Source organism: Gallinula chloropus (assembly GCF_964237585.1).
Source record: "Gallinula chloropus genome assembly, chromosome: 5".
Classification (NCBI taxonomy): domain Eukaryota; kingdom Metazoa; phylum Chordata; class Aves; order Gruiformes; family Rallidae; genus Gallinula; species Gallinula chloropus.
The window spans coordinates 81,188,447-81,331,956 of NC_140090.1; the positions used below are offsets into that span (position 1 = coordinate 81,188,447).

Genomic DNA, 143,510 nt, shown 5'->3' on the forward strand with positions numbered 1-143,510 from the left:
GACAAATTTGCAATTGGTCTTAATTCTCCCCAAAGAAACTACGTGCAATAGGTAGCAGGAGATGTTGCTTCAACTGAGCCCCAGTAGATGAGAATTAATACCACCCAGGCTGTCAGAAGCCGGTACCCAGCCCTGAGAGGTTCTCCTGCCACCTCAAACGAATCCCACTGATCAGAGCTTGAGCAGTGTATTTATAGAGAAGGTTTATAGATTTTGGTTCTATTTATTTCCTGGGAGAACTGGTTCCCAGGGTGCCTTATATGTGCTTGTGGCACCCATGGCCATGAGGAGCTCCGAGCGCCAACAGCATCATTATTGGCAACCTGCAGCAGGGGGAACGGTGGAGGTGTGGATTCCTCAGCTCCAAACTGCCACACTAGGAAGCCTCAGACATTTCCCACACAGCCCTGAGCTACCTTAAAACACAGCCTGGAGGGCGTCACTGGGAGAAGATTCCTGCTTATACCCCTCCAGAGTGTGTGTAATGAAACGTGTCACTATCAACACGCGGTTCCAGTTCCAGAAGAACACTGTTCACTGGTCCTGCAGCGGATGACAAGAGAGGAACTCTCTGCTGCTTGCCCTGGCGATGCCATTAATCACCCATGTCAGTGCACACCCCCCTCCCTGCACCCACCCCTGCACAGGTAGCGCCAGCAACGCAGGCGGAGAGGAAGTGACGAGCGAGGTAATTAACTGTGTTCACGAGCAGACTAAGACATGCCTCTGCCTTTGTTAGAGCACAAAGCCACGGGCTTGTGCTGATCAGTGGCTCTGATTACTCATCCCATTGTCACAGATCCGATCGATATCGCCCAGCACCGGCTGCAATGTGAATATTTATGATTAACAGTCTGAAAAGTCTTGTTTTGTCCGTGCTTTAAACTCAGCTTCAAGGTAACACCAAGTTACACCACAGCCAGCCAAAACCACACGCAAAGCCAGAGAGATTCCGAATCACATCTTCAATGAGCACTGACTTTGAACTGAAATTCTGACCTAGGAAGTTTTTTCCAGCACACAGAAGATGCCCAGGAAGGACAGGTGTCACATGTGAGCATGGACAAGAAGCTGGAAAAAAATCCTGCTTCCCACACATCTCCAAACTTCCACCCCAGGGCCTCCCTAACCTCCAGAAGCAGCTGTGTTAATAGCAAGGGTGAACACCCACTGGTCACTGGCAAAGGATGCAGAAAGAGCACTTTTCATTAACCAAATTGAGAGGGAATAGCTTCCTCATGGATAGCTAGAACAGCAAACACAAACCACATTAGCCAGAAACATGAACACAGCACACAAATCACAGAATCCCAGCCTGGTCTGGGCTGGGAGGGACCCCAAGGGTCCCAGAGCTCCAACCCCCTGCCACAGGCAGGGACACCAACCTCCAGGCCTGGAGCTACACAAGGTTGCCCAGGGCCCCAGCCAACCTGGCCTTGAACACCCCCAGGGACGGGGCACCCACCCCCTCTCTGGGCAGCCCCTTCCAGCCCCTCACCACTCTCTCTGCAAAGAACTTCCCCCCCAATCTCTCCTCTCACCCTTCCCTCCTCCAGCTTCACTCCATCCCCTTGTCCTGCCGTTATCTACAGCACGACATCCCAATGCTGGCTTTGTGCAAGGCGTCAGCCTGCCTAACCGGAAGGACCCACTGTTACCTTCAATACCTACTAATTAACTGGACCATGGCAAGAATCTTTCTAAGGAACAACCAATCCAGTCCCTGTCCTCTGCCATGCCCAGAGTGCATTTCCACATTCACCTCTAAACACTTACATACTCTATACTGCTGTTTTAAACCACTTTCCCTCATCTGAATTTCATGCTGAGCCCCAAACACACCCCAGGACACTTATCCTTCAGTTCCTGGGCTGTACCCACGCTCTTTCTTATTTATTCCTTCTGATATTCTGAAATAAAGCAGCAGATCTTCAAAAGAAATCTTCAATCAAAGTGCAGTTCAAGCTAAACCGTGGCTCTGGCCAGGTTAAGCATGTGATTCGCTGTCTCTAATGGAAAGATGATGCTGGAACATTTCACTAGTGGCCTCTGAAGGGAACTCTGGTGATTGATAGTTTTCTATTTCATTCCTATTCCCTCTTATCTTCTCACACTAAAATGTAACATTCTTCTTTTTAATAGACCATACTTTGATGTTGCTGGGAACTTTGGGTTCAGCTAATTCTGAAAGATTTAATGTTTATTTTTCCTGGTTTTATCATTGGCTCAGAGACACCTGGTTCTTCAGCTCTGAAATAATTAGGTGCTAATTCTGTTCCAGGTGAGCAACAAGCATGGGACATGTTGGGGGCCTGGAGGAAATGGGAAACAGTCCTTCTAGCTCCAAAAGGTGATGGAACGGGGCGATAGAGGCATCTTTACAGTCTTACTCATACTCAGGGAGTTAGCAGCGACTGAGACTTGGGGGAACCAAGCCAGGAATCATTGTTCTGCATTAAATTATAAGGAAATAATTATCATATAGTTAATATATTATTATAACATTATATTGTATATGTTATTACATTATGTTAATGCTATATTATATATAATATATGTTATGTTGTCTATGACACTATTCTATTATATGTTATTATTACATTATATATGTTATTATATTATTATTGACTATTAAAATGTAAGAAGGAAACCTCCAGGAAGACTCCAGCTCTGTCACCTGGGCTGGGACTCAGTGGCTAATGTGCCTGGAGGGGCCACAGAGCGCATTCACAGGGTCTGAACCCCAGATCCAAGCCCAAGCACACCTGCCTGGCTGCACAGCCACCAGTACAGCTCCTTCAAAGCCCTGCAGCAGTGGCTTTCTTGAAATGCCAGTGATTGTTCACCACTAGCTTCTTCCAAGAGTAACCCTACAAGAGGAGCTGGACTTCTTGTGCTTGGCAAAACTCTCCCAGGCAGAGGCAGGTGATGGGCAGGTGAGGATGAGCTCTGTGGAGAGAGACAGAATGACAGTGGCCTGGGCTTGGGACTGGCAGAGGAACCCCCTGGCTCACCCCTGCCTCTCCAGAAGCACCCCACCTTTCCTGGAGCAGTTTGCTTGCTAAGCTTTAGTCTCAAAAAACGTTTGAAATAAGTGCAGTTTTGGAGTCTGGAGAAATCAGGTGGTAAAGTCACCATATAAGTGAGAAGTATGTATAAAATACTTCTGACCTGATACGTAAAACCCACAACTAAAACACAGCTTACTGATGCCTGTGGAATATAAACACCCCCCATGACACCATCACCAGTGAGGGCACAGTGTGACCCCTGAGCGCTCCAGGGGCTGGGCACCTTTCTCTGTTCCCACACCCCAAAACCCAGGTGACTCTCTGTTCTCAGAGATATCATCCCTGGGAGAGGCACACCCCACCATCTCACTCTGCTGGAGCATGTTTAACCTACTGTCGCTCATGGCATAGCAAGAATCAAAGCTGCCAGCTTTCTTCATCCCAAATACCACTCTGAGCTGGAAAAGCAAATGGAGATGGGAGGAAAACATCCCATGCAGCACAGGATAGGAAGAAAAATGGATGCAGCAGGTGGTGCTAAGAGAATCAGGGGGTGATGGGCTCTGCTTGAGAGGAGAAAGCCCAGGAGAGGAGGGCTGTGGGGAGGATTGTCCCCGTAGGATGTTCTTACCTTTATTTTTCCTTCTGGCTTTAGGGTGAATAAGAGTGTATCTGCCACTGCCACCTAGTAGATGAGCACAGCCATTACTCTGCTATCTCAGGAGACACCGATAAGATAATCCTGTTACATTTCTGAATTGCTAAAGTGTGAGTTTTCTAGTCAGAGGGTCATGAATTTTCCAGCCAAAATAGCCACCGATAACAGGAAGAAAATTGGAATAAGCCAATATATCTGGTTTTTCTACATAGACCTTTACTGAACCCTCCACATTTCTATCTTCTAAACGTGATGAATTCATTCCCCAAGTTTTTAGGGTACTGAGAATTTTTATTGATTTTTTTTGAGTAATTTATATGGCATAGCAATAGCCTAATAGAAATAGGTGTCAGTGGAATAATATCTACTATTCCTCCACTGACACTCAAAGAGAGTCCAAAGACTTCATGAGGGCAGATTTTTAAAGGATCAAGTCTGAAGACAGTCATATTATGGGGAGTCACCATGTCCCAGCCTCCCTGTGATGGGGCCTTGGGCAGGAACACCTCTGGACATGCACCAACCATTCCCAGGGAGACCCCCCCCACAAGGCTCGGGTCCATCTCTGGTACATATTGAGTCAGAGCTGCACTAATCAGTTAAGAAGGAAGGGATCTTTTCATGTGTTTTCCTTGAAGGTTTCCTTTGAAGTGCTGATCCAGCCAGGCTCTGACCTCCCTAAGTTATGCAAGTACAAATTGACTTCCTTGACTTCAATGAAGTCAACTCACTCTTCCACTATTTATCAGATTTAATAAGACTTTTTAACTTAGAGTCATTCAACCTGAATAACAACTCTTCAAAGGATTGATGCCAATAATCATTCCCTCCTTTCTGCAATTCTGTTCGGGTGGGTTCAGGTTCTGCATCCTCCATCTGCACCTGCAGCTCTTGTGCAGCTGCTGATCCTCTGTGTTTGCACCACAGACAGCTGAAGGGGCTGGGAAACTGAATCCAAATGAGAGGTTTTATAAGACAGAAACCTGTGCTGGTTTAAGCCAGAAAAGGCTTTGTGGTTTTTTTCCTGTTTCAATGAAAGCTTGGCCATTCCCCCAAGAGATTCTGGAGCAACAGTTGCTCCTTCTGCAGCATCTTGGTGCAGAGCATGGTCCCTCCTGCAGTATCCTGCCCCTGGGCAGATAAGAGGTGCTCACACCAGTGCTCTGCAACTCTCCTCTCTCACTGAAAATTGTTTTTCAGGTATTTAATTTATAATTCAGGTTGTTTACAGAGATGCTGCAAGGCTGAAGGAAAGCCAACAGCTTAAATCTACACCCCGCTGGTTGCTTCACCCTGCATCTCAGCACAGCTTTCCACCCTTCCCGAATAAACTCTGGCTTCCATCAGCAGGTTTAATCATTCAAGGGCTCTGATGGAGCCACTGATGTGCACGAACACTTGCGAGCCTGAGGCCTCAGCTTTACATCTCTTCAGTGCAGTTTAGAAGGTCAAAGCACTAAAATACTTGGGTTGAAAAGCGTTAATATTTAGTACTCACATTAACATAGAAGCCCTTTGCACTCCTCTGATTTTTAAAATTAGTTTCAATAGCTATTTTTCCCTATAGTCTTTTCTAAAGCAGGGAACCCTTGAGAATTACCCAACAAAGTTCCCAGGAACCTTTCTTCTCCGCTCATCTGCGCTGCTCTGTCTGCTGTTGCGGATCGTGCTGCTGTTAAGGCATTTTAATTAACTCATCAGTGATTTGGGGGGGGGAAATAAAATTGAAGATGCAGGTTAATAAGAGATCTGAAGAACGAAAGGGAAAGGGTCAAGTAATGTTTAGGATTTGGTCGAAAAGCTCAAATCCACCTGCTATTTGGAGGACAAGCCCGTTGCTCTGAGGGAGCTGGAACCCCACACTACCTGCATCCGATCACCATGTGGTTAGAGAATGAATGTTGCTGCATAAGAGTAAAAATACCACTGTTTCCTGCTAATTTTTAACTGAACCTGTCTCCTTCCCACTTGCTTCATGTTCTTCTGCTCACAAGTCCCCTCTGCAGAGTGTGCTCCCACGTCCCAGCGTGGGAAAAGCCTCCTCAGACCACCATGGGTTTCGGGTTGATGCTCCTAACATCTCAAAACACCCCCGTGTGCATTTGCACCACGATTGTTAACAAGTGAGGAGTAATTGGGACAAGGTAAAAGAGGAATTGGAAGCCTTTTGAAGAGATGACTCAGCGAGGGCAGGCAAAGCATCTTTGTGCAGGTGCAGAATGAGTGTTTTGTCGAGGCTCTTGTCAGGCTGAGGAAAAGTCATTTCCCAGATAACAAACAGGAGGGAAATACATGAAAATTGAAAGTGTGTTTCAGAGGGCAGCATTCAGCAGTTAGATTAGAAGAAGGGCATCAGACAATTAAAAAACAAATAAAAAAAACCCTCTTTGCCTAAATCAGGAGAGGCTTGTTGCAGGTTTGTGCCCAGCACAGCTCCACAGCTGGAGCCCAAGCAAGATCTGGAGCTCGCTCCCAAGTGCTGCAGATGACTGCTGAGTATGGAAGAGCAAGTCATGAGCAAATCTCACCTCTGAGCTACACCACTGCCAGCCTTGGAAACAGCCAGGGAAGGATGTTCATTTGAATACAAAAAAAGGGATTGCAAATCCCACTGAAGTGGGTGACCCTGTTCCCTCCCCATGTTCCCTCCTCAGCATTGCCCAAACCCACGTTTGGCTTTAGTCACACATGGTCAACTCAAAACCATACAAAAGCCACTTACAGGGGGTTAGGACAGAATCCCCACATTTTTGAAGCTGTGCTGCTCTCCCCTCTTGCAGGATTCCTCTGTGGCATGCAGCTACCTCCTTGTGCTGCTGCCAGCACGACTGCTGTGGGATTTTCTTTATCTAAAGCATTTGAATTTCTCTACCAGAAATTAGCCTGAGACCATTGCACATCCCACATGTACCCCTCATCATCCCACACCTCCTAAATTCTCAGAGCTGTTCTCATTAAGAGCAGAACAGAAGCCTTCAGTTATTTCCATTACAAAAAATATCCCATTCTCTATATTGAGTGCCCATGTCACAGAGTCACAGAGTCACAGGGGTTGGGAGGGACCCCCAGAGCCCATGGGGTCCAACCCCTGCCCAAGCAGGGTCCCTAGGACAGGGGCTGGAATCTCTCCAGAGAAGGAGACTCCACACCCCCTGGGCAGCCTGTCCCAGGCCTCCCTCACCCTCACCGGGAAGAAGTTCTTCCCCACATTGGGGGGGAACTCCCTGTGCTCCAACTTGAGCCCATCGCCCCTTGTCCTGTCCCCACAGACACTGAGCAGAGGCTGCCCATGGCCCCTGTGTCCCACCCTTCAGCTATTGATCCCCATTGATCAGATCCCTTCTCAGTCTCTTCTCTCCAGGCTGAACAGCCCCAGCTCCCTCAGCCTTTCCTGGCAGGGGAGATGCTCCAGGCCCTTCAGCATCCTCGTAGCCTCCACTGGATTTCCCAACCTTTCAGCAGTAGTTGGCTTTTACAATGGGGGGAGAGGGGAAGCCATGGAAAGATGTCTAATCCGTTGATGATGATGATGATGGCAGTCTATTTACCTCTGTCTGATTACACCCCATTTTTCAGCTCAGGACGTCACTGGGCTGGATCCTGCTTGATGAACAAGCTCTTCCACAGTTACGATTTCAAGGCATTAAGCTGCTTGGCTCAGTACAGTGGGATGAAACTCTGCACTACTTGACTTTGTCTGAGGGAGGATTTCTGCAAAGACAGGCTGTGTTTGCACCCAGACACACGAAATACAGGAATTTCAGCAATCAATAGAAGGATTTCTCAAAAATTCTCCTCAAACAGACAGCTTCACAGAGCTCTGAGGGGAAAGTAAACAGTTTCTATACCTGGTGTGTGTTGAGAGCCCTTAATTAAGCATTAGAAATCCAGCTGATGACTGTCGTGGGCAGCCTGAGCGAGGAGGGTTATTTGCAGAGAACCATCACAAGTTCTCCCTCAAACTACGTGAGATGAGATGATGACAGGTGATGTGGATCTCGTGCATTACCCACAGGAAACACAAGTGTTTGCCTTCTGAATTAAAACCAAACCCCAAACACAACCCCCTGGGGAGCTATTTTTCCAATAACCTTGTTTTCCAGCCTCCACCCAGGAGTAACTCATCAGCCAACACACAAGCCAATTAATTCTGGACGCACTGCAGAGAAGAAATACCAGCCAACAACCTTTTTCTGGTGACAGACTTCTGCCATTTCCCCGGTATATAAAAAGGACAGCACTGCATATCTTTGTTTCTCCAAAGCAATAGAAAGGGCCAACTCATTATACATCTTCTCCATCTCCATCCAGAGAGCAGCTGCTTGGCCTGCCCACCCCACGCTCGGCGGTGGCTGGTCCGCAGGATGGAGCCAATTTGGAACCAACTCTGCTCTCCGGTGCCCAAAGGCACACGTGAAACTTGGCCTGCTCGTGCAACAAAAGGGCCTGCTGCACAGAGAGGGGGGGAAGGGGGAAGAAAAGCAGCATTCATTACTCTCCCCTGTTGTACAGAGGGATTCTGCAAACTTATGAGCAACACGGATTAGTCTTCGAAATTTTAAAGTTCAAGTCATTATTCATGTTCTTTTCTACTTTTTGTTGAGGCTTATCCAGTTTTTTGCAAAGCAGATGAATCGCTGCTCAAGGTTTACCCAGAGGCACAATGATCTCTGCCAGCCAGATCCAGATGAGCACTCCGAGCATCAATAACACTTACCACGTCAGTTATGACTACAGAAGACAAAGTACTTATTCTAATATGGATCACAATAAAAATGCATAGATCATAAAGCCTGGTCAAGAAATCTGATCACTGAATAAGGCAATAGCTGTGAAATATATCTGCTCCACACACGATCTGAAAATCACTCCCAAGACAGTGCAGGTTGCTAAATTGGAAGTCTCTGCTGAGTCCATAAAGAGTAACGTGGTAAGCTGTGCTGAGCACCACGACGTGCCGCCGCGCCGGAGGGCAGCGAAAGCCTGGTTATGGCAGCGAGGGGAAACTCCACCACCACACAAAGGTAGGGCAATTTTCACTTCAAATTTTGAGAAAGAAACTTAAACCAATTTGCTAAAGACCATTTAATGACAAGGGAAATTAGTTCCCCTGAATTAACTTGTTATCGCATCCTTTTGTTTATGAGTGTAGGAACCCAGCAAAGCCCTAGAGCTCACTGCCTGAGCTTTATGCTACCTTTGTACTGCAAATTATACAAGGCTGTGGATAAACTGGTCTGGTGTATACAGTTTGGGTCATCAAACCTGCTCAAACTACCCCCTCAACAGCCCCTAGAAGCGGGGACAGGTCAAGGTCAGGGACAGGTGCAGTACTGCTCGTGGGGAGCAGTCAGGGCTCAGGCCAGGAATGAGACCGTCGGAAGGATGCTGGTGTTATCTTCTGCACAGGCAAAACAACAAGGTTCCTTTTGTTTAGTATCTGCTTGAAAAAAAATCAACATTCCCAGGCTGCCTTCTCACACCCCCAGTCCTTCCAGCAGTCACATCGATGTCAGAGCAGAGTTGAGCTTCCCGCATCAAAATGGTTTCTACCCTGCCAGAGGTCAAACTCTGAGCCTACACTCACTGAGACGACTGAGAGTGTGTCAGTGAACCCAAAACCCACTGAGATCCCTGCCCAGCCCTCTGCAGGAGCAGTTTCTGTGAAGTGGGGGCCCAAGACCCCTCCAAAGTGGCACTGTGAGAAACATCAGGGAGACCCCTGGTGAGCCAAGCGGTGTCTCGACACAGGGCAGTGCAAGAGACATCCCTCACTCACATGCTGGTGAAAACTCAAACACAACACCACCAAGGCCATTACCTGGCTGAGATGGGGCTGAAATGGCAGCAGCATCCCACCCTGAGTACCCACACCCATCATGGGCCAGACCTGTGATACCCGTGAAGCACCTTGTGTGCGACGGCGGGGCTCACCGAGAGATGCAGACCCAGCAGCAGAGGGAGAGGCAGGCAGGAGACACCTGCCCAGCAACGGGGGCATGGGCAGCATCCCCTGTGCACAGCAACAGGAGAATAAAAAGGCAGGAAAAGATAGAGAGGAGTGGTGGGTGAAAAGGGTTTTGACCTGTGAGCAAAGAAACTCCAGCCACTCGAGCCTGGCTACGTGGAGGGAATCAGCACCTTGAGCACCCTGTATACACAGACCTGCTTCACACAGCCTGACTCCATCTCCAAATTTCTCTTCCTCAGAAACCTAATTCTGGCTAAATGCTGGAGTGACAAGTGTAATAAAAATAACACTATAAAATGCATGAAGAATTTCCTTTCCCAAATATCAGATTTTAAAAGCAAAATAAACATTAATTCTCCGCTGTCCCGGCAGTGACACTGATGTGATTCATGGCTATTCAGCTGCACAAGGCTGTGTTCTTTTCTTTGGGAAAAAAGAATATAAATCTTCAGATGAGCTATCAAATGGCTTTTTGATTAATTCTGTGTTATCCTTGAATTTAATGCCAACGGGTGGGAGGAAAAGAGGAATATCCCACAGAGGAGGGATGGAGCATCATACAAACTCAGAAGCTCCCCAAGGTTAATCTGAAAGAGTTTCTCTCTCATCCCTCCCATGAAACGTGATGCTTCAGGGCTGATGCTGGCGGTTCCTCCCAAGGTGCCCCTGGGAACAGAGCCCCACAGAGGAGCTGCTACGGGCTCTGGGAACCACGGGGACAATGCTGGGCTGGCGGCTGCTCTGGTTTTGCCTACTGTGTCCACGTATGCTCAGCACAGCTCCCCTGGGGGAGGCAAAGCTCTGCTGCTGCCACCTCCTGTGGGGATGTGTGAGCTCAGGCTGTGCCTGCCCAGCTCCCAGGGATGCCTGCAGGTATCTCAGGGAAAGCTGAACCATCCCCTCCTCTATCCCCTGCGGAAATCTAGCAGGGTTTTCCTAATTCCAGTTTCAATGGACCTGGAAAATTCTTTTGGTTTGAGATGAGTTTAGACCTGGAAAAAAACAAATGGAGACATGCCCACATGTCTGGTGTAACCTTGGAATTTATGGGCAGTGGTGAAAGATTTTACATCAGCTCTTACTTGTGTGGACCATGAATTAGCCACTGTCCACTCTGGTCTCAGGAGGTTCACTGTGCCCTGGTCACCAGGTCGTGCCATGGTAAGAAGCGCCACGTCAAGTCAAACAGATCAATAGTGCTGATGAGATGGGACTCCCTGGTAAAATTCATGAATAATTTTATTTTTGAAGTTCCTGTAAAAAGGCACAGACCAGCATGGACAGTGGTTCGTGCAGAACAACAGGGCAAAGGGCTGCTGTGCCCCATCCCACGCTCAGGGCACCTTGGGATAGGGGCCCCCAGCCTCCCGCTGTGCATGGGAGATGCCTCTCCCCCGACTGGGATACAGGCACCATGAGGACAGGGGGTTTGTTTTCCTGGTTGTCACCAGTGTGTTAGCAGCTGGATGGAGGCTGCCAAGCCTGCCACTGTGCCAAGAAGCTGTCGGATCATGTTAAAGAGCATTGAAAGCTGCTGACAGGGTGTGAATGAACATTCATGGCCAGGATTCACAGCATCACAGGCTCACAGAACCATAGGGGTTGGGAGGGACCTCCAGAGCCCATGGGGTCCAACCCCCTGCCCAAGCAGGGTCCCTAGGACAGGGGCTGGAATCTCTCCAGAGAAGGAGACTCCACACCCCCTGGGCAGCCTGTCCCAGGGCTCCCTCACCCTCACTGGGAAGAAGTTCTTCCCCACATTGGGGGGAACTCCCTGGGCTCCAACTTGAGCCCATCGCCCCTTGTCCTGTCCCCACAGACACTGAGCAGAGGCTGCCCATGTCCCCTGTGTCCCACCCTTCAGCTATTGATCCCCATTGATCAGATCCCCTCTCAGGCTGCTTCTCTCCAGGCTGAACAACCCCAGCTCCCTCAGCCTTTCCTCCCAGGGGAGATGCTCCAGGCCCTTCAGCATCTTCAAAGCCCTTCGCTGGACTCTCTCCAGATCTGGTGCTCTGCACCCTATGCAGGCACCACCCCTAAAAATAAGTAACTAAGCAGAAATGTAAAGCTCTCTGGACTGACCTCTCGAGCTTGAGGCACAGAAAAACAACACACAGCTAAAAATAAGTGAAGTGGCAGCCTGTGCTGCCCTGGGCACACACTGATGCTTCCCTGGCCATCGCCGGCCCCCGGCAGCGTACAGCACCCCAGCTCCCCAGGGAGAAGCTGCAGATGGGTGTCATGGGAGCACAGAAAGGGTTCCACATCTCTGGGTATTTAGAGAAAAGAAGAGTGATGCTCGAGGCCCCTTCTGCTGGGTTTCACAGCAGGAGGAGTGTCTGCCCCCCGGGAGCTTCCTCCACAGCTCTCAGACCCGTGACTGCAGTGAGCTTTTAAGCAACTTGTGGGATTTTTCTCAGAAAGTTCAGGCTTTTTATTTGCCATGACTCAGAAACCGACAGAAATCAAGGTCAGAGCATGAATGGCCAAGACTTTCTGCAGTTTAAATTGGTGTCTCTTGCTGTCTGGGCTCAGGAAAAGAGGCTGAGAAACACAATGGGGAAATTGCTGATGCCACAAATGACTTGAAAGCAGCCAAAGGTCAAAAGCCCAAGCAGACTGTGAGGACATTTAGTGGGTACCAAACAAGTCCGGGTCAATTGGCAGGATGATGGAGGAGACATCCACATCTCGCCAAAGACACATTAGCACAAACTTTGGAGGATTTCTCACCCTAGTGTAGGGGTTAGAGCTGGGCATCCTTTGTAAGAGCAAGCTCATTTGCTCTCTGGGCGGTGTTACTCATTACAAGTAAAGCACTAGGCAGTGTAAAACTCGAGTAGAAATCAAACTATATGAAGGATTTGATCAAACTATCAAAAAAAAAAAAAAAGGAATCAAACTATCCTACCTGTCATAGAATCTTTGTCCCATCCAAAATTTATGGTTTTTCTAAACTAGAGTGACTGGACTGGGAAAAGGCACTCAGGATTTCCCACCAGCACACGTCTCAGCTAGGAGAGGTCAGCAACAACCCCCCCATACCTCCCCCATCCATGGGGGGAGAGGAAACTGTAGGTCCATAAGAGACCTGTCTCTTTAAATTCTACTTGTGCTTTTGAAAATCTCTGCAAAAAGCAGAATGAAAGAAAGAAGAGGAGGGACGATGTGGCTGGTGCCCTCGGGAGTGACGCACGTGAAGAGCAGAGAGACCCTCCCTCAAACCAACCTGGGGAAGAACTTCTTCCCAGTGAGGGTGAGGGAGCCCTGGGACAGGCTGCCCAGGGGGTGTGGAGTCTCCTTCTCTGGAGAGATTCCAGCCCTGTCTGGACGCCGCCCTGTGTGCCCTGTCCTAGGGACCCTGCTTTGGGCTCTGGGGGTCCCTTCCAGCCCCTATGGTTCTGTGAAACAATGGCTAAAATTAACCAGGAAGGGGTTAATTTCCACTGTGGCCAAATGCCACACTGAAAGCAGCAGTGACCACTGAGGTTTACTCACAGTCCAAGGACCAAACAGGAGAGGAGGAGCAGGATGCCAGAGGAGCACCCACCTGGCACCGCTGCAGGTTTGCTGTCCCACTGGTGCCAGGCAAAGCCCTGCCCCACTCTTCACCACCCAAACCCCTTCTCCCTGAGTCCAAAGAACGTGAAGCAGAAACAAGCGGCCACGCTACAGCCCACTAACACGTGAATCAGAGCTACCCCAACACCACAACATTCCATGGGGATGTTTACTCCAGTTTTGCTTATGACATTCTTTCCCCATCCATTACAGTCACACAAATAAATGATTTAATTTCTCCAGCCTGCTCTCCCCATAAAGCATTGCACTTGGAAGCTATGGAATATATATGTTAATCAGCCCCGCTGCTGCCCATGCCATTACCAGCCCTATTCATTTGTTTCCCTGTTGTCATTCTTGATTACACATTTTTAGAACAGATTACTGTAATAACAGGGGGCGGGCAGGCAGTTCCCCTGCTACCAATGTCCTTGGATCAATCTTCCGATCGCAGGCAAAATACATTTTGCTAATAAATTGCCAGTCTGCTTTATGTTTTCTGTAACTTTTCAGTTTGGGAAATCAATTCATATTAGTGGTTCCAAGGAGAGGCAGTTAGAGCTTTGAAAGCAACCAAAGGAAACGCTGTCGAGCAGAGGAAGTTCAGCACTGGTAGCACTTGAAAGAGCAAAGCCAGGAGCTGAGGGATTGTTCTGCACTTTCTAATTCAGCCCCCTCTGAAAATAAAACTTGGCCCGACCCCAGAGCTCTTTAGTCTTGAGAAGAGGAGGCTGAGGGGAGACCTTGTCCCCGCCTACAGGCTTTGGAGCACAAAGAAATCAAGAGCAAAGCAGACAGCCACACCAACCCAGCAGTCCCAGGACACGGCTGATTCCTATCCTGTGCTGACCCAGCTCCCTGAGCACCTCATCTCCCCTCTGTTCAACACCCCCAGGGCTGGGGACTCAGCCCCTCCCTGGGCAGCCTGTGCCACAGCCCCACAACTCTGCCAGGGAAGAACTTTGCCCTCCCAGCTGAGCTGACCCTGCCCTGGGGCAGCTTGAGCCCATTTCCCGTGGTTCTGAGGTTCACTGTGATCCCACCCCTGGCTGCACGTGGCAGAAGCCACCAGCCAGAAAAGCCCCGTGCTGGGAGGCGCCAGGGCAGGATGCAGATGAGGGGCAGGCATCACATCACGCAGTCCTAAGAGCAATCTGCAGCTGCACACCAGCCTGTCTCCATCCCCCACCACGTGCCCCGTGGGGTGGGAATTGCTCTGGCCCCACAGCCAACTCCTCCCAGAGACCTCACAGCGACTCCCTTCGTGTCAAACACAACACAACAGACCCCGAGCACCAGCAAGAACGGCTCAGGAGCATGTTCAATAAAGTGCTTTACTTCAATTAACGACTTTCTTTCAATAATTACTGCACTTGTTTTGAATTAGGGACCGTGAATCCACTGAGGAATTGGCCGATCGGACAGATTTATCCCCATCGTGGCTTCTTGTGCTCACAGCAGTTTCCAGCCAGGACCAGCAGCCCCAGCAGCAGGGAGCAGCCCGCTCCCTGCTCCCCCAGCAGCAGGGGGGATGCAGCAGAGCAAAGGCTGCCTGATGTGTGGGCTGCTGGCCCAAGGTGCTGCTCCCCACTCACACTCCCTTCGCCACCCCACAAGCATGGCTGGGGGACCCCCAAGCTCGTCGCCCTCACTTGCCCAGAGCTGTGGGTGGGTGAAACATGGTCATGCTCCAAAGTGCCTCTCTCTGTGGATGAGGACACAGCTTCTCACCTTTCCCAAACACAGGGGTTCAGGATTAATGTCTAAATGTGATGGCGTGGCAGGGGGTCTGACCAGATGACCTTCAAAGGTCCCTACCAACCCAAACCACTCTGGGACTCTGAGATTCTCAGGCTATTTCACCCTGGTAGAACATCTGGATTTGCCTGGTCCTGTGGCAGCTACTGGGATACCAGTGCTTCCCATTGCAGGACTCCATGGCCATTATCCAACTCCCTTGTCAAGGGCAATTACTGGAAACAAACTTTTCCAGATTCACCCCTGCTACTTCACTATGCTTCACTATACACTGCTTTGCTTCTTTTAAATTCTTTTCCCTTGCAAACAGCATCTCTGCTGAGCATCCCTCAATACTGCAGGGTCCCTGTCCTAGTGCAGGGATGTGGAAGCAGCATGGACCATCGTTGTGCTATCAGGGGCTGTGTGGAGCAGGCATCTCACTGTGCCCATGCTCATACCCAGCTGGATGCAGGGCAGCTGCTGCTGGTAGAGCACTGCACGGGCAGTTAAACACTCAATTTGTCAGTAAGGGGACCTATTCTAACTAGAAATAGATTTACATCAATTGAATCATTTAGGATGAGCATGCATTATTACTGAACGTGCGCTAAGTGTGTGTCTGCGGAGGCAGATGGAATCATCTCGCTGCATTTCCCAACTGGAAGTGTTTAAGCAGGCTGGACTGCCTTCCACACACTGCCCAGCAGCGCCCACAGCTCCTGGGAAAGAACATGGGCAACGGGTGAGTACCAGAGAGCACGGTGAAGCTCTCAGGATGGACTTAAGGGCATGGCTGCAGGGGTGGTTGGCCACAAAGCCTTCGTTGACCGGTCTAGTACAACCCTGCTACACCAGAACAACCTCATTGGAGCTTCTCTGGGCTCCAGATTCATCCTGAAATTGGGGGTGTGTCTGTAAGTGCACTCATCCCAGCCTGAGCAGCACTTCCAGCAGGTCACGGTGTTCTCTGCAGCTCCTGCCAGCAGCCCTGCCACCGGTCAGCGTTTCAGTGTGTCACCCACCGCAGCGCAGTGACATCACACCAGGACCTGCCACACCACCCCAGATCAGCATCCCTAACACTTTGCCCTTCAAGGGATTTGTCATCACATTAAATACACATCATGCCATGTAAGCAGAGTGCACAGCCACACACACGTGCACGGGGGCAAAAGAGCTTCCCAGAAAATCTCATGTTGACCTTTTCTCAGTTCTTCAGCCATCCCAACCCCTGTCTGAGCAGCCTCTTCCCATCTTCCTCCCCCCACCCCGCAGTGCTTTCAGGAGACACTGTTCTAAAGCCAGCCCCCATGCCAGGAGCAATGAAACCCTAACACAGTATTTTCACAGAGCCTCTCCCAGGTTGGATGTAAGCAGATTTGGTACAGGGGAGCTGATCCTCCCCGAGGAGCGGATCAAGCAGTGTGTGTTCCAGAGCTCACCCATCACATTCAGCACCATTCCATTCCGCTGGGGATACCCCCAGTGCCTCCCTACGCAGGAATCTGGGGCACGTTGCCCTCCTTATGGGTGTACCAGGGGTGAGCAAAGCCTGTGGGAGCTGCTGGACATGGCACGGGGTGTCCTTGCAGCCTGAGCCCCCCACTTTGCCCACAGAGAAATGGGGAGGAAAGGCACAATCCTGCTTTGTCCACTGAGCCCCATCATTCACCTGATCAATTGACCAATCTGCTGAACTACTGAGGGGAAAGACCTTGCAGCCATTCCTTTACTCCTCTGAGCTACACCAGGCTGCTGGCCAGCCCAGTGGGGACACAGGAGAGCTGTCAGGGCCTGGCACAGGCTGCCCAGGGAGGGGCTGAGTCCCCAGCCCTGGGGGTGTTTAACAGAGGGGAGATGAGGTGCTCAGGGATCTGGGTCAGCACAGGACAGGGACAGTTGGACTTGATGAGCTTAAAGGGCTTTTCCAACCTGGTGAGACTGGGATGCTGTGATGAAGAAAGGAGGTTGAGCACCAGAGAGAAGCCTGAACCTGCAGATCCGGCTGGGAAGGAGCCGCTGCCCCATCCAGCACAGGGGATGCTGCTGGCAGAGGCACTGCCAGTGAAAGAGGAGAATTAAAAGCACATGAGGAGGAACCTCAGGGTTTCTGACAACAGGTTATGGAGGAGCCATGAGGGACAAATGGCTTCACTTAATACACACTTACAAGCACTGCAGAGAGGGGTAAGCATCAATCTGGCAAGGTTATTGCAGAAGTAAAAGACTCTGGGGAGCCAGCTCAGCTGGGAAGGAGCACGTTTGATAGGAGAGATGCAGATGGTAATGGGGCTTTTGCTTCGTTAAGTGACACACTGTCAGTGACAGTGGGAATTACAGAGAGTGATGCAGATTTTAACCACCAAAGCGTTGGAAAACCCTTGCCTGGCCCATGGGGATGCTTCTCCGGCCGGGCACTACGGGAATGCCTGCTACCAACCTCCATGGGAAGATGAGGGAGGCCAGGAGATGAACCTGTGCCCAGGAGGCTTTCCATTTATGCCAGGGAAGAATAAATAAAAGCTAATAATTCCCATGGATGCTGGAGGATAACAGGAAATGGCTACATGCAGAGAGAGCAGGGTCCCGGCTTGGCCCTTCGCTGTGTCAGGAACAAGGAAACTGAAATTCCCAGCTGGGAACCACAGCCTGACTGAAGTGAGAAGCAGCATCTTAAAGCCAGGGAGATTTTCCCCTGGGAAGCTGGCACTTTCCCACCCTGAGCGAGCCTGGAGAGGAGCACAGGCAGCAGCTGTGGGAAGCAGCACGTCTCCACCCCTCCTCACCCTCCTCCCTGGTTAATTGGCCGTAACGGTGGTTATTTCTTGTCTGGAATAAATGAGGTGTCACTTTTCTGGGACAGTGTTGTGGAAGCAACTTTGTGCTCCCAGCACCAGCCAGGAAAAAAAGGTTCTGGAAGCACGATGGGAAAGGAGTCTAAAAGCAAAATTCAATTTGTTTTGTACTTCCAATGTCCTCCTTGAACAGCTGTAAACATCTCCCTGAGCATCCCTGGATTTGGCATGTAACTATTTCCAAGCCATGCAGCCCAAAATCCCACCAGCTGGAGACTGCAGATGTGCCAGAGGCCCTGGGGACCTCTTGTTGGTGAGTGGAGCTCTTCAGATCACCCCAGTAGAAAGGGTGGGGGGGCATGCCCTGATGCCACCTTTAGTCCATGCCTTCTGAACAAGCAGAATTCCCTTGCTCACCAGAGATGTGAGACCTACACCAGTTGTGTCCACAAATGTAAGGAACGGGTCTCAGCACCCTGTTCCTCTTCAAGCAATGCCAAGGATGTCACAGAATCACCAGATTGGAAAAGCCCTTAGAGCCCATCGAGTCCAACCGTCCCTGTCCTGTGCTGCCCCAGCTCCCTGAGCACCTCATCTCCCCTCTGTTCAACACCCCCAGGGCTGGGGACTCAGCCCCTCCCTGAGCAGCCTGTGCCACAGCCCCACAACTCTGCCAGGGAAGAACTTTGCCCTCCCAGCTGAGCTGCCCCTGCCCTGGGGCAGCTTGAGCCCATTGCCCCTTGTCCCATCTCCTGTCCCCTGGCTGCAGAGACCATCGCCCACCTCTCTGCACCCTCCTGGCAGGGCAGGGGAGGTGGGGAGAAGGGCTCCCCTCAGCCTCCTCTTCCCCCGGCTCAGCACCCCCAGCTCCCTCAGCTGCTCCTCAGAGGATTTGCCCTCCAGCCCCTTCCCCAGCCTGGTTGCCCTTCCCTGCACACACTCCAGGACCTCCCTGTCCTTCTGGTGCTGAGAAGCCCAGAACTGGACCCAGCACTCGAGGTGCAGCCTCCCCAGTGCCCAGCCCAAGGGCACAATCCCCTCCCCAGCCCCACTGGCCACACTATTTCTGACACAAACCAGGATGCCCTTGGCCTTCCTGGCCCCTGGGCACACTGCTGGCTGGTGTTCAGCCTGCAGCCACCCAACACCCCCAGGTCCTTCTCTGCCTGACAGCTCTCCAGCCAGTCTCCCCCAGCCTGTAGGGCTGCAGGGGGATGTGCTCAGGCAGTACCACAGGAGATGGTGGATCCCTCCTCTGCACGGCAGGCTGCAGTAAAACACCCTCGGCACTGCAGCCAAGAAGATGCTGCCCTGTGGCAGCTCCCCCTGGCCCATCACCCAGGGGCAGCAGGATGGGTTTGGGTGGCCAAAGCCTTCAAAGGGCCCCACGAGGGCACGTGAGAGACCCCCACTTCCCCAGTTAGCAGAGCAGTGTTTTGGCTACAGGTCCCTTTCTCTCACAGGACAAAAGGAGCTTAAATGGCAAGTGTAGAAAGACCTTGCTCATTAAATGGGTTTATTAATTCCCGAGCTCTGTTTAATCACCCTTTTAAAGCCTCTGTTTGCTAACTGAACCTTCCCTTTTCATCGGGAGATAAAAGGAACGGGGCGCGCTGGAAGCGGCTGGTTATTCATATGTAAAAGCACACCGGGCTGCTTAATGAGCCTGCTAGATGGGAATTTATATTGGCCCGAAACCCATCCGCTGCTTTGCTGCCACTGTCTTCTGGGGACATACAGCAGGACAGGGACAACTGCAGCAAGCTGGGAGCACAGGGCAGCAGCGGGATGATACTGGGGCAGATCTCCCTCTCTGAGGCTGGATGCTTTGGGGCTTGTGGGATGTTAAACCTACACAACAGGGAGCTCCCTTGGGCTCAGCCTCCAACAAGCCATATGTAGCAAGTGTCCCTGGGGATGGAATGGATAGATCCACCGTCATTTGGCCAGCTCACCCATGGGTTCAGGAGTGTCATGCCCTGACCGTGCTCCTTCCTCCCTGCTTTATTTGCCCCAGGAACAGTGAGGTGAATTAATCATTAACACTGTTTGCAAAGAGCTAACTCCAACGTTTCTCTGAAACAGTCACTAGAGAAGAGATTTTTAAGGTCATTTACACCAGAGCTGCCATCAAACACGTGCTGTGCTCTCCAACCAGCAGCAGCTCACTCCTTAACTCATGCCAACTGCTCATCATCTGCTGCCACAGCCAAGGGAGGGAAACCAGACCCAAAGCCCATGCGACTGCAGCTTCCACAGCTGCTGAAGGTGTTTGTAGGCTGGTTGTGAAACGACCGTGTGAGCAGAGAGGGCAACGAGAGCACGACAGATGCCCACCAAGCCCAGGTGAAGCCCCAGCACACAGACTCCATGCCATGCCCCGGCCCCAGCCCTTCCCTTCAACAAGTGAAGGAAAATACTTCTCCAGCACACAAATTAACTAACAGCAGACCTCAGTCCAGGGACAGGCAGCCCCACTGATGTGCTCCTGACCAAGGGATGCGGTGGGCGGGGAGAGGGGATGCTGGAGGAGCCGAGAACAGCACGAGCTCCCACAGAGCAGCCTTTGAAGCCCAGCACCCAGCTCTCCATGTGCACCCTGAGACACAGCTGTGTCCTCATAGAATAGAATAGAATCCTCACAGAATCACAGGGGTTGGAAGGGCCCTCCAGAGCCCATGGGGTCCCACCCCCTGCCAAAGCAGCTCCCTAGGACAGGTCAGTGTCCAGACGGGGCTGGAATCTCTCCAGAGAAGGAGACTCCACACCCCCTGGGCAGCCTGCCCCAGGGTTCCCTCACCCTCACTGGGAAAAGCTCTTCCTGTGCTCTAACTTGCAGCCATCGCCCCTTGTCCTGTCCCCACAGACACTGAAAAGGGGCTGCCCATTCCCCCCTCTCTCCAGGCTGAACAGCCCCTCCTGCCTTGCACCACATTTCTTTGTTACAGGTACTGAACTCCTTTACTGCTAGAAATATTTTCATTCACCAATGCAATTCAGTGCCTACACTATGGAAAATTCTCCAATAGGGAAACCAAAGCAGCCATACCACGATAATGAGTGATGTCTGGGGTGTGGGAATAACTCCCCAGGACAGGGAAGCAAGCAGGGAGAGCAGCTCCCTTGGGTTAGCATCAATAATTTGCTGCTGTCAGTTGAATACAGCAACGGACATCCCTTGGGCATCCCTTTGCACTGCCATCACCGTGGTGTGGCTTCTAAATCAAGCCCAGATAAAATGAAAAACATGTTATTCCTTCTGTAAGAAAGGATTCCCTGTGTCTGGGCTGCAGATATCAACCCAGCTGAGGGACGTCCACAGGATTTGCAGGAGATTTAGCAGCGGTGGAGAGCCCTTCAGCAGGAGCTGGCTTCACTAAAAAGCATGGCTGTGTCCCTTCTTTTATCCCCCAAGCATAAATTATCAGTTACAACACATAATTGCAGAGAGAGAGGGGAAAACAAAAGTTAAATGGGCTAAAAAGTAAACACAGACACTTTTTGGAGAAGATAAGTGTGAAGTAAGTGAACCAAAACTGGCGTAAACACAGGGGAGAGCGGATAATGGAGTTCAGGAATTAAAGGGGAAAATAAGCAGTGGAGTTTAGAAGGACGTCTGTCAAGCAGAATACCAAGAGAAGGGGAAAGTCAAGTCAAGGATAACCTGATCCCAGCAGGATTTGTGCAAAGGGCTGTTCTCTGGCTACACACACTCTACTCCAGCCCTTAAAGATGACCCAGCCCAAGCACTGACCCAGCACTGCCCAGCCCACCCCTCGCCCATGTCCCTGCGCCCCACATCTCCTGGCTTTTAACTGCCCCTGGGGACGGTGACCCCCCTGCCCTGGGCAGCCTGGTACAGCACCCCACAGCCCTGGGGGGAAGGCATTTCCCTCACCTCCCACCCAAACCTCCCCAGCACAACCTGAGGCCGGTTCCTCTGGTCCCATCGCTTGTTCCTTGGGAGAAGAGACCAAACCCTGGCTGCTCCCTCCTTCCAGGGAGCTGCAGAGAGTGAGCAGGTCTCCCCTCAGCTCCCTCTTCCTCAGATTCCTCTCCCTGCAAGGGGATGGGAATTGAAAAAACCTTGGGGGTTGAGGTACAATTTAACGGGATAACAAGGGGAGAGACCAACAACACTGCTCGTAATAACAATACCAGCTCCACCAGTCAGAGGGGCGACTGCTCAGCCCGCGCAGAAGGACACTGCAGCAGCCCCACGCCCAGCCCCTTTGGGAGCAGTGACCCCCTCCCAGCCTCCCCAGTGCCATGTGCAGGGAGCCCCACGTGCCATGGGATGGAGCATCCCGCTCTCCTGGCTCCTTGTGCCCCTGGCAGGGTGTGGGGAGCTGAAGAGTCCCCTGCTCTGTGTAGGCACCTCAGCTCCCAGCAGCAGCTGAGCATCAGCGTGTCCCCAGCATCATTCTCACCCTGAATGCAAACCACAGCACGATGCTGGCTGCTGGGCAGAACATTAACTCCATCTCAGCTGAGAGCAGGAGCATTGCAGGGTTCAGAGACCAGCTCAGGGGTGGAGGGACCAGGGCTGGAGCTCTGCTTGCTGCAGTGCTGTTCGCCCAGCTCACTGTGGGACATGCATGTCCTCCAGTAGGGTTTAGCCATGGCCTGGGGCACAGGGCCTTCTGCTAACACTGCTACCAAATGAGGTGCTGGTTCACGAAATAATTCACATGAAGGCACAAAAGCTCAACCCCAGAGAGAAGCCTGGAAGGGTCAGGCACGCCTGGGCAAGACATTGGTGAGCAGCCCAATGCCCATGCTGAAAAACAGGGGGGGTCTCTATATCTGAGGGCTCAAGGGCCAAGGGCAAAGCAGCACTGTGATTTCCCACAGACCTTGGAAATGCAAAAGCATCTCCAGCCACTGGTGTAGCAAAGCAGCAGGCACTCACTGCCCCACATTCTCACCTGCTGTGGGGAGCTGCCAAGCCAGCACCAAGGATGCTTGCTCTGAGCCTGGGGAGCCATCCTTGGGTTCCTCCTTGGGTTCCAGGCCCTGCTGACGCAGTGATGCTAGTGCATCTGCCTGTCCCTCAGGGCTAGTGTGCATCCAAGCACTCACTCTCCCTCCCAGTCCCTGATTAGCTGATTTTCTGCAGCTGCATGGAAGAGAAGAGCATCTTCTGCTTAATGAAAACCTGGAAACAGCTCCCCAAATTGCTGGGAAGCTGCAGGGGTGTGGTGTGAAGGCGTACTGTGTATGTTCTTATTAAAGGTGTCATATCAGATGTACAAGGAAGAACTTGAGCTCCTGCAATCTCCATATCTCATCTGAGACTACCCCTAGCAGCACGCAAGGCAGCCATGCAGATTGCTTTAGAAATTATTCTGGCTGAGGAGCATCAACTAGAAGTGGCTCAATTATTATTTATTTTTTTAAAACTTTGGAGTGATTTTGCTATACCCATACATCTACCTGTGATGTATCTATACATCACACCCACTTGCTGTAAGGGGGGTGGCAGAGCCTCACTATAAACCCCACACACGGGCTGGGTAATCACAGCTCCTCACAGCAGCAGCTCTGACCATTTAATAAAGCACATATATATATATTTAGCACGGCAGTCAGAATAAATGTTTATGGAAACAGAAATAAAAGCCATGTGCAAAACCATCTGCTTCTGTCATTACTGTCAGAGGGAGCTGAGTTACCACCAGGCACCGAACCATCAGCTTCCCGTGGGTTCGCATCAGTGTGATGGAAGTTATCAGAGGCAGCAGCCACAACAGGCTCTCCAGTTCTCTGTGCTTTGCTGGCTTCTTTTGCATGTAACTGGGAATCAGATCGGAGCTGGGTGGGCTGACAAGCAATGCTGCTGGGCCAAAACTCAGCTTTTTGGTGGGTTTCCTGCAGCGGGTTCCCACTGTGGCACTGGGGGATGCTCGTACAGGAGCAGGGACCTCAGTGCCCAGCGCCTGCCCACCTGCTCTGGGGCTGATCCCACTGCATGCCCCAGTAAAGGAACACACTGGGGGTTTGCCTCTTCCTTCAGGTACAGGTCCCAGAACCGGGAGGCAGCCTGCTAAACGCACATCAAAGAGCCACTGTGAGAAAATAAGTGAGCAGTGAAATATGTCTTGTCTTCCTGAGTGTTACAGCCCGACCAGCAGGACCACCCCGCCTGCTGTATCTAAACAAATACTCTGAGGAAAGTACTGAGAAACCCACCTCCTCCTCACACTACCAGCAGGAAGGTTTATCACCATGAAGGCTCTATCATGGAAAGATAATCACAAGCTACTTATACAGCCCAAGAAATAGTTGACAGCTCCACAGGAAAGAAAAGTCCTTCTTCTCAGACACAGCCAAGAGTAAAGACACCCAGAGACACGGCTGGGAACCTCAAAACACACTTGCCCCCCAGTGAGAGCTCCTGCCCAAACCACGGGGAGCAGATGTGGGATGGTGGGGCCCAGCCTGGACAGGATGCTCTGGGTCTGGGATGAGCGGTGGTGCCAGCCACTGGCACTGGGGTGACTCAATCAGCACTGGGATGTAAAAACACAAGTCCCTCTCCCCAGCACACCCCAGCTGGCTTTCAGCACTCTGTGCAATGTGTGTCATAACTCCCAGCATATGAAGTAAACAACATCCTGGCTTTTTTTGTTTTCCTTTCCCCAGCATCTCTCCTGTGGCAAAACTTTTCTCCTAGCAGAGAACAAGCACAGAATACCTAAAGACACCAGCAAAGCAGGGAGGAGAGTTCCTTTTTCTCTTTCCAAGCTTCACATCAGAGAACAACCACCAGGAAACTCCACACTGGGATGAACCACGGAACATCCCGAGTGGGAAGGGACCCACAAGGAACATCGAGTCCCACTCCTGAGCACAGCAGGACACAGCCCAGGCTGCAGAGCCTTGCTGCAAGGAGCAACCCATCTTTTAATGGAAATACTCTGTTCTGGGCTGATGTCTTCCCAGCCAAGGGTATTCCCCCCTGTCAGCTCCCTGGCTGCTGTTGCCCTCCTCTCCCTCCTCTGGCATTGCACCTGAGCCCCACGCAGCCTCTTCAACATCAGCATCAACAGAGCACAAGGCATGAGAAAGACCCTTTGGCAGGTTATAGTTCAGTCACTTTGTTTTATTTCACTGTATTTTGGAGGGTTTAGCTTAAATTTTAAAAAAAAGTATATACTTACAGAAAAAAAATGACTCGTGCAGCTTACACAAAAAGCAACCAGAATATTCCTGCTCTGGATTTCAGTATCAAAATTTTTAGTATGCAGTTAGGAAAAAAAAGGTAAAACTGGTTTTTTTAATTGCCCAAAGGAAATACTTTAATTTTAAAGCAGTCCCCTGATCTGCTTTTTCCAAAGCATCCTAGGGCAAGAGAGGTTTGAGGTAAGAATTTTAGAAGTTGACATGATAGAAAACTCTCTTCATCCACAGCAGCTGTGGAGGCTTCAGCAGCACAAAGTGAGAGCAGAGATTGGAGAGATTTCATAATTATTAATTAGCAAGTATTTGTGCAAATTGGGGATGACAAAATTATTATCTGTAAAGTGCAACTGCCATCCATAATTCCCCATGGGGAAAGCCAAAGTCCCCTCAGCACTGCAGCTGTGCCCAGTGGCTCCAGACACCAGCAGCACAGGGATGGTCACGGAATCACCAGGTTGGAAAAGCCCTTTGAGATCGTGCCCAATCGTCCCTGTCCTGTGCTGACCCAGATCCCTGAGCACCTCATCTCCCCTCTGTTAAACACCCCCAGGTTTTGGTCCCAGGGCTCTGCTGGGGCCGGACGGGTCGGGCCCGTGTTGGCTCTGCCGGGGCGTGATGGGGCAGCCGGACCAATGACCGACCTGCAGCAGCACCCAGGAAACCTGCAGCAGCCACACAGGGAGGCTGCACCTGGGTTTTCAATGATTATTACTATTATTTAAAGCCCTGCAGTGGATGTCTTATCACAGGTACGTTGCCCAGATGTCAGATGAAGGCTCTCAGGGCTCCTCTCGGGCCGTTCCCCTGCTCAGTATGCAGACTGCCCTGGGGAAAACGTTCCCCAAAGTACATCTTCAGGATAAATATGGACCAACTACCTCATCTGTCTTATCTGAGCTGCCTTCAGCTGCGCACATTTGGAGTCACCAGCTGAATGTGCTTTGTCTTGAAGAGCAAGGATGCTTCAGGGCTGGAAATTGTTTCTTCTTTCCTTTAAGGAGGCCGAGTACTCACTAAACCTGTGGCTCTTCCCATACAGAGTGGATTTGCAAGAATCAAACACCATAAGGATCTCTCATAAGACAAGGTCCCACCCCAGGAGATTCGTGCTGTGGGGGGCAAGCAATATCTGCCCACTACTCCCAGCTAATTAAACACAGAGCAGAACACCCAGGGAATGGATTTTTCCCAGGATTTCCCCCACAAACACTGGGGGGGGGGGGGGACGGGGGACACGACACAGGACAGGGCAGGACACATGAACGACAAAGGGATGGCCAGGTCTTAAAGATGCAGTAGTACACTTAAGAAGATACTTAACAGAAGCAGTTCAGGTCTCCAACCCACATCTTGGTTTCTCCCTGGTCCAAGGAGGATGAGAGGGACCTCCCAGAGCCACTCACCATGCCCAGTAAGGCTGATTGCCTTTGACTTTGGCCATCCCTCCCCTAGCATGGTAACACTGTTTTGATGCTCATCCCTTCCAGCACATCTCTGGCAGCTCAAGAGCAGAGATGCCTTCCTCCCAGTCATCACCCATCATCACTTCTGGCTGGTTTGAGCTGCGATGTGCCTGCCAGCATCATGTGCCGCCTCTTAGGGCTGAGCAGGGCTGGGACTGACAGCAACCACACTCCCTCCAGAAAGCATGAAAGAAGGGAGGGGAAGGGAAGGGAAGGGAAGGGAAGGGAAGGGAAGGGAAGGGAAGGGAAGGGAAGGGAAGGGAAGGGAAGGGAAGGGAAGGGAAGGGAAGGGAAGGGAAGGGAAGGGAAGGGAAGGGAAGGGAAGGGAAGGGAAGGGAAGGGAAGGGAAGGGAAGGGAAGGGAAGGGAAGGGAAGGGAAGGGAAGGGAAGGGAAGGGAAGGGAAGGGAAGGGAAGGGAAGGGAAGGGAAGGGAAGGGAAGGGAAGGGAAGGGAAGGGAAGGGAAGGGAAGGGAAGGGAAGGGAAGGGAAGGGAAGGGAAGGGAAGGGAAGGGAAGGGAAGGGAAGGGAAGGGAAGGGAAGGGAAGGGAAGGGAAGGGAAGGGAAGGGAAGGGAAGGGAAGGGAAGGGAAGGGAAGGGAAGGGAAGGGAAGGGAAGGGAAGGGAAGGGAAGGGAAGGGAAGGGAAGGGAAGGGAAGGGAAGGGAAGGGAAGGGAAGGGAAGGGAAGGGAAGGGAAGGGAAGGGAAGGGAAGGGAAGGGAAGGGAAGGGAAGGGAAGGGAAGGGAAGGGAAGGGAAGGGAAGGGAAGGGAAGGGAAGGGAAGGGAAGGGAAGGGAAGGGAAGGGAAGGGAAGGGAAGGGAAGGGAAGGGAAGGGAAGGGAAGGGAAGGGAAGGGAAGGGAAGGGAAGGGAAGGGAAGGGAAGGGAAGGGAAGGGAAGGGAAGGGAAGGGAAGGGAAGGGAAGGGAAGGGAAGGGAAGGGAAGGGAAGGGAAGGGAAGGGAAGGGAAGGGAAGGGAAGGGAAGGGAAGGGAAGGGAAGGGAAGGGAAGGGAAGGGAAGGGAAGGGAAGGGAAGGGAAGGGAAGGGAAGGGAAGGGAAGGGAAGGGAAGGGAAGGGAAGGGAAGAGAGAGCTCTCCAGCGGTCTGGAAATAATGCATTTTAATTAAGGCCTGAATTTCACCTCAGGCCACTTACAAAAACTTGTGAATGAATTAACCACCCTGAATCTCCTTTAGGATTCTCATTCTTAAATGGCAACAGAGCACATAGAAGAAACACTGCACAGCACCATGCTGCCAAAACCAGCCTGTTGCCATTGCTCGAGCTCCTGGGGAGTTTCATTTTTGCCACATTACAGCCTCTCTGGACAAAACACCTCCCCTCACACCATGCATGAGCTTTGGCACAGCCCCCCCCAGGCCGCTGATTCAATGAAATGTAATAATGCTGAGTAGGTTGATGTAGTTGTAGCTTAAGAGACAATTAATACAACTTTAATATAAGGATTTGCATGTTTTAAGAATAGATTTGGTTTGGATTTCAGTAGAATCTGGCTGTAACCGTGTGAGCTGTTTCATGAGAGTGGCTTCAAAATTGAAGCCTGACAGTGGAACAGCCTTGGAGATAAAGAAAATGAAGGTGGGGAGCCATAAATAATGAGACCAACGACCACTTAAGAGACAGAGGATATCTTGTTTTCAGCTAAAAGGGGTTCCTAACTTGTTTGTGCAGGAATGGGGCTTTGAGCTCATGAATGTGTTTTGGAGACTGTGGAGAAGAAACCTAAAGAGCATGGGCAGAGAGAGGGGAAGACATCCAGCCTTCATCCCTGAAGACACCAGAAGACCCCCTGAGTGTCACTGAGCATGCTGGAGCTGGGAGGAGTCCATGCAAATGGTTTCCTGGAAATAATTTCCATAACCCTGCCTTTTCTTAGAAGTTACACTGAATATGTAGGGTCAATCTGTGTAAATATGAGGAACTTGGCTTTGATCGGGGCACACACGGGGGAGCGATGCCCTGTGTGCCCAGCACTGAGGTTAAAGATCCCTGCTTCAGAGTCACCAAGGCTGGGGAGTTTTGATTCTGGCTTTCCAAGGCATCACCAGCACTGGGCCTGGGTGACGGGCTCAGCGCCTGGGGCTGGGGTGACGGGTCCAGCGCCCCGGGACCGGGGCGCTGGGCCCATCACCCCAGCCCCAGGCGCTGGGCCTGCGGGGCGCTGGGCCCGTCACCCCAGCCCCAGGCGCTGGGCCTGCGGGGCGCTGGGCCCGTCACCCCAGCCCCAGGCGCTGGGCCTGCGGGGCGCTGGGCCCGTCACCCCAGCCCCAGGCGCTGGGCCCGTCACCCCAGCCCCAGGCGCTGGGCCTGCGGGGCGCTGGGCCCGTCACCCCAGCCCCAGGCGCTGGGCCCGTCACCCCAGCCCTGAGCAGCGTTCCAAGGGGCTGCAGAAAGGAGGATTAACCCCACTTCACCACACCACATCTACTCCCACCACCCCTGAGAACCCCTGGCAGCTGTCATTTACCAATCCCAACACGCTGCTGTAATCTGGACGGAGATGGAGGCAGGCTGGACATACCACCCTCCTGTATTTAAATTATTAAAACCCCACGTTTTGTCCTTTTAGGGGGGGAAAAATACCACATCTTACAGCAAATTATTTTTAATACAAACAAAACCTGGCCCTGCAAGGCTCAGCCTGCCGTGCTCCCCATCGCAGCCTCCTCAGAGGTAGGAGGTCTTTATTAAAAATGCTCTTTAAAGTTGAATTCATTCTTGTTTTCCAGGCGGTGCCCGCTCCAAGCGGAAACACTGCTCTCCTGCGATGCCAGGGAAAAGCTTTTCTCTTCAAAGGAGGAAAAGGAGAAATGTCTTTTTTATTATTTCCCTTCATCAGATGAAGCCTGATCTATGAAGATGGCACTGTCACACCTGCAGCCTGCCCTCACCCCTCCGTCCCCCTCCCTTGTCAAGCCTTTCGTGGTATCAGTAGCGATTAAGGCTGCTCACAAAATTGGAGGAAGGTGGTGAAGAGCATCACCTCTCACAAGCAATCCCATTTTGCTGTATGTATTGGAGGAGGAGACACTGCAGGAGGAGTTTGAGGAAGGGTCGGGGGAAGTTCTTGGATTGGGAAGGATGATACTGAATTTAAATCTCACTGCAGTTGTGTTCTGCCACGAGGGCAGCAACAGAGAGGATAAGAGATGGTACTATGACAAGAAGAGGTTCGGCAGATGCTCAGGATGGCATAAAAGAGCTGGTTATATAGAAGGAAAAACACCTCACATCATGATTGGTTAACCCCAAAGTGGTTTGGTTCAAGCCAAAGGCGGCAAAAGAAAAACAGGTTCCAAAAGAAAATGTGGAAAATATAATTTAGAAAGATACAGCCTGGTCCTTACAGCACAGCGACTTGTATGTAGAGCTGGAGACTCAACAACTGCCAAGATGCCTCAAACTTGCATCTGGAGCCAGAAGGAGAGCTCGTGAGGACAGGCTCTTTGTCTCCCCAGAGAAATAACACTCACCAAGACAGGGAGTGCTCAGAGCCTGCAAAGAAGGAGGCTGAGTCAGCAGAGAAAGGCACACCGTGTGTGTCAGAAGCCAGCTCAAAAGAAATCAACTACAGAAGACACTGTGATATAGATCTTGAAAATCACTTTCAGAGCTAAATGCTGACAAATTATTCAGTTTCAGAGACAGAGAGAGAAGAAAAGGAGGATGTGTTGTGATCTCCAGCGAGGATGACAGGAGAGGAACAGCTCCCTAGCCCTAGTTAAAACAAAATATTCCTGCATTTTTCTCCCACAATGTAAATGCTGCTGAACACTTGGCATGGAAATGCCACGGGTCAGAAGTGTGTCTGGGTTTGCTTCCAGCTCAACTGATACAGTCACGATCCCAACATCCTTAAAGGGGAGAAGCAGCAGGGAATGCACCAGGCACAACGGGCTGGAGAACAAACTGAGGGGACAGCTCACAGCCCCACAGCTGAAGCAGGGCAGAGCACTGATGGGTTTAGGCAATTTGTAGGCAAATAGAGTCCATGTGATGCAACTGGGCTTCAGAAGAGCTTTTGAGAAGGATGCCACACCAGCAGCTGCTAGGAGAGATGGAGGTGCTGGGGTGTAGTGCATCAGTGGTGGGAAGGAAAAGGAAGAGGAATTACAGGACAGGAACACTGGGATGTGCTGCAGGAGAAACTCTGGGGCTACACAGCATCACCTCTGAGGCTCTGCATGACCTCCACCACATGCTCCCACTGATGTGCTAATGAACCCAACTCCACCTTAGGAGGCTTGATAACCTGGAAGGCAGGATGAAGTGCAATGGGAGAGGTTTAACAGCTACAAATGTGAGATCAGGTACCTGGGGGTTAATTTATGCTGAAACAAAAGCGATCATCAAGCAGGAACATGAAAGGCTTAAATTTACCTTCTACCTGCACAGCAACTGCACCTAATTATCATGTTTTGCTGTGATCACTGGAAAAAGCCTCTGTGGATCTGAATGGTGAAAGAAAAGCAGAGAGACAACTGCAGACACGAGTGTTTGTCCTGAGAGGTGGGAAGGATTCTGCCTGACCCTGGGAGAGCAATGGCCAAGTGACAGAACCTTCCCCATCACACTGGGCAAGGGACCCACTGAAGGGGGGTAAGAACAATTGCCTGGGGTTATCTATGGGTGCATTTAGAGTGGGAATTAGGTCACAAATAACAAGTCTGGGAAGGTGCCAGGCACCTCTGTGAGGATGTAGGAGAACAGAAAGGACCTGAGAAGACGAATAAAGTCCCTTCTTGCTTTGCTGTTCTCCAGACTTAAAGTGTTTGTGACCCAAAAGGTGAAGCTTGACCCTGCTGATGTCAGCAGGAGCTTCAATAGAACTCTTTAGCTATGTATTAATTGAGGGTTATCAGTTATTGGGAGATTTGGATGCTCAGAAAAACTTAACCCTCCTGTTCTGCAGGTCACATACACCCAGCCAAGGCAGCGGCTGTCATGCCCCATGTGCTGACACTCAGAGCTTGGGGTCCCAACACATTTTCATACATCCACCTGTGGCATTTACCCCACTACATATTTTACCTTGTATCCTGGAAATCCAGGTTAACACCCACCAAAACTGCAGGTGGACACCTGCAGCATTTTGCACTGACATCTCCCACCCAGTGCAGGATGTCTGAGGAAAACCAGTGCAACATACTGGAATTTTGGCAAAAAATAAAGCATTCAGGCCATTCAGGCAGGGGTCAAGCAAATACCCAGTTCCCTCAAGGCAGCTTTTCACAAACTCTCCAGAAGCCAGACACTCCACATCAGCTTCAGCTCTCTCTCTGCAGAGAGGTGCAAAGCTCAGTCCCCTTTCTGAGAGTAAGCAATTTTTTCTCCCCATTTCTAGCTGCTGCCCTGTTTCCCTTCCCAACACAAAGACATTATTAAATACAACAACCTCAAGACAAGTAAATGGAAGAAAACCATGAAAAACTGTCTGGATACAAAACAGCTCCGCTACAAGCAAGCTTGCCAGAAGTGTATTCATTATGAAAAGCATGTGGAGAGGCAACAATTCGGGATGTCACAGCCACTGCTGAAGAAATACAATATATAGATATTTCATTGACGGTTGGAAGGATAAATCAAGTTAAATTGCTCGCAGAAGCAAACCCAAAGCATCTCGCTGTGAATCTAGAGAAGTAAATTCGTGGTCTCTGGGGAACATTGCCATCATTTGTTTTCATTTCTGTGACTTCTCTTCATTTATGCTAGAGATTAGCTCTCCCAACAATGATCACAGCAATATAAAAACGTGTTCCCAGAGGAACGGGATGGAAGTAATATTTACCAAAGTAAACCCGAGCGAAGGAATCAAAATAGGAAGAAGTTTAAGACAAAGAACCACAAAGTACTTGGGAAAGTGAAGGAAAAATCACTTTAACTATCGCTGAGCTGCTAAACTTCCATCTCAAAATGCACAGCCACGCTAGGAGACCAAAAGGCATGAAAAAAAACCCAGCCAACCCCCCTCAGACCTGCCATCAGCCGCCTGCTGCAGATTTTCATATTGCTCAGAATTTATGCCCTATTTTTCATTTTTCCTAAAGAAAAAAAAAAAACATAAAATAATCACTTCTGGTTAAAATGAGAAAAATAGCAAAACCACAAATATAATCCTGCTAAAGCTGCAGACAAACAACCTCCTCCTGAAAGAGCATCGTTCCAGCTACGTGACTGTGAGTATTCGATCAGCAGGCACAACAAGCCCCAGCCCTGGCAGCCCGTTTCACCACAGATAAAGCCACAACTTCCTTGATTTTCAGCACTTTGCCCATAAGGAAGGCAAAACCAGAGCTCCCTCTGGATACATTCCCTGTGGTCAGCTCAAACTCATTCTTCCTCAAGCAGCTTCCCAATGACTCGACCGACTTACAAATACATCTGCTGTGTGTCCCCTGGTCTGGGTAATGTTTGAGGGTTTGGGGCTGTTGTCCCTGCACTGTTGAGCTGGGAACCAGCAAATGCTTTGTGATGTTGGGTTTTTTCCCCTTTACAAACTGAGAGGCTTCTGAACTTGAGGAGTTTGATACCCAAAGCCCTCAGGGCACTTACCTGAGCCAAAGAACAGCAAGTCCATCACGGGTACGAGATCACGGAGCAACCGACAGCAGATGTGGAGCAGCTGGAGACTCCAAGGAGATGCACAGAACCAGTACCTAGACAAACATCACTGTGTGAGCAGACAGCAGGTGCTGCTCATGTCCAACACACGGGGCTGAGCATGGCTTTGAGGTGTGATCTACCCATTTCCTCCGTTGACCCGCCCCCCCCCCCCCCCCAGGGTACTGCTCAAAGAGCCAACTGTCTCCCATAGATAAAGCTTCCAGGGAAAATAAAATGTATATCCAAGGGTCAGTAATGGGCTTGAACTGCAACAAGAGAAGGTTGTGCTGGAAAGAGAAAACTTCTCCCACTCAGAGCAGTCTGGCAGGGAGATGGATTACAGGGGACCCCCAACATCTCTAGTTCCGCAGCTGTAGAGAACCCCAACAGGCAAAGGCCTGGATGAGGGGCAGCTGAACCCTGGACACAGGTTAAAGAACAGACTGCTGGGGGAACTGAGTGACCTTCAAATGCTTTGAGCTTAATTTCCAGTAGCATTAAAACAAAGCAGCCCAGGAGCTGGTTTCCTGAACTAAAAAACTTGGACAAACACTGTAGGATCAGAATCTCCTCAGTTCAATGAGTTTTTCTGGCCCTAAGAAATTCAGTATGCAGAGTGCTTCACCAGAGGCAGCAGGATATTTCTGACAGTGTCCAGCTCATCCTTGCTGCCAGCATTCCCAACCCGCTCTCAGCTCTGTCCCTTGCTGCTGCAGCAGGCTTTGGGGCTGCTGCTGACTGCATTTCATTTCCTTGGTACTCCCAAGCCTAGCAAAGGTTTTCTTCCTCTTATGACAGAGGAAGCCCACACTTATTAAAAACCTTGCTGCAGATTCTATTTCAGTCATTTTTCCTTTTCCCCTGTAGAAACAGCAAACTCGAGGCTATTGCACAGCTTTACTGGCTCCTTTAGGTTCACTTAAGGTCACCCCAGAATTGTTTTCTGACTTAACAAAACCAGCCCCAACCCAGCTCTCAAACACCCCACCTCCTCTCCACTTTCAGAAATCCAGTACTTGACCTTTTCATGGTCTCAGCAGCCAGACCATCCTTGCTCATCACAGGCTCAGGAGAACCAGACACCAGCCCTCTCAAGTCATCTCCTCCTGCCCAGCCCCAGCCAGGCAATGCCTTGCTGAGGGCAGGGCAGGTTTGACCCACCTGAGCCCAGAAGCTGAGAAGCAGCACAGACCTTCACAGGACCAGCCCCAGTACTCACCTCCAGTTTACCAGACACACGTAGCTGCAAAAGGCTGGGGGAGCAGTTGGAGGTCCTTCCCAGTGGGGTCAAAAAAGCCCCCCAAGCATGAGCTGGGAAACCCTTGGCACAGGAGCTCAGGAGGTGATAAATCAGTTGGAAAAACTGCATTAGATCAAAGAAAGACAGGAGGAAACACAACCTCCCACACCAGAGCAGTGACTGGGAATAAATGAACTGCCCTCATCAATCCACCCCTGTCAGGTGATCCTGGTGAGCCCGGGACTTGCAGTGATTGATTTCACTTGTTTTCATGTGGCAGGTGCTGGGAAACGTGGGGATTCCTGGCAAGCTGAACAAAATTTCTAACAAAATAATTCCAACCACCTAGCTGCAATCCACCCAGAGCGCTCTTGAAACCACTCTGGACACTCTTCAGTGGGTTACTCAAATCAAGAATAATTAGGTTTTCCTCTTGGCTACCCAGAGAAAAGGATGAGTGTCCTCATTTTAGAAGGCAAAAAGAGAGTCCTAGAAATTACCTCCTCACTCATGAAAATCAGTTTATTCTGATTCATTCTTGTGGAGCTGTTCAGGGTTAGAGAACATCACCTCCTGCTATGCTCACCCCTCCTAGCCTGATCATGCAGAGCAGTCACCTCCCTTTCTGGACTTACACATTTCCTACTGGGTTGTGATGGGGCTAGCTGCATTTATTTCAATATTCCTCCATTTTAAATACAAGAAAACAAGAGCCAAACTTGGAGGCTTTCTAACAGATATGGACCACTGCCAGCACCCATCACTCGTGTTTCAGAAACACGTTATCCATTCAGTATCACACAGCGTGAGGAGGATTTCTGACATTGCCAGCAAATGCTAAAAGCAAGGAGCATCCCCAAGATGATTATACCCCTTTATTGGTACTGTAAATAGGGGATGGAGTATGGGGTCTGGATATGCACATACATTTACTCCAGAAAACAACACAAGGGGTACAAGCACTGAGACAGCAGAGCTTTCAGCCACAGAAGCCAGATCTCGTTGGGTTTATGTACCTTACTTTGTCTTTTTCTTTTTTAACAGGAAAATCCACAAAACCTCATGAAAACCCCTGTGAAGCTCTTCAGGTCCACTGGATCACTGCTGCCTATTCCTACCACACATACAAGTGAACCATGTCTGTCTCTACCCAGCTCATGCAGGACTCCTGAGCCCATAGGAGCTGGAGCAAACCAGGCTCTTCCAGCCATGGAAACACAACTGTTCAGTAAACTTGGGAGCGGCTCCCACAGCTCTGGCAAGCTGGGTAAGACCAAATTGCACCCACCAGCCCTTACCCCAGCTTGTGCGGTCCCAGTTCAACCCTCACATGCAGAGGGGACACAAAACTGGCAGCACCTCTTCAACCGATTTTTGATAAGTTTGGAACTCTACTTAATGCCTAAAATGCATCTTACATTAAGAACTTGTCTTTGAATTATCCCAAGTTCATTTTTTCCAAGGTACTATTAAATACCCTTTATTTCCTTGATTATTAAGAATAGCCAGCACACATCTAAGGAAGAATTACCATTAGTTGGGGAAAATATCAAAACCACTCCTACCTGATAGAAATCTATAAATAGAATGAGTAATAACTTAAAAATTAGGTCAACTGAGAAAATGATGATGATCACAGAGGAGAGCGTGCCTTTCCTTCAGCATACAGGAAGGGATATACCCATGTGCAGTGGAGCTGGGCTGCTTTTCTCTAGCCATGATATCCGACCTCCACAGTCAGAGAGACTATTTTGCTCTCAGTGTGCTCAAACTCCCATTGATATCAGTGGATTCTGCACATGAACCACAAGCAGTGGGAGCTCTCTCTGGTTTTCTACCCCTCAAGGAAAAGCCATGAGACCTCCCCCCCCCACTATTGTACCCAGCGTTTCAGAAGGTTTAGAAGCTTAAACCCCTCCCCCAGGAAATTGGTTTAAAATATTTATTAATTAAAAAAGTTAAATATTTATTTATACAAATATGATGAGAAAAACCCCATGCAGACTTTTCACGTACAGTAACGTAACTGAAACCAAATGGGTGATGGTTTTCCAAAGGAACATCTTCCTAGGAAGGGCTGCTGTGCCTGTGCCTGAAAGCACCACTCACAGTAAGTAGTAGGCAGCAATTTCTGACACTTAGAGAGTTTTTCCTATGGAACATATGCCAAGATTTCCACACTCTTCACTAAGATTAACGATTAATATCTTATTACTACTACGCAGAGAACTGGACAGAGACGTATGAACACCGGGTAGTGAATCCCCGCGTACCACTGCACCCCCAAACACTTCATGGTAATGCATAAAGTTGCCAAAAGATTGCTTTAGATAATTCCCCTAAATGATGGAAATATCTTGAGATTGTTATGGATGGCATCTGCTTCTGCTTAATTACAAATCTGCATCGGATTCATAATTTGTGTATATTACAAGTAATTTGCATAATTAAAACAATTAAGGGATTGACATATCATGGCAATTAGAAATGCATCAAACTGGGGATGTTGTACAAAAGAGAGCTTCAATATGAAACATTAATTCTTTGAGAACAAAAGATCCTTCAGATTCCTGCAGAACAACCTTCACCAGTCCAACACAGACTCATGGAACTCCATCCAGAGAAAGTTCCTCTCAGGGATGTCTGCTTCCTCCTCCAGTTGTTCCAAGCTGAACCCCGAACGCTCCAGCCTTCATCTGAATTTCTCACTGCAGCCACATATTGCCAGGTTCAGGAGTTTTTATCTCATTTTCCGTAGCCTTATCCTGTTTTCTTTGTCCCTCTTTTTCAGAATAAGGATGAACTGGTTGAAGAAATGCTCTTGGTCTTTCTTCTTCTGCACCAGGCGGAACCGCTGGTCTCTGCCGTACTTCTCCGCAAATTCCTTGAACGTTGTTCTGCAGGAGTGAGACACATTTTAGTGCTTGTGGCTCTTTGACCTGGATCTCACTTCACTTCTCAGACCCTTAAAACCGGGTGTTTTGGGGAGGATTTCCCAGGAGCACATTGGTAAACCCCAGGAGGAGGGAGGTCAGCCCGTGCCAGAACTGCCCAGGCTTCGGACTCAGCTATCAGCCTCCCACTGCTAACTTCATGTCTTGGTTCAGAAACACCTGGGTGGCAGCTGACAGGACCACTCTGAACCACTGACATGGCATTTTGAACCATTAACACGGCATCTTCCTGCGTTTTTAATCAGTAATTTCAATAATTAGCCCATAAGAGGGCAGGGAATCTCACCTGTGGCTAATTGCAGCGCTCCTCACCCTGTGACACCCCGGGCAGCTCAGGTCTCTTCTAAAAATAGCTGAGAAGTGATGGGCACAGAGCAATGAAAATCCACAGGCAGCTTTGCCTCAGGACTTCATTGCTGGGGCCAGTGTCTCCCAGCACTAACGGGGTGTGTGACTGCAGGTCAGAGTCGAGCCAGAGCCTATCGCCGGCCGAAGGGTTTCTCTGTGGCTCCACAGTCAGCTCAACAAAAACACTACCTGGGAAAACACTTTGTCCCATGGCCCAGCATGACTTTCCCCTTGCAGACTGAAAGCACCAGGGCTGGAACCAGCATTTAGCCCAGAATATTCTGAGTTTTGTGGCAAAACACTCTGTACAGTTATCCCTTCCAAGAGGCTGCCGGTATCTGTGTGTCTAGGCAGCCAGTGCTGCACAGTTACCTGCATGTTTAAGTAGAGGAGCTGCAATTTCTTGCTTCCAACAATTTAACCAGACTTGTAACCTGTAAATCTATTATATCCTGTAATATCCAACTGAGCAAGTGCTATCCCCACACATCGCATCCACCACCACACAACCTTGGAGCTGGTAACTCAAAAATCAATGTAGGAAAATACATCACTGCACTGCATGCTTTCATTTAGTGGTGTGGTGTGAACACTAGCTTCAGGGCCACAAAGATCATTAGAGGGCTGGAGCAGCTCCCCTACGGAGAGAGGCTGAGGGAGCTGGGCTGGGTCAGCCTGGAGAAGAGAAGGCTGTGGGGGGACCTCACTGCAGCCTCCCTGTCCCTGAAGGGACCCCAGGAACAGGAGGGGAATCAGCTTGTTAAAGGGCAGAGACTGACAGGACAAGGGGATGGAGTGAAGCTGGAGGAGGGAAGGGGGAGAGGAGATATTAGGGGGAAGTTCTTTGCAGAGAGAGAGTGGTGAGGGGCTGGAAGGGGCTGCCCAGAGAGGGGGTGGGTGCCCCGTCCCTGGGGGTGTTCAAGGCCAGGTTGGCTGGGGCCCTGGGCAACCTTGTGTAGCTCCAGCCTGGAGGTTGGTGTCCCTGCCTGTGGCAGGGGGTTGGAGCTCTGGGACCCTTGGGGTCCCTTCCAACCCATGACATTCTATGATGTGTTAAATAGTGCTTCTCTTCCAACAGAATCCAAACCTAAATACACTTTTTCTCACTAATTAACAGGTGTATGCCTAATATAGCTGAGATTTAACATTCCAGTGCTGTTCTCCTATAGCCAGCATGTGTGTGGATGTGTGCTCTGTAACTCTACCATACATGTGCCTATAAAATCCATGTGTCATGCAAAACATTACACAGTCTTAATGACAGCAAGAAAAAGGGAAAGGAACAGAGAGAGAAAAACAGTAACTTCCCTTTCCCAGTAATTTAACAGCATATTGTAGAGTGTCAGGGAAGAAACACCAACCCAGAGTTGTATCACTGGATGTCCAAGCTGGCTATAAAGAGCCTGTCAGTGTTAGGGGTCCCAGGGCTGGTAAGCACAGGCTAAATGGGAAAGCTTATCTTAGCAAATCTCTGTAAGGCAATGCCATACCTTGGTGATAACTTGGATTCTTCAAGGAGCTTTTTAAACTCTTCTTTGGCTAACAACAATTTGTTTTTCTTTTCTTTGTACTCTTCTCTGATCCTGGTCTTGACAAACTGTTCAAATATCTTTCCAAGAAAGGGAAACAAGACACAGCATTTATTAACAAAGCCTCTGTGGTATTTGGGCTTGAGCAAAGGGCTGTCAATCTCACGACCTGTGGATCTTATCAGCCCTCGGTACAGGCTGCCCCCAGACTTGCAGGCAGCTCAATCTGCTCTGTGCAGTGCTGATCATGTTCTCACAAAATAAGTAGCAGGGAAAAGGTACAATATGGACAGATAACACCTCAATTCCACCATCAAGTGCAACATAAATCCAGATTTCCTGACTCCAGCATCTTGCTTGCATTTTCTGCCTATAGCACTGGTTTTCTACATCTGCACAAACAGACTCTATTAATTCAGGTTGGATCTTGCATCTTTCCAACTGACTGGAGTCCCTGAAGATGTCTATAATGATAAACATCCATGTTCTGTGGGTTACCCCTCCCAAAAAAAAGCCTGGAGACCTTTCAAATCAGTTGTCAAAACGCAGGAGCTTACACAGGGTCCTCTGTACACATACAAAAAGCTTTAATGTGTTTGGAAGGGTCAACAGCCTTCCTCTACCAGTCCCTGGCAGCTGAGCACGGAGCAGGGCGCTCAGCATCAGGGGTCCTGGTGTCTCAGAAAGGAGTGAAGTTCTCCAGAAAGTCACAGAATTCATCCACCTGCCTTAATTGTGTTTTTAACACCAAAAACCTGGCCCTGCTGGTTTCATGCTCTAAAAAGAGTGGCACACCAAGCTGTGGAGTAAAAGGAGCTGCTATTAGTGTTCCACATTCCCCATGCTTTCCACCACAAATGATGTACATAAAATATGATGTATATTAAATATGATGACCTTGGTTAGTACCAGGGCTGTTTGCTCATCAGCCATGAGGATGCACAGGGGCAAATCTGCACATCACAGAAGCTGAAGTAACCCAATTACAACTGGTAGGTAGCATGGCTATGTCAAACAGCTCTGGGAAAGTAGAGATTGAAAAACAGCCATGAGAAGAACCATGAAACCCCCAGGAATGCTGAACACGTTGGGCTGTGTGTGATTGTGAAGTCCAGTGTAAGAGGAGGTGGAAGGAAACGGGACAAATGAAGGAGGTGCCACTGTTACTGCTTGCCTTTCTGCTATCAGGGAAGCTCTTATGAAGGTAATAAATCAAAATTAACCATCAGCTGATTATTTTAATACAGCTCCTCCTTTACCCTTCACTGTTCCTTGCTTAAAGACAGCAGCATCGTTCCACTGTTAATAACCCCCTGGAAAATATTGGTGAGAGGGTGGAGCAAACCAATGATGTTCGATAACAGATCGTTACGCCCCTTGGGCTGAGGAAGGACACCCAGAGTGTGCCCTCCTGGAAGACAAACCCACCTCAACACACGTGCACGTCAAGATGAAGTTCCCTCAGATGCCTGCAGGTCACAGCCAAAACGCTTTCCCTGCCCTTCCCAACCCGCTGGCCTGGCTGTGAGGAGCAGACACCAGTGGTACAGCCAGCCATGCCCTGGCACTCATTACTTCCTTCATCCCTCCTTTCCTTCATCCCTCCCTTCATCTCTTCCTTCCTTCACCCATTCCTTCCTCTGTTCCTTCCTTCACCCATTCCTTCCTTCACCCACTCCCTCCTCCTCCCATTCATCCCTCACTTCCAACAGGAGCCACTCTTCTCCTCTAACCCCCTCCAATCTAAATTCATCTGCATAATTCAAACGCACCCCGGGGCCGGCTGCTCGTGTGCACAGGCAGCATCCGTGAAGGTAAATGTTTCCAGAAACCTAAAGATTGTCTTCTACTAATGTGAGCTGCACTTCCAGAAGTTACTTCATTAAATCAGGCACCTACTCTTGTCCAAATCTAATTTTCTTCTTGAACTACTTCTTGTAGGAAAATGGGGTCTAATTAAAAGGAACTCCTCATAATGAACCTCGGCAAGCCTTGGCTTCAAGCGTGGTATCTAAAAGACATTAAACACCTGGCGTGTGCTCCCAAGCTTTCTTGGGTTTAACCCCATTTTGCAGAAGAGCAGCCAACGATCACCCTCTTCCCCCTGAGCACCCAGCCCGAATCACCATCACCCACAGAGCCAACTGCTCCTGACTGTGGGTTTCGACCTACCGCACCGCCAGCTCCTCGCTGCTCATAACCCTTCCCCGTGGGTTAAACAGCGGCTGCAAACAGGGTCCCCTCAGCAGCGCTTCCAGCACGTGCTGCCATGTGTATTCATGAGCTACTTCTGTTGTAACCTCCCCAGGGCTGATCAAATGACAGGAGAATATATCTTGATGGACTCATTCAGGCCCAAGCCCCGTCCTTGCTGATTCCCTGAGATCCCTGCTCAGCTGTATTTCCCATGCCAGCAGTTTCTCTTCCATTCTCATGCCCATATTTCATTATTATTTTATTTCACTTTTTTTTTTTCTTCAGAATAGAAACTATTGGAAAGGGAGGAAATGAAGATGTATGTGCCCAGTGTCTCAGCAAACACCTGCAGGAAGGCCTCTGGAGAATCCCAGGACGTGGGACCCAGTGAGATGCAATAGGAATAAGCACATTTTTCACTGTGTTTGTTTAAAAAATGGACAATTCCATATTCAAAATTCTGCCTCCTCCAGAATGACAAAGGACCGGTAAGGAAGAGAAATCACTACACTGGAGAAGCATTCCCCTTCCCTGCAACACCCTAGAGTCTCTCCTGAGTCTTTCAGGCTCATCTGCAGCCCTCAGGTCCCTTTAGATCCCCGGTGATAATTAACACCCAACAAACGAGGCAGCAAAACACCCGCTTCCCTTTGTGCCCAAACAGATCCCAGCAGAGCCACGCTGCTCCTCCCATTTACACCCAGCAAGCTCAGCTATAGCAAAGAGCAGCAGTAAACACTGCCAAACACCTAGGAAATAATCTAAGTAGCAAAAATGAAGTCGTTTCTCCACCATATCCAAGTATTTCCAAGTGGAAAAATCACCTTATGGCCATTTTCCCTTCTACAGCCCAGCTTCCCAGACTTGTAAACACTCTTCCTACCACCCAAGAGCCTGTAGCTCGTCTCTAAGTGCCAACTCACTTGCCACCACTCGATCTCCAAAGGAGACAACCCTCTGAAGTGAGAGTCTCTCTGAAACCCCCCCCCAAAAAGGCTTTTTTCATGTGATGCAGCTCTTTCCATCCCACCACGATAAGGACTCGGCTGCTCGGGCCGCTTTGAGAGATGCCTGCTGCCCCTCAGAAGCCAGGCTGGAGGTAACTCACCTGTTTACGCTCTTCTGAGTTTAGGAGAAGGTAGCGTGGATCAAATACTATTTTGTGTAACTCTTTTTCCCACGTAGAGAACGCTGAGACCTGTGAAGAACACAAACACAGCTGCATGAAGGAATGTTAATAAGGATGCTAAAGGAGGAAATGTTCCAAGGTGAAGCAAAAGAGGAGTTCAGAAAGCTAATGAACCCTCTAAAGGATGCCTCAGAGCGGTTGGAAGCTGAATTTTAATCTGTTTCTGGCGATGCTTTGGTCGCCCCCACACCATTAGTATTGATTTGCTCTAGGACATCTCAGTGAGTATCTGGGAGATGCTCATTCCACGGTTTTTTGATGGTGAGCCTCTGTAGCAGGAAGGAAAATGCCATTTTATTATCCCCTTTGTACAACAGAAGCATCAATTTCCATTCAAGCAATTATCTCAGCTCGAACGCCCCTCCTCACCAGAACTTAAATTATAACCCAAAGGAGGCTGTCAGCACATGCACAGGCTGAAGGTCTCCGAAGCACCGTGGGCTTGCAGGGAACACGCTGCTTCCCTCCACGAGCAAGGCTGTCACCTCCCCTCCCTCCCAGGCTTCCCCCTCCCAGGACCTGGATTCAGCGCCACGGGACCCGGCGCCCACCCAAGCCCCATCCATCACTCGCATCCCACAGCCACCCCAGATGGAAACATCTCGCTCCCTCAGAGGTTCCTCCACCTTCTCCAGAGCCTCCTGATGCTGCGTGGGCTGTAAGGACCACCACGTACCCAAGCAGGACCTTCACTTGCCCTGTCCCCCTTGCCCAGGACTTTTACAACACGACAGTCTGGAAGCACAGGCTGAAACCCACAGCCTGCTTTCGGTACCCTCTCCATCACTGCTGTTAATTAGTCTGTTAGAGGGAACTCTGGAGTGGCACAGAGTATTCTAACCAATCAATTAACTCTTCTCACAAAGCAGAGTAAATCCACTGAAAAAATACAGCACGTGGAATGGAAATGAAGGAATTAACACTCCAACAGGAGAGCTCTGATGAAGGAAAGCTTCAGGACCACGCAAGAGATGAAGCCCTGACGTTTGGGGTTTTCCCCCTTCCGAGGGACCAGCAGCAGGAATCCCTGGTTTTCAGCTTGGTTCCCAGTGCAAAGGTCAGTCTAAACTCAAAACTAGGTAAGATCACACTAATTTATCATTTAATCATTCCTGTTAATTTCTTGTTTAGCGATGATAACCCAACACCAATGCTGGGTACCAGTCTTTGCCATGGAACCCTAGCTCCACATCACCCTGCTCAGGGTGCTCATCTCGGGGCTCTGCTCATGTGTAAACCAGAAATGCTCTGCCTAATCCCCTAATCCTAATCCCTATCAGGTACTGCATCGTGCTCTGGGGGACATTCAACCAGGGAATGCATGGATGGGGGCGGTGGGGGTGGCATCTCTTCCCAGACCAGGTACTGGCTTCTGTGCCCTCATCACCAGCACAGGTGGAAGGGAGGAGATCCCAGCCTGTCCCACCTTTCCAGGTCTCAGCTCCTGCTCACAAGCAGAGTCCAAAGAGAAGTGGAAAAGCCTCACAAAACCTCAGTGCACTGGGTAGGAACGGGATGTTTGGAGGTGAAGGGACATCTTCTGAAGAGCTGGTCTTACTTCTAACTCACCCTGGAAGCCCAGCAACAACGGTAGGTTGAGATTTTGGCTTTGACTACAAGATTTATTTAAGCTTGGTGTTTCCAGAGGATGCATTTATCTTCACCAGCAAAGGATCCCTGGCTTTCAGGAGACGTTCTGTAGGGAACAACATCCATCCTGGACACACAGACATACAAAAACGGGCAGAAAGGGTGGAGTGAGGAAGGCACCTGGGTCTCTGATGTGCTCCCAGCAGTCAAACCCACTGGTGACCCCCAATAAAAGGTGTTAGGAAGTGGGACTCAGCAGCTTGTCCTTCTAGAAAGGGGTTTTTTGGGTCTGTCTGAAAAACAGGCTGGGGGAAAAAAGAACAAAAGCAATAAAACCCCTGTTTATTTGGGGGGTTTAATTTATTCTTCAGGATAACACTAAGGCTGCAAGGGTTGTTTGGAGGTAGGATGGTGGGGGTCAGGATCCTCAAAACACCCTTTGACACCAGCATTAAGAAGGCAAAATCCTGAAGCCCCCACATATCTGTCTGAGCATCCCAGCAGAGAGACAACCTTCCTAGGAACACAGACCATGGGTATTCCACTGCCACGGCTGTGAGGGAGCCAGGCAGAGGTCTGGATTTTCCCCTTGCTCTCAGGACCGTGTGGAAACTTTAGAACTCCCAGAAGAGAGCAGAGTTTGAGAGTTTTACATCAGGAAACTCACAGCAGACTTCAGAACAGCATCACTGCCTTGGAGCTACACCAAACACCCCATCTATTTTTAACATGTTGCAATAAACATGCTTCTGCTCATATGATTTATGCAGGAAGATTCAGAACTGCGCTGGAGAACTCCATCTAACAAGGTCTCTGTAATGCCAGCCAGTAATTTCTGGAGAAATAACAACATTAGGGGGAGAATGGCAGGAGACGTTCATTAAATCATCAGATTAAAGCAGCACTAATGGCCTTCCAGCCACGCCAACCAGCTGGTGCCAACCAGCAGCTGCCTGGACATTTAAAAACGCTGAGGGTGAGAGCAAAGTAACCCATTATCTGGGCATTTCTAACCAACAGCAAAGCCAGACGGTGCCTTTCCCAAATTCCTGACCTGTGTGAGCAGGTCTGACACTGGCAACACTGGAAGGATCCTATGGCAGAGCATCCCTAATGACTGCAAATATTGACTTACTGCCTCCTGTATGGAAGTACACCAGCAGAAGCCTTCACCCAGCGTTCATTTGTGGCACTTCTGCATTTTTTTAAGCATAAATAACAACATGTATTAATAAAGCAGGTCTGGCATGGAGATCATTTATGGCTGAGCTTCTGAAACCCCAATCATCTGCCTTTAAAGTCTGCTGATTACTAGTGACAAGTTTTATAGACTTTTCTACCTAAAACCAGACACCTTGGGATTTCTTCCCTCACAGAAATGACACCAAGTTCTCCAGAACAGAGACCAGAACAGACACTGGCAGAGAGCTGGCAGGAGGCAAACCCATCAGCACAGTGATCCACCCCTTCACAGCTGCAGCACCAGGACCCAAACCTGGGATGCTAATTACTCCCAATCACCTTCCAAATAGTCATTTCTCTGGAAGAAGAGATCCTGAGAGATGAACTCCTGGGGAGGTGATTTTATGTTTATAAACAGGGGGATCCATAATTCCTCCTACAGATGCCACTCCTAACGCAGCCAGTTCAACTCAGGCTCACAAGTGCTTCCACGGGGAACAAAAAGCAGGCTGGAGCTCTTCCCAAAAGCAGTGAGTGGATGCTGCCATGAGACCTTCATTTGTGTTTCACCCTTGGTCATGAGGCTGATGGGTTCTATCTACAGGCTGAGTGTAGGCTCCATCTGTGGACTCATCCTCTCGATTGGCTCAGGGTGAAACGGCTGCAGTGGAATCACTGAACAGACCTCCAAGATCAGCAAGTCCAACTGTCTGTCCAACGCCACCACGTCAACTAAGCCATGTCCTGGAGTGCCACATCCACACCTGTTTTGAACCCCTCCAGGCACAATGATCCCACCATCTCTCTGGGCAGACTGGTCCAGCGCCAGACCAGTAACTCCAAGCCCTCCCATAACCTGTACCGGTCTGCACTGGCCTGGATGCAAGAGGGAAGGATGCTCCTGGTGCTCTCACCTGACAGCCTGTGGAGGGGTCACCTCTTCTCATCCCCTCTCAGCCCAAAGCCCTGAGCACCCCATGCTCCTGCCCTTCAGCCTCAGCTCTGGACTCTGGCAGTCCATGTCAGTCAGGGACCTCCAGGGAAAAGGGCAGGTTTTCTTAACCCTCCCAAAACACCCTTTCCTAACAGAGCAGGCAGATTTCAGCCATCCAGTACATGGAATTGGCTTCCAGCACTGGGATCACTGGGGTTTGAGAGGCTGAAACATTTCCCATGCCAAAAACCCGCAAAGAGGGACTGTTTCTGAGCCTGACACTCTCGGTGACACACACAGACATCTTTCATCAGTTGCCCCATGCGATGGACACTTCAGGGGCTGTGTGGGCTGCCCTGTTTTCCTACAGGAGGCAGCAGGTTCCTTACCCCTCTCTCCAGCAGCATATCTCGGAAATGGGTGATGCGCTCTTCCAGGGGCGGCGTGACCTGAGGGGCTGGGGTCTCCTCACTTCTCTCCTCCGTTTCAGCCTTCCCCCGGCCAGCAGCTGGGGCATCTTCTGTTCTTTAACAAGGGAAGAGAGAAAACAGTTCAGTAATAGCCAGCTCGGGGTGGGGTTTTTACCCCTCTCTAGAAAACCCTCCAGGACTCCTTCGCGTGCCCGGAGCAGCGGGGGCTGGCAGCTCAGACATGACCCAGAGCCCAGGTTCCTTATTAAACGTGGGGCTGGGGGGGGGGGATGGGACCAGGGGACCTCTGACAGCTCATTATGTGGAAGGAGGGTCTAGCACTGTGATCGAGAGGCACTCAGCAGCAGCACCATGCCATATTTCAAGCCTCAGAGAAGTGACAGCTTTATATAAGATTTGCCAAGGAGTGGAGCCTTCAAAAGAATGACTGAAGAGACTCATCTCATTTTATTGCTCTTCCCTGGTTTTGCTCCTCCCGAGCTTGGGAGCCAACACTGATCTTTATTTCATGTTCCTGTGCACCCCACGAGCTCAGCCCGGGGGAGCAACTGGCAATACACTGCATGCACAAACCTGCCCGAGCCCAGAGAGGAGCCAGCCCGTGGCCAGGGCCAGCAGGACCCCCGTGGTCCTGAGAGCCCTTCCCTGGGATTGCAGCTGACTGGAACACAGAGGTGTTTGAGCACAGACTCCCTGTGTGCAGCCCCAGTGCAGAATTGTGCTGGAACTGCTGGGGCAATTACATCTTATCATTAGTGAAGCCCTTTCTGCACAGGGGATGATGCACTGTGTGGCCAAGGAATGAACTGATTTACTAAGTAGCATAAATGAAATCAAATGGGATGGGGAATACAGCCCATAAAAACAAGCCCTGGGAGCATGTAATGTGAGTTACATTTACCAAGGAAAAAATACTGACATTGCAAAAATAAGCTGACAATGGCTGTGTGGGGGTAAGAACAGGGTTCAACCTCCCTTTGTGCTGCAGAAGTCATGAGCTGGGATGTGAATGCCCAGCCCCAACCTGCCTTCAGCTTGCAGCAGCTCTGCAGCGTGCTGATACACCACAAGGAAGATGCTGCCATGCATTAAGGCAGGAGGGTGATGCAGCTGCTCTGGGACAGGCTGAGGTTGCCCTGGGCTGTATTCACCTTTTTGTTTGGGGAGGGGAATGGGGGGGGGATACTGTATGAAGAGGTATCTCTGCAAGTAAACACAGAGGATAAAACACAAATTCTGTGAAGATATAAAAGGCTGGTCCCTATTTGGTTCTCACAATTTTGACAACATCCTTCTGAGCATAAAGGGAGACCAAAAACCCCACAGCTGGAGTTCTGAGGGAGCAAGTCGTGGGGATGAGCAAAGGCAGGCAGGGGAAGAGGCGTAATGCCAGCCCGTTCTGCTCAGAGTACAGCAAAAGAAGTATTCTTAGATTCCTTTATGCTAAAATACACTGGCTAAAACCTCCTGCACTGCCTATAAACATGAAATAGTACACAAACAGCAGAAGCATGTGTTTAGCAAACAGAAAGGATAAATACACTCCTTTATACCGAGCATGAAATGCCTGAACACTCCGAGTACTGAACTCAGGAGCATCGTCCTTCGTCACAGCACCGCTCCACAGCAGGTCTGGAGGAGGCCCAAGGAAGCTCCCAAGGCAGTGGGACAGGAATGGCACCAGAAGAGGGAACACAGTTCCCCTGGGTGCCGCTCTCTGCTGCACTGACTGGTCACCACCCCCCCAAACCACAGCGCACAAGGCGCAGCTTCGCTCTACAGGTGTTTACTGCGAGGGGCCCAGCCGTGTGCCAGCCCCAGCCAGCCCCCAGGGACAGGCCAGGCTGTGTGCAGCCCCTGTGAGAGGCTGAGAGAGGGAAAGGTCTCCAGGGCACTTCCTAGAGCACCAACAGGTTCCTGCAGGTTTGGCCCAGGGGCAGCGAGTCGCTCACTTGGCACAGGCTTTTTAAAGGGGCTTTTCTTGCCCCTTGCCTCATGAGAACTGGAAACAGAGGTGGCAATAAAGGGCAGAGAAAAGCACAGTAACAGAAATACCTCTGGATAGTCTGAGCTGGTAGCCTGGAAACCCTGCCACCAGTGGGGAAAAGCCCCAGTCTGCTCCATGTGAATGACAACCCTTATCCACACAGGCTCTTCTCAACCATTCCCAAGCGTGTGAGGGGTACTCAGACAAAACCAGATGCTCTTCATGGGAAACAGGCATTTTAGGGAATCATTGGGTTCAACAAAGACTGGACACCTCAGGAATGACTCTGATAACCTATTGGTGCTGTTATGCACACAGAGGAAGGTATCTCTCCTTGCATCATTTCTACCAGCCGTTAGCACCCCAACATTGCAGATAGAGAAGTAAACTTTAGAACTTACTTATTTCTCTTAGTTTTGATGCTAAGATCATCATTTTCATCCCCTGGGCAAGAACTAACACATTTATCTGCTAAAAAGAAACAGATAGGTATTAGAATCGAACTAGATAAACGGGAATACAAGTTCCTGAGATGCACCTTCCATTCCTCTCCCTCAGCAGCTGCTCAGGAATTTACTGTTTCTCACCTTCCACAAAACAACACGTATTTCATCAGACCCTGGGAAACACCTTCATCCAAACAAGACACACAGCAATGAACCCAACCATTTCCATTCCCAAAACCAGCTCGTTGCTCGTGTTGTGAATCAAAATCATTCATTGCTCATTTGTGACATGATTTTACTTCAATCCTTCTATCGTTTCACCTGATACTCCCTCCTCCCTTCCCTTAAAACTCAACTGACAAGACACTTGTGTGGAATGATTTCAGCCCTGGCAGCCCCAAGGCTTCAGCACTGCTGACTCACACCAGAACGTCCCTCCTGAGCCCGTTTCTCTTCCATTTTCATTTTACAACAAGACCTTTTGGAGATCTCTGAAAGGCTACAGCAGAGCTGTGAGTTTCTAACACCAGACTGCAGCTACCACATGGGCTCCCAGTAAAGGAGAAGTGATGCCATACACCCTGATGTCAGTCCCTGCTTCCATCCCCAATTCCTGGTTCTCCGAGAGCAGTGACAGTGTCCCTGAGCGGGGGGACACCGAGTCCTTCTTGCTTTGCCTGCTTCAGTGATGATCTTGGATAAATGGGACAAGATCAGAGTCAGCACCACCACCTAAGAGTCCAGTGGCATGGAAAGCCCAGGGGAACATGGCAAACAGCGTCTGTGCTCTCACTCGGGAACCGGCCGTATCACTTGGCACCCCTGGACTGCTGGGAAGATTATCAGCTGCCCTGAAAGGGGAGAGAGGCAGCTGAGCACAGAACCTGCTGACTGCTTTAAAGCTTTGAGGAAAACCATTACCTGGCAGTAATCTTCCCATGGAATCATGAAGCAGAGTGCTGCCCCAATCTGAGGGTCTATCAAGCTTAGTGCTGGTTAATTAAATCATCCAGCTAATCCCAGCCATGCCACGAATTCCAGTTCGTGTTCCAGAGCACAGAGGAAACTCCAGTGTCCCCCAGGTGAGCTGAAGCTTTGTCAATCCTTCAGCCACACACAAGAATCTGAGTTGTGATTTTTCTTGCGTAGAGAGACCCAGCACCCACAGACCACATGTGAACCTCAGAGCTTCCTACGCCCTTGTGGGGACTGGGCTTCAGATCCTTGTCTGAATGCCCAAGGGTCCAAAATATTCATGGAGACCAAGGAAACCCAATCACAACTGGTTTTGAATGGGGATCATCCTGAGTATGAATCAGCATGCCCTGTTCTGCTGTCAGAAACTGGGGGTGTTGAGCCTGGAGAAGAGGAGGCTGAGGGGAGCCCTTCTCCCCACCTCCCCTGCCCTGCCAGGAGGGTGCAGAGAGGTGGGCGATGGTCTCTGCAGCCAGGGGACAGGAGATGGGACAAGGGGCAATGGGCTCAAGCTGCCCCAGGGCAGGGTCAGCTCAGCTGGGAGGGCAAAGTTCTTCCCTGGCAGAGTTGTGGGGCTGTGGCACAGGCTGCCCAGGGAGGGGCTGAGTCCCCAGCCCTGGGGGTGTTGAACAGAGGGGAGATGAGGTGCTCAGGGAGCTGGGTCAGCACAGGACAAGGACGGTTGGACTCGATGGTTTCAAAGGGCTTTTCCAACCTGGTCATTCTGTGACATTTTGATTCTGAGGCAGAAATATTTTAAGGCATCTCTAAGGAAAAGCAGGGATGTCCAGAGGAGTGTGGCAGCCAGGGACAAGGAGTGAGAGCGAGCTGCCACCCAGAGCTGCACTCTGCAGTCAGGCAGCTGCCTTGGGAACATAGAGGATTGAGGTATGAAAGTCCTGGAAGTGCTGACTCCATCCTGGCTCCATGTCTGGTCAGCAGCAGGTCCCTCCACCCAGGTGATGTGGTGCTGTGCCCCCTTCCCCAGGGAACCCACCCGCAAAGACCCGGGATGCCACCACACATGGGACTCAATGACCTTGACAGTCTTTCCCAGCCTGGATGATTCCACAATTCTGTCCTGTGGCACTTGTGACACATTGTGGAGGAGGAGGAATTGGTAAATGAGTAGTTCTTCGTTTCTGCCTAAATTATAAAGGCAGTTGATCTTCCAGGGGAGCGCTGTGCAGATCACCTCCCGCGCCCCGTGAATAACTGCCTGTGCCAGCTTTCCTTGTGCCTTTGATTTAAAAACTCTAATTAAAACTCAGCGGCAGCAACTAAGCTAAATAAATCTGGCCCCCATTGTAGTGAGCACGCAGCTCGTTTGGGTTATTTATTTACTGGAGATTACGAGCTCAGAGAAATGGTAACGAATAACTCCCTTCATCTCAGCAGCTAATAGATACTAATTATAACGCCACTGGCTCGGAGACGGAGCAACCACGGGTCCCAATTATAGTGAGGAAGATGAAGACTATTAGCAGCAGTCAAAGTCATGGCCATAGAGAAGCTGGTGCATGAATCAAGGCTCGGTGGGACTCAGGGGCAGTAAATAAAAAGGATGGAACACGCAGCAAAGATCAGGCTTTCTGAAGTGGCACATACCAACAATGACTGCAGGCTCTCCTCATTAATTAATTATAGACCACGAACAATGGTCCTCAGCTTTGTCTTTGGCCACTGCTCCCCCTTGTCAGTAAATAATTGATCTTTCAATATATCCTGCAATAAAACCTGCATCCTATGCTTTGCCCTGCTACACAGACAGAAAATGACTCTTCGTGGCTTTCCTTCACTAAACTTCTCCTAATAATGGTAATATAAATCCTGATTATCACTCACTTCTATCTACCTGCAGGCACAGCATCCAAGTCCTCAAAGGCAGCCTCACAGCCCAGTTCACTGCAGTTAACTGGGAGCGGGGCCCATGGACCAGCGCATGGGCTGCAGCCCCCACAGCAGGTCACACTTCCAGGTACAAAAACACCACATTTTTCAGTACTGTGCTTTAAAAGACTGAGAAAAGCCTCGTTTCCCCCCTCCACTGTTCTAGACCTCACCACTAAGGAAAAGGCATCAGCTGGGGAGGGTCTCCAGTGAAACTGCAGTACGGCAGAACATCCAAGAGGTACCAACGGCTGCCGTGCATCCCAGTAACAGCAGGTCCTACCAACACAGCTCCCATGTGAAAGGCTATGTAGCCAGGAAATCAAAGGAATCACAGGAGCACTGACAGGGCAGCTCCCAGTAACACAGCAAAGGGAGTCAATGTCACCTGGTGAGAACAGATCTCTGGGAGTGATGCGGTGGAACTGACTCTGCAGCCAGCAGCAAGCACAGGCTGGCACATCGGGCTGGTCACCAGCTCAGCCAAAATCTGGACCAAACAATGAGGCTATGGCCAGCCAACCAAACAGCTGGCATGGTGAGGAGCACGGCATGGAAGGCAGGCTGGGAAAACTGCCTCTGTAAGCTGTCTCTCTTGGGAAGGATGGGACAGCAGCACCTCAGACCAGGGGTGTGCCCAGGCATGCCCTTTCACTGCACTCTGCCCCCCTTCACATGGATTTCTGCTGAGCAGCAGCTCAAATGGAGCCACATCTCTCCCCTCTGGGAACGCAGAGCGTTCAGAAGGGGATGGGCAGCGCCACCCACATTTCCACCAAAGCCTTTAGCACTGGGGAGAGAGTCACCACTGGGAACTTCTCTCCACTCCCCTACAACTCGGCTGGGTACCCATGGACTATCCGCTCCTGTGCAGGGGCTGAGTAGTGCTCTGGCACTGCCTTCCTGATGTGCACCTTGGAAACCAGAGCAATAAAGCACAGTGACAGTCTCTGTGCATCAAAGATTCACCCAGCGTAAGCAGCCGGCTGCTCCCTGGCTGCGGGTGACACGGCGGCTCCAGCGCAGCACTTTTCACCCAATACCTTACATGCCACCCCAAAAGCAACCCCCATCCTAGTTACAGCTATCACACCCTCACTGGAAGTATCCAGTGGCCAAGTTTAATTGGACACTGAGCTAAATAGAGGCAAATAATCAGAGGGCTCCAGTTACCTGCTGCAGCCTCCAGCTTGCGCTTGTGCGGAGGGTCCTCGAGGAGCCGGTTTATGTCGCCGCGGTGCTTCAGGTCCAGCGGCTTCTCCCAGACTGACAGCTGCATTGTAGGGTTGAAGAAGAACACCCGGTCATCTCCAGTCCAGACTACACACCTATTCCAAGCGATAAACTATGCTTAGAGCATGTCCAATACACCCACAAACACCACATCATCCCAGGGCTGGCCTGGTGCAGCCCTGCTCACAGCGTGGGGTGAGGCTGTGCCCGGACTGGCAACCTGCCCCTCTCCATAGCACTATAAAGGTCACAGGCATCATCTCAACACCCCAAAAAGGCCAGAGGTGAAATGCTCCATCATGGAAGGAGGGGAACCAGGCTCCCCAGGGCAGCCCAGCCAGCGCTGCTGTGCTGGAGAGGTGCAACCCGCCACAGCCAAAGGCTGACATGAAGGTTTAGGCTGAATTTTAGGGGATCTGTGTTCAGACACGATGCTGAGGGGACCAGAACATCTCTCTGACAGAGAGAGGCTGAGGGACTCGGGGCTGCTCAGCCCAGAGAAGAGAAGCCTGAGGGAGATCTTCTCAGTGCTGAGACACCCCTGAGGGGTGGGCTCAGGAGGAGGGGTCAGTCTGTGTTCAGGGGTGCCCAAGGACAGGACAAGGGGCTGTGGGCACAGACTGGAGCAGAGGAAGTTCCACCTGACCCTGAGGAGGAACTTCTTTGCTGGGAGGGTGGCAGAGCCCTGGGCCAGGCTGCCCAGAGAGGTTGGGGAGTCTCCATCTCTGGAGACATTTAAACCCCATGATTCTGGGCGCTGCCCTGTGCAGCTCGAGGGGACCCTGCTCTGGGGGGTTGGACAGCATGATCTCCAGGGGTCCCTGCCAACCCCCTCCAGTCTGTGACCAAGCTCCTGTGCAAACTGCAGCTTCTTGACTTGGCCAGTTAAAATCCACACCACCCTCCATGGGCACCGAACCCCCGAGGTGGCACTTCACTCAATCCCTCCGTAAATAACCAGCAGAGCACCCATCTCACACCCACACTCTGGGAATCACAATGAAAACAAACCCCCCACACACCCCAGCTTCCTCCCTTAGACTGGGAAACCAACCGCTGGTGGGTCCGGAGCACCAGCACCTGGGAGGGACAAGTCCTGCTGTCAGAAGCTCTGCTGCTTACCCAGGATTAAATCAGAGAACAGAACTGGTTTGTAAACAAGCCTGGGCTGGGCACAAGGCTGCAGACACAGGAAACCCCTGGATTCAGTGACACAGGTGAGATAAATAGTAACTCGCTTGCTGTACAGCACCAACGCCCTGGATCACACCTCAGCCTGGCCAGATGCTCAAATCCTTGGCCAGGCTGTGACAAGGTGTGTTGTGAGCTACAGGAACCTCTGTTCCCTACAGACATGGTCTCACCAGCCCCAAGTCCCTTCTGCAGGGTGCCCAGGGGCAGGCAGAGAGCACTGCCAAACCAGGGCTCCCCAAAACCAGCCCTCCCAGGAGGAAGGACCTAAACCCAGGCACATACAGGAGGAGACTAAACCTATTCATAGAAACAGGTTGTGGTCCCCCTTTAATCAAATATCCGAACCACAGTGTGGACAGGGGCCCAATCCTGCTCTGACACACCCCATGTCACAGCTCCTGTCCTTGGCACGAAGCACCCTGCAGCGCTCGACCTGCTTGGGGAGCTGGTCACACAGGATGGACACAGACTCACAGAGTCACCAGGCTGGAAAAGCCCTTTGAGATCATCCAGTCCAACCGTCCCTGTCCTGTGCTGACCCAGCTCCCTGAGCACCTCATCTCCCCTCTGTTCAACACCCCCAGGGCTGGGGACTCAGCCCCTCCCTGGGCAGCCTGTGCCACAGCCCCACAACTCTGCCAGGGAAGAGCTTTGCCCTCCCAGCTGAGCTGACCCTGCCCTGGGGCAGCTTGAGCCCATTGCCCCTTGTCCCATCTCCTGGCCCCTGGCTGCAGAGACCATCGCCCACCTCTCTGCACCCTCCTGGCAGGGCAGGGGAGGTGGGGAGAAGGGCTCCCCTCAGCCTCCTCTTCTCCAGGCTCAGCACCCCCAGCTCCCTCAGCTGCTCCTCAGAGGATTTGCCCTCCAGCCCCTTCCCCAGCCTGGTTGCCCTTCTCTGCACTCGCTCCAGGACCTCCATGTCCTTCTGATGCTGAGGAGCCCAGAACTGGACCCAGCACTCCAGCTGCAGCCTCACCAGTGCCGATACAGGGCTCAACCTGGAGCCAGCCCCAGCTGGGACACGCGTGGGGCCGCAGCAGACGTCACTTGACAGGGGTTGTGACATGTCCAGAGACGTGTGCTCCATCGCTGAGCCGCGCTCACCGCTGCCCTGGCCACACACCCCCCGACAGCGCTCACCAACCGCCGAGCGTCGCCGGGTCTCACGTGCCACCGCCCCAGGCTGGAAGCTCCGGGGTCCCTCGTGACCCCTCTTCCCTTTCCCATGACTAATATCACTTGGCATTTCATTTAAAGCTAATGCCCCGTTCCTCACGTCACACGTCACCTGCTGCTCCCTGGCACAGTAACGGCTCCAATTACCCACGGGGGACGCCTGGTAGTTTGTTCCAGTCACAGCGCAGGAACTGGAAATGCAAATGTTGTTATGTTCAGGGTTCCCTCTGGAAAACTCTACCTGAAGCATGAGTACGGGCACAGGATGATGATGCTATTTATTTTTCCTTTCCCATAAATTAGGTGAGGTTTGGTAACATCCCTGGGGGGTTTTCTGCCATTAAAATTTATGGTCTGGCTATTTCTGACAGGTTCCTGGTGATGTCACTTCAACCACAGCTCCTGCAGAAGCAGGGAGCCAACCCAGGGCTGGCAAGGGGCTGGTGTACACTCAGGATCTGTTGAATTATCCAGGCCTGGAGGTTGGTGGCCCTGCCTGTGGCAGGGGATTGGAACTCTGTTATTCTTGAGGTCCCTTCCAACCTATAAATTCATGGTGCATATCTGGTTTCAGCCTATCAGACAAATTAGAACATTGTGAGTGAAGCACCCAAGCTCCACCACGAGCCACGGGCCAGCCAGATGAGATGCTGTCACCTCAGAGCAGGGGACAGCTGCCAGCATGAGGACCGTGCCCCTCCTGCCCATCCCCAGGACCAGGCGTGGGTGTATCTCCTTGCACCGGGCGAAAGGCTCCTCCTTGGAGATTAAACTGCCCCTGGTTTGGTTGCCAGGCAGATCACTCTGGGGAGACACTGACTGCCCACCCTCCACAGAGCAGACACGCTGGAGCTGGGGGACGCTGTGAGGTGCCCCTGGGGTGCCACTGCCTGTTGTGGATCTTTGTAAGAACCAAAACCTGCCTGTGGCACTGCTGGACTCACACGGTGCCTCTGCTGCACAGCACGGAGCAGCAGCTCCCAGGAAGAGCCACGATGGACGGACACCAGGTATTGATGATGTCAGAGCAAGGAAGACATCAGACTGTGCTTACAACACCACGGGGCAGCACAGCACAGTAATACTGGCTGATGGCTGGATGGGGCTTGGGGCACCCTGGGCTGGGGAGGGGGGTGTCCCTGCCTATGGCAGGGGGCACTGGGGGGCTCTGAGGGCCCTTCCCACCCAAACCAGCCTGGGGCTCTGCAATATCTGTGTGGAGTGCTTTAGCCAAAGATCCCATAGATACGAGCCACGGAGTATAAACCAATTCCTGTATGGACAAAGGAGGTAAGGAGCCCTTCTCAACCGCTCAGGACAGAGAGTGGAGGAACATTTATCTATTCAAAACTACACGAGAGGTTTAGTGACCCAGCACACAGCCCCCTGCGGTCAGGACACCTGGGTCCTGAGGCACCACCTCCTTTCACCAACACAACCCAAACCAAACCCAGTGCAGCAAGGCAGGCAGAGCCATCCCCACCAATGACATAACTAAGAGCAGAGGATCTGGCCCTAAAAGGCAAGAACATTTCTTAGGGATCCAGGAACTGCTTCTGAACACCCAGGGTACCATATTTCCCCCCATACCAGAGCACTGACATGTTTGACAGGGGAAACAGCACTGAGGAGCAAACTGTAGCAGGTCTGAGGGTATCTGCTTACCATGGTGATCCTGGCACTGGAGTGGATGCCACGGGCTTGTTGCCGTTTGATGTGCCATCATCCTCATTCACTAGTTTAAAGGAGTGATCCTTGAAAGAGACAGAGGGTGATCAACAAAGCATGGGGATGCAGAAGACTCTTCTTGTTACCCAAACCTCCCCCATCACCCTGAAGGGCACTGCCCTCTGCCATTCTTCCATGAGCCTTTATGAAGGACCTTGAGAGCAGCCCAGACACCCAGGCAATTGTAAAGCTGTCACCCACTGCTTCCCAAGCTGGAGATGCTCTTCCACACGCTCAGGTAAGGGTTTCCCTCTCCCAGCTCTAGAGCCATTCCCATCAGCACGGGCTGTGTGGAAAGGAAAGCTTCCATTTGCTTTGCAGAAGCTCAGAGCATCACAGACTCACCAGGCTGGAAAAGCCCTTTAAGATCACCGAGTCCAACCCTCCCTGTCCTGTGCTGACCCAGCTCCCTGAGCACCTCATCTCCCCTCTGTTCAACACCCCCAGGGCTGGGGACTCAGCCCCTCCCTGGGCAGCCTGTGCCACAGCCCCACAACTCTGCCAGGGAAGAACTTTGCCCTCCCAGCTGAGCTGACCCTGTATCACGCAGGTCTCTGTCCTTCATCCAGCAACAAGCTGATGAAGTTACACCCACGGAGTACTGCCCATCCCTAAGCCTCTCATGCTATCTGCTGACACCCCCCAGTCAGGCCTACTGAAGGACCTTGCAGTTGTCCATGGGGGGGGCTACAGACCCCCCAGCAGTTCCATCAGTAACCCTGAGAGGTGAGGGCCATGAACACCTTCCTCCTTGCGCCTGGTAGCTCACAGCACCGCGAGGTGAGCCTGGCCCAGCTCCAAAGGTCCCAGCCACCACTGAGCCTGAGGAAATCACAGACCCCACTTCTTCTCTTCAGCTCCTCAGCACACAGAGTAATTTTTCCCCGGGCTGTGTCCCACCTCTGAACTTGCACAAGCACATGGACCCCACAGACTCACTTCTCCCTCAGCATGGGGATGAATCCCACCAGGAGCATCCCTCCTCCCATACCTGGACACTACAGGCACGGAGCTCTGGCAGAGCACCAAGAGCAGCTCAGCAGGCAGCTCTTCAACACCGAATGGGGACCAGCACAGCTCCAGTCAGAGCACAGCCCTTCATATCCACTCCGATTTGTGGGGTTCAGTCGTTTGGAGGGGTTTGAAAGGCTGACCCTCCACCACAGACCTTGTCTCCACCGCTCTCCACGGGCGCACTCTTCCTCTCCGCACGTAAGATCAAGGTTGGGGCGCAGCGGGCTCTGCCCGGTTCTTTGCTGTTATCTGTGGGGGGAGAGGATTCCTTTTAGTGTGTGATAAATACACTCCCAACAACCCAAAACCAGCACAGGAAAACCCAACCAGTCCCTGTGGCTCCAAGTCTCTCCTCTTCTGAACTCCTCCTCCTCACTCCTCCCGCACTTACACCCATAGCTCCGTGCCAGGACCCCATCACCCTCCTAAACCTCACTGGGACACAGTCACGTCCTTTAGAGAGAGGCTTTTATTGCACTGAGCTTTCTGTCCTGCTTTCCCTGAACCCCAGCCCATTCCCCTGGGACATGTCCTACTCCCCAGGGCACAGCCACCCCCCAGAGCAACACTTCCCTCCAGGTTTCACTCCATTCCCACAGGAAGCTGTTGTAAGGACACAGTCCTGCCCTTTGCCAACAGCTGAATCCAGCCTGGAATGCTGAGCACTGCCAAGGGTCTCTGCTGGCTCTGGAATGGGTACATCTTGGCAAGGGAGGCCAGAGGGGACAGTAAGGACAGGCAAGAACAGCAGCAGGTACGAGACACAGGCGTAAACGGTGAGAAAAAAGTACTCTGCCCAGTAAAAACACTTCAAAAGACATTCTTTTTTTAATTCAAGGGGGTTTTTTCATCGTCTTGTCCTTTTTCTGCCCTTACACCACTTCCCTGGGGGGCTGAAGAGATTTTTTGCACTCTTCATTCCCACCTTGGTTTAAGAAGCAGCCAAGATCTTCTGCTCATGTATATGCAACAGTTCCCTGGCTTTACCAGCGTTAATACACATAAAGATCCAGTGGCAGATTCCAACAACAGAGGTGTGATTCAGCAGGGGAGCTTCCCACAGCTGATGCTGAAGAAACAAAACAGGAGAGAGCACCCAAACCAGGAAGGAGCAGTGTGATTGCTTTTGTCATGGCTGCTCATTACCCAGCTCGTTAACAACCAAACATTGGCTTGAAGCGCAGACGTAGGGGTGTGGAGCAAGGGGGGAGGCTCTGGTGCACAGGCAGCCACCCCACTCCCATCCAGCCTTCATGTGGAGAGGCTCCACGCCCCAAGTGCCCCAGGCACCCTCTCGGCTCTGCCCCAGCCCCCAGCCCCGCAGGAGGGTGCAGCCCAGGGAAGGACTCTGCTGCTCTGTCTTCTGCTGGGCACAGAGCAGCGCTGGCACAGCGTGCACAGCAGCACTCCTGCTGCAGCAGTTCACTGGGACACCTGACACAGACTCCCACAGCATTCTGCACAGTCAGCACATCGAAAACAAGATGGAAATAATAAAAATAATCAGATAAAATAAAAAAGAAAGTCCCTGAAGTCACTGTGCATGTCAGGAGCTGTTTATTTTCATATCTATTTGTAACTCTTTGTGCACCACAGGTATGTACACAGCTGCACAGACACATACACAGATGCATGTGGTTGCACTTTAAGTGCATAAAATAAACTGCAGCCTGACAACGAAGGCACCACAACTTATTTCAAAGGTAATCACTCAGCTCCTTTCACCCCTAAACCTGGCAGAGTGGTTCCCAGAGATGTGTTCCCCACAGCGCTGCCAAGGATGCGCCGGAGACGAAGGATGAAGATGCCTGATGAGAGACTCCACTCGGGCTCCACGGCAGGTAGAGAGACATGAATAATTCACAGTATGGAACGGGAAGGTGAAGCAGCAAAATTGCCTTGGGTATATCACAGATGATGTAGGTGGATGATCATAAACATCCTATTAAAAGCAGAATTAGGAAGAGGGAAGACGGGTGGGGGAAGAGGGAAGGAGGGAGGTGAAGGAGGGAGGTGGATTCATTCCAGAAGCAGCTATGGAAAAGACTTGGCAGCACTTTGTTTTGCAAAGGCCCTTAGAGCCAAACCTCAGTTTACAATTTTGATTCTGAACATTCCAGAGGATTGAATTTACTTGAGTACCCATCTAAACACTCAGCTTTTATTTGTCCCTCTGTAATCAGCTCTGTCTCCTCACCACCTCACTGCTCTTGGGAGATCAGCCTCAAATCCGTGCCTGTCTGACTCACAGTTCTCCTCTGCTGCTGGCTTGAGCCATGCCTGGGGTTTGATGCTGGCTACATCAGCCTGGTCCAGCCCCGCTCCTGCCCATGGGGACCCCAGCTGCAGCCCCCCTCTCCCTGCACACTGCACTTTGCCCCTGGAGCTGGGTCCCTTTCCTGCTCTGCCCCGTGTCCCTGTGCCCTGCCAAACGCTCTGTCCTCCCTCCCCAACAACTCCCCCTGAGGAGTGGTTTCTCCCTTCTGCAGCACTCTCTTCCCACTCACCCCTTCACTTTTTTGGAGCTTTGTAATGGGCACCGCAGAGTAACAAGGACAAACTCTCTGTCCCTGTCCTGCACCACGGGCTGTTCACTGGTGCAGAGCTCAAGGACAAACTCCTTTCACTGCCCAGCTTTGCAGGCACACAGCCAGCACTCCCCAACAGACGCTCTTTGCCACGACCCTGGAAATAGTGTCTTTGTTAAGGCAGGAAAAGGTGACCAACCCCCATCAGCATCTTCCCTCGGCCACTGCGCAGGGCATGCCATCCCCACCTCCCAGGCTGGCTCCCTCTGCGCATCTCCCACGTTGCTGTGTGGGCAGGAGCATCGCTGTGAGCATCACTGTGAGCATCACTACCAGCATCACTACCAGCATCCTCACGAGCATCACTGCCCACAGAGCAGCATCAGCTCCCACCAGCACCATGCACAGCATGGGGTCCTGTTCATTCACCTCCTCCCTCCCTGACCACAAGGCAGCTGCACACTCACCACCAAGGACTCTCCCCCTGGCTTTGCATTCCCCCCTGCCCCCCTGCTGTACCACTTCCCAGCCCCTCTCTCCAGCTGTTTCTGCACCCCTGCAAGGCTGGCCCAAGCTAAGCCAGGCTCAGAGTCCAAATCCTTCACTGACCCTTCCTTCCTTCCTCAGCTCTTTACATGTGATGCTTTTTAAATATCAAGTCCAAGCTCTCAGCACTGAACTTCAAGGCTTTTAATGGTCTAAGCTGTGTGTACGAAAGGATACAGAGCTCTGTGAGGCTGGTACAGCTCCACTCTAGCACCCATTGAAAGGCAGGAAAGTCAGATCTGTACTTGAGACAGGACTTCTCCAGCTTCCAGTACAAACCCCAACACCTTCCAGAAGCCAGGCACCTTGCCAAGTTCACCACTCCTGCTCCAGAAACACAGAAAACCATGTTCCTTTCATCTGCAGAGAAGGGGACTTGGCTTTGCCACGAGTGAAATCCAGCAGTGCCACACCTCACTGAGCACCCCACGTTCTCCTTCCAAACAGGCACAGAAAGGCTCATCTACATCACAACACGAAAGCACGGCTGTAACACCGTGAGAAGCCTGGGTGTTGGCCTAGAAGTGCCACCAGGGCTGCTGGCAGCACACCATGGTGACACCAGCCTGTGTGTGCACTCCACATACTTACACATTAAGTAGGAATCGTGGCTTGAGGTGTTGGCATCCCAGCTGTCCACCCACGGCCCCTCTCAGAAACCAGCCCCATGTCCCAGTGCTCCTGGGCTGGGCACCCTCAGTGAATACAGTTTTCATGGTCCAGGGATTTTAAATTGGGAAAAAACCCCAAACAAAACCAATCCCAAGAAAAGAACCAACCAACCAACCCCCCAAGCTGGGGGGATGGTATCTTCTTCAGCCCTCTCAGCTGGTGTGCTGCCACTTGCCTCCCCGGCACTGGAAGGTCCCAGCAGCTTTGCCAGGTCCCCAGTGTCCTCCAGCAGCTTCCCAAAGGACAGGTTTGCTTTTTGGTAGCACTGATGTGTGAAAACACCTTTATTGGAGTCATTTTCTCTTAATTATGACTCCTACTTTGATTGGTTTCCTGCTGAAGGCAACGACAGCTGGTGGCAACCTGCAGAAAAGAGTGGGACGTCCTCAAAGCCCTTAAAGAAAAATCCATACTATTCTTGAGTGAAATTCCCATTTTTCTGTTCAATGTAGCTGGCAGCAAATCGAAGATGACAGGAAGAGGAAGATGAAGGTATTTTGTATTTCCAAGAGAAAGCTGGAAACAAAAGTGTAGTGTTCATCTTATTTACATCACTTGTATGCATATGGCAAGGCAAGGACAGGTCTTACAGAATGGCAGCCTCCTGACAGCACAGCCACGTGATCTAGGCAGCCCACTGACCAACCATCACGCTGGCCCTGTCACCAGCAGTCACCCAGTCATCAAAAAGCTTTGTATAGTTGGATCCTTCTTGAGTGTGAGGGATAAAATCAGGCTGGTTTAGCATTTCCTCCATCTCTCCTGCTTCAGACACAAAAGCAAGTCAACATGACCCTTGGTGACTTAAAGGAGGAGTGTGCTGGCCTTCCTGACTCCGAGCAGTTCCTGGTAAACACCAGTTTTATCCATGAAACACGGCCAGGAAGGTGCATTGGGGACCCCATGGTGCCACCCAGCCAGCTGGTGCCCCTTCTCCATGGCTGCCTGTGCCCAGGTCAGGCAGAGGACCTGCCCAGTCCCAGAACACCACCTCACCTCCATCAACAGAGCTCCTGACTTCACCACAACAGCATTCCAAGAGGGATTTCATGGTATTAGGAAAGATATTCCCAACCTCCAACCAAAACCTGATCTCCTTCCCATTGTGACTTGCAACACATATAGGATTGGAACAAAGCCACAGGACTTCCTCCAGGCCTAGGGAACAGCACAGCCCTGCCTCTCATGACAACACACACGTAGGTGACAGCAAATAAATGGCTTTTATCACCTGGTACAGCATCAAGCATCCTTGGAGGCTTCAGCCAACAAGGCTTCATGGAGCAACCGTCCCCCAGCTAACCTCATGGAACGCCTGTGAATACCAAAAGCCTGAGGACACCTCAGGAACTTGCCTCTTGTATCATCAAACACAAACCTACTGCAATTCCCAGACAGAGTCAGCCAGACCCAAAACACTGGCTATGCCTGTAATCAGCTAAAGCAGCAGTCACGAAGCCGGAGCCGAGTTGTTCAGGGTTCCCATCTCCAGGCAGCACAGACAACACGGCTCTGGGTGGAAGTGTGCAAATACACACATATGTTTCAGCAACAGAAGCAGCTACAGCAACATAAACACACCTGCCAAAGCCTGATCCACCAAGCTGGTTGCCATGAACGTCACCGCCGGTGCAGACACAGCAGTTACCCGGGTGACCTGCGTCGGCAGCAGAGGACCCACGTGAGCATCCATCCTGGAGGCAGAACCTGCACCCAAACCATAAGGAAACCTTGTTAGTTTTGTTTCCCAGTCAGCAAAAACACCTTCTGCAAACTCACATTTCCCCAGCCACACGTCACACTCTTTGAACCCCCCACGAAACCCTTCCCCTCTCTACCCGCTGGCACGGCTGACGCAACAGGTCTGGTGTTAGTGGAGTTACTGGTCTGGTCTGGCCAGGATGCCCATCACTTCTCAGCACACAAGCACTGGTGGAAGTTTCAAAACATGGTTTTCAAACCAAGACTCTGCAAGGACACGGTGATGCCCTCAGAACAGGTTACAGCACCACCAGTTTCCTTACTGGAGACTGCAGAGCACACCTCCAGTGCCTGCTGCTGGCCACAGACTCTGCCTGTCCCACACCATCCACGGGACATCCTTTTGTGTGATTTGAGGGAACCACACTCTGCTCAGACACGTCACAAAGCAGAAAGATCCCTCAGCTGTCAGGATAAAGCAGCGATGCGGCTCCGCTGCTAAACGATGCTAATTAATTAACCCTGGAGGACTCGTGGCCACTGCTGAATTCAAGGGCAGACAGACCCTGAGCACCAGCTGCCCGTTAGCTGTGCACACACCCGACTTTCAGAAGACTCGTGGTCTTGTTTCAGAGGCACCAGGGGTCCCACCAGCAGTGCCTGCACCAGCCCAGGGCCAGCGCCCCAACACTGCACTGCACCCCAGGTGAAGGCAGACTCTGGGAACAGCACATCACATCCCCAGCTCGACCTGAGCTGCTGAATTTATCACCCTCTCCTCTCCTAACTGCACTACCACTGTATTTCCTGTACTCCTTGTACCCCTGACTGCTGTCCCAAGGGCAGGCTGGAGCTCAGGCTGTCACTGGGCTTGGCAGGATTCACCCTCCTAGCAAACAAGGAAGAATTTAAAACATAGTAGGTTATTTTAACCTAACACCACTCCTAAAGAATGTTTTACAACAACAGGAATCGAAACAAACAAACACCATCTGATGAAGTGAGAATTCCTGTTCCAATAAAGGGTCACTGTGGCTAAAGAACCATCCCAGGAAAGGAAAGCTTTGCCAGTCTTAGGGAAAAGCAGGTGGTGTGTGGAGCTCTGGGAGTTGGAGCCAGAGCACCAAGTTTAGTGATATGTCCTAAGGACCCTGCTTTGGCAGGGGGTTGGACCCAATGATCTCTGGAGGTCCCTTCCAACCCCTGTGACTCTGTGAATGTTCAACGATGCATCTGTGTGACACCAGCCTGGCAGCAGTGAGGGCATCTCACAGACCTTACTGGGTAAGGGATGATGTATTAACCTCAAATGCAAATGAAACACCTCAGGAAAGCACAACCCCCACCCAAGCAAGGGGAAAAGAAACAACTTTCCATATGTGCTGAGTGGAAGAACTGGGAGGGCGACCGTGAGCTTTCCACATGGAAAAGGATGGTCAGTCCCCACCAGCCAGGGTGGGATGGGAGGGAGCCCCCATCAACCTCCTCAGGACTCAGCACAATGGATGAACATCCCTCCTCCTTTATTTTGTGCCAGTCACAAGAACCTAAGAAGCACCTTTAACATTTTTAGGGGCTTCCTCCCACTCTTCATCCTGCAGTAGAGCCTCGCCAGGCTGAGGAGCCGCCGTGCCAGCCCAGTGAGAGCAGGGCTGGAGAAGGGCAGGAGAGGACAGTGCCAACACCATTCTAACCTCCTGGGCCTGGCAGAGGGCTGGACAGGACAGACAGTGGAGGAGACCACACGACTTGAGGCACGTGTAAAGGTGCACAGCACGATGCCCCAGCTGACCTGGTGAACCAGAGCCCCCCACGGACCTGCGGCCGTCTGGGACGGAGCAAAACGGGTACCAAGAGATGCTCCTACACCCTTCGCATCAGCAGGGCCAGGGAGGGGCAGCAAGACCTCTGCGATGCACTGACTGAACCAGCAAAGCAGCCCCAGGCCGTCTCCTGGCAGTGCCCTCCCCAGGACAGGAGCACAGGCTCCCTGGGGGCAGCGGGGGGGTGAACTGCTGAGGGAAGGAAAGGCCCCAGGACAGGAAATATTACCATTTCCTTTTCCTTTCTGACATTCAGTCAGGAAAAGAGGAATTCCTGCAAGACATGATCAGCAGCACGATAAAGAAATTACCCTGCAAGGTCCTGTGATAACTACAATCCCCATTTGCTTTGAAGAAAGGATGATAACTGAAGTGTTTCTGGAAGAGGAGCAGGTCAGCACGCTGCTTGTTCTGCTACCTGCAGCACAATAACGTTACTGGAGGCACTTGTACCTCGGCCATCTCTAACAAGACACTGAACCATTTTCCAGCTCCAGACGATGTTTGGACCTCAGGCAATGACAGTTTCCTTTTTTTCTGCTTCTGTCAGAGCCCCTGGCAAAACTATTAACTTTGATGAGCTCTCTGGATACAAAGAAATGCTGGGGAAGCATCAACTCCAACACTGAAGTCGAAGGTGCCTCCAATTACAGGGAGCAACCCACACAACAGCAGATTCACAACGGCCCCTCCAGTTTTATGGGGATGCCCAGCAGGATCCACACACAAATGGATTGAAATTCAGACTTCCATATCCTTGGAGATCATTCCTTGAGCTAGGATTTCCATCTGTAACTTAGCTGTGTGTTAATTAATCCCATGACTAATAGTCCACAGAGTGAGGAGGATCTTTGAATTTTCAAATTAATTTTAATGACAACAAAAAGGACACCTCCATCCTATGGCTTCCAGGGTCACCAGAGACAGGCTGAAGTGGTACTTCATCATCTGTCTCCTGATTCTGGGGAGCTGTGGGCACTTCACTGCCTTGCTGTCTCCCACAACATGCTTGGTAAGGGCCAGGCAGCTATTCTGAACTCGCCCAAAGTTCCTTAAAGACAAAACCAAACCAAAACCACACTGGAGATGAGCAGGGCTGGGAGGTTTCCTCCTCCCTCTGTGAAGTTTCAATCCTTAACTTTTCCAATCAAACCACAGCACTTCCAACGTTTCCTGTAGTGTCAGGCGAGGGGTTAGGCACAGTTCTCCTCAGTGTGACTCGCGGAGCCTCTCCCAGCACCACACACACCAGCACGGGGGCTGTGTAACTAAACATCCCTACTGGAAACAGCCCCAGCACGGGCTTAATCTGATCCCCAGCGAAGTCAGCACAGTCTCTGTGGAGGCTCAAGGGCACCACATCACGCTCCTGGAAGCAAAGCTTCTCCCCCTGCCACACATCACGCTGCCCCTCGCAGAGGTTCTCTCTGTGCCACGGGACAGAAGCTCAGCGTGTTATCCACCAGCCCAGCTTGCCACCCGCCCGTGTCCACACTGAACGTGTCCCAGCACCTGGCTTTCTTGGCAGCTCTGTAAGGCTGCCTCAGGAACAGCATCAGCTGCAAGAGCACGACGTGCCCGGGCGATGGGAGCAGCACCGGGCTCAGCGCCCACGGCACCGGCGCAGCGACCGAAACGCTCCTTTGGTGAGGAACCCGGAGGGAAACGGGAGCTCGTGTTCCCCATGGAGAAGGGGAGGAGGGATGGCGGCTGTCAGCACCACGCTCTGTGTGCTCAGGATGCTCCTGATGTCTCCACCTGCTCCTGCAGTGACCGGTTTCCCCAGACCAAGCTGGGGGGCAGGAGATGCAGCAACCCCGTTCATTCACCTGCCCAGCAAACTACAACCACCGGCTGTTCCCAGCCAGCTCCATCCAACCACAGCCACAGCTGCAGCGTTCCACACAGACACCAGCCACTGGACACGGTGAGGAACAGGATGCTCCACGACAGCCCCATCTGCCCCACCACCCTGCTCATTCCAAGGGCCAAATGCAGTCATATACCTGAACACATCCCTACCCCAGCCATCATCTTCGCTCACCTCTCGGGATGTACTGCAGGTTTCCTGCAGTTACATGACCACTGTGTTTGCCAGAAGCACTCTCTGGGTACCACAGGTGCTACCCAGCGACAGAGGAGCGACACACTTCGGGCATCCTTGAGAACAAAAGCCTCTTTTGTTTTCCCCTGACATAATCCAGCCACAAATAGTGTTTTTAGTAACTGCACAAGCTCAAACTCTGCCTCTCCACTCTGCCAGTTACAGGAAATAAGGCACAGAAGTGAACCCCCACCCTTCCTCACCAAGGGCACGACCCCCCACCAAGCCCTTGGTGGGAACACCAACCAGCTGATCCCAGCCAAGAAGGGCCCCAAGGCAAGCAGGACAGGTCACTGCCATGCAAAGACAGGGGACACTCCATGAAAACTACAGCCAAAAGCTCCTCAGGCCACCCCTGACTGAGACACCTTCTCGGGATTACAAGTCATCTGACTGACTTCAAGACCAGGCAACTCCCAGAGCAACCCAGCACGTTCCCACAGTGGGGAACCTGGGACCTGCGGATCCCACCCACCCACTCTGGATGCTGCTGACACAAACCAGCTCCCCCCTCAAACTGTACTCCAGTTCCCTTAGCTGGCACACCTCTAGATTCTCTCCTAGCCAAAGAAAGAAAACACAGAGAAGAACTAATCCTCCTGTTGTTTCTCACTAATAACCATCTGCCTGTGTTATCTGCTTGTCAAATCCTGACCCGCCAGTAAGAGAAAGGAAAGCAAATAAGGGATAATTATTTTGATGAGGATGAAATGACAGCAAACATGTCTGCAGTGAATCACACCAAATACCAGAAACACAAGTAATTCAAAGAGGGGAGGAGTTGCCTGGGACAAGGAGGAGCTGTGCAGGGGGGTCCCACAGCCCCCTCCCAGGTGGAACTAAGTGCTCCAGAGGGCAGGGATCCATTCCCACTGTTCCCAGCTATGCCAAGCACGGGGGGCAGCTCCAGAGAGAAAGCACAGCACCAAACAGGCATCTTCTGGGCTGACATTGCAACGGGGAGAGGAAACACCCCTCGAGCACTGTGCCCCAGCACCCTCTGTGAGGGAGGGGAGATGCTGCTGGCAAACGATGCTGTGGTCCCCACTCCCTGCTGCTGGAGCCAGGCAATGGTGGCTGTCCCATCACTGCAGCAGGCAAAGCATGAGAGCAGCTCTGGTTTGCAGCCCCAGCCCTGCACCCCAGGGACTGCAGGATGGCACCAGCCTGCCCAAGGAGCCCTTCAAATGACTTAATTACCCTGACTGTAAGGACTGTAACAGCAGAACACCTTTCTTCAAAACCACTCCCAGGGTGGTTTAAGGGCAGAATAAACTCTCACCCAGAGAGCCCTCTCATCCTCCTGCATCCTGCCCGTGTCAGAAGACACCCCCATCCCGTTTTACAGACCCACAGAGGTGAATTAGTCTCCCTTCTTGCCGGGGGTGATGAGCCCTGCTCTGGTCCCTGCTCTCACCTGGGGGGCACGGCAGCTTTGCCTTCCTCCACCTGCCTGGGGAGGCTGGAATCCACACAAACACATGCTTTGCTCAGTGACAGCAGTTTCCTGCAGCACAACTGGTCTCAGGGGTGGGAAAACGGCCCATTTGCTTCCTTTCCTGTAATATTTTCATTCAGCCCCTTGCTTTGTTCCTGGAACACGGGTGTTTTAATCCCTCAGCTTTCTCAGAAGTTCCCTCTTGCCTGTTTGTGTGGATGCTCGTTACATCTTCGCTTCCTTAAGACAGGGAGGATTTTCAGTGCTTTAAAGCCCAAGAATGTAATTTTCAGAAGTGTGCCCGTGCCCAAAGAGCAGAAAACCCATTAACAGAGTAATTGTGTTGACTTTCAAGTCACTGATGCGCCGCTGAAAGCCCCACGCTCAATAAGCAGCCCAGCAGGCAACCCAAGATCCTCCTGCTTCCAAGTGGAACGTGAGCTGCAGTGATTCTTTTTTACATCCAAATTGAAATGTAATGAGAACATATTAACAAAGAGTATTAAATATTCAGTGGCCTGGCTCTGCCTGGGAAAGGCTTTCCCCTAACGCTTCCAGAGGGACCCGCGGGGCGATGCCGACGTCAGGCAGGCTCTGGGCTTCACCCCTCTGACACCACTTTGAGGAATTCCACTGCTGCCTGGAGAAACCACCACCCAACTAACCAACAGCTGAAAAGCCTGAGGACAACCTACACATAGAAAATAAAGCCCAGATATTGACTCTGAACACCCGAAGAGCTGACCCCGCAGCAGCAGGCACAGCTGCTGTGTCCTTCAGGGGCCAACACCTACCAAAGCAGCTGTTTGGGGAGCAGAGCTCATCACCAGCCAACCTGCTGTCCATCCTGTTTCTCACTGGCCACGGTCCTGAGTGCACACAGACAGAGTGCTGTGCAACCCATGTGCAGGGAAACACGGGTGCCGAGCTCATCACGATGCTCATCACAACACCCACGGGTCACAGAGTGACCCAGCATCTTCCTGGGTCCTGTTCCTACCCCAAATCCTTCCCTCAGCCTTGGCAGATCTTCCAGGATAATGGTGTCCTCTTAGTTCTGCAGCTGGGGCTTGGCTGTTAGAAACCTTCTTGTGAAACCTCAGGAGCTTCTTGGCTTGCTCTGATTACATGGAGCCTACTGATGGGTGATCTGAGAAGCTGCAGATGGGGTATTCTTTAGAAATTACATCACTTCACTGGTTAGAATCAGAGTCACAGAATGGCATGGGTTGGGAGGGACCCCAAGGGTCCCAGAGCTCCAACCCCCTGCCACAGGCAGGGACACCAACCTCCAGGCCTGGAGCTACACAAGGTTGCCCAGGGCCCCAGCCAACCTGGCCTTGAACACCCCCAGGGATGGGGCACCCACCCCCTCTCTGGGCAGCCCCTTCCAGCCCCTCACCACTCTCTCTGCAAAGAACTTCCCCCTAAGATCTAATTTAAACCTTCCTCCAGCTTTAATCCACCAGTTGGGTTTAACTCTTCTTGCCCAGCTGATTTGAAAAGATGATATGAAGCTCCCTTGCTTGGTAACTAGAAGGTGAACCCTGCAGTATAAAGGGAACGAGTCCACTGTGAGCTGATCACTGGTTTCTAGAACAAAGGTGAACAAACACCTCCAGCCAGCCCTGCAGCTGTGGCTGCTGGACACAGCAAAGCAGCAGCGAGTCCGGGTGTAGGACCAGTGGGACAGGTGAAACCCAGATGCTCTCACTGCAAAGGGACACTCCAGGCAAATGAAGCCTCTGCAGCTGCAGACACTGTGACAGCTCAGGGGGTCTCTGCTTGGTCTGCAGCACCTGGTCACCACGGTGCCTCTCTGGTCTGACAAAATCCCCCTCACCACCCGGGCTTGAGGCACGGGGAGGGGTTTGACAGCTGGAGCCAGACACAGCCCTTGTCTGGTGTGAGGGATGTGTGTAATACCCAGCTGCTGCCACGGGCAGCTCGGGAGTCAGGAGCCAACTACTGGGGATGAAAACCCAGCACAGGATGCTGCAGGGAGCCACAGCCTGCTCATAAAACCCACTGACAACAGCAGCCTTCAACTCCCTTCCCTTGTCTCTCTAATGTCTGCTGGGGGATTTGGACTTGAACTGGGAAACAGAAACAGGGCTGAAGTTCAAACTCTTGAACAAGAAGAAAATAACCTAAAGAACTGTGTAACTAGGATGGAGTAGGTCAGGCAAGACACAGCAGCAGGACCCCACTGCACCATGCAAACTGGACCCAGCAGAGAAGTGCAGCCTTTTTGCTGGTGAGGAAGGTGACGAGCAGAGGAACCCACTGCTGCAGGACAGTTTGGTCTTCAGGAAACAGAATAAACCCATGCATCGAATCACAGAGTCACAGGCTGCTTTGGGTTGGAAGGGACCTCAAAGCCCATCCAGTGCCACCCCCCTGCCATGGGCAGGGACACCATCACTGGCCCAGGGTGCCCCAAGCCCCATCCAACCCGGACTTGAGCCCTGCCAGGGATCCAGGGGCTCCCACAGCCTCTCTGGGCACCCTGTGCCAGGGCCTCCCCACCCTCAGAGGGAAGAATTCCTTCCTTACATCTAACCCAACCCTACCCTGTCCTGTCCCTGCACTCCCTGGTGAGCAGCCCCTCTCCACCTTCCTGCAGGACCCCTTGAAGTGTTGGCACACCACAGTTAGTTCTCCCTGCAGCCTTCTCTTCTCCAGGCTGAAGCAGCCCAGCCCTCCCAGCCTGGCTCCAGAGCAGAGGTGCTCCAGCCCCTTGAGCACATGGTCCAGCTCTTACATCAGTGAGTATCCCTTTGAAGGAAATCAAGGCTCCTGGAGTTCCCCATCCAAACACAAACAAGCCCCTGCGTTTTGGCAGCATCACTGCTATTGGCAGAGTTCCCCTGGTTCCTTCGCCAACCTGACTCAGTGTCCAGGTTTCTTGCAGGTTGATTTCTGAGTTTTCCTATTTTTAAATTACAAAATAAAAAAGGAAAGGGAATTGCTGTGGAAGATCTGTTCTGCTGCTGCGTGGAGAGCAACAACAGCAACACATGGGATGACTGTCGTTCAGCTGTGCAGGTACCTATGTGTGCACATACCTGTGTCTGTCTGTCTGTCTGTCTGTCTGCAGGGGGGTGAGTCTTGCCACTCCCATTTAAACAAAGACTAGTATGCCCTTTTATTATAAACAAACACAGCCTCTCCTCTGTGCTGCAGTTTAGCAGCTGGCAGCAGCATCACCACCCCACAACGGCGACACCGTGTCCACTGTCACTCCTGCAGCAACTTCCCGAACATATGAAGGAGGGTCCTTCTCCATCCCAAGCTCCACAGCTGCTGATGACAGGGGGTGGATGCTGCCTGAGCATCCCCACAGCCACCAGTCCCCCTCCAGCCGTGCTGGGACGCAAAGACCCAACACGGCTGCTGCACGGGGCAATCGCTCACCGTTGCCATCCTTGCCCCCTCCATCCCCCCCACTCACAAGCTGCTCCTCGGGGGCTCCTCCCTGCCAGGTCCCCACACCAGGACGTGTCTGTACAGCAGCATCACACTGATCTCTCCTCTCATCTGCCATCCCCTCTCACAGATCCAGAGCTCACCCTGCACGTTCTCCACATCTGAATTATTTATCCATATTTAAAGTCACAGCATTAGCAACACCGGCACTAAAGTATCAATAATGTAAATTTTTCCAGCTTCTCACTCTCAAGATGACTGCTCCTAATTCCCCTTCACCAGGGACATGATGGTGGCATTACCATTTCGCTCTCCAGCAGCACACAAATGAGCTGTAACTGATGGCTCGGAAGCGGCAGTTGAGCGGCTGCGACTTGTGAGCCGGGTTCCTCTGTGTTCCCAGGGACACACGTCTGGATCTCCATCCAGACCTCAGGCACCACCGGCTCCTGCTGCCTTACAGAGCCCAACACCATCCCCTCCAACACACTGAATCTTAGGGGTTGGAAGGGGCCTCCAGAGCCCATGGGGTCCAACCCCCTGCCCAAGCAGGGTCCCTAGGACAGGTCAGGGCTGGAATCTCTCCAGAGAAGGAGACTCCACACCCCCTGGGCAGCCTGTCCCAGGGCTCCCTCACCCTCACTGGGAAGAAGTTCTTCCCCACATTGGGGGGGAACTCCCTGTGCTCCAACTTGAGCCCATCGCCCCTTGTCCTGTCCCCACAGACACTGAAAAGGGACTGGCCATTCCCCCTGCATCCCATACTTAAGATATTTATAATCATTAATAAGGCCCCCCCCCCTTAGTCCTTTCTGCAGGCTGAACAGCCCCAACTACAGTATTAGATTTTCAGCAAGTTTCTCAGTGCTGTAGCACCCAACCTGGGTGACCTCCCAAGCCCAGGAACGGGACAGCCGGCATCGGATGGACGGCTCCTTTGGAATTACTCCCACCACCCCTGATTTGGAGGAGACACACACAAGCACAATGAATTGAGGTGTCCAAGGCCAGGTTGGCTGGGGCCCTGGGCAACCTTGTGTAGCTCCAGGCCTGGAGGTTGGTGTCCCTGCCTGTGGCAGGGGGTTGGAGCTCTGGGACCCTTGGGGTCCTTTCCAACCCAGACCAGTCTGGGATTCTGGGATTATGAAAAATAACTAAATAACTAAGGAGAAAGCACTCATCCCTTTGCCTTCTCACAGCCATCATGCCTAAGCAAATGCCACTCCTGGTGCCTCTCTCCCCTTTCACACAGCTCTACCTCCCTCCTCAGCACCGCGCTCACCGTTCCTACACGGCTTCTGGCAGGTGCCGTCACACAGCTCGCAGGATGGCTCCGCATCGCCGTACCCTGAGCTATTCTGCATCAAACCCCAGCAGCATTAAGCCTCAGCAACACACACCCAGCTCCTAATGGCTTAATTGCACAAATAAATTCCAGGGAACAGCAGCAGCAGCAGCCACAGCGGCGCGTTCCTCCGGCTCTGGTTCGACACCCGGCAGCACCAGCAGTAACTCTGCCCGTCGCCTCTTCCTGCAGGGCAGCAGTCTAACCACTCACTTCTTGGAACTGCTGCGCTACCCTCGCAAGAGCTGCCTCTATTTCAGGCAATTTGGGGTTTTTCTTCCAGACTCACGCTCTGCTGGCAGCACAGGGAGGTTAGCTGAGCCTCTGAGCCATGGAAACCTCCAATCCCTCTGTGTCTGCAACGGGAGCGACACGAAGCAGGAGAATCCCGAATTGAAAAGTCTTTTGGTGGGGGGAAAGGGGTCTTGTGTAGCCAGGGAGGAGAAGCTGCACTGACCTGAAACACAGTATTTAAGCCAGAGTATGGAACACACACACAGACACATGGCACAGCCTCAGGAGCAAGCTATGGGAACGCTGGGGGGCAGGTGAGCATCTCAGGAGGAAAAGGAGAACTTGTCCCTGTGGATCCCATGGGGAATCAGCCCTTAGAGCAGCAAGACCCAAGAGACCCCCCAGTCCCTGTCACAGCCCCTCCTCTTAGGTGTGAGATGGAAGGAGCTACATGTCTGCAAAGGGACTCCCAACCTCCCAGGACACACAGGATGATGCTGAGGGTTTTCCAACAAAGCCAAACAACTGCGAAGCAGGGAAGGGCAGAACCAGGATGTACAGTGTGCTTCACAGACTCACAGACTCACAGAATCACAGGGGCTGGAAAGGGCCCCCCAGAGCCCATGGGGTCCAACCCCCTGCCCAAGCAGGGTCCCTAGGACAGGGGCTGGAATCTCTGCAGAGAAGGAGACTCCACACCCCCTGGGCAGCCTGTCCCAGGGCTCCCTCACCCTCACTAGGAAGAAGTTCTTCCCCACATTGGGGGGGAACTCCCTGTGCTCCAACTTGAGCCCATCACCCCTTGTCCTGTCCCCACAGACACTGAGCAGAGGCTGCCCATGGCCCCCTGGGTCCCACCCTTCAGCTCTTGATCCCCATTGATCAGATCCCCTCTCAGTCTCTTCTCTACAGGCTGAACAGCCCCAGCTCCCTCAGCCTTTCCTCCCAGGGGAGATGCTCCAGGCCCTTCAGCATCTCTGTCCCTCCTCTGGACTCTCTCCAGGAGATCCCTGGCTGTTTGATCCCAGGCAGCCAGCCACTCTCCACATCACAAGGGTGTCACCACGGCCCATCTGGCTGGGAAAGGGTGGAACGTCACCACTTCAGTGCCCATGCTGCCTGCAGGCTGACTGGCTGACCAAGCATCGGGGCTGACCAAGCATCGCAGCAGCACCAGCTTAGGTCTGCACCACTCACCCGTCTCCTGGACAGGGAAAAACCACCCCACAGGTACTTTAACAGTGCAAATGCTGTTACTAACGCCTGAAATCCGATTTGCACTCTCTCTGCAGCAGTACACCGGCATTTTTCAAAGGAAAAAACCCTACTACTTGTTTTAACAAGCAGTTAAACACAGAGTAAATTAAGTCTGACTTTCCTGACATTTACCAAGCAAACAGTTGGGCATGAATGAAAGGATTTGGGTTGTTTGTCTTTGCTAACTACTACATGAAATATTTAATTAAGTTTTTGCTATTGTCAGTATTTGATATTACCTTCAAGACACTGAAGCAGCTTCTTCTGCCTCCCACCAGAGAAAACAGCAGTTCATCCAAGAAGACAGCACAAATGAGGCAAGACTAATTTGTAACTGGTACCAGTTTGGCCGTAGGATTCTAGCAAGAGAGAAGATGAAGTGCCACAGCAGTACATTCCCTCTGCATGTGTATTTTTATCCTGCCAGAAGATCTTGCCTTCTACTCCCAGTTAGTCACATCAACAATATTCCAGGCAAAGGAGGATGAGGGATGTACTTTCCCACAGACCCGTAAGACAGGCTGCAACAGACATCACCCTAACGCCTTGGACATGGCAGTGGCTTTGCATACACTGAATCGCAGCATCCCAGGAACATCTCCAGAGATGGAGACTCCCCAACCTCTCTGGGCAGCCTGGCCCAGGGCTCTGCCACCCTCCCAGCACAGAAGTTCCTCCTCAGGGTTAGGGGGAACTTCCTCTGCTCCAGTTTGTGCCCACAGCCCCTTGTCCTGTCCCTGGGCACCCCTGAACACAGACTGACCCATCCTCCTGAGCCCACCCCTCAGGGGTTTCTCAGCACTGGGAATATCCCCCTCAGGCTTCTCTTCTCCAGGCTGACCAGCCCCAGGTCCCTCAGCCTCTCTGTGTCAGAGAGATCTTCTCATCCCCTCAGCATCTCCTCAGCCCTTTCCAGTAGCTCTGTGTCCTTCCTGCCCCAGGGAGCCCAGCCCTGCATGGGATATTCCACATCACAAAGCCAGTTTGGTCCATCCACAGAACTGCCCCAGTAAATGCTCCATGATTTACTTCATTTTCCAGTGGAGATGCTGTGAAAGATTCATGATTCAGAGCCCTGGGACAGGCTGCCCAGGGGGTGTGGAGTCTCATTCTCTGGAGAGATTCCAGCCCCGTCTGGATGTCACCCTGTGTGCCCTGTCCTAGGGACCCTGCTTGGGCAGGGGGTTGGACCCCATGGGCTCTGGGGGTCCCTTCCAGCCCCGACAATTCTCTGAGTCTGTGATATCAAAAAGTTCTCCCTGCTCTGTGTCTCCTTCCCATGCAGCCCACCTCCATCCCAAGCCCCTCTCCCACACACGCCAGTCAGGTCGCCCAGAATTCACGGCTTCATTCTCCCACCAGCACATGAACCACCCTTGGAGCCACCATCCCTTTCCCATCTGGGCACCTGCAGCCTCCAGCAGTGATTTACTGCCCAGCAGCCACAGAAAGCCGGTACCCAGTTAACTGGGATCCCTGGCACTACTTTCCCTCGGAATCCCACTGTACACACGAGCCTCCCCTGCGTGTGCCAGCACAGAAATCAAACCCAGATGTAATGTTATGCTGAGTATCAGCTCGAGCAGGAAGTTATCACTTTAATAACTATAAACATTCATTTGCTTGCTTCGTTACACAGCATTAAAGCTGGGCAGTTCATTTACAAGGAGCTTGTTAGAACTGCTCAGTATTCACAGCCAAGCGTGTGTCACTGCGAGACAGGCAGGACACCCAGGAAGGGGAAGGAGAAGCTTCCCGAGGAGCTGAATATCCCAGTTCTGGCTGGAATGGCTGGGATTGCCCCTTTGATTGTCCAAAATCGTTCTTTATTGCTTACCTCCAACCTAGGAACTGCTGTACACGTTACAGCCAGGGGATCTTAGGTGTGGAGGGTGTGGAGTCTCCTTCTCTGGAGAGATTCCAGCCCCGTCTGGACGTCACCCTGTGTGCCCTGTCCTAGGGACCCTGCTTGGGCAGGGGGTTGGACCCCGTGGGCTCTGGAGGTCCCTTCCCACCCCAACAACTCTGTGATTCAGCCTCAGCTCCAGCAGCTGCAAGAAGCTGGGGAGGGAAGATGCTGGGCTGAGCTCCAGGGTTTCCCAGGAGCGATCCTGGTACCTGCCCCGGAGCTGTGCCGGGCTCTCTCTGAGTGCGGTGCCCGCTCAGGAACGGGCATTGCTGAGGAGGGGAGGCTGCTTCTTCCAAAAGCCACCATAAAAATAATGGCCAAACGTGTCTGCTATCAGCAGGGTTTGCTAAGGAACAAGCTGACAGGCACATGCAGGAGCAGGCAGCAAGGCGCTGGTGCCCAGAGCCGGTCTGAAGACGTAACGCTGCTTGGCCGTTACCGCACTGGTAGGAAAAATACTTAGTCACTTCCCAGCTGTTCTGTGGCAGGCTAAAACATTCCATTTAAACCATTAAATAATTCTGAAAGCAAGGGGAACAGGTGGCAAATGGTTTGTGTGGCAGATGGTGCCTTTTTTAATATTTGTACTCGCTGCTAATTGCCCGAGTCCATCAGCACAGAGTGGTACCTTGCCTCTGCCACCCGCATCGGTAAGGAGCCCTGTGTGAAGGGAAGGGAATAAACGCCCCAATTCTTAATCCAGGAGCCATAAAGGCAGCATTAGAGATCACTCGATAACCCATACCTGAATTACTCCCCGTAACTGTTTAAATTCCTGAGGTTTATTGCATTTTGGGTTGTTATTTTTAAAGACAGAGCCTTTTTCAGCGCCGTGGCTGGAGGGTGCTGGGAAATTCAGTTTTCTCTTTACCAGCAGCACAAACAAGCAGGAACATGCAGCCCGGAGCACCCAGTCTCTGACTCTCCACCACCAGCTCCTGCTTAGTCTTTCTGTTAAACCTGGCACAAACCCCAAGTTACCAGCAAGGCTGACATTAAATATTTACAGGAACGTTGTGCCTGGTGACGTGCAGGAGCAGAACCACCAAGGATGGAAAAAGAAGAAAGAATCACAGAATCACCAGGTTGGAAAAGCCCTTTAAGCTCATCCAGTCCAACCGTCCCTGTCCTGTGCTGACCCAGCTCCCTGAGCACCTCATCTCCCCTCTGTTAAACACCCCCAGGGCTGGGGACTCAGCCCCTCCCTGGGCAGAAAGGAAAGAAAAGGAAGGAGCAGCCCCAACCAGAGCTCTGACCATGCTGCTGGACCTGCCCACTGGTGTGGTACCTGAAGGGCAGGGGCAATAACTGGCTATTTCAATGAGATAGTAATTAGGCTGGCTGAAAGTGGCACAGCTGAACTGTAAGGCCACACAACTCATCATGTCAAAAGGCATCCTTACAAGCAAATACTCAATTGTCAGATCACTGATCTCACAGGCTGCTGTGATGGTGTGTGGTATGCACACAACACCCATCAGCACGCAGTGTGTAACTAAGCACACAACATGCCATCACAGGCACCAACACACCCGCAGATCAAAGATGGAAATCAGCTCATCTTCTCTTTCCTGAAGCCATTCCTGTTACATGAACGCTGCCTGCATAAACTTCAGGCAAGGAGAACGTGGCAAGTTCATTAATTACCATGTTTATGCTGTAAATCACACCCAGATCAAGGAAAACACAGCTGCCCCAGGCTCTGTGGGTTACTCCCTCCCCAAGAAGTGTTTGAGAGCAGTAAGTCGTCTTTCATGAGCACCAAAACTTGGCTGTTTTGCACCAAGAGCCCAGCAGGGTTATAAAGCTCCACACTTGGGATTCCCCACACCTTAGGTTACGCTTTCAGGCTGCCGTCCTGGCCACTGACTGACATGGCAATGGAGAGGTTCGTTTTGGGCAGCAGAGAGCTGCTGTGGGCTAACTGAGAATTTTTCCCTGTAAACAGAGTTGAATCCAGCCTCAGCACCTCTCCCACTGAGCACACAGCTTTGGAGTTTCCCCACGTGCTTCTCTTTGCTCACGCCAAGTCAGGCTCCCTCAATAGCCCCTGGAGAAGAACTCACTTCATAGAATCACAGAATCCCAGACTGCTCTGGGATGGAAGGGACCCCAAGGGTCCCAGAGCTCCAACCCCCTGCCACAGGCAGGGACACCAACCTCCAGGCCTGGAGATACACAAGGTTGCCCAGGGCCCCAGCCAACCTGGCCTTGAACACCCCCAGGGACGGGGCACCCACCCCCTCTCTGGGCAGCCCCTTCCACCCCCTCACCACTCTCTCTGCAAAGAACTTCCCCCCAATCTCTCATCTCCCCCTTCCCTCCTCCAGCTTCACTCCATCCCCCTTGTCCTGCCAGTCTCTGCCCTTTAACAAGCCCATTCCCCTCCTGTTCCTCTGCTCCCCTCAGGGACTGGAAGGCTTCCCAGGAAGCTGTGGCTGAACCTTCCCAGACCTGGCCGGTGCACACCAGCCCGGCTGCAGTGCGGTGCTCCCTGCCTGCAGCCACCCAAACCCTCTGTCCTGCTCCCCCCAGCCCAGCACAAGCCAGGGAAGCTGTCCCTCCAGCAGCCATCACCTAAACCCAGCCCCTCCCAGCCCTCTCCTCCGCCTGCACAGTAAAACGGAATTCCATAGAAATGTTTTATGCAAGCAGAGGCAGCGCCTTCCCCCCAGGGAGGGTGATTAACAGAGAAGAACAGTTAGCTGAATCACCAGTTTATCGTGCATGGACTGGGCATCCTCAAGCTTTCCCTCCTAAGAAGCTGCCAGACATTCTGTAGGAGAAACCCCCAGAAGCGCGTGGTTCTCCGCGAGTGATTGATAAGGGGATGACTGCTGGGGCACTCCAAGCGTGCTGTCTGACAGCCTATCACACGCTCATCCCAAAGGAAAGCGACAATTATCATGGGCTGACACGTTTATCGCTGCACACCGAGCCACGTGCCCACTGGCAGCGCTGCCCTGAGTTGTACCACCATGTCACGCTGACACGGCGCAGGCAGAGCTCGCCTCCGCGGCTGTGAACCGACAGCCCCGCGACAGCCCCTTCCCAGACCGCCTGAGCACCCCAATTCGGGGCAGAACACATCGGGGACGTGCTGCTGGTTTTCAGCATGGACAGAGAACGGGGCTTTCCCCCTCGGGATCCTGCTCCAAGACACTCAGACAGGCAGAAGGGCTGGGACACCACTCGTTGGGAAGCACCAGCTCCCTGCCCGAGGGCAGCGAGAGCTCCGCTCTCTGGTTGTGGTTCAGTACAGCCCGTTCTCCAGGTCCTGGGTTTGGCTGGGATGGAGTTAATGTTCTTTCCAGCAGTGGGTGGGATGCCATGTGTGGGATTTGGGATGGGAGCAGTGCTGGTAACACAGGGATGCTTTAGCTGCTGCCCAGCACTCAGGGACTTCTCAGTTGTTCATCCTGCCCTGCTAACGAGAGGGTGGGGGTCACCCAGGGAGCTGGGGGGACACACAGCCAGGACAGGTGACCCAAACTGCCCAAAGAGGGTATCCCATGCCAATCACGTCAGGCTCAGCATAAAGGGGGGCTGGTGGGGGGAGGACTGGACAGCTCCAGTACACGTGGTCTGGGGACAGTCTGGTTTCGGGACAGGTCTGAGTTGTGCGGTTCTGTGAGGCAGTGCTCTGGGCATCACCATGTGTATTTAGCTATAAAGCACTGTTGTTGTTATATCTCTTTCTCTGATGTACCAATAAACCATACTTATCCCGACCCACCAGGTTTGTCCTTGTTTTTCCTCTTTTCCCTTTACAACCCTTCCCCCTTGAGAGCAGCTGCACAGTGCCCAGCTCCCGGCTGCAGCTCAACCACGACACTCAGCAAAGCCTGTAAGACTCATTGTACCTCACTCCTAGGGATGAGCTGGCTCTCCAGACTCCCTGGACACAAAGCCCCTGCCGCACACACCAGCAGCTGCTCAAGGGGAACAGTAATTACTGAGACACATCTCTCAGAAGGAGAATTCATCTGCACGCCGAGCGCCCGGGCTGCCCGCCCTCTGCACAGCCCAACCTCCCTCTCGCTGGCCGTGTTACACTTGAGGAACCAAACGGATGGGAGACACACTCTCATTTAAATGTTTAACTTGCTCAGTATCAGCACAGCATCTCTAAACATGCCCCTCAGCATCCAAAGCACAGACAGCCCCAAAAATTACCCTTAGAGACCTTAAATGGGTGCAGTTTCCACAGTGCACCAGGGATGCTCAGCACCGCCCTGCTGAACTCACACGGTTACTTCACACAGTCTTTTTTCCCCTAGGGAACCACACCTAAACCCACCAGAAAGCACACAAGCCCACAGCTACACTCCTCCAGCGTGTTTTGTTGCCACAGACACCCGAACGAGCTACCCAAGCCTTAACCAAACACCACTGTACATCAAGTGATACCTCTGGAGTCCCAGCCCGGGGATGCGGCACGCTGCGGCCGCGCTCCCTTACGGAGCTCACCACAGTGGTGGGATGCGGCTCAGGTCCCCGACTGCCTGCAGACACCACAGCAGCATCAACACCCCAAACCCATGCAGAGTTCTGACCTCCTTTTTCACCCACTTCCAGAGAACACTTCTAAGCAGCACTGGAAAAACCACCTTTAATCCTGGGTGGTGGTAACGGCACCTCCATCCCTGCGCATTTACTCTTCCAAAGCACACCGACAGCGAAACTCAGGCTCAGAAGCCCCTCTCTGCCACACAGTGAACATAAAAACCTGCCTGCTCGTGCCACCAGCAGTGACCTTACCTGGAAAAGGCGAAGCCAAGACTGGAATCTTGATAGGGGAGAAGGTCAGCACGTGGCAGGGCTGGATGCTTGGCGCTGATGGTCCCTGGGGGGCTTCGGGCTCCACCGACACCATGGCAGCGGTGGCCAACGCCAGGGTCTGATTGCTGACTGGTTTAAGGCTATTCTGGCAACCACCTGCAGGAGAGTGAGATGCAAGAGACTTTATTTTCCATAGGAACCCAGAGGATTTACCCAAGGTGATGTTTTCAGCACTCTGAATTCCCACACAAGAAGGAACAAAAGTCTGCCAGCATTTCCCACCTGGCCGCTGCTGTTTGCATGCCCACCCTGTGAGACCTCAACTTGCACCAGGGGAGGGTTACATTGAACATTAGGAAAAAATCTCTTCATGGAGAGGGCTGTCAGGCATTGGAACAGGCTGCCCAGCGAGGCAGATGGGGTGTCCATCCCTGGAGGGATTTAAGGGTAGATGCAGTGCTGAGGGACATCAGTTAGTGTGATGATGGTTGGACCTGACGATCTGAAAGGTCCCTTCCAACCAAGACAATTCTGTGGTTCTATGACACTATATGTTAGATGATCTATCCTAAGGACTCTCAAAGCCCCTTTCCTAATGGTTACTATTATAGCCCCTGCGTGTGGTTGGTGCATCTCTAGCTACTAACACCCCATATACATGAACATACCCTTGGAACCTGGAGGGACAAGACAGCAGTGAGCCACATACAGCCCGTGCTGAGCTATCTAATTAAAATGAAAAACCCCTCAATAATAAAAATCAAATATTTGAACACATTGGTTGGTGTTTTCTTCAAAGCTCCTACAGCTTTATAACAGCACATGACCAGCCCGATTCTGACTCTCTCCTAAAGAGAAGCTGCCTGGTTCCAAACCTGGGTGGTTTTGTAACTCGCCCTGTCGCCCATCCAGCGTTGGGCATCTGCCTGTCTTTCCTCCTGTGATACACACACAGGTGCCCAGGGCTGACCGGCTTTACACACTCACATCCTTCATCCTGCAAACACGCCACGCAGGAAACTTCCAGTGGTTCCACACGGGAGCCCAGCAGAATCCCTCCAAACCCAGGCTCAAGCACACTTCAGACTATCTAACGTTTACCTTTGAGTCTAGCAAGCTCGGGGGGGAGACCTTCAGAGCTCCATCTCCACTAAATATGTTAAATAAACAAGAAAACGAGTAGTAAAAATCTTAAGGAGAAAACCTAATTTGACAAACACCAGCTGTTACTCCCTCTACACTGAGCTATGCATTCAAAAATTAAGCAATCATTAGCTTATTATGTCATTTAGCAAATGTTTTCGGTTCATGTGGAAATCCTTCAGGCAATAAGAGCCAACTGTAGCTCTGGAATAAAAAAAAAGAAAAGAAGAAAAAGAGACAAGAGTATTTGATCAGAGTCCTTGCTCCAGGCGTCCCCAGAGTTTGCAGGAGTTTGTTTTCCTCCAGGCACCTCTGTGAGGAGGGCAGGGACCTGGCTGTGGGCTGCATGGGGTGCTGCATCCCCCCGTAACACTGCTGCTCTGGTAGGGGGGCTGCAGTGGACCTGGGGTGATGTCATATTCCCCAACATGGAGACCTCATCCAGGCTGCTCCATCCCACCCTGGCTCCAGACGCCCACAGAGCTCTGACTCTGAGATGCCAAGTGCCACTTTGCTCCCAGTCAGCCCTGGGGGAAAGGCTGGGTCAGTGGTTTTTGGAAAGGAACCCACGTTGGTGGCAGCTAATTGGGACTCATGAGGCTGTCTGTGATACGAACTCCTGGCAGCTTTGCTCCTAACTCTTTATACACCTTTATCTGCCAAGGAAGTCAGCACTTCAAGTTAGCAAAACACAATCAAATATTCTCAGTAAGCATCACCAAAAAAAAAAAAACCCTAACCCCCAGCAACACAAACTTTTCTTATTTCAATTATGTTTGTCAGTGCCCAGGCCAGCGTGAGTGATTAGCACACAGGCAGGTGCTAGAACAGGCACACAGGCAACACCCCCCAAATACTGGAGTTCTGATTGTTCAACTGTGGGCAGACGGAAAACAGCTCATCTGGCCACAGTCACAATGCAAACAGAGAGAAAATACATTAAAGAAAAAGAAATCAGCACCCAAACTGAGCCAATAAATAAAAGTTTGCTGCTGGCTCACCCATGGACTAGCACGGGCACTAGGTCAGGTCTAACACCTGGCCTGCAAGAGCTTCTGCTCATTCCTAATTCCAGCTGCTGGCACTTGGGAAAAATCCACAGAACAACCTCTGTAACTCCTACAGTTCTGGGCTCCTCAGCATCAGAAGGACATGGAGGTCCTGGAGCGAGTGCAGAGAAGGGCAACCAGGCTGGGGAAGGGGCTGGAGGGCAAATCCTCTGAGGAGCAGCTGAGGGAGCTGGGGGTGTTGAGCCTGCAGAAGAGGAGGCTGAGGGGAGCCCTTCTCCCCACCTCCCCTGCCCTGCCAGGAGGGTGCAGAGAGGTGGGCGATGGTCTCTTCAGCCAGGGGACAGGAGATGGGACAAGGGGCAATGGGCTCAAGCTGCCCCAGGGCAGGGTCAGCTCAGCTGGGAGGGCAAAGTTCTTCCCTGGCAGAGTTGTGGGGCTGTGGCACAGGCTGCCCAGGGAGGGGCTGAGTCCACAGCCCTGGGGGTGTTTAACAGAGGGGAGATGAGGTGCTCAGGGATCTGGGTCAGCACAGGACAGGGACGGTTGGACTCGAGGGTCTTAAAGGGCTTTTCCAACCTGGTGATTCTGTGATTCCTACAAAAAACAACATTGTCCAGATAAATGACTTTTCTACTGGTTTCCTACTGGGTACAGGAGCAGAAAGGTTGTTTACTTCTCATTTGATTCTGTTCTTCTGGAGAAGAAGATGGGATTTCCCTGAAGAGCCCAGGAGAGCAGCGCAGGAACGCGAAGCCTCAGTTGCTCGGGTAGCTGAAGCCCTGCACCAGCACAGATGAGTAACACTCCTGAAGCAGGGCTTCCTTATTAAAGTTTCATCAACCCCCTTATTAAAGTTTCATCAGTCAGTTGAAAGAGAAGTTTGGGTGATTTCCCCGCCTTTGATGAAGTTCTCCCTCCCTCTCTCCTGCTAAATAATTCCGTGGAGAAAGGACTACCCCTGTAATTGTTAATACCTGAGAGGAGAGCACGGACAGGGGGCTGGGGGTCAGCCAGCCCCCTCTCTCGCTCTGCACTCAGCTGAACAATCACCCCAGCGATTCAGCAGCCTCTAACACAACGGAGGGTTTGCCAAAGCAACTGGAAGCCAGCCCAAGAGGGGACCCGTGGAGAGGCAGGGACCTTCACTCAGCGTAGCTGGAGAGAAGCTCTCAGAAACAAGCCAGATTTTGCCATAAGTACTTCCAAAGACTTCCTGAGAGGGTTTTTTAGAGTCCCCATTTACCCACCTCACATTCACAGGGATTTCAAGAGCCAAATGCCTTGAAAACAGCAGTGTGGTACTGAGATGCTGCCGTCGGAACCCCTCCATGGGAAACAACCAACGCTGGTTTCTCCTAGTGATGGTGGTGACACTACACCCTGGGTGCTGAGGTGAGACTCGTCTGCCCAAACCACAGACCCCACTCCAGTGTCCCTCCAGCTCTGCCCTTCCCAGGCAGACAGCTTGGGGGGACACACACCCACAGCAGGCAGCATGTTTTGGTGGAAAGCAACTGAGGAGCAGAGAGCAGCTGAAGAGGCAACGAGGAGATCATCCAGAGGGGCTTCACCGACAGGAAAACGCAGTGAAGGCACTGGAAGCAGCCAGCAAGCCCAGCACAAAGGATGATGGGTGATCACCAAACCAAAGGTGTAGAGGAGGTAGACAGAGGAGCCCTTTTTGTTGCACCTTCTCCTCCTCTTCCTCTTCTCACACAGCATCATCCACGACACACTTGTGAGGTGTACCCCATGTCCTGCTCCTGATCTAGAAGCCCCCTGTTCACATGGCAGATCTCTACCTGCCAGCTACACAACAGGATGTCCAGGTACTGCTCCTGGTGTGGGAGAACCCAGCCGGGCTGCACTGCCACGTCTGGCTGGCACAGCACAACCTCCACCCCCCAAAGCCAGAGTCTCCTTCTTAGGGACACCAAGAGCAGGCTGGGAGCCTTCCCCACACCAAGTGTCCACACCTGACAGACAGACAGACACGGTGGTCCTACAGAACACACTAAGTCCTGCACCACGATGCTCTGCCCCCCAGGTTGTCTCCATCGCCTGCCAGGGAGGAAGGAGACCAGCAGTGACAGACCCACCAGATGTATCTTTTCCAGCACAGAGCGTGCTTGATGCCCTTTCCAAAAGGCACCCAACTCCTCCACTCCCCAGCCCTGCACCTCACAGACACCCACAGACACTGCAACCAGGCAGAGCAACCCAACGCTGCCTCTGGGCTACCGACATCACCTGACATGATCAAATCTGAACCCAAGATCTTCCCTCTTGAAGACAAAACACCCAAAAGAGCAGAAATTACTTTATTTAACGGAACAAAAGCCAATGCTATTAACACCTGGGAGATGCAAAGATCCACTCCTACCTCTATTCAGAACCTTCCCTTTCATATAAAAGAATTATCCTTATTGTGGAAACTTCCCATACAGACAATGTCATGAATTTTAAATTGCACTTATGGTGATAGCCTTTCAGCCTGTGTCTTCAGTTCTGCCTACAGAAACACATCTCTGCCAAAGGGCTACGAATCTCTTTCCCAAGAGACCCACATTAAAAAAAAAAGAGGAAAAAGAATTAAAAAAAGAAAAAAGGAGGTTAAAGACCTTTTGATCTTCTCATCTGTCTCACAGAAATAAAAAGTGCTAACACACACAGCGTGATGCTGCTTGTAACTTCTTTTAATGCTCCAACGAATCGTTGGGTTTTGCTTATCCTTTTGGCCCTGGCCAAAGGCCCTGCAAGAGCTGTCCTGGGGCAGGGTGTCCTCCTTGGGGTGGGGACCGAGGGGCAGCAATGTGGGCACTGCCCCAACCAGCCCAAAGACAACAGAAAGGGGTCTCTCCGTGCCTGTGGGAACACACAGCCCTCCGCTTCCCTCGGAGCTGCCCAAGCACCGAGCCCCCCGCAGCGTCAGTCAGCGCAGGGACAGGGCAGCGGCCTCAACGCTCCCAGGAAAGAGCCCACCCAGCACTGCGTGGGCTCCTCAGGGAGCTGAAATGGTTCCAGGTATAGTTAAAGTAGAGGAGTATTTTCGGGTTAAATGCACACGCTGCAGCAGCCACACAGAACTGAACACCAATTCGAGTGACGTACTTTGACCACAGCGTTAACAAGAGTGAGTGGTGCTGAGGTCCTGAACCCCACCCACAGAAGGATCTGCACCCTTCATGTGGGCTTTCTGAAGCGATATGCAAGCTCCTTATTTGCACTCCCAAACCCTGATCCCTCCCCGTGAAGCCAGCACCCCTGTGCTGCTGGGGGTTCCCATCACACAATACTTAACCCCGATTCCAGGAACCACAGAGTCACCAGGTGGGAAAAGCCGAATGCTCCATGAATAACGGGGTTTCAGGGCACTTCAGGGGTATTCAGGTCCCTGCGGTGCTGCTCCTGCCTCACAAATGGGGAGCCCCAGCACACACACATCAAATAAAGGAATAAACTTAAAAAAAAAAAGTGATCTGAGGCCCAAAACCTGACACACACACACAAAAAGAAACTAAAGTAGGAAGAGAAACGGCTCCCAGCTCCAACATTTCGGAGAGAGCTCCTCAAAGCCTCATTAAGGAACTACAGAAGGTCAGATGCCTTACACCAGGTATTTCAAACCAGCTAAAAACCCAAGGGAATGGGACCCAAATCCAACACAGAGCAGCCACGTTTCGTCACAGAGCTGTGAGGGCTGAAATTCCAGCTGAAACTGCATAGGAAACCGTACAGGTACGTGCACAGGGGTCTAAGTTCCAGCACGGATACTCACTATGAAAAACACCGGCTCAGGTCTGCAAGGGGTGGTGGGATTAAGAGAAAGGAAAGGATGCTCTAATCAAAAATCCCAATTTTAATCTCCACGTGGGCTCGGTGACACTGAAGCGATGTGGTGGGAGAGCACACGGGAGCTCTTGGTGCTGGTATTGCTCCTTCCCACACGGAGGGATGATGCAAGAGCAAACACACTGCCTTCAGGCACCGAGCCACTGTGGAAATACAGGGGCTGCAACACAGCTTTGCCTCAGCTGAAAGTGTTTTCTACTGAAAAAATCACTCCATGAAAAGGAGAGATGTGAGTTAAGAAGAGCATTTCTCTTCCAGGAGACCGGCAGGGAAAATCTTCACTCTGGGTTAGACGGGCCCCATGACACACACAAAGATACTCTGAGCCTTCTGTGAGAGGCAAAAACCATCACTCTCAGCCTTCTTGAGAGGCAAAAGCCATCAGCAGGTTCTCGCCTCCCCAGTGTCCCCTCCAGCACCCACAGCTCTGGGAAGGCTCCTGACCGAGCTCTCCAAGAACGCATCACCGCAGCGTTCCCTGGAGAGCCCACACCATGCGGGACCATGTGGGCAATCACAGGAGACACCGACTCACTGACCTCACACGCCAGTCACCCTCCAGCAAGCAGGAGGCCCACACAGATTTCAAGGGCTGCAGGCTGAAAGCCACCATCTCAGCCAGACAGAAGCCTGACCGCAGCGGAGACGCTCCCCTCGCTGCCCAGCCGCGGCCGGGGCGCAGCTCTGCTGCGGGCTCTGCCGTCAGCCGCTTGCCAAGCGCTGCTGGGGAACATCCCAGCTCCGTGGGACGACACCAACCACCCTCCAGCTGCCGAACTCCTGCCCCATCCCTCACAGGGGGCTGTGGGAACAGCCTGCTCTCTGAAGTTTCCCGGGAAAACCTCCTCAAACACAGCAGCAAGAACACCAGGAACCACTGTCGGCAATGCCCCTGAGACCCAGAGCTGCCAAATTGCAAGAACACCCCTTCAAACATCTAAAGTAACACCAGTAACAACAAAAGCACTGGGCAGCATGTACCAGAGGGCTCCGACTCATCCAAGGAATGCCACCTAGAAGCCCTGCTGCTGCTCCCCCCCCCGCCCGGCACCGCACAGGGATGGGACACACAGATGCCATACGGGCAAATCTAAGGGACCAGAGCAGCCCTGACTTCATCCACACAGCAGAAAACACAACCCAGGAGACAAAGCCATTGACCCTTTCTCCAGGAAACCAGCGATGCCCTGCTTTCCACACAGGGAGCACGGGATCCAGGAGACACACAACACGCTACCGCTCCTGGGTGGGACAGGAAAACATCACTGCTGGCTCCGGGTACACAGGATGTGAGCACACACAGTCACCTTCTGCAATATGCATGGGAATAATAGCTGCTTCCTTCCCTCACAGAGAGTAACACCTCGTAGCTGGAGCTCACGGCTGTTAAATTACAGACATTACCGCTCGCCAAACTCCAGCGCCTCGTTCCTTTATCTTGTAACATTGCTGATCCATTGAGAAAACAATTAGATCATTACCAGCAACTGCAGAAGGCAAACCTGCCGAAGGACGGGCTCTGAGAACCAGCACAGCCACCACACAGCCCGCAGAAAGCTTATTAACTTCTCGGTTTAAACCACTTAACTGAGCAATTTGCTCTCAGTATTTTTATTACTCTTCATATTAAGTGCAAAGATGATGTAGGAAATACTTCGAGTACCACGGTGATGCTGCCTAAAGCGGCTCCTGAGCAGGGCTGTGGCACGCTCCCTGCACAGCTCGGGGGCTCACACCTCCCTGGGACAGTACTGGGCACCAGTGGCACCAGTCAGAAATAATGTCTCAAGAAGGATGGGATGGCTTAGGAGGACTGTCAGGGGGGTCTCTGTGCTGCTCCCCGCACCTCTCCCACCCCAATCTCTGCCTCCCAGCAGCTCTCCCTCCTCCCTCACCATCGTACCGCTCCTGAAACACCCAGTTCCACAGCATGTGCCGTGGGGACAGAGCTCAGGGCCTCCCATGGCACCCCAGGCCACGCGCCAGGGAGCCTGGCAGGGGGGGAAGGTGGCTTTCAGCATCCAAACACGAACCAACTGGAGTGTTTCAACAGAGAACAATGTTCACTGGCCATGAACCTGCCCAGCAATGAACCCAAACAGTGAAGGTCTCTCCCAGCACGCTCCCTCAATCCCTGTGCTCCTGACAAAACACAGGCAGGCTCCCCACGTGCTGCGTAAGAGGCCAAGGGCTGAGGGGCTCTGCTCAACAGACAGACATTACCTCCCATCTCAGAACAGACAGAACAGCAGCGGCAAGCTGTTAACAACACCCTGATTCTGAATTTAAGTCTACACTGCTATGGCATTAACCATCAGCAGCATTTCACCTCTTGCACGACTTCCACAGAGCCAACACAGAGACTCAGTCTTAGGGCAAAATCGTTGCTGCCCAAGCACAAAGCTCAGCTTTGCCGTTAGCAGCTGTGCCGTGCCCAGCCACGCAGCCTGGTGCCATTCACCACAGAATCACAGGGTTGGAAAAGCCCTTGAAGCTCATCGAGTCCAACCGACCCTGTCCTGTGCTGACCCAGATCCCTGAGCACCTCATCTCCCCTCTGTTAAACACCCCCAGGGCTGGGGACTCAGCCCCTCCCTGGGCAGCCTGTGCCACAGCCCCACAACTCTGCCAGGGAAGAACTTTGCCCTCCCAGCTGAGCTGACCCTGCCCTGGGGCAGCTTGAGGCCGTTAAACCATTATGTCACAAGTATCACTGTGCATGGCTGAGACTTAAGATGACAGTCAGGTCACTCTGTACGAAGAGCTGCCCATGCAGAGCACCCAAATGCTCAGCACCAGCAGCTGACAGGAGAACTGCACGGGGACTGTGCTGGCAACGCCCTGCTCTAAGCAAAGCGAGTATGGTGGGGGGTCAGCAGCCAGGTATGGAACAACCCTTTACAGTCTTCTCTAACTGCACATGGCCTTTTCTTCCTTTGGAAGTCACTCAGAGGATGAGATGTGCTTTGCCACCAAGGGGCAGATCAGGCAAAAGCCTCTCAGCCCACCAGCTGACACCCTCCCTCTGGGAGATGCGCTGCAAACCCAACCGACCGCAGGGCAACACTTGGCTATTCCTGTCCCACTGACCTGGCATCAGCTGCGGCGCCAGCACCACGGTGGGAAGAGGCCTGGAGGCAGCAGCTGGCCTGGCTATAGCCATGGCTACCTGGTTTGTCAGCAACAGAGGCTTCTCACTCCCCTGGAAGAGTCGTGATTCCTCAGGATATATCCAGGCTGAATCCAGAGCGAGCGCATTATTCAAGTATATCTGCCCAACACAAAGGAACAAAAGAACGTTGAGGCTTGAGACACAGAACTCAGGGGTGAGAATAAAGCATCTTTCAGTATGACAATACAGGTAGCATCTCAACTCAGGGACAAGCCTGCAAGCATACAATGGTTTCTGTGCAGCATCACAAGCAGAACCCATCCCCGAAGGCGGCTGCATCCCACCGGCAGCCGCTCGGGCACGAGCCCACCCGCAGCGCCGAATTCAGTCGTCTTCTGAACCAGGGGGATGGGGAGGGGGCAGGAGACAGGGCAAAGCCGTGCTTTAATCATTCAGGTGGGCACATGTACAGATATAGGTAGCTGTGGGCGGGATGAGGACGCAAGACCGCGAGGGACACCCCGGTGACACGGCAGCGCTCGCAGTGACGTCACCGCTGCCCACGCTGCGCATCCCTTTGGGAAGAAAAACGGTGCAGAAGAAAGGGAAAATGGAAAACTCTCATAACCCAGCCTGTAGTAAACCTAAATTAAACCCTTCTACTCAGCGTAATAAAGCTCCATAGTAAAGATACGAGAGGGTTTGTACAGCTCCAGAGAAGCGACGGCGCGTGGCTGCGGAAGCAGCCTCCTCCGTGCACCCTCTTACGACATTCCTCCTCCATCCACGGGGCTTTGCCTGACAACCCACCAGCCTTCCGCACGCCCCCACGAGTCGCAGAGCCCACAGCTCAGATACTTTACATACCTGAGCCTTCCAACTACCCCGGCACCTCGAGAGGAGACTTACTTTGCAGCTGGGCAGCCTTTTATCCAGCCAGCTTTTCCCCGCGCGAGGCGGCAGCGTCGATGGGTACACAGGTGGGAAAACAGGAACCAGCTCCACGCTCGAAGGTGAAAACCCTATCACTGGAGAATGGGCTCCAAATATCCACTTTGGGGGGGAAGGAGGAGAGGAAAAAAAAACAGGGAGAGAAGTTAAGAGGTGGCTTTTTACCCTGAGCAAACCGGCGCTTTTCCTGCTTCCCTAATTGTCTAAGAGGTGAGCACAGAAAACGTCAAACTCATCTTCAGCCCAACGACCGTTCGCGGGGTTTTGGGGCGTTACACAGCGAGTGGCACACAGCACCAGCATTACAAACTGCTCTCCAGAGCCATACATCAGCGCCCTGGCACTGAAACCAGTACGTGGCTAATGGCTGCTGGTCGCCAGGGAAGCCTGGGCGTTCTCTGCTCACACAGGATCTCACACGCAAAACAAAAACATCGCTGGAAAGCGCTTGGAAATCGCGCCTGGGGCAAACGGGGGCCGAGGGAAATGTCGGGAACGTGTTTTCTCTGGACTTAAATTCGCTCGGCAAACGGGCTCCCACAGTAAAACCACCTCTGCAGTTTATTTAAGTGGTCTCACGCTGGGGAATAATTGATGTTACTGTTTCATTAGACCCGGCACTACCTATTTTCTGCCTCCCACTCGCTCGGCTCCGGAGCCGCAAGAGACGCTCGTTGCTCGAAACGGCTGGAAACCTTCACAGCGATCGAGCGGATGCCACGGCGCTCGCATCCCCCTTGCATTTCTACTTCTTTCTTGCAAAAACAACAGCAACAACAACAAAAAAAACCCATCCCACCAACCCCACCACCCACAACGCCGAGGCAAAAACTAGGAGCGCAGCATCCCACGTCCCTGCCGCACCAGGATAACGGCTCCAGCCCGAACCCTTCGCTCTTCCAAGCGGCTTCACGGCAGCGATTAATAATTGCAGCGCCCATCCGGGAAGGCGCCTCCGAGGCACCGGCCCCAACTTCAGCCTTTACGATACCCACAGCCCAGCGCGGGGCTCTGCGCGCTACGCGTGACGGTGCCGCTGTCCCCCCGGCACCCGGCCGGCTGCCGGAGCCCGGCACGGCGGAGAGGAGAGCCCGGCAGAGCCTCCGCCAGCCAGCCCCTTCCCAGAGAAGCCGCGGCGGCAGGTGCCCGCGGCCGGTGGAAGCTCCGCCGCTCCTCGTGCCTCTGGCGGCGGCTGCCCGGCACAGCAGCGGGGAGCGGAGCCGCGGAGCCGAGCCGCGGAGCCGAGCCGCGCACAGCGCAGCGCTCCGCGTCCGAGCGGCGGGCTGAGCCCACGGCAGAGCCCCTCCATCCCACCGCATCCCACCCCACACCCCATCCCGCCCCCGCGGCTCCGCCACCGCCCGGTCCGAGCCGCCCCGGGGGGGGGGGGGGGCGGCTGCCGGTGCCCCGGCGACCGGAGGCTCCGTCGCCGGGGCTGCGACGGGCTCGGGGAGGCGGCGGCGGCGGGTAAACTTCTACCCCCGCGGCGGACGCGCCGCCGAACTGCCCCCGCAGCCCCCCCCCGCCCCAGCCCCTGCCCGGCCCGAGCCGCCCGTACCTGCCCGTGGAGGAGCGCGGCGGGGTGCTGGTCGGCGGCGGCGAGCAGCGGCAGGAGCGGCTCGCAGGGGACGCGCCAGCCCGGGGCGGCCCGCAGCAGGGCGGCGGGGGGGGGCGCGGGCGGCGGCGGCAGCAGCAGCGGCGGCGGCGGCGGGGGGGGCGGTGGGTGAGCCCCAGCGGCGCCAACCCTGACGATCCCCGCGGCGGCCGGGACCACCCAGGCCCAGGGGGGAGCCGGGGGCTCGGCGGCGGGGGGCCAGAGCAGGGGCGGCGGCCGCTTGGCTGCGGGAGCCGGCAGCATCCTCCTGCATGGCACGGGGCGCGGCGGAGCCGGACCGCCCCACGCTCCGCACCGGCGCCGCCGCCGAGTGAAACTCCACTTCGCGGCGGGGCGCCGCCGGCTGGCTCCGCCCGGCGCGGGGGGAGCGGGGGGAGCGGCGGGGGGAGGGAGCGAGCGAGGGGCGGGGGCCGCCGGCGGGCTCCGGGCAGCGGCCCGCCCGGCCCTGGCTCTGCCCCACTCTGCTGCGGCGGCCCCCGGCGCGGGGGAGGCTTCCCGGCGGCGTTACAGCTTTACCCCGGCGCCCCGGGGCTGCCTCCGCTGCGGGCAAACGGCCCCCCCCCCCGGTGCGTTACGGCTCCCCGGCGGGGCTTCGGGGCGGGGGGAGGCGCCGGAGGACGGGGCGTCCGGGAGACGGGCGGCACGGTGGGGTGATGCCCGGGCCGGGCACGGTGATGCCGGCGCTGGGCACGGCGCCTCCGCCGCCCGCCCGCCGTCCCCAGGCAGAACGGCCGGGACCGGGGAGCATCTCCGGGGCGATGGGCAGCAGCGGGTCCAGATAACCCCGGGATGCGCCTTCGAACGAGGCCCTTCTGTCTTCAGCAGACACGAAATCCTCGTAAGGCGAGTCTGCTCGAGACCGTTCCCATCGCTGCTGCCGGAGAAGAGGGGCCCGGGCAGCGGGGGGGGACCCGGTGCAGCGCGGAGCTCGGTGGGCGAAGCGTCCCGCTGCCCCGGCCGCCTCGGCCGCCCGCCGTCCGGCCATGCCCGTGCTGCTGCCAGGCCGCGGAACGTGCCTCTGGTAGCGCCTCCTCATTAAAAATTGAGCCTTTGAGTCTCGGTCCCAGCGCGCCCCGGGCAGCTGGGGGGTGACTCATCCGACCGGGCGTCAGGATTTGGGGAAAAACAAGCACCAACCCCAGCAAACCCCCGGAGCCGTTCCCTCCTCTGGCCCGGGGCAGGCGGTCCTGGGGTGAGCGACTTGTCTGCAACCTGTGTGCTTGTTTCCCCTGCCTTCTCCTCGCTGGCTGCCGTGGCTCGGAGGGGAGAGGAGCCGGGCAAGCCGCCTCCAGCTGCCGACAGCATCGCAGCTTCCAGCCTTTCCAGCAGAGAACTGAGGGAACGAGTAACAGGGAAATGGGCCGAGCCCGAGCTCAGGGAAAACACGAACGCTTCAGCTTTATGGTTTTAAATCGTTCCCTGCGTTTCCCTGCCGAAGCACCAGCACTGCTCCAGCTCCCCATCGTAACCAGGCGGCGAGAGAAGGCAACAGCCCGGGGCTCGTGAATCACCGCGGTCCCGGAGCATCCCAGTGGGATGCATCCCTGTTTGCAGCATCGCAGCAGGCAAAGCAGCGGCTCCCTAAAACCCTGGGAGAAAGGCAAAGGGCTCCGGGATTAATCCTGTCTCCTCAGCGCCTCTAATTGTATTTGTTAGGTGTGAGGAGGAATCGGGTCTCCCATGGCACGTGGTAGTGGGTGACCTCAGTAAAGGCAATTCCTGGGAAATTCTGATATCGAATTATTGGGATCCGTGGATGCACGGGAGAGCAGGGGAGCACAGTGCTTACCGTGGCCCTCGGGGAGACACCAGGAAATACAGATCTGAGTAATCTGCAAAGTGACAGAAATCAGATGGGAAGATCAATTCCAGGTGTTTAAGCACCCTGACTATTTGTTAAGCTCAGAAACCGCTTCCTGGTCACAGAGTGAGCAGGGAAAGAGCCAGAACGGGCCTGAGAAGCGTAAAACCCAACACAAAGAGGCTGTTTCCCATGAAACACGATGGTCCCCGAGCCGTCTGTCTGCAAAGTGAAACATCATCATTCCGTTAGTGGCCGGGTGTTTATTTTGGGGAGGAAGGAGTTGAAGGAGAATTTGAAGAGGCTCAAGAACTCTCTGTGCCCACCCACCTCTGGACTCAGCAGTGTCTGTCCTGTGTCCCCGGGAGATGCTTCCAGCCACCTGCTCCCGAGGCACACGCCCCTGATGAGGCTTCACTGGGGATGGTTTCTTAGAGGCTGTTGTTCCATTTGATTTAGACCATCAGAAAAGCTGATTGATCGTTCAGAAGCACTGCAGTTCCTTAGCAGGGGGCAGTCCTGGTGAAGACCTTCCTGGCACTCCATGGGGCAGTCTGTGTCTGTTGTGTGCCCTCCAAAAGTCCCAGCTCACTGGTGCCAGCGTGGTCAGAGGAGAGTTCCCCACCGGCCAGGCACGCTGCAGCCCGGGTGAAGGCTGCACACACCAGCACCACCTGCTTTTCCCCTCGGGCTTCCTTTTCCTACGCTTCACAGGCAGCAATAAACCCACTGCTGCCGCCCCCCCGCAGCTGGGGAAGCCTTTGGGGGTGTCCCTTCTCTTTGTGTGGCAGGTTGATGACAAGCAGGGAGCCAAGACGAGCCCAGTGCTCCCCGGCTGTAGCCCGGCAGGTGACAGTGGGTGATGGGGGTGACAGCCAGGAGAGGGGCTGCATCACCCGCCGGTGCTGCACGCTGCCGGCTCTGCTTTTCCCAGCCAGCCCAGAGAGCGGCAGTGATGCCGAGTCCAGCGCCAGCGCAGAGATGAAGGCGAGGTGGGGACAAGCAGTCAGGCAGCGAGGGCCACTGCTGGGCACAGCCCCCAGCAGCGGCACCCTGAGGCAGGGGACAGACCCCCCTGGCCCCCGCGCAGCGCTGGGTGATGGCTGGGTGATGGCTGGGCGATGGCTGGGCGATGGCTGGGTGATGGCTGGGTGATGGCTGGCTCCAGAGCCATGCTGCAAGCAGCAAGGTCCAGGGAAAGACTCCACACTCCAGACTCGCTTCCCATCTGCATCACTTTCATTGGCAGAGCATGGGCTGGCATCCCATCGGGGCATGGTATCCCATCGGGGGGTGGCATCCCATCGGGGTGTCCCTAATGCTCCTCTCCAGGGCAGGCAGAAGGTGTCTCTGTTCTGGTCAGGGGCTGCTCTGGCCCAAGCCTGGTGTTTCCCATAAAGGCAGGAGGGATGTCCATGTAGCTGTGGGTCTGGGTCGTTCCCCAGCTCCTCATGGAACCTGTTCCCAGCACCCATGGCAGCTGTGCTCTTCCTCTGCTGACGAGCTCGTTACACATTGCCATGAACCAGGGGGGACTTTATGGCCACAATAAAGCCCAGTGTGCAGCAAATGGCATATAATGTTTTTTTCAACGATTGCAATTTCGACTTGGAAGTGCTCTGGGGATGGGAAAGGCACCTGGGACAGATCACCAGTGTCACCTCTGGCACAAGTGTTGCCCCTCAGACCCCACAAAGTATACTTTGGGCAGCCAAGAAGCCAACATAGCACTGAAATGAAAGTTTTAACCCATCACCCTCACTTGTAAGTCTGGAAAATGGCTCTAAACACTCAAAAGGGGATCTCTCTCTCCTTAATATCTAACTTAGAGCCTTCTCTTACTGAGGAGATCATTAATCACTTTTCTTCATGCCAAGGTCGGGGTTGTGAGATGGTATCAGACAGTATGACCACGCTGCTTTAGAGAAGAGGAGCTGTGAGTCTCCACTGTAGCCACCCAGAGTGCAGATTCAGTCTGGTATGGCACATGAGAACTGAACAGCCTCCTGTGCTCGATCCAGAAGGCGTTACCTTCAGGCAGGCTGGAGCGATGGGCAGAGGCAACTGCTCGAGGCCCCAGGGGGGTCAGTGCCAGGTCCTGCCCTGGGGCACAATGACCTTTTGCTCATCCATCTTCTAGAGAACCTCCTGGGAACCCAGGGACCTGGGAGGGTTGGTCTGGAGAAGAGGGGGCTGAGGGGAGACCTGCTCGCTCTCTGCAGCTCCCTGGAAGGAGAGAGTAGTGAGGTGGGGATCAGTATCTTGTCTCCAGTGGGACCAGAGGAACCGGCCTCAGGTTGTGCTGGGGAGGTTTGGGTGGGAGGTGAGGGAAATGCCTTCCCCCCCAGGGCTGTGGGGTGCTGTACCAGGCTGCCCAGGGCAGGGGGGTCACCGTCCCCAGGGGCAGTTAAAAGGCAGGAGGAGATGTGGTGCTCAGGGACATGGGCGAGGGGTGGGCTGGGCAGTGCTGGGTCAGTGCTTGGGCTGTGCCCTGTAAAGGGCTTTGCCAACCCAGACAACTATTGCTGCCAGCATCTCCCTCCTGGGTTAAACTGCTCATTCTGTACCGTGCAGAGGGGCTGGAGGGAACCTCCCCATCCACCTTTGGGCATCTTGTGCAGCCTGAGCAAGCCAGAGCAAACCCCAGCAGGGTTTTGTGAGGTGCTAACCCTCCAGATGCAGTCCTGTACACCAGCACAGAGCAGGAGCCCTGTCTTAGACGCTCTTGTTCCTTCCCAAGCAGAGTCCCCAAACCCTCTGGCCCAAGGAATGCCCCAGCCAGGTGATTATTCTGTTGAGTTTCCTTGTAACAACGCAGACTGATGGTCTGTCCCTTGGGTTAGCCCTTATCTGCTGCGTTGGTTCTTTGTTCCCAACAGCAGTAAATAGCAAGCATTCCCAAAATTTATCAGATAAGCTCACTATGCCCCTAACCATGAAGGGAGAGGAGCTTGAGAGCAGCCAGCAATCAGCTTACAGCCTGTGGCACGGGGATGGATTGTTCCTACGCCTTTTATTCCAGCCAGCAGAACCACAGATGCTATTTTTACTCTCCTGTGCAGCTCCTCTGAAGCTCTGACAAATCCTCCTTTTTCGAAGCCAAGCAGCAGCCCCTCAGTGCCTGGACAGAGGGATTAAACCCTGGTGCCCAAACCTGTCGGGCTCTGGTGTGGTTGAGCCGCGGGTGCTGAGGAGGAGCTGGGTGGTGCAGGGGGTGGGACATGGCAGGAGACATCCCACCCCTCAGAGAAGTGGAATAAGTCCCCAGGACAGAGTCCTCAGGGCAAATGCACCCAGCAGAAAGTCCTGCAGTGAAGTGACCTTTTGCTTCTGCCCCCTGATGTGCAACACTCACTCTGACCTGACTTTGCTCCGTTCCCTGCATCTCCACGAGCCCCAGTTCAACCCTGTTAAGAGAAACCACAGCCAAGTGGAGTCAGATGGACAGTGGCCTGGGGGCTCTACAGGGCCCGGTGGGGGGGAATCCTGCCTGAGGGGCAGCCTCAGCCCTGGTAGGAGCCTTTTCTGGGGGTGGAACTGCCTGGAGACCCCCCAGCAGACTCTGCTGGGCAGTCTGAGCAGCGCTGCCCAGTGCCCAGAGCACACGGACACTCTGACCTGACCAGTCAAGCAGCAGAGAGGCTGAACAGGGGCAGACACTTCAGGAAGCATCTAAAGGGGGGGATTCTTCCTGCTGCTTCGTCCTGTCTTCAAACTTGCCAGACTTCAGCTCCCTCAGTGGTCCCAGCAGGAGGTACAGCCCCTCTTCACCTTGCTGGATGCTGGATTAACCCCAGGGCAGCTTGAGCTGGAGAAGGACACGCTTGCACAGAGGTGACTGAGTGGCAAATTAAGCTGCCAAATAGGAAGTTCCCTTCCCTTATCCCTCAGTAGATTTGTTCTCTGGTTCCTGATACAATATTCTTAAGGGGTTTTTTATACAGAGATGGACTCACTGCTCCCAAACCTTCAAACTGGTTATTCAGGAAAGCAAACCAGAAGAGAGACCACAGCCCTTCAGTTCCATGGGCAGCTGAAAGCAGGAGCACAGAGGGGACAGGCAAACATCTCCTGCTGGGACAGCTGAACCCGTTCACTAAGATCCTAAAGTCATTCCAATCCTGCTGGATGCACAAGTCAAACAGCCTTTTTTTTCCCCTTTACAAAGCAAATGACAAACACAGAGCCCAGAGTGAAGCTCTGCAGGGTTTTGCATACAGGCAGCTGAGAAAAGCAGCAGACAGGCGTTCTGACCAAGAGGAGTATTAAAATAAGGCACATTCTGTGTGCTCACACAGGAGACAGAGCTGATGGGAACATTTCCCCTCTGAGCTGCAGAGTGAGGAGCACAGCCCTTTGCTGTGAGGTCTGCCTTTTAGCTACTCAGATGGAATACAGCCCTGGTCTAATTTTAACCCTCTTTGGGAGCTGCTCCCAGTCCCACCCCCGTGGCAGGGGGAGAGAAACTCCCGAGGGTACCGATACCCAGCTCTGGGCACCCCTTGCTCCTGGCACACACAGCTCGCTCTGCTCTGGGGCTTCCTTCAGAAGACTCTGGGAAGTTTCCACGGCAGTTTGGAGCCCAGGAATCCAGAGACACATCAGCCCATCTCCCCTCTACACCCCAGGAGGTCTGGTGAGGATGGCTGAGCCCTGAGGGAGGAGTCTCAGTTCGTGTGGCAGAGCGATGCTGCTCCTGGGCACCACGTGTCGAGTCCAGAGGTGCAGAGCATCACATGAAGGGAAGGGACCTTCCCCCTGGTATCAGGGCTGGGGAACGTGGGATGAGCTGACCTCCTGACAGCCCCCCACCCCTAGACACAGGCACTGCTGAAGCCAGGGCACTGACCTGGTGCTGGTCCACACCTCAAGAAGGGCTGTAGGGGCTCTCTGGGGGAGATACCCCTGGTAGGCAATGCTGACCACATGCAGAAAGAGACAAATTCCCTTACTCCCTCCTGCCTTTCAGGAGCCTATGGCTTGTCTGGAAGGGCTCTGCAGACCTCAGGGACATGTGGCAGCAGGACAGCCTTCTCAGCTTCAGGTTGGCACCCTCGTAGCCCTCCCCAGTACTGAGGGCTGTGAAGAGAAGGTGGTGGATTGCCAGCCCTGGAAGAGACTCTGTGTTTTGTTTTTCACTTCCCTGAAGCCATCACCGAAAGCTCCTCTGCAGCACCCAGTCTCCCACGTGCATTTTGGGCACCTCAGGTAGCTAGGAAGAGATGTGGAGCATTCCAGGCTCTCAGTGAAGCCAGATCAATGAATCCACGAGCTGCAGCACAGCACACACCCTGCCAGCTCCAAACACCCAGGCCAGCCACAGAGCTGCGGATTCCACACCAACACACAACAGATGGTGCCATCTCCCAGCTACCTACTGCTCCAGAGATACTTGATGGATGAACTCCCCTGGAGAAGGACTAACAGCACGGTTTGTGGTACGAAGACTCAGATTTTGGGGTGCCCAGGGGTAGGTAGATTGTCACTAGAGGGTGAGGAGCTGCAGTGGAACCTGTGTGCTGCAGGGCATGGCAGGGCAGGTGGAAGACACCAGCAAGACAGACATTGTGTCACACACTCAGCAGCCTGTTTGCTGGCTCTCAGCAGCAGGTTGTGTTTCATCCTGGAGGGATAAAAACCCATCCTCCCCTCACTGCTGGTGGGCACTCAGCCCTCAGCTCTGCAGTTAGTGTGAGGAGCCTTCCTATGGGGTCTTACAAAGATTTGTGAGTACTTAATCCCCAGCTTCAAAAGGATGGGAGTGCCAGGAAGGACATGGGTGCAACACAGCAAAACAGTGAACCTCAGAAACAGCAGGAACAGTCCAGTTCTGGGCTCCCTGGTACAAAAAAAAGCCAGGGATCTCCTGGAGAGAGTCCAGAGGAGGGACAGAGATGCTGAAGGGCCTGGAGCATCTCCCCTGGGAGGAAAGGCTGAGGGACCTGGGGCTGTTCAGCCTGGAGAGAAGAGACTGAGAGGGGATCTGATCAATGGGGATCAATAGCTGAAGGGTGGGACCCAGGGGGCCATGGGCAGCCTCTGCTCAGTGTCTGTGGGGACAGGACAAGGGGCGATGGGCTCAAGTTGGAGCACAGGGAGTTTCCCCCAATGTGGGGAAGAACTTCTTGCCAGTGAGGGTGAGGGAGCCCTGGGACAGGCTGCCCAGGGGGTGTGGAGTCTCCTTCTCTGGAGAGATTCCAGCCCTGACCTGTCCTAGGGACCCTGCTCGGGCAGAGGGCTGGACCCCATGGGCTCTGGGGGTCCCTTCCCACCCCTGTGACTCTGTGAAGGGCTCCCCAGCACCAGCAAGCCTGGCAGCAGCAAAACCAGAGCCTGGCTGGCTTTGCAGTGCACTGGGAACGGTCCTTCATCATCCTGTGTCTTGGGGTAAGTCTTCAAGACTGCCCCCAGGACACAGGGTTCTGCCTGGGAGCTGCTGTGCCCAGCATGGGCAGTGAGCTCTGGGCCTCCAAGGACAGTTGTGTCACCCCCCAGGACAAAGGAGGCGGCTCCTGGGTGTGGACACGATGCCCACGGTGCTGAGCTGGATGCTGAGTTTTACCCTTCTTTAAACATGGATAAATTACCACGAAAAAATAACCCCCCAGACCTCTGGTGCTTTTGCTGCCTGGGGTGCTCTGACCCACTGCAGGACACCCACAGAAAACACCTCCCATCACTCAGGCTGGGGCAGGAGAAGAGCATCCTGCAGCCCAGCACTGCCTCCTTCCCCCTCCCCTCCTTCCCCTGCCCCAGGTCTGCTTTTAACTCTGGCTTTCAGCTGGGCTCTGGCTCTGCTGACAGGGCTGGGCTGACTCCCTGATCTCACAATCTTCTCATGCCTTTTTGGGCCGCTTTGTTGCTGCTGGTTCCCAGCCAGCCTTTGGAGTTCATCTTCCCTCTTTATTTCCCTGACACTTTGGTCAATAAAAACCCAAACACAACAAAAAAAGCCCCAACACAAACCCCTTCAAGGGCTGGTTGTATCTCCATCCACAGCAGGCAGATGCCTGCTCTCCTCTCTCCAGAGACCTCTCCGAGCTGCGCAGCTCTGTGTGGGCTGAGCATTACCAGCATCATGACTTATTGATGCCTTGCTGGGCTGAAGAGGACAGCACCTCCAGTGTTAAAAGGGAATACCAGTGGGCAGAAGCAGGGTTGCTCCCCTGCTGCCTCTTCCCTTCATCACAGCGCTCAGGGGAGGGTGGGACAGACACACTGCCTGGTTCTGGGTGACATTCCCAAGTGATGCCACTTCACAGCCCATGGCTCCTGTCACCAGCTCAACTCCTTGTTTGCTGCTTGAAAACACAAACAGCAGCATTTTGTGGAACAGTGATCTTCCTTGGGCCAGGATGGCTGTTTCCAGAGGGGTCTGTGGAACGACTTTTCCTACAGCCATGAGCTGACATCCAGAACCTTCCTCACCCAGCTGCTTCCACAGCAGGACCCGTTGCAGATGCCCAAGTCAGCTGTCAGGTGCAGAGACACAAAACCACTGCAGAGCCGTGGTGCTGCACGAGGGACAAGCTGGAGCCTGTTTCTGGGATCACCCAGAGATGTCCCCCTGCCCGAGACCCAGCTGCTGATCTCTCAGCATCCTGGCTGAACTTTGCCTTCCCACCTCCTGCTCTCCTGGCCAGTGCCTGAGATCCAGCCCTGGGAAAGCCCAAAGCTCACAGACTGTTCAACCTGACATCAGGAGACCAAACAGGACCCAGAGACACGGTGCTTTGGGCTGGTGACTGGCACCAGAACTGGAACCTGGGGTCGTGCACCCTCAGGTCCCAGAGATGCCCACGCCACTCCTGTGATAACTGACCCTGCAACAGCCACCAGCTTCCTTTCCCTGACCCTCTGCTCAGCTGTCCTTACCTGCCTGAACATGGTAAGGCAAAACAACCCACAGCAGCACCCAAACACCACCTCCAGGCACAACACACCCACAGGGAGTTCACACTTAGGGCTACGAGCTGCTGATGGGTCATTAGAGAACTATTGATAAACAGGATAAATACTGGCTGGTCAGCAACAGGCTGTGTGAAGGCTAAATGGAGTAAAGCTGGAGGAGGGAAGGGTTAGATGAGGTATTAGAGTCACAGAGCTCCAACCCCCTGCCACAGGCAGGGACACCAACCTCCAGGCCTGGAGCTACACAAGGTTGCCCAGGGCCCCAGCCAACCTGGCCTTGGACACCCCCAGGGATGGGGCACCCACCCCCTCTCTTACTTTGCTGTCCCAGGAAGGCTTTGTAAGCTATAGCTATGCACCCTGCTTACCTAAAAATAAACAAACTTGCTGGCCCAAAGCATCTCTAGCTGATCACTGTATTTAAACTAATCATTACAGCATTCAGAGCAGCTCTTTTTGTTCAGGTAATGATGTTCCTTTGTTCTTTCATCCACCTATAACAACACTCCCTGAACTTTATAACTTCAGTGCTTAGAAAACATTCCAGTACGTTTTAAAGAAGGGACAAAAGTCACTGAGAACCCCAAATGATTCCTTTCTTTTCCCCAGAGGAAGAGGAATGGTTATTTTTAATGTACAGGTGGGTGTGATCCTAAAGCCCCCTGAGATGGGGAGAGAGGGACAGAGACCAGAATTTCTAACCAGTTTAAAAAAAAAATAACAAAGAAACAGAAATGCATGGATGCAGCCTTTGAGGGAACACCCACCCAGGCATCAAAACACCCAAACACCCCTGCTGCTGCTCCAGCAGTCAGCTCCCCAGCAGTCAGCTCCCCAGCAGTCAGCTCTCCAGCACAGACTTGCCACCACCCCCATCAAGCAGCTTAATTTTCCTGGCACACTGAGAACTGCAAATTTGGGACAAAAGCAAACCAGTCTCAGGTTGCCAAACACCACAGAGGGCTCTGTGCCTGGCACAGCAGCGGGCTTGCTGGGCATCCCCTTCCAGAGGCAGGGAAATGCCTGCTTCGGGCTGTGAAGGTCACTGATAGGGACAGGAATCCCCCCTCCTCGTTAGAAAATTCCTCTGCTCTGTTTAATTAGACCCCCCCCCCCAGCAGAGATTCTCCACAGCCAGGTCAGCATGCAGGGCCTTGGCTTGCAGAAGGCTGCCTGAGGTCCCCAGTGATGGGTGGTGGGTACCCATCTCCAGCAGTGGGACCCAGCACAGGCACCTGTCCCGCATCACCAAGGGATGCGGCTGTTCTACTGACCCGCTCCCAGTGCTGCAGCAGACAGTCTAGGTGCCCACATCTTTTACAAGCTTCTACTCCTGCCCCCCTCCATGCCCCCCAGGACTCTGCTGTTACTCTCACACCACTCCTTTCATCTCTGGGGTATGAGCAAGAGGGATGGCCCAGCCCGTGGCCCCGTGCGCGACGCTGCCCTCAGACTCTCCTCACCCTGAGCTTCAGCAGCCCAGTCCCAAGCACAGCCCAGCTCACACCACACCCCCAAGGCCTTATTTTACTTTCCCCTTCTCTTATTCCACGTAATACACCTTGGAAAAGGCAGAAAGCCTTGTGCTCAGATCATTCATTTGTCCTGATGTGAAAGTCTTTGGCTCTCTCATTCTCCAGGGGTTGTACCAACCCCCAAACATTTAACCACACCTGGGGCTGGTTCCTCAAGTCTCCCCTGAGGTTCAGCAGTGAGGGGCAGCTCCTTTAGCTCCCCAAACCTCAGCAGCAGGTGATGCTGCCAGCAGCACACAGGGTTTATCTGAGCTGAGCGTGGTTGTGTGGGAACAGGATAGAAACCCCCTGACCAGCCAAACAAAACCACCCCCAGCGATGCCGGGGCAGGGACACGCAGCATCCCACCCAGCCCCACTCAGAGCTGGAGGTGTTCATGTATTACCAAACTCCCCAGTTTGTTCTGTTTCTGCAGCAGAAGCTGCCAGGAGCACAGAGCATCTCCTGCTTTCATCTCCCAGAAACGATCCGGCAGTGCTCGTGGCTCCGATGGCCCCGTTACTGCTTGGTGAACACCAGTAACAGCAGCAGAACAAAGCCCCTCTCTCTGCTGCTTGCTCTGGAGCAGTGGGATGTCACAGGGGAGAGGCAGTGCTTCTCCTGCCTTCCCAGAGAGGCTGTCAGTGAGCAGGAGGATTTCCTGGGAGCTGCCAGTGCTCTGCTGTGCCAGCCACGCTGGGCTCTGACACAGCCATGGAGCCCCATGGTGATGGAGCATCCCACACAGCACCAGCATCGTGCTTCCTGCCAGTGGACCCTGCTCCTCTGAACTCCACACACCAACTGTTGGGGTGAGGGGTTTTATCCATCTTTTTCACCTACTACAAAGCCTTCCAAGCCATTAGGTTTAAAGAAATTGGCTGGGGACTCAGCCCCTCCCTGGGCAGCCTGTGCCACATCCTGATGATGTGATCCAGAACCCACTGTAAACCCTCACTCAGCTGGTGGTGGAACACGAGAGGTTTGTTTGAACCAGGTAACTTCTGAAGCAACCTCTGGCAGCAGAAGCCATCCCTCCCCTGAGCCATCCATCCCATGCAGGGGGACCCTCTGTCACCCCACATCGACATGCCCACAGCAAGGGGGGAGGAGAGGCACAGCCTGCACCAGAGGCACCGAGCTGGGTCCTGAGCGGTGGTCACAAGCAACACACCCCTGTGAAAGTTCAGGAGAAGTTATTAAACCTCTCCTGTTCCCTACAGAGCCGTGATGTCCACCAGAAACCAGGGGCCCCTCTGAGCCAGCCCCACACCCTGACCAGCGCCCTGCTGAGCCCTGAGCCAGGCGAGCAGGACACAGCATCAGCCTTGTTATTTCCTTCCTCCCAGCACCAACTTCCCTCCTTAATCCAAACACAGCTTTCTGCAGTTATTAAAGGAGTTTTAATCCAATAAAACATAAGCAGCATGGATCAAAGAATATCCCAGAGGCACAATACGCAGAAAACTGCTCATGTAAAGTTCAGCAACATGAGAAGCAAAGCCTATTTACTGCACAGCCCAGGAGCAGCAGAGACCCTCTATTCCCTGTGCCTCGATGCCAGCTATCCAATTAAAGTGCATTCCACTAATCACCAGTTAACATATTTCAATTAATTTAATTAACGTGTAATAATCTTGCATCATGCAGAGATAACACTGTCACTGGCTTTCAGGTGGAATTGTGAGTGGCTGTGGAAGGTGGCTGTTCAGAGCAGCTCAAGGGGAGCGGCTCTGCTCCCTTTGCCCCCCCTAAGAACAGGCACAGGCCTCAGCTCTGGAGTCTGAGTTCATTTCTGGCTGGACCTGGGGTTCCCTCAGGGCCACAGACAGCAGCTCAGCCCAGGCTGTTTAGGTGCCTCTTGAATTCGGGCTGGGGCAGACCTGCCCACCCCAGTATGGTGCTGGTCAGCTGGTCCCTCCCTGGCTCAGCCCACAGGGGCCATCACACCCCATCACCAGCTCTCAGGGCCTGGCTGGCACGTCTGCCCCCACTCCTGCTGTTTCAGCCCTTGGGCAGGCCAGGGACAGTCTCTCTGCAGCCCATCACCTGTGGCAACCCAGTTCTCAAAGGAGACTGGGAGCCACTTCCCGGGGCTCAGTGAGGGGTCTCGAGGCAGCAGAGTCTGGGGACCCTCTGGGGACCTTCTCACTGCCAGACCTTCGCTTGCATTTCACACTCACTGGCTGAGTTAGGTGGGAAGGGACCTGTCAGGGCCATCTAGTCCCACCCTGCAGTGAGCAGGGACATCTTCACTAGATCAGGTCACTCAGAGCCCCATCCAGCCTGACCTTGGACGTCCCCAGGGATGGGGCCTCCCCCACCTCTCTGGGCATCCTGAGCCAGTGACCCACCCCCCTCAGAGGGAAGAGCTGCTTCCTCAGGTCTCATCTAACCCTGCCCTGTTCTAGTTTAAACCATCACCCATCGCTCCATGCCCTTACAAATAGCCCTGCCCAGCTTTCCTGTGGGTCTCTTCAGGGACTGGAAGGGGCTGTAAGACCTCCCCTGAGCCTTCTCTTCTCCATGCTGAACCAGCCCAACTCTCCCAGCCTGGCTTCATAGAAGTTTCACACTGTTCTCTCTAAAATTCTGCTTTGTTTAACTAGAAAGCATAAAAGAAATCAATAAAGACCTTTCTCAAAGCAGCAATCTGGATAAAGGGGTAAGAGCCCACAGAGCCTGGGAAGGTGTTTGCTTATCAGCATCCAGACAGAAAACAATGTTAAGACATGGCTGTGGCACAGGGCAGGTCCTGTGGAAGGGGTAAGGGGAAAGCAAGTCTGGAAAGGCCAGGGTGGGAAAGGAGAAGAGTGACAGAGCAAGGGAGGGCAGCTGCAGGAGGAGCTTGGGATAGCACCCCTTCCTGGAGCTCCACAGAGCAGGGAGGGGGAGATGTTCCCCTGCAAGGGCACCAGCACCTTCCCCCTCTGCAGAGGTTCTTTCCCAGCTCACCAGAAACTAGAGCATCACCAAACACCCACAGGAGCAGCTCCAGCAGAGGACAGAACATCCTTGTCAAGCATCCTTGGTTGGAGGATGCAGCCAGTGGAAGTGCCCACGTGTGATAAAGCACTTTGGAAATAGTGAAGAACCATCTTCATGAGCCAGAAGGAAAGCATGCACTACCTGCCCTGAATGGCTCCTGTGCTTTCTGAATTTAAACCCCTGATTTCAAAGGGAAATCTCCAACTCAGGGGGATGAAATCTCCTCCCCTTTGAGTGTCCCTCTGACCCGTGCCTGGCAGTGCTCTGGAGGAAGGCTGCCTGACCAGAGGTGGAACTGCACCAGCTGGGAGCAGCCCCCATAAAAACCCTGGCACAGTCTCCCCTCAGACTCCAGCTACTGAAAGGACAAATAAAATACCAGCATCGCTCCCAACCTTTGCAAGTTTCCTTTCTGAGGAGTTCTTTTAAGTGCTAATTAATCAAATCAGTGATATTTTTCTGGGGTCAGTGATTCATTGCTGCTGCGCTGCCTGGAACTGAGGAAGTCTGAAATATGGAACTAAAGAGATCATATTTCTTCCATAGATGGCCAAGTGGCTTTTGCAGGAGAGACAGACATTATCTGGAGTCAATTCTATCCTGAACCCATTGTGTGTGTGTCTGTGTGTCCATCCCTTGGCTAGCAGCACAGCATCAGTGCAGTGCAACGTGGACAGTGTTCCTGAATTCAAGGCCAGCAACAGAAGGCAGATAGAAACAGGGGATGGATGTGACTTCACCCCAACTACCTCCCTCCACCTTGGTGCCCCTCACCAGGGCTTTACAAAGTGTGTATCCAGAAAGTAATGCTAAGAGTAAAGTCAACAGGAGATGTAAAGAAAGTGATGCTGATGAAAAGCAGAGAGCAGACTGCTGGAGGTCATCAAGGAGGAGAAATGGAGAGAAGGATGAGTAAAACCAAGGGGAGAGGAGGATGGATACTTAAAACCAAGTGAGTTCAGTAAAATGAAGGGAAGAAAATAACAAAAAGGACAACAAGGAAGCTCAGTGAAGAGAGAACCAAGCTGTAAACCACCTTGTAAACCAGAGTTCCTCACAGGGAGGACCCGAGTTGAGGCACAACTGGGTTTTTACCAGAAGCTGCAGCTGAAGGCTCACAGCCAGCTGCCTTTCTGTGAGGGGTGGGAGCAAAGGTGGCCCTAGAACCACTCAGGATCACCCACCTGAGCTGGGGGAGGGAGAGGAGCCAGCAGTGTGTGGCAGCAGCAGCACACAGAACAGGAACCAGTACCTGCATCATTACATCAAGGGCAGGTAACTGCTGTGTGAGACCCTGGAGCTCTTCCCTGGCCACCTGCACAGCCCATCACCTGATCATCACATTCCTAGGGCAGCTCCAGCAGGCACCAGCCCCAGGCAGCAGAGCACTTGAGGAATGTCTCCTCACCCACACAGCGAGCTGTCCAGGTCCTTCACGTCCTCAGCACTAATGGACACGTCACAGAATCACAAGGTGGGAACCCACAGCATGAGCTACTTCCAGCTGTCAGAGCCCGTTGGTTTCTCTTTCACCACTGTCTGACTCCAGACTGAAAACCCCAGGCAGCAGCTCCTACCCCCAGCTGAGAAACGCAGCCCAAAGGGTCCCACAAACCAACAGCAGGCGCCTTCCAAAGCCTCCAGTGCTCCATCCTGTGACACTTCACATTTTCCAGAGAGGAACACGACATCCCAGCTGGCACCACAGGTCATGAAGAGCAGCCTAACCAGGACTCTGCTGGAGATGACAGGGAAGGATTGCTGCTGTGATCTTGTTCAGAGCTACAGAGCACCGAACACTTTGGGCACTTTGGGGCTGGATTTTCCCCCAAGGTCCAAAAGGGATGTCTCTTGGCACTACTGCTCCTGCCAGCCCTTAGCTCCCTGAAGAACTGGTTGAATTCCCATGATCAACCACCACACCTCATTCCCCACCTTGTTCACTGGGAGCTGTGTGCAGCCCACTGCTGAAAAGCCTCAGCCCAGAACAGTCACCCAGCTCCTGGGGCACCCGGCTTGTGGGGGGAGCAGTGTTCAGGCTGAGTTAAATAGAAAGAAGCCCCAGATACTTACAGGGTTTTTTTAAAAGAAGAAATATGGTGTCCCAAAGTATCAGAGAGAATTTATTTACCCGTGTGGTGGAGCAGGAGCTGCACACCAAGTGTGGGGCAAAGACTGAGGCTCCTCTCACAAGATGAGTCAATCCAGATGAGGAGAGAGGTTTGCAGAGCTCAGGGTCTGGCTTAAGCCCAGGGCTTCCAGGCTCTGTGTTGCTACCTTCCCATCTCAGCCAGGCCTGCAGAAGCACCGTGGCTGGAGCTGGCAGAGACCTGCCCTCTGCTGCAGGCAGGCACGATGCCTCGGTGAGGGGCAGGACACCCGTAGCTCACCGTGCACGGGCTCCACACCTCACAGGGGCCAAGTGGGAGCTGCCAGGGAGCAGCGATGCTGGGGGAGACACCTGGGCAGCCACACATCAGTTCAGGGGCATAGAATCCCAGCCTGGTCTGGGCTGGGAGGGACCCCCAAGGGTCACAGAGCTCCAACCCCTGCCACAGGCAGGGACACCAACCTCCAGGCCTGGAGCTACACAAGGTTGCCCAGGGCCCCAGCCAACCTGGCCCTGAACACCCTCTCTGCTCAGAGCCTGGATGCCCCATCCCTGGGGGTGTTCAAGGCCAGGTTGGATAGGGGTCCTTTAATTTTATACTAAAAATGGATTATAAATGAGGATGAAGCATTAGGGACCACGAGCTGCATTTCTTGCTCAGGAAAATCCCCAGTGGGCACCAGCTGATCCAAGCTGCTGGAGAAGACATCCACCTGCCCTGGGTGATGCTCTACAGCAGATTCCAATGGAGACAGTAATTACTAAGGGTGGTTTGGGTTTTTGTTGGTGACAGCACAGCTTGTGTGCTGATGAGGTGCTCTCTGTGCTCAGCAACAAACCTTTCAAATCCCTGTGAGAAACCAGATTAGCAACAGAAAATAGAGGTGGGGTTTTTCCAGAAGGGAACACATGAAAAGATGCTTTTAGTGGAGAAGAAAAAATATTGGCAATGCTAAAGGTCCTCTGAAGGCCTCTCTGCAGCAGCCAGATTTGATAAGATTGTTAAAATTAAAAACATAATGTATAGATCCCCAGTGCTGTTGTAGTGTCGATTCAAACCCATCGGCTCGTTCCTCCTGATTTTATTTCTCCCAGAGACTGCTCTGAGCAGGTTTGCCTCCAGGGACCTCGCTGGAAATATTCCCCACAGTCTCCCATCCAGATAGTGTTAATATTTCCCTCCGAAGGCATACATCTCCACAAGGCTTTGCTACACTCATGACTAGTAATTAAAAGGCTCAGAAAACCTTCAGGACTACACCCACACACAGGAGAAGCACATGGCAACCTGCTGCCGCTGAGCCCCTGATAATAACCTAATTAATTTTCTATAAAAGAACAAAGTTGAATAATCACCTCTACAAACAGGCTCTGGCTCTGCTCCGTCCTGACCTGCCCAGCCACGTGCACGTGGCCAGGGAGGGGGATGCACGCTCCTGGCACAGGGAACACAGCCAGGGCTTTGCTGGGAAGGGGGTCTTAACAGAGCTTATGTTAAATACATATTTATTAAGTGGCTCTCTCAAGCACAGGGCTTCTCCAGTAGAGCCTGGCTGGTTTTCCTGGGAGTGCAGGTCCCTTCCATGGCCTCGTGCAAATTAACCAAGGACCCGAAGCTACAGAGGCAGCTGTGGATCACCGTGTTGAGAGGGAAGGCAGCAACAGCTTTGGGCTGAAACTGCCCCAATTCAGACCCACTGGGGATGCAAAACTGCCCAGCACAGTGCTCACTGTGGGGCAGGAGCAGTCAGTGTTCAGCACCATCCCTCTTCTAGATGAAGGACCACTGCACATCTCTGAACAGGATGATGCTGGCAGAGTCCTGCATCACTCAACAGAGAAGTGACTTGGAGAGCAGCTTCCATCCCAGTTAAGATGGAAACAGAGCTGTTGGATGTGCTCAGATGCACGACCCAGGGACCTGCCACAGAGCAATTCCCAACCTGCTCCCCTCTCCCAGTGCTGCCAGGGATGCTCGGGCACACAGGGATGCTCGGGCACACAGGGATGCTCGGGCACACAGGGATGCTCAGCATCAGGCAGGAGAAGCCAGCACAGCACAGAGAGAGGGGCAAAGAGAGAAGGAAAAAAGGTGAGGTCCAAATTAGCTCAAAGTGGAAGAGGAGAAACAAATTGAAGCGTTAGAATAGTTTATGAAGCCCCATCTTGTTTCATTTACAAACGACTCCATTATCTGTTGCACAATCTTCGCAGCCCTGGCAGGGAAAGGATGAGAGCTATAGGGTAATGCTATTCATAAGCAAGCCTTATCTGCCTCTCCACAGCTTGCATATTTTTATAAATAACTACATTCTTTAACCATTCAAAGGTTGGGAGCAGAGCGATCCGTGTCTCCTTCCCCAGTGGAGAGGGACTCATGCCTGCTGGTCGGCTGCCTGCTAATTAGCCAGAGGGCTTCAGCGTGGTGAGCTTGATGAACCCTGCACCACACCGACCCAGGGGTGGGAGGAACAGCAGCCAGCCACGGGCACGCTGTGGGAGGCTGGCAAGAGGAAGAGCCCCTTGCTGGCTCAGCACTGCTCCACATCCCCAGCACCCAGGGCAGACACTCCCCATCCCTGATCAGGCAATGCAGGCAAAACCCGGTGCATTTCCCACCCACACACCTAGATTGTATTTCAGATTAAATTATATTTCCTCCACACACAGATTATCTTCTTCAACAACCCAAAAAAACCAAAAAGAAGGGTGAATTCCAGGAATTATGAAGAGATCCCTATAACCAGGCCTAACAGCAGCTTTAAAACACTTGAAGTACAAAAATCCTGCTTGTTTTTAATATGCTTTAAATTGCAGATTAAAGTAGGACACTGTTGTTGTGGCTTTATTGTCTACTTTAAAATTTTGTGTGGTTTTGAGCAGTAATTTATATTTTTTCACCAAGAGCTCCTGAAGAATCAAGCTGAGAGTGGTTTCTAGGGAATAAATCATCTAACTGCTATAAATATTTTCTTTAAAATTGCTTTTTCCACAGTTTACCAGACCTTTTCTTTTGGAGGAAGCAGAGGAAGGGATTTTTTTGCTGCAGTTTTAGTGATTAATAATTAAGCTCACAGGGTTTGACTGTCCCTGTGATTTCTAAAGGCAAGATGAAGGTTTGCCTCTCTGGTGCTCCCCCCCCAAAGAAGGGGGAACTCACGTTTCAGAGGGAGAGAACAATGGGGAAAGAGCATCTCAGTGAGAAGATATTGGCTGGTTTCTAGTTAGTCCCCTTGAAAACATCAGTGATCTCTGCTCAGCAGGGCAGGACCGTGTGCCTGCAGAGGTGGGACCCACACCAGGGTGTCTGGCAGAGGCCTTCAGCAGCTTCCAGGGCTCAAGGTGAAGGACACAGATGCCCCATCTGAGAAGGGCTCTTGCAAGACAGGCTGTGACTCTGGGAGGAGCCCTGTGCACTTCTCCTTCCCATCCTTCCCTCAGTCCCTCAGGTTTCTGGGAATGCCCCTCCAGCTGTATGAGCCAGTGATGCCATCGCTTCACATTTCTTCTAGAGACTGGGCAAGCTACTAATAAAGGTCTTCACATGACATTTCATAGAGCCCCAGGCTGGTTTGGGTGGGCAGAGCCCTCAGACTGCTCTCCAGTGCTCCCCTGGCACAGGCAAGGATACCCCCCCATAGCCCAGGGTTCCCAAAGCCTCATCCAACCCGGCCCTGCGCCCTGCCAGGGATCCCAGGCAGCCACTTCCCTGGGCACCCTGTGCCACTACAATATTCAACCTATTCATCATCTCCTCCCCTCTGTTCCTCACGGGATGGGAGGGTGCCAGTCTTGCTCATGCTCAGCAACGGGCCACAGCCATTCTAAGCCAACATAAACCCCTCCAACATTTCAAGAGAAGCTATCAAAAGAGAGATAAGGAATGAAAGCGAAGGGTTCTCTGTAGCACGTTCATAAGTGAAGGCATGTGACAGCAAACTCTGAGACAACACTCAATAATTGGCAATATTTACAAGAGATACATCACTAATGGTTCATTTAACTTTGCAATATCTTAAATTTGCTCGTTTTGTGGAACTGGAATTATTCATGAGCCAGTTTATTACAAGGAGATTAATATTCATTGGGCAGTTGGCAGGAGATGGATGCTGAGAGTCTCTGAATTGTTTTGCAAAAGAAAAAAAGCCATCATTTTGTGAATTTTGGCCAGAGAACTGATTGCAATCAGTATTATCCAGAAGTTCATTAGACACTGCAATACGGTGTAGAAAGGCATCATTTAAGTTAATCACTACCTGGTTGTCAGGCAGCGAACAGCTTGCTGACTTCAATGCTTTATAGTCTGGGATTGCACAACACATCCCTCCCAAAAGCAAGGATTGAGAGAAGTGTTCCTACCACTAATAAGATCTGGCTTATTAGAAGTCATATTTGTGGTTTACATAAACTTTGATACAGCCAGTTCCTGAAGCACCTCAGGAACGGCCGTTTCCAGGCTGACAGCAGCGCAGCAGAGATCTCCCTACACCCGGCTCCCCAGCGCCCCCTCCTCGCCTCCCTTCAGCTCTCCAACACCCCCTCCTCGCCTCCCTTCAGCTCCCCAGCGCCCCCTCCTCGCCTCCCTTCAGCTCCCCAGCGCCCCCTCCTCGCCTCCCTTCAGCTCCCCAGCGCCCCCTCCTCGCCTCCCTTCAGCTCCCCAGCGCCCCCTCCTCGCCTCCCTTCAGCTCCCCAGCGCCCCCTCCTCGCCTCCCTTCAGCTCCCCAGCGCCCCCTCCTCGCCTCCCTTCAGCTCCCCAGCGCCCCCTCCTCGCCTCCCTTCAGCTCCCCAGCGCCCCCTCCTCGCCTCCCTTCAGCTCCCCAGCGCCCCCTCCTCGCCTCCCTTCAGCTCCCCAGCGCCCCCTCCTCGCCTCCCTTCAGCTCTCCAACACCCCCTCCTCACCCCCCTTCAGCTCTCCAACACCCCCTCCTCACCCCCCTTCAGCTCTCCAACACCCCCTCCCCGCCTCCCTTCAGCTCTCCAACACCCCCTCCCCGCCTCCCTTCAGCTCTCCAACACCCCCTCCTCGCCTCCCCTCCGGCTCCCCAGCGCCCCCTCCTCACCTCCCTCCAGCTCCCCAGCGCCCCCTCCTCACCTCCCTCCAGCTCCCCAGCGCCCCCTCCTCGCCTCCCTCCAGCTCTCCAACACCCCCTCCTCGCCTCCCTCCAGTGAGGACTTGAATATTGGTGTTACTTACTGGCGAGCTACCGGTTTCAACAAGATTCCCACGGGTTTGATCTGTGACTCTGCTTTGTTTCTCCCTTTGCTCAGGCCATTGGCACATCAATACAGCACACACACACACACACAGAGACACACACAGACACACCCCCCAGCAAACCTCCCCGGGATGCCGGGTCTGCCACCCCCCTGCAGACACTCCTGATGGTTCAGTTATTTAACTGCCCCCAAGACACATGAACAATCCCCAACCCCTCCCTCAGGCTGCTGAGCTGCACTGCTGTGTTCCTGCCCGTGCACTGCTCTGATCCTGGCTGTCACAGGGGGATGAAGAAGTCACCGTCATTGCTCAGCCCTTGGAGCATCGCCCCGGTACCCACCGGGGCAGCGAGACGGGAGGAGCAGACACACCGCTGCCAAGTACCCAAAGAGAACCCAGCAACGCTCTGGTCAGGAGGCAGCAGGGACTGAGGACAACCTGCCTTGGAGCAATAAAAAGGGTGTTTGTGCTTCTACAGCTTGTCTGACGCGGGTGTCTCTGGTCACACACGCCGTGACGGCTGCCATTGGCCATTACAGCGGCTCCTTCCTCAGGCCTCCCGCCTCGGCGGGCGCTGGGTCTGGTTGGATGCTGGCAGCACCACGACACCCCTCAGTGAGCACAGCCCTGCGCCTGGGTTCGCCCCTTGCTGAAGGCAGAACATTACCAAGCACAGAGCACTTACGCCCTCGTTACAGCTGTGAGAGGAGATGCTGCTCTGCAGTCAGCTGCTGCTCCTCCGCCACGCTCAGAGCTCGCCCTCCTCAGCAGGGCACGTAACGCAGCCTGTCAGGCTGGGCTGCATGAAGCACACTCTGTAGCATCACCTGATGAATGAGGACAGCTGCAAAGCAACGCACCCTGCACCATCATACAGGGCTTTGCTCAGGGGAAAAAGAGTCACATTTGATTGTGGCTTCCCTAGAAAAAGCTGCTCTGCAATACTCCAGCCACGGCTGCACGTCGGGCACGACCAGAGCAAGACATCCCTGACAACTGTTCTCTGCACTTTGCTCTTTTCCACTTCCACCCCAAGCTGCTGGGCCCGAGCAGTGCACAGGCACAGCAGAACCAGCCCTGCTGCTGCAGGACGGCCCCAGCAGCTGCCCATTACAGCCCATCCCTGCACCGGTTCACTACACAACACCCCATAGCAAGGCCCAGTAACACCATGGCTCAGGTGGTCACTGCCACGTGTCTCCCCCACGCAGAGGGAGCAGGGTCTGCAGCCAGGCAGTGCAGCGTGGAAAGGAGTTCAGCAAGGGAAGGGCCAGGGTCCTGCCCCAGGGAGGAACAGCCCCCGGCACCAGTGGGTTCAGGGTCAGGAAGGGGTGCCAGGGGACGGGGCCAGACTCTCCTCAGGGTGCCCAGTGACAGGACAAGGGGCAACAGGCACAAACTGGAGCACAGGAAGGTCCATCCCTGCAGGAGAGAACACTTCTTCCCTCTGTGGGTGCCTGAGCCCTGGCCCAGCCCTCCCATCTCCTTCTCCAGGGAGATCCCAACCCTGGGGTCCTGGGTGGGATCTGGTGTGACCTGCTCGAGGTGACCCTACTTTGGCTGAGGTGGGACTGGCTGATCTCCAGAGGCCCCTCCAGCCCCACCAGTTGGGGTTCTGGGGTGGGTCTGCTCCCTTCAGTACAGGCAGCAGCTCCAGAAAGCTGCAGCAACAGCATTTCCCTGTCCCCATTCTCTGTGCTGACTGTAGGACGAGGTGTCAGGGTCAGTGCTGCACCTCGAGCAGAGGAAAGAGGCTTCCCAAGCATTTCAAATTTCTCTTTTCCCTTCAAACTTGAACACGAACCCTGAGAAGAGCCATTCCCTCACCTCTCCCCCTCCTCTCAAAGTAGAGGGCAGTTCAGAGGAGGGCACAACACACCATCAAGTCAGATCAGCATCAAATGAAAACCCCACTGCACAGTCAGATGAATGTCCAGTCCCTTACAGAGCTAAAACCAGAGGAGAAATGGAGTACAGGAGCTCTGGGGGGGTTTTCCCACCACAGCCACTTGTGACCCACCGAGTCTGATCACAGCCATAATGCTATTCCATGGGAACCCTTGAAACCAGGCAGCTTAATATATGTACATGCAAAACCAGCGTGCATTTGAATTTCCTAATGAGAGCTGAGCTTTTGCAATGAGCCTGTTTCTGCTCTAGGTATTTATAACCACCCCATGCTAAATTGGAAAGAAGTAACAGTTTATAAATTCATCTACTATTTGCATTAAATATCTGGCAGAGCTGATGCTGACAACTTCCTAACACCATTGTTCCTCAGAAGCTGTTCCCTGGCTGAGGGAAAGCAAACAGCAGCCCAAATCCCTCATCCCAGAATTTGATAAGGGAGGAAATCCAAGCTCAGAAGTGGCTGTTTTTACCATTTACACCTAAACACCCACTTATGCTGCTGTGCTGACAGCAGCAGCTCCCTCCAGGTGCTTGGGCCTCTCGTGAAGCAGCAATGCAGAAGCACTCCTGAGCAGACACCCCATCACAACCCACTGCAGCAGCCCCAGAGACTCACAGGGGAACTCCACACATTCAGAAGGTAATCATCAGCCTGTACTCAGTAAGTGTTGACACAGCTCATCTCACCCCAGTGCCGGGGTGGGACGTGGCCCCACAAGCCAAAACACCCCCAGAGCAGCAGGGACAGGGGGCACACAAGGAGCCCTTGCCCAGCACAGAACACCATGGTGGTAGATCATCTGCCAGGGGATAAATCACATTGCAGGCATCCCCTTAGCCATGGTTTGTGCAGGGCTGTGTCAGAGAGGAATGACAGACACAGGCAAGACAGATACATCAGGGGGAAAACAGAACTTCTCTTCACTAAGCCCAAGGAAGATCTGATGCCACCCTGACACCACACTAGATCCAGGTTACCTTCAGTCACATCAGTATTTCAGCCTGCACATGACACAGTGTGAGGAGCAGGGAGGCTGCAGCAGGATGATGATACCCCCACAGCACAAACTGCAAGGAAACAGTCAGCAAGACCCAAGCAAGTAGCTCTGTACAAAACACACCACCAGCCCCCCTGCCCACCCCATCCCTCAGAGGCACTCACCAGGACAGGCAGCAGAGCTCCCACACCACCTGCCAGAGCCCCTGCCCTCCCCAGCCCTTTTATCCCCTCCAGCTGTGGCTTTTTCCCCAGCTGTGGGCAGTGAAGGCAGCAATCCTTTATCCATACCAGGGGAGAGCTCTCCCTTCCTTCTTGAGCCTGGGGATGCTTCAGCCCCAAAACCTTTGGAGCTCTTTGCTGTCCTGTGTCAGCAGCAGAGCAGCAGTGGTGTTGCCCAGGTCTCCTCCTGACCCTCATGTCCCAGCACCCAGGCCAAGACGTGGCAGCACCTCACCAGCAACAACCCCCCCGTGTTTGTCCTGCACACCACGCATCCCTCCCCTCCTGGGGTGAAGCTGGTGGAAAACAGTGTTTTTCTAGCACTTTTAAAGCTGTTTGGGAGACACTGGGATTACACAGGACCTTAATATTTCCCACTTAAGGAGCAACATCATTTTGTGCACTCCCAGCTTGTGCTGGCAGCAGGATGAGAATGAAAGGTGCCAATTTGCTGGGGAACACCAACGTGTGGCTGTGGGAAGCACAGAAAGATAAGGAGATAAATCAGACTCGTGCTTTTGAGGGCTGCAGTGCTGGTTGGCACCAGACACAGGGCTGGACACAGGAGTCACTGCTCTTTCCTAAGCTTAAGCAAGCTGGATTTACCTGTCTGGGGGGGTTGCATCCCCAAAATCCTGCCCCAGCTCGGTTGTGTTGGGAGAAGGTGAGAAAGTCAAATGAAAGAACCCAAAAAGCCTCATCCTGTGCCAGCCAGCACAGGGCCAGGGAGGAAATCCCCAGGATAAGCACGGCCCCATCTCATGGTGCACGAACACGCTCTGCCCCATGTGCATCACGCGTGGGCTGGTGTGGGGCTTTGAGGCAGGACCAACACTGCCTGTCCTCTCCCCTTCCATTTGTTTTTAGTATTTTCCATTTAATCTATTTTGCTCTGACTCTGATTTTATCTGTTTGTTTTAAAGCTGCAGTGAGAATTGGATTCCCCTCCCCTCCGCCCGCTCCGAGCTGTTTGTGTTCCCATCTCTTATCCCCCATCTCCCTCTTTTCCCACCCCTCCCCCCTCACTACCTTTAAATCTATTAAAGCCCCCCCAAAACCGCCCTGCATAAAGACTGGCCCGGGTTTCTGCAGGAGCTTAGCTGCACACCTGTAATAGAAGACATGGCTCAATCCCTTAAGCTTTCTGCTTTGTCTTAATTACCCGGCGATGCTGTTAGCACCGAGAAGCCGAGCTCAGCATCCAGGGTTATTGTGCTAAACTCCCTGTGTAAACCCAACTCATTTGCTGCCCACAACAGATTTTTTTTTAGTGGCAAAGTAATTGTCCCTCTGTTTTTCTTTTCTGCAGCCTGAGAGCTGCCAGCACTCAGGGTGTGAGAGGCTGCAGGGACCGGGGTGCAAGTCTGGCTGGTAGCAGTGCCCATCACCGTGGCTGCAGGGCACTGAGGGACACAGCACATGGTCCCATGTGCTGCTGGACTTGGTCCCTTTTAGAACTTTAATTTTAAAAGCTAATTGGGTGTGTGTTGGTCCTTGTCATTCCACAAACTGGAGGTTTATCTGCAGCTTTTCAATGTCCCAGCAGCAGGCTGGCACGCTGGTGGCTCCCTGACCTTGAAGCCGTCACTGTGTGACTTGGTGAAACCACCCCTGACATTTCCCCATCGCAGTATCAACCCCAGAGATGCCCAGCTCCTCCAAGCCCACGCCCCAAACCTCTCGAGCTGCTCCTCCCATCTCCTCCCTTCTTGTTCCCCACTGCCTGCCAGCAGGGATCGTCTCCTTCACCCTGGGCTGCCCCTCAAATTTCCCATGGGATTTAAAATTCCCATGGGCTTCAAAGCCCAACAAGGACAGGGTTTCACTGCAACAAAGCGAGCAGGAGAGTGAAGGAGAGCCTGAAAGCATCTGGGGAGAGGACACAGCTGAGAGCAACCTTTGGGACCAGGTGTTTGCAGTCTCTGATCAGGTGTTTTACAAAGATACCCAGAAGAAAAGGTTCCTTTGGAGAAAGATGAAGTTAAGTGAGCAAAAAAAGCTCTGGGAGGGCTGGCTGGGAAATGGAGGGAGTTTCCCAGAGATCAGAGGTTGCCATCTCCATGGATGTGCTTATCAGATGTGAAAGCTGCCCCTACATGTGGGTCAGGCACTCACTGCAGGAGTGTTTCTGGGCACCAGCACTCTGTGGGCTGGGGAGAAGAGATGCTGAACCTCCCGTCCTCAGCCCTCACTGGCTGACCCTCCCACCCTCAGCCCTCACTGACTGACCCTCCCACCCTCAGCCCTCACCCTTCCCATCACAAACAAGTCACTAGATAAATTTTTTTGCTATTTTTAAAATCTCTTTTATAAAATGAAGCCAGCAGCTCTCATCTGCGTTTGCACACATACAGTAACTCCAGTGACTGCAAGCAGAGCTCACACCTCCTGGGTTATTTTCTTCCCTGCCCTCCCCTCATTGAGTAGCCCCATCCCTGCATATTGCTGCACAATGAGTAATTCCTATTAAACATACATTTCTTCCAGCAAACACTTTGGCTTTATGTCATCTGGGTTTGTAATGTGATGAAATTCTTCACAAGCAGTTCTGCTGTTTCCTTTTTAATCCTAAAAGGGAGAAAAATGGTTCAGGGTTTGTAAAGTCTTATTCTGTACTTCCAGAAGGGGAAAATAAATGGAGTTTCATTCCAGGTTGGGGTTTGGGGTTGGTTTTTTTTTTTTTGCTTTGCAGACATTCCCTGAGGCAATATTGTGAAGCAGCAGCAGAGTCAGGGTGCATCAAGCACGAACAGCATCATATATATATATATCTTACATTTTGACATTTGAAATCATCCCAGCAAAAGTCCTCTTAATTGTCTGTGCAGCACTAATTTCGAGTCAGGCACACGTGTTACAGCTGCAGGCTGCTGACTCAAGGGTACGTACAGGGTTTTTCCCCTTTACTTTGCTCATTATCCCTTTATGGCTTCAGAGAAATGGAGTTCTGTCGTAGCCCCCCCAGCCTGGCGGGTACGGTGCAGCTTGGCAGCGGCTCCGGCTCCGCAGCCCGCCGCAAACCCCCTCTCCCCGCAGGCGGGTGTGGGTCACTGCGGGTGACATCAACACCGAATGACCAACAGCTGCCTCCTGCTCCCGAGCCGGAGCGGAGCGGATCGCGGGCGGCTGCAGCCCGGCGCTGGGCAGCGTGCGGGGACCCGCCGGGCTCAGCCGCGCCCTGGAAGGGTGTTTAACTCTCTGACGGGTGGTGGAGGCACCTCCGGCACTGGGGGCTGAAGTGGGAAAAGCAGGAATGCGTGCTCATTTCATGGAATCACGGGATCCCAGACTGGGCTGGGCTGGAAGGGACCCCAAGGGTCCCAGAGCTCCAACCCCCTGCCACAGGCAGGGACACCAACCTCCAGGCCTGGAGCTACACAAGGTTGCCCAGGGCCCCAGCCAACCTGGCCTTGAACACCCCCAGGGATGGATGGGGCACCCACCCCCTCTCTGGGCAGCCCCTTCCAGCCCCTCACCACTCTCTCTGCAAAGAACTTCCCCCTAATCTCTCCTCTCCCCCTTCCCTCCTCCAGCTTCACTCCATCCCCTTGTCCTGCCAGTCTCTGCCCTTTAACAAGCTGATTCCCCTCCTGTTCCTCTGCTCCCTTCAGGGACGGGGAGGCTGCAGTGAGGTCCCCCCACAGCCTTCTCTTCTCCAGGCTGACCCAGCCCAGCTCCCCCAGGGCCATGCTTGCAGCAGAAGGTACCTGAGGTACTGCATTGCTTTGGGATCACAGCAGAAGCATCCCAGCCCCCAGAAGTCTCTTAAACATCCTCCCCAGACTCCCACATGCAGTGTTGTAATGTACTAAAGAACCAGTGGAGGAAGAAAAGAAGCCATTTATGTCTTAAAGGAGACCCAGATGGTAGGACCTGGGCAGACAGACCCTCTGGACAGCCAAGGCCAGGTGCCCCTGGGGAAACCCTGCCCAAGCATCAATGGGCAGTCTGCCCTGGGGGCTAATGGTGGGGGCTGAATTCTGCCTGCCGGCTCAGAGAGGGACCCCATCCCACCCAGGCTGCATCCCTGAGCTGGAGGTACCCAGGGATAACAATAAACTGAGGAGCTGCACAAGGGTGGCTGTAAGTGTCTGTTAAATCCCACCCAGAGCACTATCGATGGCCACTGCCCTGGGTTAAGCTCACACCTACTTCACACTGCCTGTCGACAGGTTTAAGTGCTCGGTGTCAAAACCCCATTTGCTCCCCTTGGAAATGTCATTTTTGGGCTCACAAGGGGGCACTGAGGGTGGAGCATCCCCAGAAGGTCAGATCAAGGCTGGGGAATTATTAACCAGCTCAGGATACACTACTGTATATGATGATGATGATAGAGATCAGTGTAATTAATTGATGTAAAAATAGAAAGCGATTACAAGTGTGTGTGTGAGTGTGTGAGTGCCAACACAGGAGGTTTCACTGTGAGTGATGTTTTGGGGGTTTTGGGTTTTTTTTTTTTCCCAGCCACCAAATTGGGGGAGCCCCTAATTCACAGAGCTTTTCCCACAGTCGAGCCGTGGCTGGGAAGCCTTCCCCTCCCCAGCAAGCCCTGCTGGCACGCCTTCTCCATTTGTTTTGCTGGATCCTACCCGAGGTTTTGCCAGCTTTCTGAGAAACAACATATGGAACGAGTGTTCCCAGCTGGGATAACGAGCTGCAGTTTGTCCCCGGGGTGGGGGCAGAGCAGGACCAACCACCCCTTCCAGGGGCCACGGAGCGGTGCCAGGGATGGTCCCGCGGGAGCCGTGCCTCCCCTCTGCTCCTCACAAGGGGCTTTCTCCAGTGGAGATGCGCAGGGGTTAAATCCTTTCATGAAAATCACAGGCTCACAGAGCTGTAGGGGTTGGAAGGGCCCTCCAGAGCCCATGGGGTCCAACCCCCTGCCCAAGCAGGGTCCCTAGGACAGGGGCTGGAATCTCTCCAGAGAAGGAGACTCCACACCCCCTGGGCAGCCTGTCCCAGGGCTCCCTCACCCTCACTGGGAAGAAGTTCTTCCCCACATTGGGGGGAACTCCCTGGGCTCCAACTTGAGCCCATCGCCCCTTGTCCTGTCCCCACAGACACTGAGCAGAGGCTGCCCATGGCCCCCTGTGTCCCACCCTTCAGCTATTGATCCCCATTGATCAGATCCCCTCTCAGTCTCTTCTCTCCAGGCTGAACAGCCCCAGCTCCCTCAGCCTTTCCTCACAGGGGAGATGCTCCAGGCCCTTCAGCATCTCTGTCCCTCCTCTGGACTCTCTCCAGGAGATCCCTGGCTGGTTGATCCCAGGGAGCCCAGACCTGGACACAACACTCCAGGTGGGGTCTGAGCAGGACAGAGCAGAGGGGGAGGATCCCCTCCTGTCGCCTGCTGCCCACACTCCTCCTGATGCCCCCAGGATCCCATTGTCCCTGTTCAATGAATCGTTCCCATGTGAAGGTCTCCCCAGGCTCTGAAACTCGGGTGGCAGCACGTGACAGCGTGCCAGGTTTAAGGTTGTAGTGAACTGTGCTGACATGGACAACTGGCACTAAACCCAGATGAACCACTGGCTTGATTACCTTAACTAAACGAGCTCTCCCTCAGAGGGTCCCGTTGCTGGCTGCAGTCAGCTGGGCCTTATCAGTGCCATTTGTAACACGTCCAGAACAAAAGCGTTGGGCTGAAGACCCGGAGCCCTGGGAGCCCTCAGCAGCACGTGGCTGTGAGGCAGGCTTCCCACCCTGAAATAACACAGCCTGACAGTGAGCTGAAAAATATGAGAAAAACCCAGCCAGTGCTCCCTGCTCAAGAGCCTAGCTGCAAAGTTCCTGACAAGTTCAGTGTTTTCTGCAGCATTACAATTTCCCTTTAACTAGAGGAACATTTCCCCAGGAACATTTTCCTGTCTCAAGCAAACTAAAGATGTCAAGTGAAGCTCAGAATATTTCTTCTGGAGCACAGTGGTTTAATTTCTGACTCCTTTTCACAATTTACATTGAGTATTCAGCAACTAAGAGATACGGGGCTCGAGTTTAACTGTGCTTCAAATCTATTTCACAACCTCACTTAAAGAGAGATCCAAGTGGGGAGCTTTTGGGGGGCAGTGGAAGAGTTTGGTGAAATCAATTTTTCAAAGATAAATGGAATTATAAATTCAAATGGCTTTGTTCCTGTGCTGCAAAAGCTCTCAGAAACATTGTCACTCTTTTTTTTGTAAAATTCAGAAGTTTATAAAGCTGGCCAGGTAACTTTGCAATGCAAAGTGCAGCAGGTTTGATTTCTCCATTTTTGGTGAAATAGAGCCAGGAAACCAGTTTGTATTATTTAAATTCCGTGGGGCGGTGTGAGCTGGGGCACTCTGAATGCAAAGCAGGGAAGCACGTAGACTAGAACAGTGCAAAATACATCTGCATCCCTCCTTAGCCATGGGGACCCTCCAGCAAACGTGATACTTTCATTGTTTTACCATTAATTGCAATTCATGAAAATACCTTTGCTCCCAAGTAAACATTAAAGACATTTCTGAGCTTTCTATTTCCATGTTTACTGAGACAGATTCCATCTGGTTTGGGCTATTCTGGACAAGAGCTATTTTCAGTGAGGGACTGGACATCGCTGCCAGCGACAGCGGCTGTCCCGAAGCCAGGCTTGCCTCATCGCCGTCACAGCTGCAGTGAAGGCTGCCCTGTTGTGGCACAGGAGGGCTTTTCTGTTTTGAGACCGTGACAGCGTGTTTCTGCAGGGAACACAGCCTTGATGTTCATCCAGATCAGCTGCACATCAAAGATGCTTGTACGATAGGAGGACTAACGATGTCTGAGACAGCCGACAACACACACGCACGTGGAGGGAGCATCTGACTGATGCCTGAATCCTTGATGAGTTCTTTGGGCTGGAGATACGGTAGGTTTGTTAATTGTAAATGCAGATGTAGGGAGCACACGGGCAGAAAAGGCCCATGGGGCATGTTGTGGTGTGCAGTTATTTTTAGGGACCCCCTTCCAGCCTGCTGTGATGAAGCACTGGCAGCACTGGGGATTTCTTACAGGGACCTGCACTAGTCACTGATGTGCAGAACTAGTCACAATCAGATGTAGTACTGCCTGATGATCACAGCTCTACGTCAGGGAATGGTTGAACGGTTGGGCAGGGCCCTCAGCCCCTCCAGTGCCACCCCAGCCATGGGCAGAGACACCTCCACCAGCCCAGGGTGCCACCCAGCAGACTCCCTGCAAAGGCATCCTCCCAACAGCCAGAGTGGATTTAACCAGGCTGAGCACGGCAGGTCACCCCTCACACACCAGGGCTGCACCGGGACTGCTCCCGGCACAGCCCGTGCCGCAGCACAGCCGGCTGCCCCGTTCCCCCACACGCCCTTCGGAAGCCCCAGTGAGCTCTGTGCTGAAGCACTGACGGTGCTGGTGAGACTTTTCTGTCCCAGAGACCCTGCTTTGGCAGGGGGTTGGACTCGGTGATCTCTTGAGGTCCCTTCCAACCCGTAGGACTCTGTGACTCGGCTTTAGGCAGCGCTGCAGAAGGCAGGTCTCTGTCCCAGCGAGCGGGAGGGAACCAGCCTGTGGATCCTCGGCCTCCAAGCGTCAGGACAGATCCGCTGCAGCGGGTGGTGAGCCAGCAGCCTGTACAGCAAACGTGGAGCCTTGTAATTGTAATCCTAGAATCCCAGACCGGTCTGGGTTGGGAGGGACCCCAAGGGTCACAGAGCTCCAACCCCCTGCCACAGGCAGGGACACCAACCTCCAGGCCTGGAGCTACACAAGGTTGCCCAGGGCCCCAGCCAACCTGGCCTGGAACACCCCCAGGGACAGGGCACCCACCCCCTCTCTGGGCAGCCTGAGTATCCTCAGTGGGGTCACTCACTCCTCATGACGTCTCCAAAACACTAAAACACCAGTGGCAGAGAACAGCAAAGCAGGAAATCACAGTTTAATGCCAACGTGCCGCTGCCTACGGCCTAACCTGTGCTGGCAACAGCAGCGCCAAGGCCCCCGCCCCAGGTAACAGCCCGCAGGAGATGTATGGAAATCACCCCATTTCAATGGGTCACACAATGGGGTGGGTGTTCCATCACCCTGAGCCAGAACAGCCACCCAGCAGCCGGAGCACCCTCCCTGCTCCAGCCCTGCCTGCCTTCACCTCACAAAGTGCCTCTGGCTCCCCGCTTGCCAGCACCTTGTTTTCCCACCACGCCAACGAGAAGATGCACTCTGAGTAATCGTTTCCCATTACTGTCACTGGGATGCAAGCCTGCAATATTCCTGGGATTGCAATCTCAGTAATGGCCCAAATCTGCCAGCCCCAGCTCTCCCTCAAAGAGCACAGAGCATTTATACTCAGCAGCGCTCACAAAAAACTGCTGCAAAGTGACAAAATATTAGTCCTAATTCCCTTCTGAGTGACACACCACTGCAGGGGTATTAGCTGAGGTTTCCCATTTCTCTAGTGCCTCTGACTTAGGAAACTGATGTAAAGATTTCCAGGCACCATGTATGAATAGTTCAGCCATCGCTCAATTCAGCTCAGAAAGACTTCCCTGTTTTACTGGGATCAAGCAAACACCAACACCACCCCAACACATCTCATCACAAAAGGAAATGAGTAAAAAGACAGATTAATGCCCAATAAATCTCAAAATATGGATTCACAGGTCTTAGAGCTGTGAACCCCAAGTACATACCAGATGCAAACTGTTCATGACTGGCAGGCTGAAAGTCTGTATTAGAAGGTTGGGAGGCAACCCATCACTGCTGGTGTAGGCTGAGGATCCAAAGGAAGCTGTGGAACACCTGGCACTGTGAGAGTCAGAGAATGTGGTTGAGTTTAAATTAAGATTTAGAGCCCACATTTATTTTCTGACACCTGATAACACTGGCATTCGTGAGGATTCTGAAGTGGAAGTGTATCATTTGCAAGAGGGCACAGAAAAGGAGGGCCCTGCAGTCAAGGAGAGGCCATAAAGTCAAGAGCAAGACAAGAGTGAATGCAGACATTCACCCACATGGGAGCGGTTTCAGAGCCACTTTCTAATGAGGAACGAGGGTAGGGAGAGAGCAGGAAGGGAACTCACACGCAAGCAGCCTGGCATCGATCATGTTGAGCCATATACACTGGTAGCACCAGGAGCACTGACATTCAGAGGCAGATCTGTGCTGGCAAATCGCTGTTCCAGCAGTGACGATCCCACACCTCCCGGTGAAACACCGCTCAGCAAACACGGGTGACGTGTTCTATCATCAGAGGGCTCTCACTCAGAGCAAGAGGCTGCGTTCGAAACGTCACCCTGGGTTTGCAGCTGGTGTTATTGCTGAACTCAGAGGCAGCCAAGGTTCTGGGGAAGTCTGCCTGGGGAGAGGTCTGGGAATGCAGCTGTGCCTCTAACCAAGCGAGCCCAGACGCCTCCCCGGTGCAGAGAGTGTAACAGCCCTCTAAATTCACCGGCACATCTTACCTCTTATGAATTTTACAGTAGGAGGAAATGTAGAAGTAAAGCCCTTGCTTTGAGATTAATGCTCGTGAGCTCGGTGCTAAGTATTATTTACACATAAATAAAATTATACCGTAGTCATTGAGCCTACAATGGCTCCACATTACTGCTTCCCCTGCAGCGGAAATGTAATTCCACAGAAGCACTCCCACAAGTGGGATGGCTGGCTGCTCCCACCAAATGCTCCCTGGGAAGTAACTAGAGATATTTCACTGAAAGAGCTCAGCAGAATTGGTTGTGACTTGTTATTTCCAAGAAAGCCATAGAAATGTTTCTTTCCTTTGATGGAGGGAAGCACTGCCCACCCTGCTGCCATTACCCCCCCTCCTTCCCCCAGCCTTCGTGCTTTGCACATCAACTGGGATTGTTCCCAAGCATCCTCTGCGTGTGCACCTTCCCCTCTGGCTGTGCCCTGAACACTCTGCATCCTTAATCCTCACATCCTGCATCCTTAATCCTAGCATCTCTTCCCGGTACCCAGTGCCTCAGTGGTTTGAGATGCCCTATAGCTCCATCCCCCCATCACACACTTTTGCATTACAACCTGTGCTCCTTCCAAGGTGAAGGTCTCTCCTCTCTTCCATGATCTGCGTGTGGCTCCAGCCTCAGCAGCTCTTGAACCTGGCCTGGAGAAGCTGGATATTTTGCCCTGGGAATTTGCATCCCAGTTGCTTGTTCACGGCTGGTGCAGCTGCTCAGCTCTGGCTGTGACGGGCGCTTGGTCAGTCACAAATGACACAACATGCTGCAGCCAAAGGGAGATGCTAGCTACAGGCAGGAACCTGAAATCTTGTCTCCAGCCCGGGTTCAAAGCTGCCTCATCCCTGCACCTGCCCAAAGAGGAACCTCTGCACAGAGTGATGCACATCCAGACCAAGCACTGCTATCGACCCAGCCGCCTCTGCTCCAGCTGGAAATCACATTTCTTTGGCCAGGATGTCTTTGCTGTTGATGACCAACCTTTTTTTTTCATTTTTATTTTAAAATCTTAAAATTCCACACAGCCCCCAGACTCACTGCTGCCAGGGAAGGCCACAAGACCACTATTTCATCTTATTTTCTGACTCACAGAGGAAAAAGAAGGGCAGAGGCAAGTCTTATTTTACCTCAGTCACAGATCCCAGTTACATCAGGAAAATGTATCTCTGGTCTGGCTTCCCCTGTTAGGAACACTGGAACCACGGATCCTTTCAATTTAAGCATGTACACCTCTGACCTTCGACCTCTCAAAGCCACTTACCCACCTCTCCTCCCCATGCAGGGCTGAGGCTGTTCAGCTCGGTGTTAAGCAGGATGTGAGGGCTCCAGTGCCTCAAAGCATCTTCAGGAAAGGCAGGAGCAGCCTTGTAGCCAGCCTCAGGGTGACAATCTCTCAAGATGTGTACAGCCTTCTGCAAGCTCCCATGGCAAACACCTCTGAGGAGAGGCTGCCCACCCAGCCTCGCGTCCCTGCTGTGCGCCGGGGTCCCTTGCTGCTGTCACCATCAGGGCAGCACAGCCCGGCAGTGTGTCCTCTCCCAGCCATCACTCTGGGCCACATCTTCCTGCCAGCCACCCCCAAACTGCTGCTGGTCCCTCCTGCCCCGAAACATCGTATTTCAGGCACAGGAGGGCTGGGTGTGAGCCTTGTGCAAAGGGATTCAGTGGAGATAACAGCAGGGGGTTTATCCAGCAAACCTTCCTGGGCACTGCAGGATGCGCTCTGGGCCCTGGCACCTGCACCCCAAATGAAACATCTCATTTCTACTTTGGACTTAAAAGGCTTTAATTGAATCTTTCTGCAAGCCTGGAATTGGTTTTTAAATAAAAAGTTGGGTGCATCTGCAGCTGAGAGCGTTGGGCTGCCAACACACACAGGCTATTGAAGGGAGTTTTTTAAAATAACAGCTTTTTGGGCTTTCAACAGCATAAGCAAACATATGCTTTTAACTGTGTTCACCTGCAGTGGCACCTGCTTGCAGCAGATAAAAACTTTCAACCATATACTTGATATAAACTCCAACACAGCAAAGATAATTGTCCCCCCTGCTGAAACCAAGCGCCATAAAACCGGGTTTGAAGGCAGGAGAAGAGAGGCCTGAAGCTGGAAAAGGGAATGGTGGGAGAAGAGTGGGCAGAGCCACCGCCAAGGACTTCTGAAGAGGATCAGTGACCGAACTGGAGGCACGGCCCCTCCTCAGGACCCCTGCCTGGTTCTCACCCAGCGCGAGATGGAAGATGCGGCAGAGCTGCCCTTGTGCTTCCAGCGCGCAGCGACCCAGAGAGGAGAGGGAAACATCCTCCTGCCACGTCACAACAGTTCAGACAAACAGATATTCCATGAGAAAGAAACGGAACAGCATTTTCCTTATCAAGAAGCCTCAGCTGAAATGAAAACAAACATGCCCTTCATGGGAAGCACGGACCTTTCCAGCTCCTATGACTGAGCAAGTGTCTGCTGTGACAAGGAGGGAGGATCATGGACTGAGAAACCACAGCTTCCTTCTCCTGTCTGTTCATTTGAAGGGAGAGGAGAGGTGGAGGGAGGGGAGAGGTGGAGGGAGGGGAGAGGTGGAGGGAGGGGAGAGGTGGAGGGAGGGGAGAGGTGGAGGGAGGGGAGAGGTGGAGGAAGACTTCTCTTCCCAGTCCATCCGAAGGTCTGCTCAGCCTCTCCATCAGTTCAGGCAGCAACTGCTCATGTTCTCACATGTTCCAGGGAAAGAGGCTCCTCCTCCTCAGCCAGCCTGGGAACACCAGGAATATGCATTTTTAATAGAATTCATATAAAATTTCACAGGATAGAATAAAACTACGAGAGGTTCAAAGTTTCCAGACAGCTCCTGCTGTGGCTTTGTGGGCTGTAGCATTTGGTTTTTAGCAGAGCCTGAGCACGTTGACAGACCTCTCCCTCCATGACTCTGTTCACATGTCTTAACATAACATGAGGCATTTTAAATTCACCTTAGAGGAAAATCCTGGGAAAGCCATTGCTTTGCCATGAACCCCTAATTACAGGTTTCCTTCCCCTCCATCTGGGAAGCAGCAAAGCCCAAGATCTTGGGAGGTTCAAGTTCTGCATCACATTTTACCATTCACTGCTTGGACCTGCTTCATTTGAAGGAGCCTGAATGGAGCAGGTTCAAAGAGAATATCTAAGGTTTTCCAGGGCTACGACTGCATGGTCAGGAGCTCCCACAATGCATCCTTGCCATCTGGAGCTGTCATTAGCCAGTCGGTGGTGGTGTCACTGTGATGATATATTATTCAGCAATGAGAGCCCAGCTGGCTGCTCACATTTTGAAGTTTCAGGCTCTGTGAAAGGGTCCTGAGGAGTTGTACTTACAGATAGTAGGGATGGAGTTGTATTTACAGACAGAAAGGAGGGAGGGAGATGGATTCCCACAGGGGTAGTCACTGGCAGTGAGAGGTGGGAAGACCTCTTTTAGGCACTTGGGGACAAATTTCTTTTAGCATTCAGGTCAAGGGAGCAGTTGGGCTGGACCACAGGGGACACACGATGCTCTCCAGTCCTTTGCAGTGTCCATCCAGTCCCCAGGGCCAGGCTAGAGCCACGGCAAAGCACCATCTCCCCCTTCTCAAAACCCTCCTTCAGAGGAGCTGTAAGCATGCCTGTATTCTTCATGCCTCCCCTTATAAAAGCTTTCACCAGAGAGGATTCATTTTCATGGTGGAAGCCACAGACAGCACTTTGGGACAGGCTTGGGCAATAAAAGGACTGTTGAGGGTCCTCTTGCTCTGGATCAAACAAGGCACAGAAGACTCAGGTGGCTTTCCCCATCTCAGCCAGGCGCCCTGGCATTCACCTCCAACTGCCTGCACCGACTTCCCACACCTTGAGAAGGAAAACGGGCATTGTTAAGGGATGGACAAGAGCAATGACTCTGGGAGTGCAGAAAGCAGCCCCTCAGGGGGTGCTCTGTGTGCACTTCCCTGCCCCCTCCCCTGCTGCTAATGATTTTCTTCCTCACAGCACTTGGCTTTACTTTCTGTCTGAAAGTTCTGTTCAGCCCACAGGTGAAGTCCAGGCCCATGGCACAGGAAGAGCTCCACCCCAGCCCCCACTGACACCACAGGGACTCTAACACCCACTCACCCTGTTATTCCAGGGATGTTTGTGCAGAGGGAGCAGGAAATCCACTCTAGCAGCCACTTGCAAGAGCTGTGAAGTTGGTACCACACCGAGTGAGCAGCCCCATCCTGCTTTATTACAGATGTGTTATTACTCTGTGTCTGAGCCCCAGCTGAGCTCCAGCACGCAGCCATGAGCCAGGGTACCTGTTTGTCCAATAACAGAATTTCTGGTAAGCAAAGAAAAGGTGGAATTAAAATATCCTCTGGAGCAATAGTATATAATATGAAGATGGAGCAGCAGGTAGCACAGCTGACTATAAGCTGTTTTCTTGGACCTGTGGATAAAGGCACTGATAGGTGAATGCCACCGTCCCCTTCACTGCTGCTCCTTTGAAGGCAGGGGTGAGATTCCTGGAGCAGGCTGCAGACCACAGAGCAGCCCCCAAAGGAACCATTCAGCACTGCAAAGCATCTTCAGCAGAAACCCTGTAAGCCTGTCGATGCAGCAGTGCCATAACGTTTCATTTAGCAGAAGTCAGAGGGAAAAAACAAAATAATAATGTCTGTGTGTCTTCCAGCACGCTGGTCTTGAGAGGGAAGGGGCATCTCCAGGAGCTGAGGGCTGGGACGTGCTGGGCTGCTTGATGGGTATTTGAATCACAGAATCACAGGGTTGGAAAAGCCCTTGAAGCTCTTCGAGTCCAACCGTCCCTGTCCTGTGCTGACCCAGCTCCCCGAGCACCTCATCTCCCCTCTGTTCAACACCCCCAGGGCTGGGGACTCAGCCCCTCCCTGGGCAGCCTGTGCCACAGCCCCACAGCTCTGCCAGGGAAGAACTTTGCCCTCCCAGCTGAGCTGACCCTGCCCTGGGGCAGCTTGAGCCCATTGCCCCTTGTCCCATCTCCTGGCCCCTGGCTGCAGAGACCATCGCCCACCTCTCTGCACCCTCCTCTGGGACATAAGAGATGAACTGGAGAGCAGAGGAGAAAACAACCCCATGTCCTGCCCCTGTGTGCTTCCAGTGCCACTTTGTTCAGCACCACGTTTCCTCTGAGCTCCTTCACTCCGCTTCCCCGGCGTGGGTGCTACAGGGAAAAGGAGAAACACTTTTCACTGTCAGCACGTGGTTAGAAACCCTCTAAAGCTGGCAGCGGGACAAGGGGACAAGTTTAATGCTTTAAATTATCATCAGCTCATTTTTCAAGGGTGAATAGAATGGCAACCACCCAGCCAACCTTCCCTTGGAAACGGGCTCGCCGAGGGCGAGCCTGCAACTCGGGGAGGGGGCTCCTGCCGGCTTTACCCCCCTGCAAAGGCTGGAAACACTCTGTCACCACAAGCCATAGCGATAAACCAGGAGAAAACACCCCAGTGCTGACCATTCCTAGACTTCCAAGGGCTGTGAAAGCCACAGCTGGTTAGAAAATCTGAAAATTGATGGGTTTTTCCCCGCTCTGGTGTTGAACGGGTCTCGGGCGGTGCGGTTTGCTCCCACTCAGCCTCAGAATTGATGTTGGGATTTTCAGCAGGTGGCACAGCCTACAGTTTGAAGTAGTAACTTCATTTATGCTGCGCTACCTTAAGGCTGTATCAGGGTTGGCCCGTTTTCCCATCCCATCCCTCATTTGCCAGTGACAGCGGATAGAATCATTAAATCTGCAATATGCAAGGATGGCTTCCAGCAGCAGCACTTAGCGGCTCTGTCTTTGCCCATATGCCCAAAGACTTGTTCAAAACCTGAATTTTTGAGTAATTTATGACTGTTCTTACCATGACACAGATGGCTTATTGATCCCTTTAATCCAAGTACCTGTGGTTTCGCAGGAGAAAACACTCCCCTTCTTTGCCACGCTCATTTCTGCACCACTTTCCCAGAACAAGAATGTGCTGCCTATTATCTTAATTGACTGATTCTTTAACAAGTTTCAGTCTGGCTAGAACAAAACTAATTTTGCAGAGTTTGACCAGCTTGAAGTTTGCCCCCCCTCTGCATCTCTGGATATCTAATCACACATCACCCATTCCTCCCATTCTCACCTCAGGGTGACCCTGAAAGCCACCCCATCTCCTGTGGCATCCAGCTGCTTGAGTTCCAGGCACCTGCACAAGGTATTCTCTACCCTTCCCTGAGCAAAAGTCACAATATTTAGATATAAGCTGCCAGTCTCATTATCTCAGAGAACTTTCCTCTCCTGCCACTGGGGCCAGTCGGGATGCCACGGCTGCTGAAGGCAGAGCAAAGTCCAAAGGAGACAGCCCTGTGGCTTTTAATCTTCATCTTGTCTTTTACTTTTTCTAATTATAATGAATCAAAACGAGCTTAAACCTTTGCTGTTCCACAAAAGGGTGCCTGGCATGCGCTCTCAGAAAAGCTCTTTCACTCTAATGAGGAGCAGAGAATAACCAACAATTTCCATGGGCAGAATCAAACCACTTTAAAAACTAAGAGAAGAAATGGAGACTGAGAGCCCTTTCATCAGACTAAACCTTCTTTCACTTACAAAGCATCATGAGTGGTGCCTCGGGGCAGGCAGGCACCCACAGCCACAGGAAGCTGCTCAGATGAGCATTAGGTCCTTCATTTGGCCCTCCAGATGTGCTGTGGAGCTCTTGGGGTTTAAGTTAATATATGCCACAGGTACTGTGGAGTCTTTATGACCCTGGTAGCACTCAAGACCTCGTGGGAGGTCTTCTTGGTGCAGTGTTTATTTGATATCACATCCTCAGAACTCGTGTCCCTTTTCTCTCACAGCTTGTTTCAGCCAGCCAAAGGATCCCTGTATTCCCTGGATTCTCTGGGACCTGGAAAATACGGCCCCACAGGGACCCTGCTGAGTGCCCAGGGAGAGGTGCTTGGTTGCACAGTGTCAAGGTCAGGCTTGATGGGGCTCTGAGTGGCCTGCTCTAGTGAAGATGTCCCTGTTCACTGCAGGGTGGGACTAGATGGGCTCTAAAGGTCCCTTCCACCCTTTCACACATTCTATGATTCTATGACATTTCCCAATGAGCAGCACTGGGTTTCCTGTAAAGCACTCGAGAACCATCACCCTCAGCAGCTCCCAAGAGTGGACCAGACCTTCCTTGATTTGCTCCTGATTGCACCAGCATCAGGAAAGAATCACATCTGGAGCCTTTACATCACTACAAGACCATTATTTTTTCAGCATACTTCCAAGAAAGTTTCATCTGCTCCCAGGATCCAACTTCCCTTCACTGTATTTCTCAAACCAGCAACACTGGCACTGCCCATGGCATGGAGAGCAGAGAGAACAAATCCTCATGGAAAAGAGAACTGCAACAACGGGGCAGGAGCCCTTCTGAGATAGGTCACAAATCTGCTTTCCTTGGCCAAGCCTCGATCAACTGATCCAAGCAGGTACCTGGTTCACTGCAGACAGGTGCTGAGAGGTTGTCATTTCAGACCAGGGGCCAAACGAGCCCCCCCAGACAGCCCTGCTGCATAGAGAACATCAGCCACAGTGCTACACACAAAGTGAGACTGATTTACTCTTTCTTAATTAATCATCTCCCTTTCCTCCCTCTTTAGCCTTGGCCAATGAGGTGTAAATTGCAGGGGCAGATGCATTTTCTGGGCTAAATTCCAAGCTAAACGTTCTCCAGCAAGTGAGGAGGCACTGAGCAGTGTGCCTGAGGAGGCCCTGAGCAGTGTGCCTGAGGAGGCCCTGAGCAGTGTGCTTCAGCGTTTCACTGTCATTAGGCACACTCAATTCACCGCGCTCGGGAGGCTCCGCTGGTGTTATTTCACCCACACTCTTTCTAGGCTGATTCTGGCAGATTTTTGTACTCTGAGTGCAAAGACCTGAGCTCAGTGAAGAGCAAATGTTGGTCCCTCAAAGCTTTCACTGTTCAGAAAAGCCAACCAAGCCTCCCGGTCCAGCCCTGGGGTTTCTGCTACAAATCCTAGAATCCCAGCCTGGTCTGGGCTGGAAGGGACCCCAAGGGTCCCAGAGCTCCAACCCCCTGCCACAGGCAGGGACACCAACCTCCAGGCCTGGAGCTACACAAGGTTGCCCAGGGCCCCAGCCAACCTGGCCTTGAACACCCCCAGGGACGGGGCACCCACCCCCTCTCTGGGCAGCCCCTTCCAGCCCCTCACCACTCTCTCTGCAAAGAACTTCCCCCTAATATCTGATCTAAACCTTCCCTCCTCCGGCTTCACTCCATCCCCCTTGTCCCACCATTGTCTACCCTTTTAAAAAGCTGATTCCCCTGCAGAGGCAGTTTACCCTGAGGTTCCTTTGTGGCCCAAACCTCACATTTGCCCCCAGAACATCCATAAATCTCCAGCTACCTGTGGGTCCCTCAGCAGCGAGGAGCTCGGTGAGGGCTTCAGATAGACACCCAACGTGGTTCCTATCCAAAACGCCACCACTGCCACTTTGAAACCTCATTTTTGGTATTTGCCAGATTATTGCAGCAACTGATGTCCTACCCAATGTCCTACCCAGCCACTAAGGTAGGGGCAGCGTGCTAAGGGAAAGTAAGCAGCAGGATGTGTCTGTAGCTTGAATTTCAATGCCACACCAGTCTGTCTATTCCTGACATCACAACAAAATCTCTCTTTGGATCTCCTCATTGTCTCTGTGCTCTCTGTTACTCCCAGGGTAACTCATGGCAGGGGGGTTTCACTCCCCGAATGTGAATGAGTGGAGCCCTTGCTCACAGACCCAAACTCTGGGCAAACAGACTCAAATTTGAATACCACATTTGGGACCCCCATCTCTGGGTAATGCGGATGAGGCAGCTGCATTTGGTCACACAGAGAAACTCCAGGTAGAATCACCAGCACCGGGCTGGGAACGCAGCGCCGAAGGGAACCGCTCTCGGCGCCTAACGGCCTCATCACCAACACTGATTCCTAATTAGCAAACCTCATACTGAAGGAAGTTCATGTGGTTTTGTTAATCACAAGAAACACGTCACTGTAAAAAATGTAGAGTCAGGAAAATATTTGGAGCCTGAGGATTGAGGAGAGACCCATCCTGCTGGAAGCACCGGTACACTCAGCACCTCCCAAATAAATGCCATATATTTGAATTAAACACCTATTAATAATCCCCCTATAAAGGACTGGAGCTGTCCAGTCGATTTACTGATTGTAAATGCAGCTTTTGTTAACGTAGTAAAAATAAAGCCTTTCCCTTTCAGTCATAACCCTGGTGATGGAACCTGTTACAAGAGGAGCGGTTTAGTAGCTCCCGTCCCGAAATGACTCATCAGAGTGACAGAATAAAGATCCCTTTTATCCATCTTATATTTCATCCACAAACACATCCAGGCTGTTTGCAAGCAGCAGCCTCACACAGAGTCTCAGGACACTGCTGATAATATTGGTAATAAATTAATAGTGGTGTTTCTGGCCGGAGGTGAAGCTGGTGTGGTTGTTTGTGCCATACATTAAGCCCTGGCCCTGCTCACGGGGTGTGGGGGGTGTTAATATGAACTAATTCATCTTTTAAACGTATTCCCCCACCCTCCAAATTACATGGGTGAGATCCTCTATATTTTAGTGTTACAGAGCTCTCTCAAACTGAGTTTTGCTCCCTCCAGTGGGTTTTCAGAGCTAGATGGGTATGAGCAGCCTGAGCGTGGTGTGATGAGGCTGCCCGTGGGTGCACGATGCCTGCTGACCCAGTGTGAAGGGGATGTCACAACAGGGGAACGAGGGGCTGCACTTGCCCAAAGGTGTTTTAGGCTGGGGGCAGCCATGCAGCAGAGCTGTTAGCTCTGAGCTGAGCAGCAGAGTTGTGCTTTTTTCATTCAGGTTGGAAAAGCCCTCCAAGATCATCCAGTCCAAACATCCCCCTGCCACCTCTATTACTCACCAACCATGTCCCCAAGTACCTCATCCAACCTTTCCTTGAGCACCCCGAGGGGTGGTGACTCCTCCCTGGGCAGCCCCTTCCAATGCCCAACCCCTCTTGCAGAGAAGAAATGTCTCCTCATTTCTAACCTGATCCTCCCCTGGCACAACTTGCAGCCATTCTCTCTCATCCTATCGCTGGTTATATGCAAGAAGAGGCTGAGTCCCAGCTCCCCACAACCTCCTTTCAGGGAGCTGGAGAGAGACATAAGGTCTCCCCTGAGGCTCCTCTATCTCCAGACCGAACAGTCCCAGGTCCTTCAGCCAGGACCAGGCTGGCGATGGCCTAGAAAGTAGGGACCTCCTCCAGCTTAATGGCTTTTACAGGAATAAAGTTTTACAAAGCATCGTGCTGATTCTTGAATTTATCAAGGTGCAGAACTGGAGCACAGAATCCTTGAATCTCCCAAGCTGGGAGGGACCCCCAAGGACCATTGAGTCCAGCTCCTGGCTCCACACAGCCCAGCCAAGCCAGAGCATGGCACTAAGCCCATCATCCAGACACTGCTTGAACTATATTTCCTTTATATAAACCATAGGCAAGGAACCCCAAATTTTGCATTTGAACAAAAGCAGAGGATGGTCCTGTGAGCACAGAGAGCCAGCTCCTCCTAGAGAAGCTCTCCAAGGCACCCCTGCTGTGTCCTGCTGCATCACTGCCAGTTAGCACAGTTTGAGACTAGGAGAGTCTGAGCCAAGGTTTCCAGTACACGTTAATACAGCAGATAATAATAATAATAATCAATATCAATCTGAAAGCAACGCTCTGGAGAGCTGTTCTTCTGAAAATATTATGTAGCTCAGCCCTAAAGCTAATCCCAGTGCACAGTGACAGTGCTGATTTGCAGGTGAGCGTGCAACACATCCACACGTGTCTGGCAGGAACGCTGATCCTCCCCACACACAGACACTACTGACATCGATCGGTGCAGCCAGAAGTGGGGGGATATAAAATTAAAGCCACCCAGATCATCCAGCTCAGTCTTTATGAGGCACATAAAGAAACCAAGCAAGTGTTATCCCTCCATCAAATAACTCTTCCTGCGGCAGCTGTGAAACACTCTGGAGCTCCTGGTCCTGGAGCTCCTGGTCCTGGAGCTCCTGGTCCCGCTGACCTCGCACAGACCAGGAAAATCCCCAGCCAGGCTCCCAGGGACCCTCGTGCTGCATCTCACTGGGCTGACCTGCTCACAGCCATGGCCCCAGCTGCAGTGGCACACATCTGGCCAGCGCACAGGGCTCTGTGCATCTGCCAGGACGGAGAGTGGGAGGATGCTGGGCAGCCTGCCCACTGCTGAAACCACCTGGTGTGAAAAGCCACACCTCACACCTCAGATCTCACACATCTCCAAGGGCAATGGCAGGGTCACAGGGGTTAACTGAGCATTTACACTGTTAGGAACAGATTTACCGTCCTTCATCCCAGGTACGACGTTGGCTGAATGTGATGCTTCCACCCATGACCAGTGTACACCTACACACCTCACTTTTTCCTTAAAAAAAAGGAAAAGCATCCACATACCTGTTGCATCTGAATTTGTCCAGATGGGGCTAGCACAGGGATTAGTGCAATTGCCTGACAGCTCAGGAGTCCCAGCCGGAGCCGGAGAAGTCAGCGGGCACAGCCAGAGAGATGGGTGTTCTACAGCCTGTCACTGCATCCCCTGCTCCCAGCTTCTCTCTGCCGTGGTGAAAAGGGAAACAGTGAGAGGAGTCAGACAGGACAAGGGGCAATGGCTGCAAGTTGGAGGACAGGGAGTTCCCCCACAATGTGGGGAAGAACTTCTCCCTGGTGAGGGTGAGGCTGCCCAGGGGGTGCGGAGTCTCCTTCTCTGGAGAGATTCCAGCCCCTGTCCTAGGGACCCTGCTTGGGCAGGGGGTGGGACCCCATGGGCTCTGGGGGTCCCTCCCAAGCCCTGTGATTCTCTGATTCTCTGCACCCCAGCCCCCTCGCAGAGCTTTTGCACACCCCCTCCCAAAAAGCAGCTTTCACATCACCGAGTGCATTTCCAGGATAAGCCCTTCTCATGTCTTATCCCATTACATGCACAGTAAATAGGCAGGCGTGCTGGAGGCAGTGCCCTCACAGGTATCTGGAAGGAAGAGTTACACACAGACTGCCCAGGTTTGGGAAAGTCGGTCTTGGGGTGCTGAGCACCTGGTGCCCAGCATCGGTGCCTCCACCCGGGAGCACCCGGGTCCTGGCTCAAGCATCCACCCCACTCCCCAGGAACCCCTCCCAGCCACAATACATTTCTGGGCAAGGAAAGTGGGGGTTGGATCAGAAGTGTCCCAGGAGCAAAACACAGAAGCAGGTGCCCCCGCTTGCCAAGCAGCAATAAAAGAGAGGAGGAAACACCAACATCCTCCCATCCCCAGCCTCCACCAGCGACATCTGTACCAGACAGCTGGAGAATTTAAGCAGGTAATTACCTCAGCCTGCATCGTGGGGCATTTGTTATCGAGGTATTGATTAATTGTATTCAAAGTGCACCAAATGACACTGAAAACTGGGACAGATTTCCTACCAAACAAACCAAAACTAAACCCATCTGAGTCGCCATACGCCTGGTTTTAGGGCGCATCCCAATGTAAACTGCAAAAACAGCTTTTTATTCTTTAATGTGTTGTTTTAACCTTATTTTGTGATACTGAACTAGAGATGCTGGGAAAGGAGATTCATTTTCTGAACTGCAGCACACCTAAGGCATGTGGTTCTTTTATAAAACATTCACTTGCTGAGGCTTTGATGCCTCCTGTGGCATGCAGAACGTGAGCCAGCTGGTGCTGGCAGAGAAAGCAAGTGCCCAGCACTGAGTGCCATCAGGGTCTCCAGACACTGCTCGTGCCACACCAGGGCTATCCCTCCAGCACAGGCACAGCCCAGGATGCCAACGCAGCTTTGGCATCCCTGTATTTCCCCGCAAGAGTCCCAACTTCCACTGCCTGCACTGGATTTGAAAACTGGAAGCTTTCACTCCGCCCTTGCCATCCCCACTGATCAATCCCCTGCAGCAGCTCTCCAGCAGCATCGCACTGGGGACTGTTCCAGCCACTCCACTGATCCCAAAGCAGATTCCCAGTGAAATTGTACTGATCCATCCCTGCAATCCTGGGGTTTTCCAGGGAAGAACAGGTGAAGGGCTGGTTCCAGCAGCTTGAGGAGGAAGGAGAAGGTGAGCCACCTTGACTCGTGGGGCAGGAAAGGCTGCACACAAGCCATCCGAGCTGCGGCATCGCTGTGCCTGTACCAGGCAGCAGTGCTGTGAGAACACCTGCTGCTCAGGGAGACTCTACTGCACTCCCCAGGCTCAGCATCACCCCTGAGACTCAGCACTGCAGACACTGAGGGTGTGAGGGTTTCAAAACACTGGCAGGCGCATCGCTCAGCAGCACATTGAACAGGCCTGTCTCACTACCGACCACCTTCACTTCAACATGCTTCTGCCTTAAACCCCCTCAAGAGTCAAAGCTTTTCCCCAAAAAGCCCTGACAAGCAAAGGCCTCAGCTCCATCCTGGGCAGTGTTGGCCAAGCACTCAGGGCCCTCACTGCCTGTCTCGGTGCTCACCGAGGGCAGTGGTCCCAGGCACAGCAGCCACCCCTCTGTGCTGACATCAAAGCACTGTAACCCATAATAACAATGCTCTTTCATCACCCAAGGTGTGCCCAGTGCTACAACCTCCCCCCAATAACTGGTCCAGAGCCACGCAGCATCCCAAGGAACAGCTCAGGATACCTGCTAAAGCAGCATCCCCTTAGAGGTGAGAACTCCAGTGTCCCCCTTTCGGGTTTGCTTCCTTTCCCTGCCCTCCCCTTCACCGTCTGATGCCGTTATTAGCACACCGGAAGGATTAACTCATTATACATGCTGGGCCTTGGGGACTGTTGGGAATCTGAAACATCTAAAACAAAGTGAATGAGTCCTTCAGAGCTCGTCTGCAAACCAGCACAACGCCATTAATAATTAAAACGCAGCGTGACCTAAATAAAGCCCAGGATCACACTTGGCTTCAATACTTCTTGTCACATAGCGAGCCTTGTCTGATGCTCTGCGGGGCCTGGGCCAGACAGGAGCAGTCTTTCAGGTGTAATTAAATCTATCTGTACATCGTTAAACAAGAAACATCCTCAAGCAAGCTGTGCCCCAGCCATCACTCAGCCAGTGTGGTTCACAGCACCACAGAGTCACAGGGCTGGAAAAGCCCTTTAAGCTCATCGAGTCCAACCGTCCCTGTCCTGTGCTGACCCAGATCCCTGAGCACCTCATCTCCCCTCTGTTCAACACCCCCAGGGCTGGGGACTCAGCCCCTCCCTGGGCAGCCTGTGCCACAGCCCCACAACTCTGCCAGGGAAGAACTTTGCCCTCCCAGCTGAGCTGACCCTGCCCTGGGGCAGCTTGAGCCCATTGCCCCTTGTCCCATCTCCTGGCCCCTGGCTGCACAGACCATCGCCCACCTCTCTGCACCCTGCTGGCAGGGCAGGGGAGGTGGGGAGAAGGGCTCCCCTCAGCCCCCTCTTCTCCAGGCTCAACACCCCCAGCTCCCTCAGCTGCTCCTCAGAGGATTTGCCCTCCAGCCCCTTCCCCAGCCTGGTTGCCCTTCTCTGCACTCGCTCCAGGACCTCCATGTCCTTCTGATGCTGAGGAGCCCAGAACTGGACCCAGCACTCGAGGTGCAGCCTCACCAGTGCCCAGCCCAGGGGCACAATCCCCTCCCCAGCACTACTGGCCACGCTGGCTCTGACACAAGCCAGGATGCCACTGGCCTTTCTGGACACCCAGGCACACTGCTGGCTCCTGTTCAGTCGGCAGTCACCCAACACCTCCAGGTCCTTCTCTGCCTGACAGCTTTCTATAGAGCTGTGCCACTGGAGAGCTGGTAAAGCCCAGGAGCATTGGGCCATGAGTCGAAAGCCATGTGCTCCTCATAAACCTGTCCTGCTTACCAGAAGGCAGCCAGTCTGGTGCTTTAGTAATAGGTATAATCAATGTAATTGCTGTGCTCTGCTACCAGAGCCTGTCTCCAGCACAGCCAAGTATCTTTTCAGCAGCCATAGCAAGGTGTCCCTTTGCTGGCACAAGCTGGGCATTGCTGGTCTTGTATCAGGAGTGGAAAGCACATGTAGGAATGACTCAGGAGGAGAGAGGCCGAGAGAGAGCAGGAAGAAGGGAAGGAGGAGAATAAGGAAAGGGAGAAGGAGGAAGAGAAGGATGAGGATGAGGGCAGAGGCAGCTCCATCACGCCCTGAGCCCAGCACAAGCAGGCAGTGTAAGAGGCTGTGTGCACGGATGCCAGGTCAGTGTCACAGCCTGGCATCATCAGCTTGAAACAAATTGTTTACAATTCAAAACCATTTCAGGTCTCTCTCTTCTCCATTACTCAGCCCTGAGCACGGAGACGCTGCGGATGGCAATACAGAGCAGCACCACAAATAAGGCAGGTTCCCAGATCAACAAAAGAAGCTGCTCTTGTAGCAATTTGCCATCAAGAAAGCCTGAAATAGCAGAAAATCATGAGGCAGGCTATGCCCATGAAACGTTCAGCTCAAGAGGTTCTGAGTGCAGGTAACTGCGGGAGCTTTTTAGGTCCTGGATGAAAAACAAATCAAAGCTTTGAGAAGCAGCCTGCTGAAGCCTTGTCGCAAAGCCATTCCTATTGGAACACGTTGGTTTGCAGCTTCCTTGAGCTTTCATGCTCAAGGTGAGCAGGGATGGGGCTGCACTGA

General features: G+C 52.8%; 1 protein-coding gene across 1 annotated transcript; it reads right to left on the bottom strand.

Moving 5' to 3' along the window:
• Positions 1-36,986: 36,986 nt before the first annotated feature.
• Positions 36,987-93,936, bottom strand: TCERG1L (transcription elongation regulator 1 like; the record flags this gene model as incomplete). Its single annotated transcript, XM_084264724.1, has 13 exons — positions 36,987-37,143; positions 39,039-39,157; positions 42,382-42,471; positions 46,558-46,693; positions 48,988-49,057; positions 53,071-53,225; positions 57,166-57,254; positions 58,397-58,491; positions 63,570-63,695; positions 81,990-82,166; positions 91,106-91,286; positions 92,037-92,180; positions 93,637-93,936. The coding sequence occupies 13 exons, from the start codon at positions 93,934-93,936 to the stop codon at positions 36,987-36,989; spliced, it is 1,839 nt and encodes a 612-aa protein (XP_084120850.1).
• Between the last annotated feature and the right edge of the window lie 49,574 nt (positions 93,937-143,510).